The 144,179-nt window shown below is 40.7% G+C and overlaps 9 protein-coding genes across 14 annotated transcripts; 4 read left to right on the forward strand and 5 right to left on the reverse strand.

The window, feature by feature from the left end:
* The first annotated feature begins 15,898 nt into the window (after positions 1–15,898).
* Positions 15,899–17,574, forward strand: LOC306991534 (aerolysin-like protein). The gene is made up of 2 exons (XM_079599475.1): positions 15,899–15,963; positions 16,206–17,574. The coding sequence occupies exon 2, from the start codon at positions 16,219–16,221 to the stop codon at positions 17,191–17,193; it is 975 nt and encodes a 324-aa protein (XP_079455601.1). The 5' UTR covers positions 15,899–15,963; positions 16,206–16,218; the 3' UTR covers positions 17,194–17,574.
* A 2,963-nt stretch (positions 17,575–20,537) lies between these two features.
* Positions 20,538–24,065, reverse strand: LOC306994373 (aerolysin-like protein). 2 transcript variants are annotated; one of them, XM_079604794.1, is made up of 2 exons: positions 23,938–24,065; positions 20,538–21,937 (listed from the first exon to the last, which is right to left on the reverse strand). In XM_079604794.1, the coding sequence occupies exon 2, from the start codon at positions 21,918–21,920 to the stop codon at positions 20,973–20,975; it is 948 nt and encodes a 315-aa protein (XP_079460920.1). In that variant the 5' UTR covers positions 21,921–21,937; positions 23,938–24,065; the 3' UTR covers positions 20,538–20,972. The 2 variants fall into 2 exon arrangements, with proteins under 2 accessions (XP_079460920.1, XP_079460921.1); XM_079604795.1 differs by having other exon boundaries at positions 20,608–21,937; positions 23,811–23,957.
* Positions 24,066–29,797: 5,732 nt separating this feature from the next.
* LOC306991355 (aerolysin-like protein) lies at positions 29,798–40,930 on the reverse strand. The gene is made up of 2 exons (XM_079599089.1): positions 40,752–40,930; positions 29,798–31,072 (listed from the first exon to the last, which is right to left on the reverse strand). The coding sequence occupies exon 2, from the start codon at positions 31,053–31,055 to the stop codon at positions 30,108–30,110; it is 948 nt and encodes a 315-aa protein (XP_079455215.1). The 5' UTR covers positions 31,056–31,072; positions 40,752–40,930; the 3' UTR covers positions 29,798–30,107.
* A 10,069-nt stretch (positions 40,931–50,999) lies between these two features.
* On the reverse strand, positions 51,000–57,092 carry LOC306988368 (aerolysin-like protein). The gene is made up of 2 exons (XM_079593303.1): positions 56,837–57,092; positions 51,000–52,267 (listed from the first exon to the last, which is right to left on the reverse strand). The coding sequence occupies exon 2, from the start codon at positions 52,248–52,250 to the stop codon at positions 51,303–51,305; it is 948 nt and encodes a 315-aa protein (XP_079449429.1). The 5' UTR covers positions 52,251–52,267; positions 56,837–57,092; the 3' UTR covers positions 51,000–51,302.
* Positions 57,093–60,476: 3,384 nt separating this feature from the next.
* LOC306994673 (aerolysin-like protein) lies at positions 60,477–68,183 on the reverse strand. 2 transcript variants are annotated; one of them, XM_079605398.1, is made up of 2 exons: positions 67,968–68,183; positions 60,477–61,699 (listed from the first exon to the last, which is right to left on the reverse strand). In XM_079605398.1, exon 2 carries the CDS (start codon positions 61,680–61,682, stop codon positions 60,729–60,731), a length of 954 nt encoding a protein of 317 aa, XP_079461524.1. In that variant the 5' UTR covers positions 61,683–61,699; positions 67,968–68,183; the 3' UTR covers positions 60,477–60,728. The 2 variants fall into 2 exon arrangements, with proteins under 2 accessions (XP_079461524.1, XP_079461523.1); XM_079605397.1 differs by lacking the exon at positions 67,968–68,183 and adding an exon at positions 64,677–64,935.
* Positions 68,184–70,035: 1,852 nt separating this feature from the next.
* LOC306994657 (uncharacterized protein) lies at positions 70,036–79,400 on the reverse strand. Its single transcript, XM_079605351.1, has 3 exons — positions 79,194–79,400; positions 77,232–77,996; positions 70,036–75,982 (listed from the first exon to the last, which is right to left on the reverse strand). The coding sequence occupies exons 1-3, from the start codon at positions 79,225–79,227 to the stop codon at positions 70,581–70,583; spliced, it is 6,201 nt and encodes a 2,066-aa protein (XP_079461477.1). The 5' UTR covers positions 79,228–79,400; the 3' UTR covers positions 70,036–70,580.
* A 1,573-nt stretch (positions 79,401–80,973) lies between these two features.
* On the forward strand, positions 80,974–105,570 carry f13a1b (coagulation factor XIII, A1 polypeptide b). 3 transcript variants are annotated; one of them, XM_079605374.1, is made up of 16 exons: positions 81,142–81,331; positions 82,489–82,604; positions 84,104–84,414; positions 85,856–86,044; positions 89,139–89,387; positions 89,523–89,641; positions 90,459–90,566; positions 92,175–92,352; positions 94,159–94,297; positions 94,997–95,100; positions 95,180–95,268; positions 95,840–95,993; positions 96,069–96,344; positions 97,607–97,767; positions 102,181–102,317; positions 103,599–105,570. In XM_079605374.1, exons 3-16 carry the CDS (start codon positions 84,132–84,134, stop codon positions 103,738–103,740), a joined length of 2,328 nt encoding a protein of 775 aa, XP_079461500.1. In that variant the 5' UTR covers positions 81,142–81,331; positions 82,489–82,604; positions 84,104–84,131; the 3' UTR covers positions 103,741–105,570. The 3 variants fall into 3 exon arrangements, with proteins under 3 accessions (XP_079461499.1, XP_079461500.1, XP_079461501.1); XM_079605375.1 differs by having other exon boundaries at positions 81,248–81,331; positions 82,489–82,681; XM_079605373.1 differs by lacking the exon at positions 82,489–82,604 and having other exon boundaries at positions 80,974–81,331.
* A 6,681-nt stretch (positions 105,571–112,251) lies between these two features.
* LOC306994671 (GTPase IMAP family member 9-like) lies at positions 112,252–118,995 on the forward strand. The gene is made up of 6 exons (XM_079605394.1): positions 112,252–112,393; positions 113,722–113,766; positions 115,506–115,567; positions 115,694–115,732; positions 115,872–116,947; positions 118,422–118,995. The coding sequence occupies exons 3-5, from the start codon at positions 115,552–115,554 to the stop codon at positions 116,903–116,905; spliced, it is 1,089 nt and encodes a 362-aa protein (XP_079461520.1). The 5' UTR covers positions 112,252–112,393; positions 113,722–113,766; positions 115,506–115,551; the 3' UTR covers positions 116,906–116,947; positions 118,422–118,995.
* A 6,309-nt stretch (positions 118,996–125,304) lies between these two features.
* Positions 125,305–133,132, forward strand: LOC306994666 (uncharacterized protein). 2 transcript variants are annotated; one of them, XM_079605380.1, is made up of 6 exons: positions 125,305–125,708; positions 126,753–126,820; positions 126,974–127,012; positions 129,971–131,119; positions 131,371–131,652; positions 132,221–133,132. In XM_079605380.1, the coding sequence occupies exons 2-6, from the start codon at positions 126,805–126,807 to the stop codon at positions 132,229–132,231; spliced, it is 1,497 nt and encodes a 498-aa protein (XP_079461506.1). In that variant the 5' UTR covers positions 125,305–125,708; positions 126,753–126,804; the 3' UTR covers positions 132,232–133,132. The 2 variants fall into 2 exon arrangements, with proteins under 2 accessions (XP_079461506.1, XP_079461505.1); XM_079605379.1 differs by having other exon boundaries at positions 131,371–133,132.
* The last annotated feature ends 11,047 nt before the right edge of the window (positions 133,133–144,179 follow it).

Here is a 144,179-nt window from a genome sequence, read left to right on the forward strand (position 1 = left end):
CGCCTGTGAAGAGACGACCCAACGCCGGCGATATGTTATGCCCTAAATTTATGATTAACTAACTGTATTTTTGTTTGTACATTTTTGAAATGCATTTTCTGTAAAGCTGCTTTGAAACAATATGTATTGTGAAAAGCGCTATGCAAACACATTTGAATTGAATTGAATTGAATATTACTCATCAAGACTGATATTCTAAAGCCTATTGGCCGAAAGGCACAAAAACAAGGAGGCAAAAATAAAATAAAAAAACAGTTCCAAAGCGAACAGTCTCAGTCTAATCCAATCCAGAGAGAACTCAAGGATCCGCCGTCACATTTGCTCCTGTGGAAGATCAGGCCAAACTCTCATCTAATTATGCACTGAATTATTTACTCCGGTACATCTGCTTTAGCAGCGAGACTGGTGCTGACAGACGGGGCCAACATATCAAATCAATGATAGATGGCATGCTAGAACTCTTCTTTACATGTGCACATCGATGGGCGAACAGCATAAGCTGTGTCTGAAAACGCTCACTCGATCACTCGTTTATTCCATATCCACCTTACTTCATGCGCCATGTGTCTGGCTTCCGGTGGCATTCGCTTCAGTCATTTTTAGCTGCACAAAACAGCTTCTTATGCTGCTAGATATTGCAAACTGGTACATCCGCATTGCAAAATAAGGTGAAAATAGCGAATGAGGGAACATTTGATTGAATTTGATTTAATTATTTGTAGCATATGGATTTTTTTTTTATTGAGAAAGTTGTTTTCTTGTCCAAGGTAACCCGATTTGGGGTCTGACATCCATCAACCCCCTGCAGATCTGTTGAGATGTGTGGAGGGCTGATATGATTGGTAGAGAAGAGATAGAAGACTATGATTGGATCAGAGGAAAACGGGACGTCTGACACTGTTCCATTAGATTATAATTGTACCTGGCACACACCACTTATGACTAATAAAGCATGCATGCGTTCAAATAAGCTCATGTACACACATATTTTCTCAATCTCTCCAGGGCTGTATGGTATCAGACACTGTTTGCCCCACATTAGATGGATTACCTTTCAGTGATGAGATCCGGTATGAAGATACACACACACACACACACACACACACACACACACACACACACACACACACATCCACATGCCCTCAGCTTCATTTACATGATCAAAAAATACAGTAACATTTTGAAATATTATATTATAACTTGAAATGTTCTATTGTAATATATTTTAAGGTGTAATTTATTCCTGTGATCAAAGCTGAATTTTCAGCATCATTACTCCAGTCTTCAGTGTCACATGATCCTTCAGAAATCATTCTCATATGCTGATTTGATGCTCAAGAAACATTTATTTTTTTATTATCAATGTTGAAAACAGTTGTGCTGCTTCATATTTTTGAGGAAACCATGATACATTTTTTTCATAATGCTTTGTTGAATATCACGTTCAAATAGAGTAGCATTTATTTGAAATATAAATCTTTATAACAGCTCTAATTTACCCCACATTTGAATGCCTGTTTTAAAAGGGGTTTTCTGAAAACAATTCAATGGACGTTTTGTGGTGCTGCAAGGCAAATTCAACAACAGTTTGATGACTGTGTTAATTGTGTTGACAGTGTTATTGACAATGACATAATTAGTCTAAATTAATGATGAGTAATTGTGGCAAAACTCCTCTGTCGTGACTGTGTTGTGTTTGAGTGAATTGCAATTCAGTAGATTCCTCTTCCTGTCATTCCAGTTCAAATTTGGCTCAAATTCCAGCAAATTAAAGGTGCAGTAGGTGATTTCTGAGAAAGCTGTTGAAAGTTGATCAGAGAGCAGCACAACACACTTGTAGCCAATCAGCAGAAGGGTGCGTGTCCACTCATGATGGGGAGGAGAGTGAGCCATTTAGCAGTAGGGGGCGTGTCCACTCATGATGGGGAGGAGAGAGAGAGAGCCAATCAGCAGTAGGGGGTGTGTCCACTCTTGATGGGGGAGGAGAGAGATTGAGCCAATCAGCAGAAGGGGGCGTGTCCACTCATGATGGGGAGGAGAGTGAGCCATTTAGCAGTAGGGGGCATGTCCACTCATGATGGGGAGGAGAGTGAGCCAATCAGCAGTAGGGGGTGTGTCCACTCTTGATGGGGGAGGAGAGAGATTGAGCCAATCAGCAGAAGGGGGCGTGTCCACTCATGATGGGGAGGAGAGAGAGTAGGTGTGTTCGACATTGGCTGCGGCTGGATGTAACTGATCGGTGAGAGTTGTCGCGTGCAGACGGGGAGGAGCGGCAAACGGAGTCGTGAAGTCGGACACTTTCTGGTTCACGCTCATGTGGTGTTTGCATACTTTACCACAGCTGAAGTGAAATAATTCAATATTTGTCAAATAAACACATTTCAGATACATTTCCATTTAATACTTTATGCTTAATACAGCCTCTATTTGTACAAGAATAAGTTCAAAATAAGCCTATACCATTTAAATAATGTAGTAGTGGGGTCTTTGTTTTTTAATAGACACAATATAACATCGCGACTACATGAAACGAGATTTTACTGTTATAAAAACTTGTGAACATTAGTGGAACTGAAGATGTTTGAATACACACGTGATTGTTGTCATGCGGTGAATCCGGCCAATCGTGGAACAGCTGTTTCGTCATCAAAGCTCATGCAGCTGCTCTCGAATCGTTCTCGCGCTACTTTGATGGCATACGTCACAGTCACATGGCGTATGAGCTGTATCAAGTCGAACAAAATTTCTAACCAGCATGCACTGCTTCAAGTCAGCCGCCGATCGGTCTGCGCAGAGCTGCATGAAGTCGAACAAGCCTATTGCCAAGGAGGAGGTGAGAGAGAGCCAATCAGCATTTAGGGGCGTGTCCACTCATGAGGGAGGAGGAGAGAGAGTGAGCCAATCAAAAGTAGGGGGGGGGGGGGGGGGGGGGGGGGGGCGTGTCCACTCCTGATGCAGGGAGACAGAGTGAGTAAGAGGGTGATTTGAAGAAAGACTGTAGAAAGAGAGATGACTGAGAGACATTACAAAAGAGAAAGCTCAGAGGAAGATCACTGGGAAAAGGTGGGTTATGATCAGGCAAAAGCTTCAGGACCCGCGTTAATAAAAGCTTTCCAGCGCTGGAGAGACAGAAGCGGGAAGGCCTGAATACGGACGCTGAGGTTGCGTTGTTTCTGCTCCATATGTGAGTAACATTGTTTTTTCTGTGTTTTACCAATATATGCTGTTGTTGTAATGTTAGCTATAGTGACAGGACAGTCTGAGTGTAATTTTTTGTCTGGATCAGATGACGACTAACAACCAACTCTTGTATTTACTCTTGTGCACTGTATGTTCATTGTTTGTTCTACCTTGTTGTTCACTCATCACCATCACTTTATTTTGCACGAATTTTGCATTTTGTGATCGTGCATTTTAGGGGCGGAGCAATGAAGGGACGGTTGTGTTTGTTTGGGTTGTTTTCAAATATCAACAGTGTTTCTCAGAAATCACTTACTACACCTTTAACTGAAAATAAGGAACACAGATTGAGCAGATACACACCATATATACTGTATGTATGTGTGTCATGTTCAGGCTGCGCTCCTTCAGTCGAATAAACAGTAGCTTTGCCTTTATCCACCTCTCTTGCCAGGGCTTCTCAGGAGATTGTCAGAGCGCTTCAGTAATGCATCTTTGGGGAGGTGCAAATCTGATGGACAGCACGAAGTGTGAAAAACATCCAGAGAGCATTTCACTCAGCCGTCGCTTCAAAAGAACTTCATTTCTCTCTCGTTCTCTTTCTGCTTCTTTACTATATAGATGACCTTGCACTTTGAAAGAGATGCACAAAAAGTCCCCAGTGGTAAAAAGGGGGAGTTTATGAACAGATCGTTTTTCTTTAAACGTGAAGTGTGTAAATTAAAATATGTTCTTAGATATCTATCCATTAACAGACCATAAGTCATTCGTCGGTTGATTCCCCCAGTAGTTTAAGTGCTATATGACTGGCGCTATCAAAACACTGATGTATTTGTTTGAGTATTACAACTAGTACATTTTTTTCCATTATTTTGAAATAATCTCAACCACCATCCCATAATGATTGTGAATAAAACCCAAGAGACACTTCTATGGAGAAAAGGCTTCAGGTTTTTGGCTCCAGACAGTATTTTCAGTGTCTAATAAGCCCACGGGCTGTGATATCACAAGTCGACGACTGCAGAAGTGACACCTCAGTTTGACCTGAGGGACATATGCAATAAAACAAATTTAACAAACAAATAAATAAGTAATGAACGCATAATCTAAATAATTAAAAGCAAATCAGGAAAAGAACAAAAAAAGCTAATCGGAAATAATAGATTATTATTATTTTTTTTTTACATATGATAGGCTGCAAACCCAGCGTTTGATGGTGTCCAGGGTGTTGCTATATGGTTGCAATGTTCTGAGTGGGTTTTTTAGGGTGTTCTGGCACTTTCTTACTGGCCCAAGTCTAAAGTGATGATGTTCATGGTCCCTAAGAGACACGGTTCCTCCATCAATAGGATTTTGCAATGCAGTTGCTTAGAAATATTTAGCGAAATATTAAGCCTCCTCAACAAGCCGGATGATATCTGAAGAAAGTAAAGGTGCGTCCCAATTTGCGTACTTGTGCACTATTCAATGCTGTTTTGTAGTATAAATGAAAATAAAAGTACACTTTATTGACCCGGATGATGCATTTAATTAATCAAAAAACGTCATTATCTATTTATGTAGAACCATTTTAGAGGTTCTTTAACATTGAGTTCTATATAAAATCCACTAAAGTTTTTTCATATGCGTAGCCTATTTCAGTTTATAGGCCTACAAAGGAGTTTTCATCTGTAAGCAAAGATTTCTGCCAGTATAGATGAACTGTTGAAGGTCTAGCTGTCCCGAGTCAGGGGCCCGTGTGGGTTCAGGAGGGTAAGATGTGCTCCCTCAAACGCACACTGACATCTCACCTCGCAAGAGTCAGCAGAGGCTTTTAAGATCCTCCCAGACCCGTCACACTGCTCTGCCTTCACTTATGGAGTGCTTTTCTTCAAAGCATCTGCCTCTCTCTATCTCTATTTCATTACCAGCCCTCGGATCGCTCTCTCTGAGCCCAAACGTCACACACTGGATTTCATCGCAACACGCTTGTGATCTCGTGTCTTGGTCTCTTAAAATCATGCCTCGGTTTTAAGAGACGAACATGTAGTTTTTCTTTCATGTCCGCTTGAACCACCTCACCTGCCCTTTGTCAGTCATGAGTCTGTATTTACTGAAAATTACATTTCATGGGGAGTTTGCAATAAAAAGCATGAAGAATTCAATAAGCTCAATAAGATGTCCACACACTCTAAAAAATGCTGGGTTATTTCAATGTTTGGGTCAAATATGGAAAAACCCAACCATTGGTTTACATTTTTTAATTAGGCAAAATTTAAACCCAATGGTTGGGTTTGTCCATATTTGACCCAAACTTGGGTTAAATCAACCCAATGTGTGAGTGTATGTGGCTCATTTATGTGGAAACTCTATTTATTTATTTTATATACTAATTTCCGGTCACGTTGGGCATCATAACCGCTATGTGAAAGGGGCATTCAACTTTATTAGACAGCAATATGCTTCTGCAAACATGTTGTTCATCAGTGAAGGTTCTGGCAAGGTTATCTCAAAGTTACACTCTAAAAAATGCTGGGTTGTTTCAACCCAATTTTGGGTCAAATATGGACAAACCCAAACGTTGGGGTAAAAATGTAATTTAAAAATTTAACCCAATGGCTGGGTTTGTCCATAGCCTATTTGACCCAAAATTGGGTTGAAACAACCCAGCACTTTTGAATAAACCTTCTTAAACATTAATAGAACTTTCATTCAGATTTCTGGTCTTTGATAATGTTCCCAAAATGTTAGCATTAAAACGTTATTAATACATTGTTCATGGAACGTTTTGCCCCCTGAATCATTTCATTTGGAACGTTCATCTAACATGTTTTAAATGTTACTGGTTCCAGAACGTTCAGAGAACATTAAAGAAATGTTCCCATAATGTTTGCAAAATTATAAATTAGAATGTTCCTTTAACATTCGTAACCCAGGAAAAAAAAAAACATTTAAAAGAACTAGACCTTATTTTGACCGTTTAGAAAACTTTTAATAACTTTATCGGAACGTTAGCCAAAAGGTCTTAGAATGTTTGCTGGGTATCTGAGAGGAACTTTTTTGAAGTCTCAGAGATGGTCAGAAAAATCACACACACACACACACACACACACACACACACACACACACACACACACACACACACACACACACACACACACACACACACACACACACACTCAAATCGATCGGTTCTGGTTCTATCCGTCCGGATCATCCAGGTGAACAGGTCTAATGTCGTGACCCCGGGTCCACCTGACCAGGTAAGCGGGAGGAATCGCTATGCATCCCCGCGCAAAGATGACCTGACACCGCGGGCTGCATTCGCCGCTTCGCACATAAGCGATCTGAAAACGCAGTGCTATTTTTGTTGATGTTAATTTGCTCCGTGTTAGGGCCGCGGTTCACGGCTCGGTCAGCCTTCTCTGATACTATACTCCCGTTTGTTGCTGTAAAGGTTCCCCTGTCTCATCGCGTTAGCGTCGAGGCGCCCGTGAACTGTGAATGCACCGCGCGCGGGGAGATGAAGCTCTGCGGCTCGTGGTCCTACATTCCGCTCGGTTACTGGCAGAGGAGAAACTCATTTATAATTATTTATAATAAGTGACACATTTATAATTAACATTGAATATAAAGACAAATGCATACAAAACAAACAAATAAACTAAACTCGTTTATCTGAGGAATGTTTCTATTATAGGCTAAAAAATAATGCCAAATCATGTCTAAATAAAAATGAGCTATTATTACAACAAATACTCCTCTTAAAATTACATTCAAAACAGAAATAAAAAAGAAAATAAACATTAAAATAATTATTCTACGCGTGCTTATTTGTAGATTTTTTAAAACACTGTTTATAAAGAAGGAACACTATTTTACTGCTCATCTTTACCTTGTTTTGTCCAGCTTCGCGTGTGTCCTGTGAGCGACTGGACGCTTTCTGAAAACTCAAACCCCTCACTGAGTCTAAAATCGCCTCTTGTTCTACATCTGAGATGCCATGAATAATTAATACGCGGACGAAAGAATTAGAAGATATTTCAACGCAATCCTTATTTAGATTTAAATAACAAAAACTACCAAATATCGCCTTAGTACACAGTGCACTCATAAAAGTGTCCTGGTTTTGGCACACTTACAATTTTACTTCTCATTAGCTCTCATTAGCTATTTTGCTTACGAAAAGCATATTTTATCAAAGCGTCTATAAAAAAAAAACTTAAAAAAAAAAACTTAAACTTGAGTCCAAACTTAACATTTGAAATTCAGCAATTTGATTTGTCAGAGTATGTGAGAAACAAGCAAGACCATTTATTTATATTTTCAATAAAGTTTTCAGAACTTTTCTGATCTTCACAGATTTATACTAAGAGTTTTGGGTATTTTTTAAATATGTGTAGGCTATATAGGCTTTTTTTTTTTTTTTTGCAAAACAGCCACTTTCTATTACACTGCGATGAACTGATGCACAATATTAGGTCACCGTCCATAACAGAGAATACTTTTATTTCCACTAATTTTTTCCCCCGGCATATTTTAAAAAAAATATTTGGAGTTGAGGTCCAAATATTTGCGCCTAGCGTTTAAAATGTCTTTGAGCTTAAAGTTATTCCGCTTTTACTCCTGCGTTTTGCTGTCTTAACAAGTAGGCTAAATCTATAAAATAAATGATGAAATAAATACTAAATAAATGACAATCAAGACACGCGTAAACTCGCAACTCTTAGTCTTTTTGGTAACATAAGATCTATCAAAAACAATCACAATCACGCATTGTTCTGCATATTGGTAAAACTAACAAAGTATTACTTTTTTAGTATTTTTGTAGAATGAGAACATTAATTATCATATAACTAATGTGAGTGAAACAGCCTAGAAATAATGCACCGCAAAGTTTGTCAAATAGAGGACAGGTGCGTATGCGGCGTCAGTCAGGGCGCATTAACCTACAGCAGAAAGTCAACCTGAGTCTATGGCGGGTTTCTATGGCAACAGCAGCAGAAGCTCGGGTTCGTGTGATGCGATGTGAACTATTCACCCTGAGAGAAAATTGCAGTAATGGATAGGGCATATTTGTGTGCGCATCTTTCGTATTTTCATCGGATCAGTCTTGTTCAGACGCACTGACACGATGGTCAGTTTGGCTGTCGGCAAACAAAATGTTTGCCTAAATCATTACTGAAATGACCATGCAATTGCCATTTTTGCGTTGAATATGGCATTTGCCTGACTGAAGACCATATGCACATTTAAATATTAGCCTTAAAAAAAGCCTTAATTAAAGAAAGATAAAAGACAGTATGCATGTGCATGTAGGCCTAACATTTAAAAACGGGCTCCAGCTCCTTAACTCTATTTGGTCCGTGTCTGTTCTGTCTCTGTGTAATTAGTCCATTTTCACTGAGCGCATGTGTTGTGAAATCACTCATAAAATCCACCGCGCAGCGGGCATTGCCAGGAGACATTTTGTGCCCTGGTCGAGCTCCACTGCCCAGGCGGGCACACGTGAAACCACTGCCACTGATACATCAAAACAAAAGCAATCTGAGCAGACGTCCCGGAGAAGCCCCGTCACCGGCCTCCACAGAGCCAATGAGTTCCCAGAGCAACTCTATTCTTCCCTTCCACCTCGGGCACATTCGCTTTGCTTCTTCGCTGTCCTCTACCATTCCACTGTACATCTCATGCAATTTTTATGCTCTGCCTTTGTTGATGCATCATTTTTCTTATTCATTAACTTTCCCTGTCAAAGTGTCTGTTTGGATTCAGAGAGAGCCCCAAAACAAATGTAAGTTTTTCATTTATGTTCGTCTCCAGAATAAATTAGGCATATAGCTATTACTAATCTGCATATAAAATCACAGGGAACATTCTCAGAGCTTCTCTAATAAGGTTCTCTCAAAGTTATGAACGTTTTAATAAATGTGACTACTTGTTTCAGAACATTAAAAGTAACGTTCCCATAATTTTTGCAAAATGATAAAATGTTCCCCATAACATCCGCATAGCCTAACCAAGATTTTTTTATTTATATATATATATATAAAAAACTTGATGATCTTAACGTTCAGAAAAATTTCGTTCTCGTAACTTGGCTCTGTAGTAATCTTGGAAATATTAGCAAAACATTTTTATTATTTGTTTGCTGGGTTTGTGGTAAACACGGTAAAAATGTTATACTATACTGTTAACCAACAATGTTGGTTTAACTTAAAAAAGCAAGTTACCTTGTTGCCTTAAAATTTTGAGTTTGTTGTAATGAAAAATTTTAGTTAATACAACGAAGAAGAATGGTTTAATAAACAGAAACTCAAAATAGTATGTTCTCTTCACACATTAGTTATCGAAGTTGATTTGTCAAAAGATAATAAGTTGTGATAACAAATCATGAAAATATATGTTTTACAGCAATGAAAAAGGAGGTCAAGCAATGAATAGTTTAATTTCAATATTATTATGTCCCCCCTAAAGCATGGGGGTCTCTAGGACATAAAGAAAATAAAGTCTTTACTGTATATGGCTAAACTGATCCAGATGTAACGGACATAGGCCAGTAAGAGCTGTGTGTGTAAACCTCACTCCCCTGATCTCAAGAGGTGTGCTAGCGACTGACGCTAAAGAATGCGGTCTTTCGCATACTTGTAAACGTCCGCCTCCCATGCCAGAGACCCGGGTTCGAATCCTGTTTGGAGCGGAGTGAGTTGGACCGTGTTACACAGAGCACTGACTCGCTGGGTTTGACTCAGTATCTAGTGAACACGGCCAGTGTGTGTTCCTTTGGTTGCAGCACGAACACACGCTCACAGACACGAGCGTTCACGCGCCCACCTCCGCTACCCTTTCAGGCGAGACCTCATTATATATACATGATCAATCTTTAATCTGCTGCTCCATAGAAATGCTACCATGCACTCTCAACGCCAGCATCAAAATTTCATGCCGGTAATTGAGATAAAACCAAAATGGAGGGCGTTCCGTCTCCGTTACCCTTCGCTCGTCAAAAATACATTTCCGTGCGGTGCGCTAGAAACGTAGATGGTGTTAGACAGTGCTAGACTGTGATTTTTAGGAAGAGACCAGTCACACCTGCCATCAAACACACCGAATAAACTTGCTTTGAATGTTGAATGTGGTGCCTACTTAGTATAGGGTGTAACAATATATCGTGTCACAATATATCGCAATACAAAAATGCAACAATATGTATCGTGGATAGTGACAATATGTGTTGTGGATAGTTCACCCAAAGTAAAAAAACTACTGTGTAAAAAAAAAAAAAAAAAAACTTTACAGAGTTTTAGTGTCAGTACTACATTAAATTACTATATAATGTTGAATAATGTATAATAATGCAATGGGGGAATATTTGTGGGTCCTGATAATGCCAAATGCCAAAAAATGGCCCACATTATTTTAAATATATCTAGTCAGTGACAGAGTGCAAGCATATTCGTCTAAAATAATTTTGTATTTTCTGAATCTTCAGAATCATGAATAGTTTTATTCTGGTGTCACTATTGTCCTGTGGTTTGGGTTTCCAGCACCAAGTCCAATTTACACCCACAACGTAATACCACATTTAGCATTTTAATCAACAGTACATTTTTTGTTAACCTTTTATCATATGTCTTGGAGTATCGCAATAATATATGAGTTCAGTATCGTCGAATCATGACATGAGGGTGTCCCCTACTTAGTAGTAATAAAATAGTAAACACACAACCTAATTTATTTGGCATAGCCTACGCTCTTTTGAGCAAAATAAGCTGTATCTCTCGACAAATTCCAGTCAGAATGATCAAGATTATGATATATTAAACAAACAGATGGAGAACGTTTGTGTATGTGTGCAACGGATAATTAAATGCGTCATGATTCTTTGGATATTAATATGCTTAATTCTTCCTCTAGGTGGCTTACAGGTGCAGTTCAACTTTTGACTTTGAATATGGGTTGTTTAAGATAAGCAAATCAAAGCCATACACTAATAATATCGCAAATAAACCGAATATAAGTGTAGGCCTATAAGTTAACAAACAGGGGGAAACATCAGACACATCTGTTATTTCCAAGCGATGACAGGATGACCTGAACTTGCGACCCTCGATACTTTCCCGCGTTGTTTACAGGCCCCGAGGCGAGTGAGTTCACATCCCACAGACACACTACCATGTGGAAGTCACTCAGAGGTCATGTGATTCTGCTAGTTTTGGGCACCTCACCTGAGACTCGTGAGGTTTACATTGTGCATAGGCGCATACACACGCACGCACGCATTCAACTGTTTTCTAAAACTATGATTATGACCTTGCTTTTAACCCATAGCAGATGATGCCTCACCGACTGACACAAGAGAGAGAGAGAGAGAGAGAGAGAGAGAGAGAGAGAGAGAGAGAGAGAGAGAGAGAGAGAGACAGTTGACAGAGAAAAAACGAAGTGAAGAGAACAGTGCCACCTAGTGCTCACTGGACTATAGTTGAATAAAAGAAGCAATTAAAAGTGCACCCGTTCATGACATTTCTGTCATAGTTTTTTCATTCCGAAGCTGAAAGCTTTTTGTTCTTGTGGAACTCAAAAGTAGATTTTTAAAGAATCGTCATGCAGCTTTGAAATGAACAGACAGGAAATCATTATGAAATATATAAAGTATTTTACAGAAAAAAAGCAGTTGTTTTGATTATTTCATTGTTGTTGTCATGATTTGCATTTTTTGTCCTTATACATTTCTGAGGCCAGTAAATGATCAACATGATTAAAACTGCTGAAAATGTCTACATGCTTTCTATCGTCTGTTAATGTTTTTAGGAAGTAAAAGGCCTTTTTGTATTGACTAATACTTGCTGTGAAATCTTCACTGATTTTTAAAATAAAGGATAACTTTTAAATTGTTAGTAATATTTTAGGATGAACAACTTACTGGACTGAAGTAACTTGATAATCCATAATTATTTTTATTTTTTTTGATAAATCATGTTTAAATGTGTATCAAATATAATCCATCAGGCTTTTGATGAAAGTTCATTTGTTTATTTCTGAATCATCATTGTATTGCATTGAATTATATATGTTTTGTTCCCGACAATAAAAGATACAGAGCTTTGATAATAAAACCAACCATTTTACTAAGACATATTATTGGGAGATATAGAGTGACAATTGATATTTATATGCAGTTATATAACTTATATAAGTTGTCTGATATACTTTTATTGCCAGGTTTATGTTCTGTTTTGGTTTAGTTCATGGTTTCCCAGTTCCTGTTTGCCTTAGTTGTCCGAAAGCTTAAAAATACTGCATTCCAGTGTAGGAAAGCATGTCCGAATCCAATGTTAGCTCCACTGTCCCCTGACCTGAGATACCTTGTGTATAAAAAGAGATACCTGAGATACCTGTGTGCGCAAACTCTGCCTACAAGTCATTGCCTGAATAAGATTACGTTTACACAACAACAATGTACTGAAAACGGAAAAGTTTTACCTTTGTGTTTTTCACATACAGGCGAAAATGTTGTCAAAACGATCCCGTTCACACGGATCCGTGAAAATGACTAAAAACGCTGTTGATTTCATGCAAGGCCAGTAGTTGGCGATGTCACTTTGTAAAGAAACACTGCGCGAATACACATGGCGTCACCGTTTTCACAAATTCACGGTTTTGTAGTTTACAAGGAGATAATAATGGTATCGGTTTCAAAAACTTGCATTTGAAACTTGAACGACTAAAACGCATAAAAAGTGTTTTAGTTGAAAACCGTGTCATGTAAATGGCCCCTCCGCCCTAGTTTCCCAGGCTGCATCCGAAAACGCATTCCTGATATATAGTAGCCTAGGCCTAAGTGACAAACATTACCTAACAAGAGTACTATGTCCAAAATCATAGGCTACTCAAAAAAAGAGTTAACAAAAAATCCCCGGATGACCTTCTTCCGGTGAGATTCTGAGGTGCGCATATATGATAAAGACTTCTGTCCCATGTAGACTTACTATCCCATGAGGCCGTTGGGAGAGGATTTGTGAATGACAGTAAAGTGACGCAACTGATGCTCGTAGGTCACATGATAATGACAACATGGCAAACGGCCAGATTACATTTATACTACACACATTCATACATAGAACATACTTTTTTAGCGGTCGTGAAGTAATCACTTATTCAAAATTTCAGATGCAGCCCTAGTGTGTTGTTTACATCTGTTCCCATGGCAACCTGTTGTGTCTGTCCACCTGTTCCTCGTTATCTCACTCATTTAGTCCAGTAATAGGCCATAATCCTGTTAGTGTCTGTTGTCCGTTCTCTTTGGGCCTGTTTACACCTGGTCACTTCATGTGTTTTTACTGATCCGATAGCTATCTCTGATAACGGTTTCATTCACTTGCCACATACGTAAATGTGACTCCATAAAACGAATAAAAATCCAACCTTCAATTCCCATGCTATATGCAAATTTAACCCAGTTCAAGTCAACGGAAGCCACATAACTGCATTTTATTTAACATCAGCAATAAGAGAGAGAGCGGCATCAGCACTGGTAATGTCAGTTCTCACTATCATTATTAGCAATAAAAGCCTGAAGTTTCAAATATAATACTCAACAATTTTTTTATTTTTTTTAAACATTTTGTCTAAAGGTTATCTTATTCATAGAACTGCCATTCTAAACAACATAACCATCGTTCAAAAATGCTCTATTCTATTCTATTCTATTCTATTCTATTCTATTCTATTCTATTCTATTCTATTCTATTCTATTGTTTCACAATAATGTGCAATGGCATCTAAGAGATGTGAACCTTTTCCTAAACAACATTCAATATTCAAGACAGTTTTTTCAAATCACAGACCAAAGAAACTTTTAGGATGTTTGCTTTAAAGGAAACAAATGACAAAATAGTAATTTCAGAGCTTTTTAAAGGCCACTATATAGATTTTTATGACACCAGTACAATATTCACGTCTTCAAATGTCAAAGCAAAAGGCCATTAGGACTTGTAACTGTCATGTGAAAATGAATCTGAATTACTGTAAACACGGGAACTTTTGACCACAGCATTTTTTCTCACATTTCTCAACACTATCTTTAAGGTGGAGGGCTGATGAAACATCAACGAAGCCGTTTTCATCATATTAGGCATAAGATTAATAATAAATGTGTACATATTATGAATTAATTTAAACGTAATTACCTAATAAACTCTGAGTTGATGGGTTGGAGATCTTTAAAGTACATCTAAAAATGATATCACAAATCAATATTAGCATTATAGTCATCTAAATCTAGCAATTGATCATTGTGAGTTCATTTGTTGCAATGTCTTGGTTCAAATGAAATAATCATAACATTCTTTCTTTTTTACTTTTATGCATTTATACAAACTATTTACAGCCAAAACTGTCTGACAAAAAATACATATTTTTGTGTATAGGTGCAGTATCTTATCTGCAAAAATCCCCACCAAATGGCCATTAGGTCTTGTAACTGTCACATAAAAATAATCCTAATTATTGTAAACATTCTGGAACTTTTGACCCCGTAATATTTCAACACTTTACATTTTTAATTTGTTAATCTAGGTGTGCCTCAAAACCTCAGTCTTCATTCCTGTGAGACTAAACTTTATCTTGAAATCGTTATCTCATTTCATATTTCTTCATCAGAATTCTGTGCTAGTAAATGCAAGTGTCGATGTATTATCAGAAAGTCGGTCAGCACTTTTTCACTCCCTAATATTACACAACAAAATCTATGTTGCAATAAAAAGTAAAGCCTTCACACACAACTATTTCCATTAAAAATCTGTAAATAGAGCAAAAACATCTAATATTTAGAGAGAAAAAAACAGGGTTTTGAGTCACCATGGTTTGAATAAAAACACAAATAATCAATCATAAGGCATTTACCCAGCAACAAAGTTCAGTACAATTTACATTACATTGATGTATTTGAAAAACACTTTAATCCAAATCAATGTGCAGTGCATTGAATGTATACATCTTATCAGTTGTGTGATTCCTCGGGAAGTATACTGTACTGTACTGTACACTTGGTGTTGCTATAGTGCAGATTACCAGATCAATGACAGGAACTACTGTAGCTCAAAAATATAAGGGTTTCATTAAACATAACAAATACATTGTTTCATCTCCAAACTCATCAGGCATTATAGGAGAAAACTCAGAGCTGTTATCTTGGCAAAAGGAGGTTGCAAAAAGTATTTAATAAAAGGGTGCCAATAATTGTGGCCAACGTGTTTTGGAGAAAAACATTTATTTCATAATGTGATTTAGCCCCACTTTCAATTCTCTTGCTTCAATGAAAGGTTAGAATTTTGGCAATTTTTTGAATGAAAGATCAAAAGGATAAACAATGCAGATTTATTTTTTTACAGCCAGTTTTGATCATATTTACCAGGGGTGCCAACAATTTTGGCCATGACTGTAAGGGTTTCATTAAACATAACAAATACATTGTATGGAATACATGTAAAAGCTCTGATCGTGTCAATAATGAACAGGAGCCTAAACGTTTCCTAAGAATCAGGACTGAGTATTCTGGTCGAAAAGCATTTTTACTACTGTACCTTTATGACTAATCTTTCAAGTTTGCAAGAATAATTTGTCACATTACACTTTAAACCTCATGTTCATACGTCTTGCAGATGACTCCGACTCATGGGGTCTCTGGGGGTGTTTTTCCAGCTCTATTTATAAGAAGCAACCAAAGCAAATACATCTCACCGTTCTGACTTTCACCAGAAGAGCTGATCTTGAGAAGCAGTTCATCAGACTTACAGCGACAGTTATGCAAGTATATTTCCAGTGATGGGCACTTAAGATGTAATTCATTTAGCTCGATACTTTTAGTTTATCACGGGACTATACAATGTAGTATACATGCAAGTAAATGGGGGAAAGCAAATACAAGTTACTTTAAACAGTTGAAAACATGGAACAAAAATGTAAAAAAAAAAAAAAGACATTTATTAATATAGTTGATTTAGATCTCTGATGTTAATTTGTATGTTATTCTATGATGTAATTTTCAGATCTACTTTAAAAATGTCCTGTCCAACAACGCTGCAAAAAGTTGGTGGTGAAGGAGGTGTTCAATTTTCATTTACTGGTCAGAGTAACGGTGCCAGTTTAGAGAAGATCGGGGTTTGGGTGGGAGGATGGCAGGTGAAGGCTGTCATAGTTTGGCTTTCAGACGGCAGAAGTGAAACCTTTGGAGGACCGGACGGACCGTATCAAGAGTACAAGTTCCAGCCTGGTGAGTGCTTCACCTCACTGTCCCTGTGGGACAACGGAGAGGGAACACGTCTTGGAGCCATTCAATTCAAGACCAACCTGGGTGGAGATTTCTTTGCAAAAATGACAGAATATAAACTACCAACAGAAATCTCTATCGATGTCGGCTCTGGATATTGTTTGGGAGTTGATGGAAGATCTGGTTCAGACATTGACAACATGGGATTCATGTTTCTCAATGCAGTTCAGTCAACCGTTTTCACCAATGTCAACTATCCCACTAACAACCAACTGATACCACAAGTGATAGTGGAAGAAATCAAATCCATCTCTTTCAGGAACGACTCCTCCGTCACCCAGAAACAAAAAGTTGAATCCTCAAAGAAAGTGACCAAACAATCTTCATGGTCTGTGAGTGAAAGTTTAACTAAAGCATTCAGTGTGGAAGTGAAGGCTGGGGTTCCAGGGATTGTAGAATGTTCTGCAGGAGTCAGTGTCGCTGTTGGACCAGAAAGCACTTACAGTCAGACGCAGACAGAAGAGAGAAACGAAACTCTGTCTACCGATGTAAATGTGCCACCAGGGAAGAAGGTGGATGTTGTCATCACCATTGGCAGAGCCGCTTTTGACCTGCCTTACACTGGCACAGTGCAGATCACCTGCAAGAACGGCAGTGTGTTACAGTATGACACCCAGGGCACATACAAAGGCATCACTCACACTGATCTCAAAGTGAACACTAAAGAATCTGCTCTGTGTTTTCTGTCTTTATCTGATTTTTACTAGCAATGTATCAACTGTTTATCAACTGTGGTTGTGTTTTTTTTTTTGGACTTCTTTTTCTTTGGATCTTTGCTCAATGAATTTAAATAGGGGAAATATGTACTAATCACTTTCTTTTCCCAGAAATATTTTCTGATTCTGTTCCAATGTTTTCATATAGCTTCATATACTCTGTAATCATCCTAAATTATCTGTAGTAACAGATTATGTGAATTATTTCATTATATTACCATTTCAAATGTTAAATCTGACAATCAATAAAAGCATAAATAAAAAATATTTAATGGTTTTATTTTATCGACAGTAATTGTTTCATTTTACATCCTCAGAATCGGGATTAGTGTTCCATTTAGTTGGGATTTTGGATCATTATTAAATCAATGTTGTTCCACTAAATGCTTTACATAAAAACATTTGTTTATGCTTAAGCAAATTCATTGAGAACTTTTGACAACTGAAAGTATTAAACCATTAAATCATGTTATAAATTCTGTTCTATTAAATTCTATTTAGTATTTTCAAACGTGGGCTTCACAATTGTTTTGAAATTAGTTTTGTGAATATTATTTTGATTTAAATACATTTTAAAACTTTAAAACATTTTTAAATAAGTATTAATAAAAGTATTGATATTTAAGTCACACTGCACATTGCATAAAGTGTGTAAGCATCATTACTCTATGAAGTTTCGGTGTAATTTTGCAGTTGTCCAGCAGGTTAGTTTTCTGCCTTCCGCTTCATCTTGCAAACAGTTGTGCATTTAAGCCTTTCGCGTTCAGTGCATGCATACTACCTAGTGATCTTATATTACAATGGAGTAGCACCAGAAGTCGATGGGGTGGGGTGACACATTGACACAACTCGCCCGCCATCTCCTATGGAGTCAGAAGCATCTGAGCTCGCTTCGGGTCATTCATGTTTCCGGGGTGCTCAACCATATGGCCAACGAGCTCTCACGAGCTGCGCTCCCGGGAGAGTGGCGACTCCACCCCCAGGCGGTCCAGCTGATTTGCAGACGTTTCAGGGTCCCAGCTGATTTGCAGATGTTTCGGAGTCGCTCAGATAGACCGGTTTGCCTCTCCAGAAAACTCACTGCCATTTGTTTTATTCCCTGACCGAGGGAACCCTCGGCAAGAATGCACTGGTACACAGCTGGCCCCGGGGCCTACGCAAATATGCGATTCCCCCAGTGAGTCTACTTGCACAGACCCTGTGCCAAGTCAGGGAGGACAAGGAGCGGGTCTTACTAGTTGCACCCTATAAGCCCAACCAGACCTTGTTCCCAGAACTAATGCTCCTCGCGACAGCCCCTACCTGGCGCATTACTCTGAGGAGGGATCTACTTTCTTAGAGACGGGGCACTCTATGGCACCCGCATCCAGACCCCTGGAAACGCCTCTGGTTACTTGCGTAACCTATGTTCTCTGAATAGGGAACGAGACGTTGCGGATAGCGCAGTGGGATATCCTCTGGATGTGCCGATTGCCTGAAGCCCTATAGAATCACGCCAATTCATTGGCTGATGGCGCTCGTGCAAGCTGGCTCCGCCCCGACGCTCTTACGTCGTAGCATGATAAACGCCCGCGCGCGCGCCATCATCTCCTCAGATTTCTCTGCCGAAAAGAAAAACTGTCGGCAGCTTACATTAATAATAATAATAATGATCGGTTCAAGCAGACAGAACCTGGGAACCTGGAGTCACGTCAAGATCTAAATTATAAAATCTCACGAAAGTGTACGGAGAGGACCAACCTGCCGCCACACAAATGTCTTTCAAGAGGGAGAGGAGTGTTGCAGTGCAAGGGACATACCTGAGGTAGGGCGTCGCGCTGATTCCCATGGGGCGGCGTGGTTGACCGTGGAGGAGAGCGCTTGGCGTCCTGACACGTACTGGGGGGTACCACCGCCTGGATAGGAGTAACTGGGTCCGCCTGCTCCAGAGGAAGACAAACTGTGCCTCCGAGGAAGCGATTGGCGGGTGTAACGTGCACCGGGAGCGAGGGGGGAAAGCAAGACGCGTCCCCTTCCTCTTGCGCCGGACTGGGTGGAGAGACTAAAACAGGACCTGCACTGAGAAGCACACTGGGGAGGAGGGATCAGGAAGCTGGGCACTGGAAGGGGGGAAAAGTTTTTGCGCTTTGGTAGGGATTCCTATTTGTCGGTCACCGAAATGGCGTAGAACGTGACTGACTGAAAGGGAACGTCTCGGTTACGTATGTACACCTCGGAGATGTCACGTTCCGTTACCACAGTTGCTGTACCCCGCTGGACAGCTGGGTCACCAGCTTGGCTCCTCAGAGAAAACCTGAAGATGAGGTGCACCTTCTGCTCATTATATACCCACGCTGCGAGGCAGAGCAGCTGATGCAAATATCACATGCCAATGTGCCTTTGCTTGTTTAGTTACACTCAAAGTAGATTTGCCTCTCTAGCGAGATTTCTATTCGTCAGTCCCTGATGTGGTTTCTCAGTTCCCTCCTTCAGGAAACGAGGGTTACATACGTAACCGAGGCGATCTGTCTATCACTGACTTGGCAGATTTGTACGGAACTAAATAAACTACACTTTTTTGTATGAGTGAGCCATAGGCAACTAACTAAAGAGGTATTAGTTAACTCTACACCCTCTGACCAAGATCAGACTGGTGAGTTTGTGTCCGTGAGATCCAAATAACCCAGGCCGTGTGACTCTGTAAATTATTAAGAATTTAACTGTTCTGCAAGATTTAATAATATAAAAAATTATATCTCAGTGAATTAGTTAACAGGACTGTAAACAACTGGACAAATTTAATCGTTTCTTTTCAGTTGTTTCAAGTAACGTCAAGAGTCAAATCAGATTAAACAAATGGTTCACTTAAACTCATTTACTCACCCTGAAGTAGTTTCAAATCTATATGACTTTCTTTCTTCTGCAAAACACCAGATGATATTTTGAAGAACATTGGTAACCAGACAGTTGATTATGGAAACTCGTTTCCGCCACATAATAATAAAAAAATTGCGACCTCACAATTGGGAGGTATAAAGTCGCAATTCGAAGGAAAAAGGTCAGTCTTTTTTTCCTTACAATTAAAGAATTCTGAGAAATAAAATCAGAATTGCGAGACGTTAAGTCACAATAATAATTTTAAAATATTTTATTCTGTGGTGGAAACAAACTTCCATAGTTGATGGACCTCATTGACTTCACAATAGAAAAAACAAAACTTTATTTAAAAAAAAGTCTATGGAAGTCAATGGTTTGGTTACCTACGTTCTTCTTTTCTTCTCGTGTTCAGAAGAAAGAAATGTAAAAGTATTATTCTTTTAATCCCACTCAAGTTGTTTCCAACCTTTGTTCACTTAGAGAAAATTACAACTACATGATAGAACCATATTTGTGTGTATGTTCAGGTCTGGTATAAGGAATGTTTTTGCTCATGTTGTTATGTCCACCCAATAGAGAAAAGTTTTGCTCAGCAAAAAAAGAATTTGAGGGAACATTGCTTGCAACAAGGTTTATTTAATAAATTCTATTTTTTTAATAAATGTCATTAAAACATTACAGAATTGGTTTCTAGAGACCATTTTAAAGCGATTACACAAAGTTTGAAGCTATATGCATATTTGTGTCCTGGTACCATACGAATATTTGAAAACAACAAATGTTGAATAATCACCAGTTTTCCCCTAAACACCCAAAAACTACAATGAGGCTTAAATGAAGAGCAGCAACTGATACATGATTGACAAACTTCGATGTAATCAAAGAACTTGTTACATGTGCAATCTGTCTTAACATCACAGAGCAGATTCATTAGTGATCACTTTGAAATCAGTGTAAGTGATGCCTTTGTATGTGCCCTGGGTTTCATACTGTAACACACTGCCGTTCTTGCAGGTGATCTGCACTGTGCCAGTGTAAGGCAGGTCAAAAGCGGCTCTGCCAATGGTGATGACAACATCCACATTCCTCCATGGTGGCACATCTATATCGGTAGACAGAGTTTCGGTCCTCTCTTCGGTCTGCTCCTGACTGTAAGTGCTTGTTGATCCAGAAGTGACACCGAATCCCACTTTAAAATCTGCAATCTTTGGAATACTAGCCTTCACTTCCAAACTAAATGTTTTAGTTAAACTTTCACTCACAGACCATGACGATTTGTTGGTTATTTTCTTTGAGGTTACAACTTTTTGTTTCTGAGTGTTGGAGGAGTCGTTCCTGAAAGAGATGGATTTGATTCCTTCTACGGCCACTTGTGGTATCAGTTGGTTCATAGTGGGATAGTTGACATTGGTGAGAACTGCCGATTGAACTGCATTGAGGAACATGAATCCCATGTGGTCAATGTCTGCCCCACATCTTCCTACAACTCCCAAACAATATCCAGAGCCGACATCAATGGGATATTCGGTTTTTAAACCCCAATCGGTCATCTTCGCAAAAAATTCTCTCCCCTGGTTGGTCTTGAATTTAATGGCTCCGAGACGCGTTCCCTGTCCGTTCCCCCACAGGGACAGTGAGGTGAAGCACTCACCAGCCTGGAAATGGTACTCTTGATACGGTCCGGCTGCTTCTCCAAAACCTTGAACCCTCCCGTCTGAAAGCCAAACCTTGACACCCCTCACTTGCCATCCTCCCACCCAGACTCCGATCTTCTCTAAACTGGCACCGTTGTGCTCACCAGTCAATGAGAATGCACCCCCAGAGTTTCCACCAATTAGCGTTAGAGTTGTTGGGTAGGACATCTTTGAATTAAATCGATCTGAAAATAAATCACAGAACAGAATTAGCATCAGCTTTATACTTTATTGCAGTGTTTCCCAACACAGTTTTTGGAGACAACAACACACTACAACATAAGCCGTCTTGAATCGGGTGTGTCTGAAGAGGCGAACATGCAAAATGACCAATTAGACAATTTGGCTCTGGGATCAGGGTTGGGAAACATTAGCAGCTTTTCCACTGTCAGGCCAAACTGTTCTAAGAATGGCAAGGAATGGTTACAGTTAGGCACGATTGCAAAGCGTTCACGGCCATGAATTCTCAACACCGATGGCCAACCGTACATGTCCCGCGCCTCCTCAACATAAATCATGGCCACTAGAAAAACATTGTTCGCTCAACATGCTGTGCAGTGGGGTTCTGAAACGAGACGGCAAAGTCCTCACATTTTTTGGTTTGTTTGTAATAAATCATTTGAAAATTAATGTCCCAGTTACACCTAATGTTGTAATTTTATTGGTTAAATATATAAAAATAAACCAAATACAATTTTATTTTGTATTTGTTAATTAATGCTATTAATGTTCCTTTTATTAAAACCAAATATAAATCTATTCAAGTTAGTATTTAAGCATTTTTACATTTACTCCAAAATAACTAAAGGCAGTAATAATTGAAACAATATGGGCCTATTTTATTTCTGAACCGATGTTCAGCTGTTCTTTTTAAATAGCAAACGTTTTCATCAGTCATCAAGCTTGTTTAACACGGTCAGAGACGGTCACTAAAACCCACTACTACAGTCATCATGTTTTCAGACCATTTCACGTTCAATTTTGACGTGACAAAGCGCTGATATCCAAGTAGGCGAGTTGTTTACTTGCTTTTTAATTGGTTTTCCCATTAACTTATTTTGTTCATTAAGACTGATTTGTGAATGTTGAACAAAAAACATTGCAAACCAATCACACCACCTTTTGCTAAACCTACCCATAACACTTTTAACCTAACTTTAACTTAAAACAACCTGTTTGAATGCTGTTGCTTCTAGATAACCAATTCAAGTCAACTGGAACATTTCTCATCGGCCCAGGCACGTAAAAGATGACGTTTTTTTGCCCAAATGAAAACATGAACTTGTGCTATAGATACGCAGTGGCAGAAAATTGGCTTGGATAATCTAATGCAAAGTATTAGAGTTATATCGCTAGTAAACGTACAGTAGGACGGCATTGTTTGTGGAATGTGCTTTACTGCGGAAAAAAGCGCTAATGCTACAGGGTGCAAAAAATACATTTAAGATTACACTAAACTTAATTTTAATTTAATATACAACTAATTCATGATTTTTCACTATTGATTGATCATTCTTTAAAATGGTTTATATCATCATTAAGCACACAGCAGTCATCACAGTATCATTAAAGAACAAGATTAATCTGGCAGCGAAAGAACACTACTAACAATATTTATAATTCAATTTATGTTATATTATTTATTCATTAAAACGCACATCCGCATTATATAGGCAACATGCAGTTATAATAGTCATTACAATTCCAGTCTTATAATAACTGTAAAACCAGAAAGCCAAAGAAAACATTGGTATTTTCCACTTTCTTTAGACAATATACCATCACTTAATATTACTATTAAATACTATGGTAATGCCGTAAATAAGCCCTCCTACCTGTCGCAACATTGGATAACTTTTTTTGTGTAATAGTAAAATGTACATACGATATGTTCACAACAAAAGTATTGTTTAGCGTAGGCTAAAACATGTTGAAGAGTGTGCGGGCGCTCTAGGATTTTCCCGTATACCCGAAAATAGGCATTGGACTAAAATTTACTGACTTTAGTCACCCAGTTTAACAACTTCTCAAAAAAAATAACAAAAATAAATAAATTACCCTTTATATTTTGTGCGCATTTTAATTTGCCTCGTTATGGACCCATATCAATTGTTCATTCAAATTCAAAGATCGTCGCCCGCTATATAAACTCACACCGCATACACATACATTTAAGTATAATTACCTAATTAGTTTGTGTTGTCTGATTCCAGGTGCGAAGGAGACGAAGATAAAACGTGCTTGGTAATGAGGGCTTCCGGTATTTATACGGTCAAGGTCTTCGCCAATAATGGCGCCACCCGGACCGGTGATATTAGCTTACATGTGTGTGTGATGTGGGAAATGTTGTCGGGTTTATATTCATTGATATTGGTATGAATTTTATAGTTTTATTTATTTTCTAGTGTTGATTATGGTTGCGAGTTGACTTGAGAACCGTAAAACTTTCATACTCCCTCTGTTTTTTGTAAATGGTTGACTCCAATAGGGAGGAGCCAATATCTGGCGGGATTTATGAAAAAATTACTAGGCGGCGCAAATACGCCCGGATACTAGACAACGCACTTTTTAGTGAGCAAGTAATGAAGTAAACAGGATGATTTAAATGTGAAAATCGGATAATCTGTTAATCTAACACAGTTAGATTAAATATGCCACTCTCTTTAAGTAGCCTACTGAACTTTCATGAAATAATTAGGCCTATCCAAAAGTTAAATGTTTTTATTATTATTCATTTAAATATAAATATTTTTAGTGGATGCTCTGCGTTTGAACAATTGTCCTGTGGCATGCTGTGTTTTAATGTTTTAACTACAGCAAGGATTGCTTAGCTCATAGTTCCGTGTCTCATAAATTGTGTTCTAAAAAGCAGAACTCTTAAAATTCGTTCGTGCGAATAATGATCAGGAGTCGGGCCGAATGCTGTCTCCCCGAATTTTGTGACCCTATAGGCGCTGTATTAAAATAACCCGATTTACTCCTATCCAATCATATACTACAGCGCCTATAGGGTCACAGAATAGGCTACACTTGTTTGAATAAGTCCGATGACAGTCTGAGTGTGTCCTGCACAGACAGTATAGCTAATGATAGGCTAACCATTTTTGGGGTCTTCCCAATATTATGAAAATATTGTATTTGAAGGATAGAATTTGAAGGAAACTGTAGGATATGCAATTTTTATTATTTTAAATTTTTTGTCAGTGACGAGTCAGACAATTATTTACATGCTGCAAAAAATAAGGCCCATCTGTTTCCATTAAAACACATATAAACCATCATTAAATACATGTTTACCTCACAGGCAAAAATTGCATGCATTAGATTTGCTTAAATCAATTAAACATTGCCTAATATTTGGCCAGTGGAAATTAAAGATTAGAGATTAACTCTTCTCTGTAAACTTTCTCTGAAATGTATTTTATACAATGATTTATGTATTCTAAAACAAGGTAAGGATATGAATGATTTTTAGTAGGCCTATTGTATTGTGACGGCACATACTTATCTTATATTTTCCTAATGTCTTGTGTTAAACGTGGTATCGCATGGATGGGAATATGGAAATGCAGTTGACGTTAATGCATAAAATGAGGGTGTTGTGCCATATATGGTCATTTCGGGGGGAGATGCAAATCTTCCGGGGTTTCAATCAAACATTTCTAATTTTTCTGAGTTGTAGCCTGACGAGCTGATCTGGGGAAGAAGTTCATCAGATGTAAGTATATTTCAAAGATAAGCACGTAGTGTGTAATAGAGCAAACGGCTTGAAACATTACAGGAGGTTATAATAGCACAAGTTTAAATGGTGAAACTTTTGTGTGCAAAAAAAAAAGAAAATCCAAGTTCTTGAATCTGAATAAAAAAACATTTGAGTCTTGTTGAGTAAAATTATTTATTGAACATTTTAGAATTGATATTTCAGGTTTTTCCATAGGCTATATATCAATCATTGGCACATCAGCATCATGTTTCAAACCCATCTTCATCTCTCAATAATAACACCACTTTTTCTCTGTTTTTTCTTCTTCTTTTAACCCATGTGAAACTGAAAACTCAGAAACTCACTTTCACAGACACATATCGTTCCACTTCATAACTGTCTTTGTGTTGTTTGCGCATGTGCGTCGGATGTGTCCAGTGAGGTGCACCCTGTAATCTGTCAGTTTCTGAAAGTCTTCATGTGGAGTCCCACTCCGCCTCGTGATCTCTTTGGTATATGCAGAACCAATATAAAATAGTCATTTCTCTTTTTCCATATATTGTTAAAGCATTTTGTTTTCTCTTTTCAGCTTCATAAACTGTACTTGATGTCTGCCTAATGCCTTTATCAAAAAAGCGTCAGTGCTCATCAGTTCTGCTAAAGGACATATTCATTGCCATCCATTATTCTAGTCACGCAGCGACTTCATGATGCAATAGACACATTGATATTTCTGCAAGTGTATATAGCAGGTGTTTGTCCGAACAATTGAAGACAGTGAGAGTGTTCAGGAAAACCTTTTGAAAACAATCAATATTTAGGGAATAATTTTTGGTGCTGAAATAGTAAATGACATACTGGACATTATTCTGTGAGTTAGTCACCTTTACATTTAGATGGACTTAATGTCTTGCATTTAGCTTCATTCAAAGTGTTATTACAGTGGTCACTATAGTAAATGTCCACCATAACTATCTACGGTATAGTTATATCACTGGTTAAAGTAAACGTAATAAACCCGTGAATGTATTATATACATTGTATGCATACATTGTTTTGTATGTATTTATATCACACATACTACCTAGTGACCTTATATTACAATGGAGCAGCACCAGAGGTCGATGGGGTGGGGGGATATTGGTGAGGCTATGTTTTTACATTTGTAAGCACAACTGCAGTGACAAATACAGGCAAAGACAAAATAGCACATACTTGAGCAAATAAGAAGGCAAATGATTTACGATGATTTAAAGGTGAACTATGCACCTTAACCAAACAGCTTTGGAGTCATTGGAATGGTTATATAACTTTTTTCGGGTTGAATGATGCTCGTCTCGCACCCCCCTATCGCATGTGAGCGGAAAAATCCAAGGGGGTAATCCATCCGCCGGAAACTGAAGCCTCCCCGGGAGCCGCCATTGTAGCAGAACATCACCAGCTGTTAGCATTCCATTGACTCTCATTCATTTTGGCATCACTTTGACAGCAAATAACTTTACATCTGAGGCGTCCAAAGACTCCATTTGTCCATTATTTATTTCTAAAGAAACACGACAATGTATAAAAGGCTCCATTACCTTGTACCTTACGTTATGACCTCATAGAAGCCATTTTTGTAAAAAAATAGGCTAACGATTGCGTCATAACCAAGCGACTCTCTTTCGCACTGTAGCGAAATTACCGTATAGACCGGCGGAGAAGCTCACAAGCATTCGGGGGGACGTGGAGGCATAAAGTCCGATAAAGTGAAGGGAGAAGCCCATAGAGAGTTATAAAGATGCTCCTCCTGCTAGCTCTCAAGTCTCCTGGCTCTTTTGATCTTCTGCTATTGGGTTTACGTGTTCGGGAGTTAGCTCAGTGAGTTACCACTCACACTTAGAGCACCAGAGACCCGGGTTTAAACCCCACCAAGGGCAACTTCTTACAGCTTCTAATGGGCTTCACTTTTCTCCGTTGAAATCTATGGGGTCGCTGTGTCCATCTTATATACTGTCTATGGAAAAAACACACTTGCAACTTTGAGCCGCCGGACAGGCATTATCGCGTGATATCAGGTCTCGCGATGTAAAGAATTGTTTTACAGCAAAAAGAAATCTAAAATTCTGTCATTATTGTGCTCCCTCCCCGAATGAAGATGACGTTTTAAAGAATGTCCCGTCTGCTGTGATGCCGTTGATCTACTAGCTTCTGGTATCTGAGAGTCGCCAACAAGTTTTTTGACAGTGTTGTCAAATATCTATTCCGAAGCTGTAGGGGGAGCTCTATAGAGAAACCTGCGAGCAAAAAGCGAGAATACTGCGAAGAAATTCTCGAAACTGCATAGCCTTGCTTTTAATGCATTAATGATAATGTAATCACTTGACTGCTTGGTATTCTACTTTTATTTTTTATTTGTTTACTTTTAATTGTATAAGCTTTTTTTTCTTTTTTTTTTACTGTTTCCTTTTTTTTTGCAAGACTTTAAATAAAAACAGAAATAAAATAAATCTGGTTAATAATAAATGAAGCTGGAAATGCTGCTTGTGGAGTTGTTTATTTATCCTCACTGATCTTGAGAGATTTTAATAATGTCTTCTTTTAGCTTCGGTTGACTTCATCTAACAATGTGGCTAGAAGTCAGTTAGTTCTTGTTTCTTTTTTCTGTTGTCGTTTCTCTGTCTTTCAGTGATTCTGCTTGTTATTATCAGCTATCTTGAATAATGCTCAGTCATCACTTAATTAATCTCTTAATTATCTCATTAACTCCAACACGGATTCAGTGTTAAATTTAACACCCTGTAGTGTGCACATTGAGCAGTGTTCACTTCATCTGGGTTAACCCATGTGGGGCTTCCATGAAAACTGAGGACAAAACTGTCTGGGCCCCGTTAGATCAGGGCAAGCCCGAAGTAAACTCCACTTTTTTTTTTGTAAGAGTGAGTAGGCAACCAACTAAAGAGGTATTAGCTAACTCTACTCTACACCCTCTGACCAAGATCAGACTGGTGAGTTTGTGTCCGTGAGATCCAAGTAAGTGTGTGACTCTGTGCGGCAGTGGGTCCCGAATGAAGGGATAATTGTCATGGGATACCTAGAATAATCAATAACCAACGTTTATGATTAGTTTCTAATTAGAAACATTATTTAAATTTGATAATCATTTGAAATTGGAGTCAGATTAAGTGCGGAGCTAAATTAAAATTGTAACTAAATTCTAATAAATTAAGTGAACTTTATCTGGGTCTTTACATAGTAATATTTTCAAGATTACTCCGAAGTCTGGTTTCAAGTATAATTCTTTTGAAGTGATTGTGCTTTATGTAACGCTATCTAGTGTAAGCGTGATACATCCCACTTGACATTTGTGCTGGCTACTGTATACAGGCCACCAGGGCACCTTAGAGACTTTGTCAAATAATTAGTTAGTACTGGCTGCAGATAAAAGTCCAAATTAATGATTTTATCATCCATGTAGAATAGATATTGAGAAAGACGCATTGGGATTGGCATTTATAGACTTTCGCCACTGTCGCCTGCTGTACAGCCGAAATATACGGTTTGCATCATTGAATCATTGTCCTATTATCATTGTAAAGCCGCTTTGAAACAATCTGTATTGTATAAAGTGCTATGTAAATAAAGGTGGCAAGAGTCAAATCACATTAAACAAATGGTTCACTTAAACTCATTTACTCACCCTGAAGTTGTTTCAAATCTGTATGAATTTCTTCTGCAGAACACTAAAGATGATATTTTGAAGAACATTGGTAACCAGACAGTTGATTATGGAAGGCCATTTCCGACACACAAAAAAATAAAATAAAAATGAATACAAAAATTGCGACTTTTCACAATTGTGTGATATAAAGTCGCAATTCGAAGGAAACAAGTCAGTCTTTTTTCCGCCTTAGAATTGGACTAACACGCAATTCTAACTTTATCTTGCAATTCTGAGAAATAAAGTCAGAATTGCGAGATGTTAAGTCACAATTAGCTTTTAAAATGTTTTATTCTGTGGCGGAAACAAGCTTCCGTAGTTGATGGACCTCATTGACTTCCACAGTAGAAAAAAATAAATAAAATTTATTTAAAGAAATACATAAAAAAACACTATGGAAGTCAATGGGGTCCATCACCTGTTTGGTTACCTACGTTCTTCATTTCTTGTGTTCAGCAGAAGAAAGAAATTCATAAAGGTTTGAAACAACTTAAAGAAAATTCTGTCATTAAAGTTCCAACTACATGATGGAACCATATTTGTGTGTATGTTCAGGTCTGGTATAAGGAATGTTTTTGCTCATGTTGTTATAATGTCCACCCAATAGAGAAAAGTTTTGCTCAGCAAAAAAAAAAAACAATTGAGGGAACATTGCTTTCAAAAAGGTTTATTTAATAAATTCTCTTTTTTAAATGTCATTAAAACATTACAGAATTGGTTTCTAGAGACCATTTTAAAGTGATTACACAAAGTTTGAAGCTATATGCATATTTGTGTCCTGGTACCATACGAATATTTGAAAACAACAATTTGACCGTTGAATAATCACCAGTTTTCCCCTAAACACCCAAAAACTACAATGAGGCTTAAATGAAGAGCAGCAACTGATACATGATTGACAAACTTCGATGTAATCAAAGAACTTGTGTTACATGTGCAATCTGTCTTAACATCACAGAGCAGATTCATTAGTGATCACTTTGAAATCAGTGTGAGTGATGCCTTTGTATGTGCCCTGGGTTTCATACTGTAACACACTGCCGTTCTTGCAGGTGATCTGCACTGTGCCAGTGTAAGGCAGGTCAAAAGCGGCTCTGCCAATGGTGATGACAACATCCACATTCCTCCATGGTGGCACATCTATATTGGTAGACAGAGTTTCGGTCCTCTCTTCGGTCTGCTCCTGACTGTAAGTGCTTGTTGATCCAGAAGTGACACCGAATCCCACTTTAAAATCTGCAATCTTTGGAATCCCAGCCTTCACTTCCAAACTAAATGTTTTAGTTAAACTTTCACTCACAGACCATGACGATTTGTTGGTTATTTTCTTTGAGGTTTCAACTTTTTGTTTCTGAGTGTTGGAGGAGTCGTTCCTGAAAGAGATGGATTTGATTCCATCTACGGCCACTTGTGGTATCAGTTGGTTCATAGTGGGATAGTTGACATTGGTGAGAACTGCCGATTGAACTGCATTGAGGAACATGAATCCCATGTGGTCAATGTCTGCCCCACATCTTCCAACAACTCCCAAACAATATCCAGAGCCGACATCAATGGGATATTCGGTTTTTAAACCCCAATCGGTCATCTTCGCAAAAAATTCTCTCCCCTGGTTGGTCTTGAATTTAATGGCTCCGAGACGCGTTCCCTCTCCGTTCCCCCACAGGGACAGTGAGGTGAAGCACTCACCAGCCTGGAAATGGTACTCTTGATACGGTCCGGCTGCTTCTCCAAAAGCTTGAACTCTCCCGTCTGAAAGCCAAACCTTGACACCCCTCACTTGCCATCCTCCCACCCAGACTCCGATCTTCTCTAAACTGGCACCGTTGTGCTCACCAGTCAATGAGAATGCACCCCCAGAGTTTCCACCAATTAGCGTTAGAGTTGTTGGGTAGGACATCTTTGAATTAAATCGATCTGAAAATAAATCACAGAACAGAATTAGCATCAGCTTTATACTTTATTGCAGTGTTTCCCAACACAGTTTTTGGAGACAACAACACACTACAACATAAGCCGTCTTGAATCGGGTGTGTCTGAAGAGGCGAACATGCAAAATGACCAATTAGACAATTTGGCTCTGGGATCAGGGTTGGGAAACATTAGCAGCTTTTCCACTGTCAGGCCAAACTGTTCTAAGAATGGCAAGGAATGGTTACAGTTAGGCACGATTGCAAAGCGTTCACGGCCATGAATTCTCAACACCGATGGCCAACCGTACATGTCCCGCGCCTCCTCAACATAAATCATGGCCACTAGAAAAACATTGTTCGCTCAACATGCTGTGCAGTGGGGTTCTGAAACGAGACGGCAAAGTCCTGACATTTTTTGGTTTGTTTGTAATAAATCATTTGAAAATTAATGTCCCAGTTACACCTAATGTTGTCATTTTATTGGTTAAATATATAAAAATAAACCAAATACAATTTTATTTTGTATTTGTTAAATTAATGCTATTAATGTTCCTCTTATTAAAACCAAATATAAATCTATTCAAGTTAGTATTTAAGCATTTTTACATTTACTCCAAAATAACTAAGGCAGTAATAATTGAAACAATATAGGCCTATTTTATTTCTGAACCGATGTTCAGCTGTTCTTTTTAAATAGCAAACGTTTTCATCAGTCATCAAGCTTGTTTAACATGGTCAGAGACGGTCACTAAAACCCTCTACTACAGTCATCATGTTTTCAGACCATTTCACGTTCAATTTTGACGGGACAAAGCGCTGATATCCAAGTAGGCGAGTTGTTTACTTGCTTTTTAATTGGTTTTCCCATTAACTTATTTTGTTCATTAAGACTGATTTGTGAATGTTGAACAAAAAACATTGCAAACCAATCACACCACCTTTTGCTAAACCTACCCATAACACTTTTAACCTAACTTTAACTTAAAACAACCTGTTTGAATGCTGTTGCTTCTAGATAACCAATTCAAGTCAACTGGAACATTTTTCATCGGCCCACGCACGTAAAAGATGACGTTTTTTTGCCCAAATGAAAACGTACTCGGTTACTAACGTAACCTCGGTTCTCTCTAGGAGAGGGAACGAGTACTGCGTCGAAAGAACGCTACGGGAAAGATATTTCTTTGTCGAGATTGAAGCCTAAAAATAATCCTTAATTTTGTAATATTGTAAAACGCTTTTCTGAAGCATACAACCTAGGCGGAGCAATACAGCTCACCCATTGGCTGCTCTGCCAGAAAAGCACAGCCTATGCGAGGCCAGAGACGCTGACCAATGAGGACGCTTCGCGCCCTTCTGCGTCACCTCCCGCCCAAACAGGCGTGGCCTAGGCCTATAAATACGAGCATAGCTGTCTAACACGCCGATTTTCGTCAATGAAGCGACGCAGCGTGGACACGCACGGCCATGAGACGCAGTACTCGTTCCCTCTCCTAGAGAGAACCGAGGTTACGTTAGTAACCGAGTACGTTCTCTTACGTAGAGTTCTCTCGTACTGCGTCGAAAGAACGCTACGGGAACCCTATGCAAACCGCCGTGCGTGTTCTTGGATCGACACAGACACCTAAGGGCGCGCGCGCCCTGGTATACAAGCGCCTACCCCAAGAAGTATAGGGAGAGCGGCTAAAATAGCATCATCCCTTATAGTAGTGCCTCTTAAGGCATAATAGCATATATATGTAATATAGATATATATGAGGGGTAATAGCATGCTCATGGGACACATTGTCAGTGAGTGATGCTTAAACATTGAAGTGACCTGGGCCGCAGCGCGGGGCAGGAACACTTATACATATTAACATTGAAGTGACCTGGGCCGCAGCGCGGGGCAGGAACACTTATACATTTTAAACATTGAAGTGACCTGGGCCGCAGCGCGGGGCAGGAACACTTACACATAGTCTTCTAGACCGAGAGCAGTTTAGCCTGCAACGCAGGAACCTCTAGGTTATAGAACCTAATAAATGTAGACGGGGAGGCCCAGCCTGCCGCCATACAGATATCTTGTAACGAGATTCCGCTATACCAAGCCCATGAAGAGGCCATGCCTCTCGTGGAATGTGCTCTGATGCCCAAAGGGCATTCCAAGCCTCTAGATGCGTAGGCTAGCGCAATGGCGTCCACTACCCATCGAGACAGACTCTGTTTCGTTGCGGCTCGTCCCTTGGAGCGCCCGCTGAACGAAACAAAGAGCTGCTCCGTCTGTCGAAAAACAGCGGAGCGGGACACGTAAGCTCTTAATGCCCTGACCGGGCAAAGGGAGCTATTTCCGTCCTCTGAGGCCGGCAGGGCCGACAGGGAGATGACCTGAGCCCTGAACGGTGTGTTGAGGGACTTAGGCACGTACCCATGCTTCGGTTTCAATACGACTATAGAGTCGTTTGGCCCGAACTCCATACAAGAAGCTCTCACTGAGAGCGCTTGCAAGTCTCCCACACGCTTCACTGAAGCGAGAGCCAAAAGAAACACGGTCTTGAGAGACAGGTGTTTCATGTCAACTGAGTGAATAGGCTCGAAAGGGGCCCCTTTCATAGCGTTCAACACTGTAGAAAGGTCCCAAACGGGGACTGAAGGAGGCCTTGGAGGGTTTAACCTCCTGGCGCCTCTCAGGAAGCGGACCACCAGGTCGTTCCTGCCTAGTGAACGGCCAAGCGTTGGATTAACGAACGCTGATATGGCAGCCATAGACTTTGAGCGTGGATGGGGTTCTTCCCTTATCCAATAGCTCTTGCAAGAAGGAGAGAATCTCCGGTTCTCCACACTGAAGTGGTGACAGACCTTGATCTGAACACCATCCAGAGAACACCGACCATTTGGAAGCGTAGAGCCGTCTAGTAGACGGAGCCCTAGCTTGTTCGATCGTGTCTAACACTCCTCTTGGGAGGTTAGCGGGTACCCGTTTATGGCCCATACGTGTAGGGACCAAAGCTCGGGGTGAGGATGCAGAATCGAGCCCTTGGCCTGTGAGAGGAGGTCTCTCCTCACTGGAATCGGCCACGGGGCAGTACTTTTCAGTCGCATCAAAGCTGGGAACCAGGTCTGATTCGTCCAGAATGGAGCAACTAGCAGTACTGAGCATCCGCTCTCCTTGATACGCTCCAGCACTTGAGGCAGGAGTGAGACAGGAGGAAAAGCATAGAGCGGGCGGCGGGGCCAGACTCTGGCCAGCGCGTTCGCGCTCTTCGAAAAGAATTCTGGGCAGTGAGCGTTTTCCTGGTTTGCAAACAGGTCTATTTCCGCTCTGCCGAACGTTTTCCACAGCAGACGCACTGTCTGTGTGTGTAGGGACCACTCTCCCGTAGGAACGTTGTCCCGTGAGAGTCTGTCCGGGCCTATGTTCAAGTGGCCTGGCACGTGCATTGCTCTTAACGAGCGCAGGTTGTGCTGGGCCCACACCAGTATGCGTTCCGCTAACCTGAATAGGTTCCGGGATCTCACGCCACCCTGGCGGTTTATGTAGGCTAATACCGACATGTTGTCCGAGCGGACCAGGACGTGGTGTCCTTTTATCCGGGGACAGAAGCGCCTCAGCGCAAAGTCCACTGCCATCATTTCCAGGCAGTTTATGTGCGGTAGTTTGGCTCGCTCTGCCCACTGGCCAAAGAGCGGTCTGCCGTCGAGCAGTGCTCCCCAGCCTGAGGTGGACGCGTCCGTGGACACCACCTTCAGGCTCGAGGAAGTCCCCAGGCTTACACCTGACCGGTACCAGTCTGACGCTCTCCATGGTGTCAGGGCTGAAATGCATTCCTGAGTGACCTTGAGGCGATAACGACCGTGTAACCATGCTCGGCGCGGTACGCGCGCTCTCAACCAGAACTGTAGTGGGCGCATGCGCAGCAGGCCCAACTGCAGCACTGTTGAGGCTGAGGCCATGAGGCCCAGCATTTTCTGAAATCTCCTGAGTGGCACTATGTGGCCGCTGAGGAAGGATTTCGCCATTTGCAGGGTATTTCGCCTGCGCTGTGATGACAGCTGTGCTGTCATAGACAGTGAGTTCAGATCCAGTCCTAAAAAGGAGATCCTTTGACTGGGAAACAGTGAACTTTTCTCCCAATTGACTCTCAGACCTAAGCACTCGAGGTGATCGAGTATTAGTGTCTTGTGGTGAGCGAGTTCTGACGGCGATTGAGCCAGAATTAGCCAATCGTCCAAATAGTTCAGAATTCGAACGCCCCGGAGTCTCAGGGGTGCCAGCGCCGCGTCCATGCACACTGTAAATGTACGAGGTGCTAGAGACAGGTCGAATGGCAGGACTGTGTACTGATATGCCCGGCCCTCGAAGGCGAATCTCAAAAATCGCCTGTGACGTGACGCAATTTGTATGTGAAAATACGCGTCTTTCAGATCTATTGCCATAAACCAGTCTCCTCGGCGAATTTGCGCGAGGATACTTCTGGTCGTGAGCATTCTGAACTTCCGCTTTGTTAGCGTTTTGTTCAGACGCCTTAGATCTAAAATGGGTCTGAGACCCCCGTCTTTCTTCGGTACCAGGAAATATCTGCTGTACAGGCCCCCTTCGCTCTGAGCTTGAGATAAAGGCTCTATGGCCCCTTTGCTCAATAGCTTCGCTATTTCGGCTCGAAGTAGATGTGCTACTTCTGTTTTTACAGTGGTTTCGACTTTTCCCGTGAAACGGGGAGGGCGTCGATAAAACTGTAGCGAATAGCCTCTTTTTATAGTCTCTAGCACCCATTCTGAGACCCCGGGTAGTCCTTCCCATGCATCTGCACGTGTGACTAGGGGTTGAATGTAATCTGGGCTCTGGTCGCGAAATGGCGGCGACACGAGAGCAACCGTGTGCTGTAACATGGACGCCGTGGCGTCTGAGGCGGGGGACATGTTTAACACAGTATGCGTCCCGCGCGCGCTCGACTCTCTGAGTTGAGAGAGAGCACGCGGGGCGAGCCCTACGGGGCTCGTTATGTTTGTGAATAAACGTGGGCGCTTGGTAGCGGGCACATTTATAACACCGGGGACACTGTGTTTGTGTACTGACTGACCGTTCGTTAGTTTCGTTTTTACAGAAACCACGGAACGTGCAGTGTGTAGTGGTTGTGGGCACTGGACAGTGGGCACGCTCACTACACGTAAAGCACAATCGGTGTGAGCCGATTTTATGTGTGCAAACCCTGTGTTGAACGGGGCTGTGCTTGTGTGAATGAATGGGCACTGGGTGGGCATTGCAGTTACACACATTACACCATCGGCCTTGGCCGGAACACCAGAAATTAAACTCTTTTTTAGATTTATCTGGGTCGCCGTGAAAACGGCGTTTGTGTGCAGGCAAACGGGCTTTACGGACGGTTTGTTGGCTGCTGAGTACACTGGTACAAACGCGGAACTTAGGGCTGTACAAGCGGGAATCTTTGGTGGAAGTCCGGCCGCAGCGGGACCCGAACACCGTCTTTTTCCTAGCAGGGCTAGGATGGCGCGGAGGCCTCGGGCTTGATTGAAATCTTGGGCCGAGGACCACGCGGTGGCGGGCGGCGTCCGGCGGAGCGAGACCGTGGTCTCTCTCGGGCCTGTTGCTGCTGGGCCGGTGCGGCGGGCGCGGGGCGCTGCTGAGTTCGGGCAGGCGGCTGTTTAGGGCGGCCTGTTGCGGAACTGGAGCGCTTTGGCAGGAAATGTCTCATGGCCTGTGAAGTTTTCTGTACCTCGGCGAATCGGTCCGCGAAGTCCTTCACGGAGGATCCGAAGAGGCCAGCCGGTGAAATGGGGGCGTCGAGGAACGCAGAGCGCTCGGACTCCGCCATTTCAGAGAGAGTCAGCCATAAATGTCTCTCGGAAACAGTAGCTGTGGCCATAATCCTGCCGATGGCGTGTGCGGTAGGGGTGGGTATTGGCAAGGACTTCACGATACGATACGCATCACGATACATGGATCACGATACGATTTCATCACGATACATCACGATACGATAAATATTGCGATATTCCACACAGTTAACTAAAAATGTAAAACCAAAATAAAATACAAGTTACGGTGTGCCATCTGAGTAGTCTTACATCAGATCACATTGATAAATCAGCAGAAGAATTGAGTCAAAACAATATAATACAAATTTCCTTTCCAATTTATTTTTTTACTTTTAACAATGGACACATTAAAAACGTTAAAATAAAGTGCATTAGATATTTAAAACTAAATTAAAGTGTAGTGCACAGTTAACTCACTGAGGTTATGTGGGGCTGAGCTTGAATAAAAATAAAAAAAACATGGAAATAAAGTGCAGATACTCAGGTACTGTCCATGTAAACAATGAAGTGAAATATGCAGCTTTCACTCCCGAAATTGACAGAGTGTGTGTGCGCTACTGAGTGAGCGTGCGTTTGTGTGTGTGAGTGAGCGTGAGAGAGTGCGTGTGTGAGTGAATGTGCGTTTGTGTGAGTGAGTGAGCGCGAGAGAGTGCGTGTGTGAGTGAATGTGCGTTTGTGTGAGTGAGTGAGTGAGCGCGCGAGAGAGTGTGTGTGCGCTACTGAGTGAGCGTGCGTTTGTGTGTGTGAGTGAGCGCGAGAGAGTGCGTGTGTGAGTGAATGTGCGTTTGTGTGAGTGAGTGAGCGCGAGAGAGTGCGTGTGTGAGTGAATGTGCGTTTGTGTGAGTGAGTGAGTGAGTGAGCGCGTGTGTGAGTGAATGTGCGTTTGTGTGAGTGAGTGAGCGCGCGAGAGAGTGTGTGTGTGCGCTACTGAGTGAGCGTGCGTTTGTGTGTGTGTGAGTGAGCGCGCGCTGTTTGTGTGAGTGAGTGAGCGTGAGAGAGTGCGTGTGTGAGAGTGTGTGAGCGCTGTTTGTGTGTGTGTGTGTGTGAGTGAGCGCGAGAGAGTGTGTGTATGTGTGCGAGTGAATGTGTGTGTGAGACGGCACGCGATGACTGGTCGGAAAGCAACGTGTAGTCTGATATGTTTCTTGTCCACGACAAGAACATAAAGCCGCCATACTGCGACATCTACAGGAACGGAGGTTGTAGTTCACCAGGTCACACCCCGTTTAAAACGTGATTAAAATTTTTTTTTTTTTTTTTTTACATCGATTTTTTGAGCTGGAAATCGATGTTGTATATCATGAATATTAGAATCGCGATGTATCGCTGTATCGATTTTTTAGCACACCCCTAGTGTGCGGCGGACTTTGTAGCGCGAAGAGCTAGGTCTGTGGCGCTACGTAAGTCCGGAACACTGATCGCGCCCGGGCCTTCCTCGTCTAGCTTGCAGAGGAGGTTGGCCTGGTGGATTTGAAGCACCGCCATGGTGTGCAGCGCCGATGCAGCTTGTCCGGCGGCGGAATACACGCGACCGTTCAGAGCTGACGATGTGCGGCAAGCTTTGGATGGTAGGACTCCCTTAGCCCGCCGTCCAGCAGAGGGTGGGCAAAGGTGAGTCGCTACAGCCTCCTCGACCGGAGGGAGAGCGTGGTAGCCTCTGTCTCGAGCACCGTCCACTACGGAGAATGCTGGCGAGGCAGAAGTACGTACTCTGGCTGAAAATGGCGCCTTCCACGATTTTGCTACCTCTTCATGAAGCTCAGGAAGAAACGGTGCGTGTCTGGAGGGGGGCGCAGCGCGGTCTCCAGAGAGGAAGCGGCCATCCAGCCGGTTGAGTGCAGGTTGCTCGGGCGTCGACCAATCGAGGCCGAGGCTCGACACGGCCTGTGTGAGCAGACGCATCAGTTCTGCCTCGATGCTGATCTTCCCTCCTCTGCGCTCCCGAACAGCGGGGGAGGGGAGGTCCACGGAGCTCGCCCAACCCTCGCTCTCCGAAGCGAGAAGCGAACAGCAATCATCATCTCCCTCTGATACAGCTTGCTGGTCGTCTTCCATAACGGACAAAGCGGCGTGCTGCGGCTGTTGTCCGTCGGTGAGCGACTCAAGCGAAACGTTGAGAGGAGCTAGCGGCGGCGGCGGCGAGCTCCTCGTGGAGGGAGGTTCCGGGACCCGCTGAGCACGGCGCTTTTTACGGCGCGGCGCTACAGGGGGCGGTTGAGCAGCTTCGGCGAAAGATGCAAGGCGAGTCCGCAGAGTCGCGATTGGCATCATGTCGCAGTGATGGCAGCCGCCATCACCGAGAGCGATAGCTGCATGTTCCTCGCCCAAGCAGGAAACACATAGTTCGTGGTGGTCCCCGTCGATGAGCGCGGCTCGGCAGGAGCCGCAGTAAAAGCGAGACATCTTTAAAAAGACACTCGTTGCTCTTTTGTGAGGAAAAAGTGTGTGACGCGGTAGGCGAACACACACACAAAACACACACAAAACTGAAAGGATATATCCACGCCGGAGAAGCGCAGCAGGGAACGGCGGCTGAAGGCGGCGATGACCAGCGGCTTCAGGTAAGGGCTCGTCCTGCTGAGGTGCTTGTATCCAAACGGCTGTGGCGGCTCGAATCAATCCAGCGATGCGTGCAGCTTCGTTGAATTTAAGAAAATCGGCGTGTTAGACAGCTATGCTCGTATTTATAGGCCTAGGCCACGCCTGTTTGGGCGGGAGGTGACGCAGAAGGGCGCGAAGCGTCCTCATTGGTCAGCGTCTCTGGCCTCGCATAGGCTGTGCTTTTCTGGCAGAGCAGCCAATGGGTGAGCTGTATTGCTCCGCCTAGGTTGTATGCTTCAGAAAAGCGTTTTACAATATTACAAAATTAAGGATTAATTTTAGGCTTCAATCTCGACAAAGAAATATCTTTCCCGTAGCGTTCTTTCGACGCAGTACGAGAGAACTCTACGTAAGAGAACATGAACTTGTGCTATAGATACGCAGTGGCAGAAAATTGGCTTGGATAATCTAATGCAAAGTATTAGAGTTATATCGCTAGTAAACGTACAGTAGGACGGCATTGTTTGTGGAATGTGCTTTACTGCGGAAAAAAGCGCTAATGCTACAGGGTGCAAAAAATACATTTAAGATTACACTAAACTTAATTTTAATTTAATATACAACTAATTCATGATTTTTCACTATTGATTGATCATTCTTTAAAATGGTTTATATCATCATTAAGCACACAGCAGTCATCACAGTATCATTAAAGAACAAGATTATTCTGGCAGCGAAAGAACACTACTAACAATATTTATAATTCAATTTATGTTATATTATTTATTCATTAAAACGCACATCAGCATTATATAGGCAACATGCAGTTATAATAGTCATTACAATTCCAGTCTTATAATAACTGTAAAACCAGAAAGCCAAAGAAAACATTGGTATTTTCAACTTTCTTTAGACAATATACCATCACTTAATATTACTATTAAATACTATGGTAATGCCGTAAATAAGCCCTCCTACCTGTCGCAACATTGGATAACTTTTTTTGTGTAATAGTAAAATGTACATACGATATGTTCACAACTAAAGTATTGTTTAGCGTAGGCTAAAACATGTTGAAGAGTGTGCGGGCGCTCTAGGATTTTCCCGTATACCCGAAAATAGGCATTGGACTAAAATTTACTGACTTTAGTCACCCAGTTTAACAACTTCTCAAAAAAATAACAAAAATAAATAAATTACCCTTTATATTTTGTGCGCATTTTAATTTGCCTCGTTATGGACCCATATCAATTGTTCATTCAAATTCAAAGATCATCGCCCCGCTATATAAACTCACACCGCATACACATACATTTAAGTATAATTACCTAATTAGTTTGTGTTGTCTGATTCCAGGTGCGAAGGAGACGAAGATAAAACGTGCTTGGTAATGAGGGCTTCCGGTATTTATACGGTCAAGGTCTTCGCCAATAATGGCGCCACCCGGACCGGTGATATTAGCTTACATGTGTGTGTGATGTGGGAAATGTTGTTGGGTTTATATTCATTGATATTGGTATGAATTTTATAGTTTTATTTATTTTTTTAGTGTTTATTATGGGTGCGAGTTGACTTGAGAACCGTAAAACTTTCATACTCCCTCTGTTTTTTGTAAATGGTTGACTCCAATAGGGAGGAGCCAATATCTGGCGGGATTTATGAAAAAATTACTAGGCGGCGCAAATACGCCCGGATACTAGACAACGCACTTTTTAGTGAGCAAGTAATGAAGTAAACAGGATGATTTAAATGTGAAAATCTGAAAATCTGTTAATCTAACACAGTTAGATTAAATATGCCACTCTCTTTAAGTAGCCTACTGAACTTTCATGAAATAATTAGGCCTATCCAAAAGTTAAATGTTTTTATTATTATTCATTTAAATATAAAAAATTTTAGTGGATGCTCTGCGTTTGAACAATTGTCCTGTGGCATGCTGTGTTTTAATGTTTTAACTACAGCAAGGATTGCTTAGCTCATGATAGTTCCGTGTCTCATAAATTGTGTTCTAAAAAGCAGAACTCTTAAAATTCGTTCGTGCGAATAATGATCAGGAGTCGCGCCGAATGCTGTCTCCCCGAATTTTGTGACCCTATAGGCGCTGTATTAAAATAACCCGATTTACTCCTATCCAATCATATACTACAGCGCCTATAGGGTCACAGAATAGGCTACACTTGTTTGAATAAGTCCGATGACAGTCTGAGTGTGTCCTGCACAGACAGTATAGCTTAATGATAGGCTAACCATTTTTGGGGTCTTCCCAATATTATGAAAATACAATTGTATTTGAAGGATAGAATTTGAAGGAAACTGTAGGATATGCAATTTTTATTATTTTAATTTTTTTGTCAGTGACGAGTCAGACAATTATTTACATGCTGCAAAAAATAAGGCCCATCTGTTTCCATTAAAACACATATAAACCATCATTAAATACATGTTTACCTCACAGGCAAAAATTGCATGCATTAGATTTGCTTAAATCAATTAAACATTGCCTAATATTTGGCCAGTGGAAATTAAAGATTAGAGATTAACTCTTCTCTGTAAACTTTCTCTGAAATGTATTTTAATGATTTATGTATTCTAAAACAAGGTAAGGATATGAATGATTTTTAGTAGGCCTATTGTATTGTGACGGCACATAGTCCTTATCTTATATTTTCCTAATGTCTTGTGTTAAACGTGGTATCGCATGGATGGGAATATAAAAATGCAGTTGACGTTAATGCATAAAACGAGGGTGTTGTGCCATATATGGTCATTTCGGGGGAGATGCAAATCTTCCGGGGTTTCAATCAAACATTTCTAATTTTTCTGACTTGTAGCCTGACGAGCTGATCTGGGGAAGGAGTTCATCAGATGTAAGTATATTTCAAAGATAAGCACGTAGTGTGTAATAGAGCAAACGGCTTGAAACATTGCAGGAGGTTATAATAGCACAAGTTTAAATGGTGAAACTTTTGTGTGCAAAAAAAGAAAATCCAAGTTCTTTAAATAATAGAATCTGAATAAAAAACCCATTTGAGTCTTGAGTAAAATTATTTATTGAACATTTTAGAAATTATATATCAGTTTTTTTCCATATCAATCATTTTCATGTGCCATCAGCATCATGTTTCAAATCTATCTTCATCTCTCAATAATACCACTAGTTCTCTTACGTAGAGTTCTCTCGTACTGCGTCGAAAGAACGCTACGGGAAAGTATTTCTTTGTCGAGATTGAAGCCTAAAAATTAATCCTTAATTTTGTAAACATGTAAAACGCTTTTCTGTAGCATACAACCTTAGGCGGAGCAATATCGCTCACCCATTGGCTGCTCCGCCAGAAAAGCACAGCCTATGCGAGGCCAGAGACGCTGACCAATGAGGACGCTTCGCGCCCATTCTGCGTCATCTCCCGCCGAAACAGGCGTGGCCTAGGCCTATAAATACGAGCATAGCTGTCTAACACACCGATTTTCTAAAATTCACGAAGCTGCACGCATCGCTGAATTGGATTCGAGCCGCCACAGCCGTTTGGAACAGCACTTCAGCAGGACGAGCCCTTATCTGAAGTCGCCGCCGCCTTCGCCGCCTTCAGCCGCCGTTCCCTGCTGCGCTTCTCCGGCGTGGAATATCCTTTTGCTTTGTGTGTGTTTTGTGTGTGTGTTCGCCTACTGCAACACGCATTTTTTCTCACAGAAAGAGCACGAGTGTCTTTTTAAAGATGTCTCGCGTTTCCTGCGGCTCCTGCCGAGCCGCGCTCATCGACGGGGACCACCACCTGCTGTGTGTTTCCTGCTTGGGCGAGGAACATGCAGCTATCGCGGCTGCCATCACTGCGACATGATGCCCATCGCGACTCTGCGGACTCGCCTTGCATCATTTGCCGAAGCTGCTCACCCACCCCCTGTAGCGCCGCGCCGTAAGAAGCGCCGCGCTCAGCGGGTCCCGGAACCTCCCTCCACGAGGAGCTCGCCGCCGCCACCGCCGCTAGCTCCTCTCAACGCTTCGCTCGAGTCCCTCACCGACGGACAACAGCCGCAGCCCGCCGCTATGTCCGTTATGGAGGATGACCAGCAAGCTGTATCTGAGGGGGATGACGACTGCTGCTCGCTTCTCGCTTCGGAGAGCGAGGGATGGGCGAGCTCCGTGGACCTCCCCTCCCCCACTGTTCCGGAACGCAGAGGAGGGAAGATCAGCGTTGAGGCAGAGCTGATGCGTCTGCTCACACAGGCCGTGTCGAGCCTCGGCCTCGAGTGGTCGACGCCCGAACAACCTGCTTTTAACCGGCTGGATGGCTGCTTCCTTTCTGGAGACCGCGCTGCGCCACCCTCCAGACACGCCCCATTTCTTCCTGAGCTTCACGAAGAGGTAGCGAAATCGTGGAAGGCCCCATTTTCAGCCAGAGTGCGTACTTCTGCCTCGCCAGCATTCTCCGTAGTGGACGGTGCTCGAGACAGAGGCTACCACGCTCTCCCTCCGGTCGAGGAAGCTGTAGCGACTCACCTCTGCCCACCCTCTGCTGGACGGCGGGCTAAGGGAGTCCTACCATCCAGAGCTTGCCGCACATCGTCAGCGTTGAACGGCCGCGTGTACTCCGCCGCTGGACAAGCTGCATCGGCGCTGCACACCATGGCGGTGCTTCAAATCCACCAGGCCAACGTCCTCCGCAAGCTAGACGAGGAAGGCCCGGGCGCGATCAGTGTTCCGGACTTACGTAGCGCCACAGACCTAGCTCTTGGTGCTACAAAGTCCGCCGCACACGCCATCGGCAGGATTATGGCCTCAGCTACCGTTTCCGAGAGACATCTGTGGCTAACTCTCTCCGAAATGGCGGAGTCGGAGCGCTCGGCGTTCCTCGACGCTCCCGTTTCGACGACTGGCCTCTTCGGATCTTCCGTGAAGGACTTCGCGGACCGATTCGCCGAGGTACAGAAGACTTCGCAGGCCATGAAACATTTCCTGCCAAAGCGCTCCAGTTCCGCAACAGGCCGCCCTAAACAGCCGCCTGCCCGAACTCAGCAGCGCCCCGCGCCCGCCGCACAGGCCCAGCAGCAACAGGCCCGAGAGAGACCACGGTCTCGCTCCGCCGGACGCCGCCCGCCACCGCGTGGTCCTCGGCCCAAGGTAACACTCAAGCCCGAGGCCTCGGCGCCATCCTAGCTATGCTAGGAAAAAGACGGTGTTCGGGTCCCGCCGCGGCCGGACTTCCACCCAAGATTCCCGCTTGTACAGCCCTAAGTTCCGTGTTTGTACCAGTGTATTCAGCAGCCAACAAACCGGCCGTAAAGCCCGTTTGCCTGCACACAAACGCCGTTTTCACGGCGACCCAGATAAATCGAAAAAAGAGTTTATTTTCTGGTGTTCCGGCCAAGGCCGATGGTGTAATGTGTGTAACTGCAATGCCCACCCAGTGCCCATTCATTCACACAAGCACAGCCCCGTTCAACACAGGGTTTGCACACATCAAATCGGCTCATGCCGATTGTGCTTTACATGTAGTGAGCGTGCCCGCTGTCCAGTGCCCACAACCACTACACACTGCACGTTCCGCGGTTTCTGTAAAAACGAAACCAACGAGCGGTCAGTCAGTTCACAAACACAGTGTCCCCGGTGTTATAAATGTGCCCGCCACCAAGCGCCCACGTTTATTCACAAGCATAACGAGCCCTACGGGGCTCTCCCCGCGCGCTCTCTCGCAACTCAGAGAACAGAGCGCGCGCGGGACGCATACTGTGTTAAGCATGCCCCCCGCCTCAGACGCCACGGCGTCCATGTTACAGCACACGGTTGCTCTCGTGTCGCCGCCATTTCGCGACCAGGGCCCACATTACATTCAACCCCTAGTCACTCGTGCAGATGCATGGGAAAGACTTCCCGGGGTCTCAGAATGGGTGCTAGAGACTATAAAAAGAGGCTATTCGCTGCAGTTTCATCGACGCCTACCCCGTTTCACGGAGAAAGTCGAAACCACGGTAAAAACAGAAGTAGCACATCTACTTCGAGCCGAAATAGCGAAACTATTGAGCAAAGGGGCCATAGAGCCTTTATCTCAAGCTCAGAGCGAAGGGGGTCTGTACAGCAGATATTTCCTGGTACCGAAAAAGGACGGGGGTCTCAGACCCATTTTAGATCTGAGGCGTCTGAACAAAGCGCTAACAAAGCGAAAGTTCAGAATGCTCACGACCAGAAAAATCCTCGCGCAGATTCGCCGAGGAGACTGGTTTATGGCGATAGATCTGAAAGACGCGTATTTTCACATACAAATTGCGTCACGTCACAGGCGATTTTTGAGATTCGCCTTCGAGGGCCGGGCATATCAGTACACAGTCCTGCCATTCGGCCTATCCCTAGCACCTCGTACATTTACAGTGTGCATGGACGCGGCGCTGGCACCCCTGAGACTCCGAGGCGTTCGAATTCTGAACTATTTGGACGATTGGCTGATTCTGGCTCAATCGCCTTCAGAACTCGCTCACCACAGGACACTAATACTCGATCACCTCGAGTGCTTAGGTCTGAGAGTCAATTGGGAGAAAAGTTCACTGTTTCCCAGTCAAAGGATCTCCTTTTTAGGACTGGATCTGAACTCGCTATCTATGACAGCACAGCTGTCATCACAGCGCAGGCAAAATACCCTGCAAATGGCGAAATCCTTCCGCAGCGGCCATATAGTGCCGCTCAAGAGATTTCAGAAAATGCTGGGCCTCATGGCCTCAGCCTCATCGGTACTGCAGTTGGGCCTGCTGCGCATGCGCCCACTGCAGTTCTGGTTGAAAGCGCGCGTTCCGCGCCGAGCATGGTTGCACGGTCGCTATCGCCTCAAGGTCACTCAGGAATGCATTTCAGCCCTGACACCATGGAGAGCGTCAGACTGGTACCGGTCAGGTGTAAGCCTGGGGACTTCCTCGAGCCTGAAGGTGGTGTCCACGGACGCGTCCACCTCAGGCTGGGGAGCACTGCTCGACGGCAGACCGTTCTTTGGCCAGTGGGCAGAACGGACCAAACTACCGCACATAAACTGCCTGGAAATGATGGCGGTGGACCTTGCGCTGAGGCGTTTTTGTCCCCGGATAAAAGGACACCACGTCCTGGTCCGTTCGGACAACACGTCGGTAGTAGCCTACATAAACCGCCAGGGTGGCGTGAGATCCCGAAACCTATTCAGGTTAGCGGAACGCATACTGGTATGGGCCCAGCACAACCTGCGCTCGCTGAGAGCATCGCATGTGCCAGGCCACTTGAATGTAGGCCCAGACAGACTCTCACGGAACAACGTTCCTACAGGAGAGTGGTCCCTACACACGCAGACAGTGCGTCTGCTGTGGGAAACGTTCGGCAGAGCGGAAATAGACCTGTTTGCAAGCCAGGAAAACGCTCACTGCCCAGAATTTTTTTCGAAGAGCACGAACGCGCTGGCCAGTGTCTGGCCCCGCCGTCCGCTCTATGCTTTTCCTCCTGTCTCACTCCTGCCTCAAGTGCTGGAGCGGATCAAGGAAAGCGGATGCTCGGTGCTACTAGTCGCTCCATACTGGACGAATCAACCCTGGTTCCCAGTTTTGATGCGGCTGAAGAGTACTGCCCCGTGGCCGGTTCCAGTGAGGAGAGACCTCCTCTCGCAGGCCAAGGGCTCGATTTTGCATCCTCGCCCGGAGCTCTGGTCCCTACACGTATGGGCCATAAACGGGTACCCGCTAACCTCCCAAAGGGAGTGTTAGACACGATCGAACAGGCTAGGGCTCCGTCTACTAGACGGCTCTACGCTTCCAAATGGTCGGTGTTCTCTGGCTGGTGTTCAGACCAAGGTCTGTCACCGCTCCAGTGCGGGGAAACGGAGATTCTCTCCTTCCTCCAAGAACTGTTGGATAAGGGAAGAACCCCATCCACGCTCAAAGTCTATGTGGCTGCCATATCAGCGTTTGTTAATCCAACGCTTGGCCATTCACTGGGCAGAAACGACCTGGTGGTCCGTTTCCTTAGAGGAGCCAGGAGGTTAAACCCTCCAAGGCCTCCTTCAGTCCCCGTTTGGGACCTTTCTACAGTGTTGAACGCTATGAAAGGGGCCCCTTTCGAGCCTATTCACTCAGTTGACATGAAACACCTGTCTTTCAAGACCGTGTTTCTTCTGGCTCTCGCTTCAGTGAAGCGTGTGGGGGATTTGCAAGCGCTCTCAGTTAGAGCTTCTTGTATGGAGTTCGGGCCAAACGACTCTGTAGTCGTGTTGAAACCGAAGCATGGGTACGTACCTAAGTCCCTCAACACACCGTTCAGGGCTCAGGTCATCTCCCTGTCGGCCCTGCCGGCCTCGGAGGACGGAAATAGCTCCCTTTGCCCGGTCAGGGCATTAAGAGCTTATGTGTCCCGCTCTGCTGTTTTTCGACAGACGGAGCAGCTCTTTGTTTCGTTCAGTGGGCGCTCTAAAGGGCGAGCCGCGACGAAACAGAGTCTATCTCGATGGGTAGTGGATGCCATTGCGCTAGCCTACGCATCTAGAGGTTTGGAATGCCCCCTGGGCATCAGAGCACATTCTACGAGAGGCATGGCCTCTTCGTGGGCTTGGTATAGTGGAATCTCGCTTCAAGATATCTGTATGGCGGCAGGCTGGGCCTCCCCGTCTACATTTATACGGTTCTATAACCTAGAGGTTCCTGCGCTGCAGGCTAAACTGCTCTCGGTCTAGAAGACTATGTTTTGGTGTTCCTGCCCCGCGTTGCGGCCCAGGTCACTTCAATGTTTAAGCATCACTCACTGACATGGTGTCCCATGAGCATGCTATTACCCCTCATATATATATTTATATTAATCATATATATGTTATTATGCCCTTAGAGGCACTACTATAAAGGGATGATGCTATTTTAGCCGCTCTCCCTATACTTCTTGGGGTAGGCACTTGTATGCCAGGGCGCGCGCGCCCTTAGGTGTCTGTGTCGGTCCAAGAGCACGCACGGCGTTTTACATGGGGTTCCCGTAGCGTTCTTTCGACGCAGTACGAGAGAACTCTACGTAAGAGAACGTACTCGGTTACTAACGTAACCTCGGTTCTCTCTAGGAGAGGGAACGAGTACTGCGTCTCATGCCGTGCGTGCCCACGCTGCGTCGCTTTCGTGACGAAAATCGGTGTGTTAGACAGCTATGCTCGTATTTATAGGCCTAGGCCACGCCTGTTTCGGCGGGAGATGACGCAGAATGGGTGCGAAGCGTCCTCATTGGTCAGCGTCTCTGGCCTCGCATAGGCTGTGCTTTTCTGGCGGAGCAGCCAATGGGTGAGCGATATTGCTCCGCCTAAGGTTGTATGCTACAGAAAAGCGTTTTACATGTTTACAAAATTAAGGATTAATTTTTAGGCTTCAATCTCGACAAAGAAATACTTTCCCGTAGCGTTCTTTCGACGCAGTACTCGTTCCCTCTCCTAGAGAGAACCGAGGTTACGTTAGTAACCGAGTACGTTTTTCTCTGTATTTTTTTTTTTAAACTGTAATAAAAAGTTGATGGCATGATGATGCTTTGGGTCGGGACTTGAATTTGGGAAATGTTTATTAAACTTTTGCATGATTTTTGTTAAAAACTGCACTGTTCTGTGTGAATAAAGTGACATTTGATAAGACGTAAAACCATTTGCCCACATTCTTGTCCAGGTCTGAGTCGAGGTGCAACATGCACGTTCCAGATGAAACCCTACCAGAAAGCCCACCCTACTAGAAGTGTTGCATTCTCCCGGGCATTGGCGCGGGGCACGTCGCTAAAATATATTTGTTGAGCTGCGGGCTGGCGACACCTAACACGCTAGATTCTACTTTGTGTTGAGCCGGTGTCCTCCTGTGTTCTCACCTCAAACAGGTAGAGGCACTGAGAGGCTCCGGGTTTATATGGCCGATATGTGTGACCCAGAGGGGATCCCATATGTGCATTCTTTCACAGTTAGCTCCTAAACGGAAGCCTGTCTCTTTCCCTTGAGGAAAACCCCCTTGTGAGGCTAGAGCTGCCCCCCGAAACATCCCATATGTAGTTTGGCCCTACGTGGTTAATCCAGCTGTAAAACTCCATGCAGCATTCCCTTTCAAGTAAAAGGGGCACACTTCCCCAGTGTTATCCAATAGTATTACTGAATGGGTTTTGCAGGACAGCAGTGATTGACACACTCTGTGTAAGCCCTGTCCCATCGTCAGCCCTAATAGGCAGGAGGGATCAGGAAGCTGTGCACTGGAAGGGGGGAAAACGTTTTTGCGCTTTGGTAGGGATTCCTATTTGTCGGTCACCGAAATGGCGTCGAATGTGACTGACTGAAAGGGAACGTCTCGGTTACGTATGTACACCTCGGAGATGTCACGTTCCGTTACCACAGTTGCTGTACCCCGCTGGGTCACCAGCTTGGCTCCTCAGAGAAAACCTGAAGATGAGGTGCACCTTCTGCTCATTATATACCCGCGCTGCGAGGCAGAGCAGCTGATGCAAATATCACATGCCAATGTGCCTTGGCTTGTTTAGTTACACTCAAAGTAGATTTGCCTCTCTAGCGAGATTCCTATTCGTCAGTCCCTGATGTGGTTTCTCAGTTCCCTCCTTCAGGAAACGAGGGTTACATACGTAACCGAGGCTATCTGTCTATCACTGACTTGGCAGATTTGTACGGAACTAAATAAACTACACTTTTTTGTATGAGTGAGCCATAGGCAACTAACTAAAGAGGTATTAGTTAACTCTACACCCTCTGACCAAGATCAGACTGGTGAGTTTGTGTCCGTGAGATCCAAATAACCCAGGCTGTGTGACTCTGTAAATTATTAAGAATTTAACTGTTCTGCAAGATTTAAAACAAAAAATTATATCTCAGTAAAGAATTAGTTAACAGGACTGTAAACAACTGGACAAATTGAATCGTTTCTTTTCAGTGGTTTCAAGTAACGTCAAGAGTCAACTCACATTAAACAAATGGTTCACTTAAACTCATTTACTCACCCTGAAGTAGTTTCAAATTTGTATAAATTTCTTTCTTCTGCAAAACACCAGATGATATTTTGAAGAACATTGGTAACCAGACAGTTGATTATGGAAGCTCGTTTCCACCACATAATAATAAAAAAATTATAAAAATTGCGACTTCACAATTAGGAGGTATAAAGTCGCAATTCGAAGGAAAAAGGTCAGTCTTTTTTTCCTTAGAATTAGAGAATTCTGAGAAAAAGTCAGAATTGCGAGACGTTAAGTCACAATTATATTTTAAAATGTTTTATTCTGTGGTGGAAACAAACTTCCATAGTTGAGGGACCTCATTGACTTCCACAGTAGAAAAAACAAAACTTTATTTTAAAAAAAAAGTCTATGGAAGTCAATGGTTTGGTCACCTGTTTGGTTACCTACGTTCTTCATTTCTTCTCGTGTTCAGAAGAAAGAAATTTAAAAGTATTATTCTTTTGATCACACTCAAGTTGTTTCCAACCTTTGTTCACTTAGAGAAAATTACAACTACATGATGGAACCATATTTGTGTGTATGTTCAGGTCTGGTATAAGGAATGTGTTTGCTTATGTTATTATGTCCACCCAATAGAGAAAAGTTTTGCTCAGCAAAAAAATTATTCGAGGGAACATTGCTTGCAACAAGGTTTATTTAATAAATTCTCTTTTTTAAATAAATGTCATTAAAACATTACAGAATTGGTTTCTAGAGACCATTTTAAAGTGATTACACAAAGTTTGAAGCTATATGCATATTTGTGTCCTGGTACCATACGAATATTTGAAAACAACAAATGTTGAATAATCACCAGTTTTCCCCTAAACACCCAAAAACTACAATGAGGCTTAAATGAAGAGCAGCAATTGATACATGATTGACAAACTTCGATGTAATCAAAGAACTTGTGTTACATGTGCAATCTGTCTTAACATCACAGAGCAGATTCTTTAGTGTTCACTTTGAAATCAGTGTGAGTGATGCCTTTGTATGTGCCCTGGGTTTCATACTGTAACACACTGCCGTTCTTGCAGGTGATCTGCACTGTGCCAGTGTAAGGCAGGTCAAAAGCGGCTCTGCCAATGGTGATGACAACATCCACATTCCTCCATGGTGGCACATCTATATCGGTAGACAGAGTTTCGGTCCTCTCTTCGGTCTGCTCCTGACTATAAGTGCTTGTTGATCCAGAAGTGACACTGAATCCCACAGTAACATCTGCAATCTTTGGAATCCCAGCCTTCACTTCCAAACTAAATGTTTTAGTTAAACTTTCACTCACAGACCATGAGGATTTGTTGGTTATTTTCTTTGAGGTTTCAACTTTTTGTTTCTGAGTGTTGGAGGAGTCGTTCCTGAAAGAGATGGATTTGATTCCATCTACGGCCACTTGTGGTATCAGTTGGTTCATAGTGGGATAGTTGACATTGGTGAGAACTGCCGATTGAACTGCATTGAGGAACATGAATCCCATGTGGTCAATGTCTGCCCCACATCTTCCTACAACTCCCAAACAATATCCAGAGCCGACATCAATGGGATATTCGGTTTTTAAACCCCAATCGGTCATCTTCGCAAAAAATTCTCTCCCCTGGTTGGTCTTGAATTTAATGGCTCCGAGACGCGTTCCCACTCCGTTCCCCCACAGGGACAGTGAGGTGAAGCACTCACCAGCCTGGAAATGGTACTCTTGATACGGTCCGGCTGCTTCTCCAAAACCTTGAACTCTCCCGTCTGAAAGCCAAACCTTGACACCCCTCACTTGCCATCCTCCCACCCAGACTCCGATCCGCTCTAAACTGGCACCGTTGTGCTCACCAGTCAATGAGAATGCACCCCCAGAGTTTCCACCAATTAGCGTTAGAGTTGTTGGGTAGGACATCTTTGAATTAAATCGATCTGAAAATAATCACAGAACAGAATTAGCATTAGAGATGTTCCGATTCCGATACTAGTATCAGAAATGCTGCCGCTAACAATAAAAATGCTGGCATCGGTATCGGCGAGTACTTGTACCCATCCGATACCATTTTCATAAACAACAACGTTACCTAGTTATTGTTGCACGCTAGCTTTGCTTAACGCTGCAAATCGGAGATCAAGTCTTCTTCGCTGCTCTAAACAGTGGTTGCCCGCGGCAACACAGGGAGTTGTGCTGTGTCGCCACAAGCAACCACCGTTTAAAGCAGCGAAGAAGAAATAAAAATGCACGCGCTAGCAGTTATTGTTCTGGATTACCAGCCACTGTCGGTCAAAAACGTTGGATTTTGCCGCTTAATTGAACATTTGGAGCACTCCCTAAGCTATTCGAGACAGTGCGTGAACACAGTTCATGTAAACTAAAAGATGTGCAAACAATCAGCTTTACTATCGACATCTGGAGCTGCGACGCGACCCCGCTGTCTTTACTGAGTTTGACAAGCACACTGGGTGAGGCACAGTGGCGCCGTCATCTTTAAGTTTTAAAGAGATTATTTTCTTAAATTATTCATATTTAATTTTTTTTATTCCTAGATTTATTTGTTGTACTGTTTTTTTATACAGTTAAGTTATATTGTAAAATTAAAATACCTTTTTCAGTTTACAGTATTAGATTTGTGGCTGCATTTGAAGTTATTTTTCTCTTAAAAATAAACAATATACCACTGTGAAATGTATGTCAGATAATAAAAAATATTCTAGTTCACTGTGTGTAGTTGTACATGTTTTATTAAGGGATATGTCTGAAGCACACCATAAAATAATTATATCAATTCATACAGGGCTAGTATGAATTGCAGCTGTATAGATACACACCCAGGTATCGGATCAGTACTCGGTATCGGCCGATACCCTGAGTCCAGGTATCAGAATCGGGAAGGGAAAAAGGGTATCGGAACATCTCTAATTAGCATCAGCTTTATACTTTATTGCAGTGTTTCCCAACACAGTTTGAGGCAACAACACTCTGGATTTCTTTCTTAACGGATGCTAAATTCATTTTGGGTCTTGGAGTATCTACTAATAAGCCGTCTTGAATCAGGTGTGTGTCTGAAGTGCGTTTCACTTTTTCACGCGCATGAAAAAAACATGGCAAACCAATCACACCACCTTTTGCTAAACATACCCATACCATTCTAAACCAACTTTAACTTAAATCAACCTGATTGAATGCTGTTGCTTCTAGATAAACAATTAAAGTCAACTGGAACATTATTCACCGGCCTATGCACATAAGTAGGGCTGGGCGATAAAACGATAACGATAATTATCGCGATATAATTTCTCGATAAAACGATATCAAGAGTTCGATAAATGTTCGATAATGTTTTTGCGCCAAAAGCGGAACGAATCTAATTTGAACCGCGCGCGTCACACGGACCGTTTATCCGCTCGGCTCAAAGTCCAAACGGCACATAGACAGTATATAAGATGGACACAGCGACCCCATAGACTTCAACGGAGAAAAGTGAAGCCCATTTGAAGCACTCACTTCCTGATCGCCAGGCGAACTGCGCAGGCTCAAACTGAGCTTGAACACGTGAGCAACGTGTCTAAACAGTTGTCAGTCTTCTAGTAGCTGTGCCGAGAGAAATCTGAATCATTCCCTTCCGAATCTCGCAGAGACGGAGAGCGTGAGCATTAGCTGTCCATGAGCTAACAGTAGGATCAACTTTATTACTCTCTGTGGGCTACTCCCTTCACTTTATCGGACTTTATGCCTCCACGTCCCCCCGATTGGGCGTGAGCTTCTCCGCCGGTCTATACGGTAATTTCTCTACAGTGCGACAGAGAGTCGCGTGAGTTATGACGCAATCGTTAGCCTATTTTTTACAAAAACGGCTTCTACGGGGCCATAACGTAAGGTACAAGGTAATGGAGCCTTTTATACATTGTCGAGTTTCTTTAGAAATAAATAATGGACAAATGGAGTATTTGGACCCCTCAGATGTAAAGTTATTCGCTGTCAAAGTGACGCAAAAATGAATGGGAGTCAATGGAATGCTAACAGCAGGTGAAGTTCTGCTACAATGGCGGCGCCCGCGGAGGCTTCAGTTTCCGGCGGATGGATTACCCCCTTGAAACGGCAGCGCGAGCGCGAGCTCACTGACAGACGCGTTTACTCTGATCGGCCTCGGTCACTAGATCCAGTGATAGCGCTTGAATTCAGCGAGGAACACAAATGTCTCAGTGATTTAAACCAGTTTAAAGGCAGATGAGACCGCGCTGACGAACAGGAGAAGCACTGTGCGCAACGATACAGTCAGAAGCTTTTCCGTCTACAAATTCCCATCATTTACCACGGATTTAACGTTAACGTTACTGTAACGTTAGCCTAGTAATATTAACTGCACCATGAAATGTGGGATATATATTTATATATTGAATTGTATAATATTATTAATGTAGACAATGTATTAAAGGACTAATGGAATATAATTACAGTTTTTAATAATGTATTTAGGCTAAGTTACTGGTTTTCATAAATACCATAGAAACGTCACAATATGTGAATATTGTATTGTACACACTATTCTCACATAGAAACCATAAAGTTACAATAGAAACCATAAAGTTACAATAGAAACCATAAAGTTACATTTTATCTGTGGTTATCATTATCTAAATGCATGATGCTGGATGACCAATGGTTAATTTTAATAAAACTAAAGAATATTACATTTTACCAAATAAAAATAATGTTGTTACTTTTTTTTAAACAGATTTTACTGTTTTTGTTAATGAACATAAATTGTATAAAGTAAATCTGCATCCTAACTCAAGCTAATACTACTGAAATAAAGATATTTATTTTGTTAAGGAAAAATGTCAAATGTTAGAATGTTCTACCTCGGATTTGTGAATGTTCACCTGTTTGGCAAGTGTTTGTCATGATATGTTCTGACAATAAAGAGTAGTTTAAAAACACAACGCTCTGGTTTCTACAGCTTTCACTTAGGAGTACAAATCTGTCTTTAAACTTGAAATAAATAAAGATTTGACATTTATCGATAATTATCGATATCGACTGATATAAAAAAAAATATCGTGATATTTTTTTTTGGCCATATCGCCCAGCCCTACACATAAGATTACTTTTTGCGTATAAAGAGCATGCCAAATGAAAATGACTTGTGCTATATATAGCCTACACGCAGTGGCAGAAAATTGGGTTGGATAATCTAATGCAAAGTATTAGAAACTGTTAGTTATATATCGCTAGTAAACGTACAGTAGGACGGCATTGTTTGTGGAATGTGCTTTACTGTGGAAGAAGCGCGAATGCTACAGGGTGCAACAAATACTTTTAAGATTACACTAAACTTAATTTAAAATTTAATATACATTTAATTCATTAAAATTATATGATATTTTTTTTACCATCATTCTTTAAAATGGGTTATATCATCATTAGGCACACAGCAGTCATACAGTATCATTAAAGAACAAGATTAATCTGGCAGCGATAGAAAGAACACTACTAACAATATTAATAATTAAATGATTTATATTATATGATTTATTAATTAAAAAGGATAATATCCGCATTATATAGGCAACATGCAGTTATAATAGTCATTACAATTTAAGTCTTATAATAACTGGTAAAACCAGAAAGCCAAAGAAAAAAAACATTTTTTACTTTCTTTAGACAATATACCATCACTCAATACTACTATTAAATACTATGGTAGTGTCGTAAAGAAGCCCTCCTATCTGTCGCAACATTCCCTTAGGATAACTTTTTTGTGTGTAATAATAAAATCTACATATCGTTCACAACAAAAGTATAGGGCCTATCGTTTAGCGTAAAACATGTTGAAGAGTGTGTGGGCACTCTAGGATTTTCCCGTTCCCAAAAATAGTTAATGTTACTGCACTGGACTAAAATGTAATGACTTTACTCACCCAGTTTAACAACTTCTCAAAAAAAAAATTTGTGTGATATATAAAATTGTGTTTTTTATTTATTTATTACGTTTTTTTCTACACCTGGTCAAAAATGACAGGGCAAAGCATTCGCAGCTTATGTGAACCTGGTGTACATTAGTCTGGTGTTTGTTATATGTTTGTTCTGAGAACTTGCAACATTCTAAAACATTCGGAGACAATAAATACTACATTAAAGCAATTCTTAAAGATTTATGCGTTTGTGGTATACTAAAGTCAGTCATCATATTAGAGCGCCACCCTCAGGCTGAATAACACAGAGGACATTAGAATTCTGCCGAAAGTGTGTCTGTGTTCAGCGATTAGAAATACGAAATGTTTATCACCTGAAGACCCAGAATCTGCCCTACCTAAATGTACAGTCAGGAGTGCAAATACTGAATGCAAATACATTTTATGAAGAGTGGCAGGACTGGCTCTGACACGCATTTTAATTTGCCTCGTTATGGACCCATATCAATTGTTCATTCAAATTCAAAGATCATCGCCCCGCTATATAAACTCACACCGCATACACATACATTTAAGTATAATTACCTAATTAGTTTGTGTTGTCTGATTCCAGGTGCGAAGGAGACGAAGATAAGACGTGCTTGGTAATGAGGGCTTCCGGTATTTATACGGTCAAGGTCTTCGCCAATAATGGCGCCACCCGGACCGGTGATACTAGCTTACATGTGTGTGTGATGTGGGAAATGTTGTTGGGTTTATATTCATTGATATTGGTATGAATTTTATAGTTTTATTAATTTTTTTAGTGTTGATTATGGGTGCGAGTTGACTTGAGCACCGTAAAACTTTCATACTCCCTCTGTTTTTTGTAAATGGTTGACTCCAATAGGGAGGAGCCAATATCTGGCGGGATTTATGAAACAAATATCTCGGCGGCGCAAATACGCACGGATAGACAACACGCACTCTTTAGTGAGCAAAGTAATAAAGTAAACAGGATGATTTAAACTTGAAAATCTGATAGCCTATAGGCCTACACATTTAGATTAAATATGCTGCTCTCATTAAATGAGTTAAGTAGCCTACTGAACTTTCATGAAATAATTAGGCCTATCCAAAAGTTACAACATTTTTTATTATTAATTTAAATATAAATATTTTTTGTGGATTGAACAATTGTCCTGTGGCATGCTGTGTTTTAATGTTCTAACTACAGCAAGGATTGCTTAGCTCATGATAGTTTCGCTTTAAATTGTGTTCTAAAAAGCAGAACTCTTAAAATTCGTTCGTGCGAATAATGATCAGTCGCGCCGAGTTTTTGTTGACCCTCAAGGCGCTGTATTAAAACAATTCGTTTTAAAATCCTATACTATCACTACAGTGCCTTCACCACTACACCTGCTTGAATAAGTCCGATGACAGAAAACCTCTGATTTAGCCAGTGGGAATTAAAGATTTGAGATTTCTCTCTAAACATTTTATTCAATGAATTACGGCACAGTCCTTCTATTTTCCTAATGTCTTGTGTTAAACGTGGTATCGCATGGATGGGAATATGGAAATGCAGTTGACGTTAATGCATAAAACGAGGGTGTTGTGCCATATATGGTCATTTCGGGGAGGAGATGCAAATCTTCCGGGGTTTCAATCAAACATATCTAATTTTTCTGACTTGTAGCCTGACGAGCTGATCTGGGGAAGAAGTTCATGTAAGTAGATGTAAGTATATTTCAAAGATAAGCACGTAGTGTGTAATAGAGCAAACGGCTTGAAACATTGCAGGAGGTTATAATAGCACCAAGTTTAAATGGTGAAACTTTTGTGTGCAAAAAAAGAAAATCCAAGTTCTTTAAATAATAGAATCTGAATAAAAAAAAACATTTGAGTCTTGAGTAAAATTATTTATTGAACATTTTAGAAATTATATATCAGTTTTTTTCCATATCAATCATTTTCATGTGCCATCAGCATCATGTTTCAAATCTATCTTCATCTCTCAATAATACCACTGGTTTTTCTCTGTATTTTTTTTTTTAAACTGTAACTCACTTTCACAGACAAATATTGCTTCTTAATAAAAAGTTGATGGCATGATGATGCTTTGGGTCGGGACTTGAATTTGGGAAATGTTTATTAAACTTTTGCATGATTTTTGTTAAAAACTGCACTGTTCTGTGTGAATAAAGTGACATTTGATAAGACGTAAAACCATTTGCCCACATTCTTGTCCAGGTCTGAGTCGAGGTGCAACATGCACGTTCCAGATGAAACCCTACCAGAAAGCCCACCCTACTAGAAGTGTTGCATTCTCCCGGGCATTGGCGCGGGGCACGTCGCTAAAATATATTTGTTGAGCTGCGGGCTGGCGACACCTAACACGCTAGATTCTACTTTGTGTTGAGCCGGTGTCCTCCTGTGTTCTCACCTCAAACAGGTAGAGGCACTGAGAGGCTCCGGGTTTATATGGCCGATATGTGTGACCCAGAGGGGATCCCATATGTGTATTCTTTCACAGTTAGCTCCTAAACGGAAGCCTGTCTCTTTCCCTTGAGGAAAACCCCCTTGTGAGGCTAGAGCTGCCCCCCGAAACATCCCATATGTAGTTTGGCCCTACGTGGTTAATCCAGCTGTAAAACTCCATGCAGCATTCCCTTTCAAGTAAAAGGGGCACACTTCCCCAGTGTTATCCAATAGTATTACTGAATGGGTTTTGCAGGACAGCAGTGATTGACACACTCTGTGTAAGCCCTGTCCCATCGTCCGCCCTAATAGGCAGGAGGGATCAGGAAGCTGGGCACTGGAAGGGGGAAAACGTTTTTGCGCTTTGGTAGGGATTCCTATTTGTCGGTCACCGAAATGGCGTCGAATGTGACTGACTGAAAGGGAACGTCTCGGTTACGTATGTACACCTCGGAGATGTCACGTTCCGTTACCACAGTTGCTGTACCCCGCTGGGTCACCAGCTTGGCTCCTCAGAGAAAACCTGAAGATGAGGTGCACCTTCTGCTCATTATATACCCGCGCTGCGAGGCAGAGCAGCTGATGCAAATATCACATGCCAATGTGCCTTGGCTTGTTTAGTTACACTCAAAGTAGATTTGCCTCTCTAGCGAGATTCCTATTCGTCAGTCCCTGATGTGGTTTCTCAGTTCCCTCCTTCAGGAAACGAGGGTTACATACGTAACCGAGGCGATCTGTCTATCACTGACTTGGCAGATTTGTACGGAACTAAATAAACTACACTTTTTTGTATGAGTGAGCAGTAGGCAACTAACTAAAGAGGTATTAGTTAACTCTACACCCTCTGACCAAGATCAGACTGGTGAGTTTGTGTCCGTGAGATCCAAATAACCCAGGCCGTGTGACTCTGTAAATTATTAAGAATTTAACTGTTCTGCAAGATTTAAAACAAAAAATTATATCTCAGTAAAGAATTAGTTAACAGGACTGTAAACAACTGGACAAATTGAATAGTTTCTTTTCAGTGGTTTCAAGTAACGTCAAGAGTCAACTCACATTAAACAAATGGTTCACTTAAACTCATTTACTCACCCTGAAGTAGTTTCAAATTTGTATGAATTTCTTTCTTCTGCAAAACACCAGATGATATTTTGAAGAACATTGGTAACCAGACAGTTGATTATGGAAGCTCGTTTCCACCACATAATAATAAAAAAAATTATAAAAATTGCGACTTCACAATTGGGAGGTATAAAGTCGCAATTCGAAGGAAAAAGGTCAGTCTTTTTTTCCTTAGAATTAGAGAATTCTGAGAAAGTCAGAATTGCGAGACGTTAAGTCACAATTATATTTTAAAATGTTTTATTCTGTGGTGGAAACAAACTTCCATAGTTGATGGACCTCATTGACTTCACAATAGAAAAAACAAAACTTTATTTTAAAAAAAAGTCTATGGAAGTCAATGGTTTGGTTACCTGTTTGGTTACCTACGTTCTTCATTTCTTCTCGTGTTCAGAAGAAAGAAATTTAAAAGTATTATTCTTTTAATCACACTCAAGTTGTTTCCAACCTTTGTTCACTTAGAGAAAATTACAACTACATGATAGAACCATATTTGTGTGTATGTTCAGGTCTGGTATAAGGAATGTTTTTGCTCATGTTGTTATAATGTCCACCCAATAGAGAAAAGTTTTGCTCAGCAAAAAAATTATTCGAGGGAACATTGCTTGCAACAAGGTTTATTTAATAAATTCTCTTTTTTAAATAAATGTCATTAAAACATTACAGAATTGGTTTCTAGAGACCATTTTAAAGTGATTACACAAAGTTTGAAGCTATATGCATATTTGTGTCCTGGTACCATACGAATATTTGAAAACAACAAATGTTGAATAATCACCAGTTTTCCCCTAAACACCCAAAAACTACAATGAGGCTTAAATGAAGAGCAGCAACTGATACATGATTGACAAACTTCGATGTAATCAAAGAACTTGTGTTACATGTGCAATCTGTCTTAACACCACAGAGCAGATTCATTAGTGATCACTTTGAAATCAGTGTGAGTGATGCCTTTGTATGTGCCCTGGGTTTCATACTGTAACACACTGCCGTTCTTGCAGGTGATCTGCACTGTGCCAGTGTAAGGCAGGTCAAAAGCGGCTCTGCCAATGGTGATGACAACATCCACATTCCTCCATGGTGGCACATCTATATCGGTAGACAGAGTTTCGGTCCTCTCTTCGGTCTGCTCCTGACTGTAAGTGCTTGTTGATCCAGAAGTGACACTGAATCCCACATTAACATCTGCAATCTTTGGAATCCCAGCCTTCACTTCCAAACTAAATGTTTTAGTTAAACTTTCACTCACAGACCATGACGATTTGTTGGTTATTTTCTTTGAGGTTTCGACTTTTTGTTTCTGAGTGTTGGAGGAGTCGTTCCTGAAAGAGATGGATTTGATTCCATCTACGGCCACATGTGGTATCAGTTGGTTCATAGTGGGATAGTTGACATTGGTGAGAACTGCCGATTGAACTGCATTGAGGAACATGAATCCCATGTGGTCAATGTCTGCCCCACATCTTCCTACAACTCCCAAACAATATCCAGAGCCGACATCAATGGGATATTCGGTTTTTAAACCCCAATCGGTCATCTTCGCAAAAAATTCTCTCCCCTGGTTGGTCTTGAATTTAATGGCTCCGAGACGCGTTCCCACTCCGTTCCCCCACAGGGACAGTGAGGTGAAGCACTCACCAGCCTGGAAATGGTACTCTTGATACGGTCCGGCTGCTTCTCCAAAACCTTGAACTCTCCCGTCTGAAAGCCAAACCTTGACACCCCTCACTTGCCATCCTCCCACCCAGACTCCGATCTTCTCTAAACTGGCACCGTTGTGCTCACCAGTCAATGAGAATGCACCCCCAGAGTTTCCACCAATTAGCGTTAGAGTTGTTGGGTAGGACATCTTTGAATTAAATCGATCTGAAAATAATCACAGAACAGAATTAGCATTAGAGATGTTCCGATTCCGATACTAGTATCGGAAATGCTACCGATACCAATAAAAATGCTGGCATCGGTATCGGCGAGTACTTGTACCCATCCGATACCATTTTCATAAACAACAACGTTACCTAGTTATTGTTGCACGATAGCTTTGCTTAACGCTGCAAATCGGAGATCAAGTCTTCTTCGCTGCTCTAAACAGTGGTTGCCCGCGGCAACACAGGGAGTTGTGCTGTGTCGCCACAAGCAACCACCGTTTAAAGCAGCGAAGAAGAAATAAAAATGCACGCGCTAGCAGTTATTGTTCTGGATTACCAGCCACTGTCTGTCAAAAACGTTGGATTTTGCCGCTTAATTGAACATTTGGAGCGCTCCCTAAGCTATTCGAGACAGTGCGTGAACACAGTTCATGTAAACTAAAAGATGTGCAAACAATCAGCTTTACTATCGACATCTGGAGCTGCGACGCGACCCCGCTGTCTTTACTGAGTTTGACAAGCACACTGGGTGAGGCACAGTGGCGCCGTCATCTTTAAGTTTTAAAGAGATTATTTTCTTAAATTATTCATATTTAATTTTTTTTATTCCTAGATTTATTTGTTGTACTGTTTTTTTATACAGTTAAGTTATATTGTAAAATTAAAATACCTTTTTCAGTTTACAGTATTAGATTTGTGGCTGCATTTGAAGTTATTTTTCTCTTAAAAATAAACAATATACTACTGTGAAATGTATGTCAGATAATAAAAATTATTCTAGTTCACTGTGTGTAGTTGTACATGTTTTATTGAAGCACACCATAAAATAATTATATCAATTCATACAGGGCTAGTATGAATTGCAGCTGTATAGATACACACCCAGGTATCGGATCAGTACTCGGTATCGGCCGATACCCTGAGTCCAGGTATCAGAATCGGGAAGGGAAAAAGGGTATCGGAACATCTCTAATTAGCATCAGCTTTATACTTTATTGCAGTGTTTCCCAACACAGTTTGAGGCAACAACACTCTGGATTTCTTTCTTAACGGATGCTAAATTCATTTTGGGTCTTGGAGTATCTACTAATAAGCCGTCTTGAATCAGGTGTGTGTCTGAAGTGTGTTTCACTTTTTCACGCGCATGAAAAAAACATGGCAAACCAATCACACCACCTTTTGCTAAACATACCCATACCATTCTAAACCAACTTTAACTTAAATCAACCTGATTGAATGCTGTTGCTTCTAGATAAACAATTAAAGTCAACTGGAACATTATTCACCGGCCTATGCACATAAGATTACTTTTTGCGTATAAAGAGCATGCCAAATGAAAATGACTTGCGCTATATATACGCAGTGGCAGAAAATTGGGTTGGATAATCTAATGCAAAGTATTAGAAACTGTTAGTTATATATCGCTAGTAAACGTACAGTAGGACGGCATTGTTTGTGGAATGTGCTTTACTGTGGAAGAATCGCGAATGCTACAGGGTGCAAAAAATACATTTAAGATTACACTAAACTTAATTTAAAATTTAATATACATTTAATTCATTAAAATTATATGATATTTTTTTACCATCATTCTTTAAAATGGGTTATATCATCATTAGGCACACAGCAGTCATCACAGTATCATTAAAGAACAAGATTAATCTGGCAGCGATAGAAAAAACACTACTAACAATATTTATAATTAAATGATTTAGATTATATTATTTATTAATTAAAAAGGATAATATCCGCAATATATAGGCAACATGCAGTTATAATAGTCATTACAATTTAAGTCTTATAATAACTGGTAAAACCAGAAAACCAAAGAAAAAAAACATTGTTATTTTTTACTTTCTTTAGACAGTATATCATCACTCAATACTACCATTAAAGGGATAGTTCACCCAAAAATGAAAATTCTGTCATAATTTACTCACCCTCAAGTTGTTTCAAACCTGTACGAGTTTCTTTCTTCTGATGAACACAAAAGATGATATTTTGAACAATGTCGGTGACCAGACAGTTGCATGGACCCCATTGACTTCCATAGTAGCTTTTTTTCCTACTATGGAAGTCAATGGGGTCCAGCAACTGTCTGGTCACCGACATTCTTCAAAATATCTTCTTTTGCGTTCAACAGAATAAAGAAACTCATACATGTTTGAAACAACTTGAGGGTGAGTAAATTATGACAGAATTTTCATTTTTGGGTGAACTATCCCTTTAAATACTATGGTAGTGTCGTAAAGAAGCCCTCCTAACTGTCGCAACATTCCCTTTTTGGTGTAATAATAAAATCTACATATCGTTCACAACAAAAGTATAGGGCCTATTGTTTAGCGTAAAACATGTTGAAGAGTGTGTGGGCACTCAAGGATTTTCCCGTTCCCAAAAATATTTAATGTTACTGCACTGGACTAAAATGTAATGACTTATATATATATAGTTTTTTTTTTTTAACGTTTTTTTTCCACACCTGGTCAAAAATGACAGGGCAAAGCATTCACAGCTTAATGTGAACCTGGTGTACATTAGTCTGGTGTTTGTTATATGTTTGTTCTGAGAACTTGCAACATTCTAAAACATTCGGAGACAATAAATACTACATTAAAGCAATTCTTAAAGATTTATGCGTTTGTGGTGTACTAAAGTCAGTCATCATATTAGAGCGCCACCCTCAGGCTGAATAACACAGAGGACATTAGAATTCTGCCGAAAGTGTGTCTGTGTTCAGCGATTAGAAATACGAAATGTTTATCACCTGAAGACCCAGAATCTGCCCTACCTAAATGTACAGTCAGGAGTGCAAATACTGAATGCAAATACATTTTATGAAGAGTGGCAGGACTGGCTCTGACACGCATTTTAATTCGCCTCGTTATGGACCCATATCAATTGTTCATTCAAATTCAAAGATCATCGCCCCGCTATATAAACTCACACCGCATACACATACATTTAAGTATAATTACCTAATTAGTTTGTGTTGTCTGATTCCAGGTGTGAAGGAGACGAAGATAAAACGTGCTTGGTAATGAGGGCTTCCGGTATTTATACGGTCAAGGTCTTCGCCAATAATGGCGCCACCCGGACCGGTGATATTAGCTTACATGTGTGTGTGATGTGGGAAATGTTGCTGGGTTTATATTCATTGATATTGGTATGAATTTTATAGTTTTTTTTTTTTTTTTTTTAGTGTTGATTATGGGTGCGAGAAGACTTGAGCACCGTAAAACTTTCATACTCCCTCTGTTTTTTGTAAATGGTTGACTCCATAGGGAGGAGCCAATATCTGGCGGGATTTATGAAAAAATTACTAGGCGGCGCAAATACGCATGGATAGACAACACGCACTCTTTAGTGAGCAAGTAATGAAGTAAACAGGATGATTTAAACTTGAAAATCTGATAGCCTATAGGCCTACACATTTAGATTAAATATGCCACTCTCATTAAATGAGTTAAGTAGCCTACTGAACTTTCATGAAATAATTAGGCCTCTCCAAAAGTTACAATTTAAAAAAATAATTAATTTAAATATAAATATGTTTTTGTGGATGCGCTGCGTTTGAACAATTGTCCTGTGGCATGCTGTGTTTTAATGTTTTAACTACAGCAATGATTGCTTAGCTCATGATAGTTCCGCTTTAAATTGTGTTCTAAAAAGCAGAACTCTTAAAATTCGTTCGTGCGAATAATGATCAGTCGCGCCGAATTTTTTTGACCCTATAGGCGCTGTCTTAAAACAATTCGTTTTAAAATCCTATACTATCACTACAGACAGTGCCTTCGCCACTACACCTGCTTGAATAAGTCTGATGACAGAAAACCTCTGATTTAGCCAGTGGGAATTAAAGATTTGACATTTCTCTCTAAACATTTTATTCAATGATTTATTTATTCTAAAATAAGGTGAGGATAGGTAGCATAGGCTACTGAATGATTTTTAGCATTGTATTGTGACGGCACAGTCCTTCTATTTTCCTAATGTCTTCTTGTGTTAAACGTGGTATCACATGGATGGGAATATAAAAATGCAGTTGACGTTAATGCATAAAATGAGGGTGTTGTGCCATATACGATCATTTCGGGGGGAGATGCAAATCTTCCGGGGTTTCAATCAAACATATCTAATTTTTCTGACTTGTAGCCTGACGAGCTGGGGCCTCATTTATAAACGTTGCGTACGCACAAAAGAATGCGTACGCCGCTCTCTACGCAATAATTGGTATTTATAAAAAGCAAACTTTACGGGAAAATGTGCGGTCCTTCACGCAAGCTCTGACCCATGCGTACGCACAAAACCGGGTGAAATGAGAAATGGCGACACCGTCGGCAGACGGAAGAAACACGTGAAAGTGTGTGAAACTGTAGACCGTGTGTAAAAGAAATGGCAATACTGCCTCTCATAAACAACATGAAGACTTCACAAAGCAAGTCTTACAATTAACAGCCTACACGAACACCCGTTCTCGATCTGCAGTGTAAAACAAACAAAATCAAACGAAAATTACAACAGAAATGCAAATTAACACATATTTGCAAAAAGAAAAGTGAAATATGTTCTGCAATAATATTGGCATGTTATGCAATTCATCCTCTTAAATAATATGGTAAACAGAACGAAATAATGTACAAAACTGATATTATCGTTAATGTGTCCGTCTGGTGGAGCAGATATAGATGCATTTAGATAGATAGATAGATAGATAGATAGATAGATAGATAGATAGATAGATAGATAGATAGATAGATAGATAGATAGATAGATAGATAGATAGATAGATAGATAATTAGGGAGATAGATAGGCTATATAGATAAATAGATAGATGATATAAGATAGATGTATTAATTGTCCACTGGGGAAAGTTGTTTTCATAGTAAAAATGTCTTCATCAGCTACGGAATCATGGTATTCATGCATATGCCTTTAGTTTGTTTTATTTTTGATAAAATAACGTATGACGTATGTCTCAACCATTCAGAAAGCTGCAAGAAATTACATTTGCACTGAACTATTTCCCATTTCCACATAGATTATAACCGACATCTGTAACTTGTCAGATGCAATTAAATGGATGGAAATAAAATGCCCCATCTCAATGCGTAATGACGCACAATCTGATCTTGTCCGACCATTTCTTTTTTATTTCGGCCACGGTCCGAGGTTGTGAGGCTACAGCATTTACGGCGTCTGCAACCTTTTGCCACTCAAGTGCCTTTTTGGCATTAGTAATGCCCACACTGTGCCCTCCAAACAACATTTTTCTCTTCTTTTCCACCTCGTCAACGAACTTCACATTGAGTGAAGTTACGTTTTTTTTATTTCCTCTCTGTGTTTGCCATGATTTCGCAATCGATGAATATTAACTTGTGGGCGTTTCACGGACTATTTATGGGCAACTATGGGCGTGACATGAAGCCGCAAAAGCTGCGCTACATTTAGAATTGATTGTGATTTATTAAGGGAAAACTGGATGTGCGTGCGCACGGTTTTAAAAATCCGAATATTTCTGTGCGTACGCACGTCCTATGTTTCATCCGTACGCCACTTCTGACGCAAATCCTACGCAAAGTTTTATAAATGAGGCCCCTGATCTGGGGAAGAAGTTCATCAGATGTAAGTATATTTCAAAGATAAGCACGTAGTGTCTAAGAGCAAACAGCTTGAAACATTGCAGGAGGTTAATAGCACAAGTTTAAATGGTGAAACTTTTGTGTGCAAAAAAAGAAAATCCAAGTTCTTTAAATCATAGAATCTGAATAAAAAAACCATTTGAGTCTTGAGTAAAATTATTTATTGAACATTTTAGAAATCATATATCAGTTTTTTTTCCATATCAATCATTTTCATGTGCCATCAGCATCATGTTTCAAATCTATCTTCATCTCTCAATAATACCACTAGTTTTTCTCTGTTTTTTTTTTTTTAAAACTGTAACTCACTTTCACAGACAAATATTGCTTCTTAATAAAAAGTTGATGGCATGATGATGCTTTGGGTCGGGACTTGAATTTGGGAAATGCTTCTTAAACTTTTGCATGATTTTTGTTAAAAACTGCACTGTTCTGTGTGAATAAAGTGACATTTGATAAGACGTAAAACCATTTGCCCACATTCTTGTCCAGGTCTGAGTCGAGGTGCAACATGCACGTTCCAGATGAAACTTTTCAAGATACAAAAATAAATAAATAAATTGCCTAAAATTGTCTTTGCTTCATGGTCCATGTGTAAATGTGGCTAAAGGTTGGCCTTTACTCACAAATATGCTGATCTGAGGTCAGTTCTGTAGTTTTCTCCAAGTATGGTGATAGATTTTGGGATCGGAAAACTGTTCCTGGATCAGCATTTACGAGAAGACATTATTTAGAGTGTTGCTCCTCATGGTCCATCAGAATTGATATGTCTGCCCTCAGAGACATCGGGTTGACCTTTATAAGTTCGCTGCACACTGTGCATGCAGACAGCATCTGAAGTTCTAAAAACCAGGGAAATACAAGCACCAGGGGCATTTTAAAGGGCATCTGGAGGGTCAGGGTCTCTCAAAGTTCGATCGGCCTATGCCTAACAAGTGACTACAAAAATAAAGCATTATTTGGAATCAATGTATTAAACCTCTTGCATGATAATTACAAACTGTAAAAAAAAAAAGGATGATTTTACTCTTGTTTAATATTATCATATTTATTGTTAGTGTGTAGGATCCTTTGCAAAATAATGAACTTCATAAAGCTAGCAGTTATTTTGTTATTTTTTCTTTTTTTATATATATCTACATTTATACTACCATTATGTTCAGTTCAACAAGGCTGAATTTACAGCAAACAATACAGTAAAATACTGCAAAACAATACAAATACAGCAAAACAGTAATACTGTGAAATATTTATACATTTTTAAATAATTGTTTTCCATTTAAATGTAAAATGTGATTTATTCCTGTAATCAAAGCTGAATTTTCAGCATCATTACTCCAGTCTTCAGTGTCACATGATCCTTCAGAAATCATTCTAATATAATGATTTGATGCTCAAGAAACATTCCTTATTTTTTATGTTAAAAACAGCTAAACTGCTTCATGTTTTATGGAAACCGTGATGCATTTAATCAAATGAAAAAAATAAATAAATCTGAATAGACAGTTCAAAATAACAAGCATTTATCTGACATACAATATGTTTTACTGTCACCTTTGATCAAATTGATGCATCCTTGCTTTTTCAAAACGAAAAACACTTATCCTAAACTTTTAAATGGTATAGTGCATATTATCACCACATTATGTTATCATTAAATTACAAATAAATAAATAAAACAGTTAACACTGCTGGGGTTTCTAATTGAGATGCTGAGGGAGCTTAGACTTCGCATGTTGGGAATCTGGGAGAATCTACATTAATTGGGAAAAGTTTCACGCAGTCAAACTAAAACAGTGTAATTATAAGTTGAAACATGAATGGAGTGAGTGTTTTACGTCCTCTTATAAAAACCTCAACATTGCTTGATCTGATCTGACCAAAAGAGAAATGGCACATATGGTAATTGCAGTGAATTTAGGCTAATTAGAATTGTCAAGAGGTTTTATCATCCATTAGAGATAGCAGGATTTACTACACACACACAATAAGCATGCCAATGAATACACATCTGTCTAGTAGTTTAAGAGGAGACTGAAATTTGAAGTTTCTGCTGATGAAATGATGTTAGCATGGCCATGTTCATTACCTTAAAAAGATATAGTGCAGATAATGACCAGAAAACCCCAAATAGCAAGCAATTAATGGGTAAATGAAAGAAGTCGACTAATGCACTCAGACGCACTTTCAGTTAGATTGCATATTATTTTCGTCTAATTGAAGTGTTTTCCTAAAAATCTCACAATGTTGGTCTTATAAAATACTGTACTTGATGTCATAAGTGATAAATTATAGATAGATTCTTTCAAAAGACTTGGAAATAGACCCATTCAGACACATAAACGTCGTGGGGAAAAACGACACGCTGTTGAGGAATTATTTTTCAACGTTTCATCCGTTTGACGCGCGTAATAGCGAGGCGGAGGAATACTATCCTCGCGTAATTACCTCAGATTATATGTAAGCGTTTGGGTGTTCTGTGTGTGAGCCATAAAAGAGAATTTCATTTTAAATGTGTGTTTTCACTCGATGGGAAGGGTTTCTCTTTCAGACGAAACAGACCCCTATTTTTAAGGTAATAATTTACCTGTCAGGATCGCAGCGGAAGCACAGCACGACGCCACTTCACCGAGGCACTAATGGAAAATACATTCTGTTTATGTTCCGGAGAATCCCTGAATATGCGTGAATCGGTGTTAAATGTGAGTAATTTGTCGTCTTTATATCGTTCCAATCTCGCAACACATTATGAGGAGCTCGACTAAACTTCTTTATGATTCATTTTTTTTAGACTGAAATGATCGTTAAACATAAAAAAGTTCTGTTTAGGCGACGTGATGCGGTTTGGAAATTAATCATACATTTTACCTCATTGTATTTTATTACAAAAAGAGAAAATAGAGTTTTCTTCCTCACATGTGCGCTAATAAATTAGCTAAAGATTATAAAATACTGTGAAAAACACAGTATTGTTTGTGAAACGACCTAGTGGAGCTAGTGCGCCACCGTCTGTTAAGAGTGTGAATTACATACTTGCATGTTTGCTGTAGTTCGGCCTACTCTATTGTACATACACATATTTTACTCTCAAGTCTTTTGAAAATCGTGTTTATTTTCATAAACACATAAATATTGTTTAAAGCCAAGAATGTCAAGACAATCTACCAGATAGGTCTATATCATAATTTAAATGTCAATCACAGTCATAAATCCTCTATTTAAATTCCCAACACTCGTTTTCAGTCCAGTATGTAGTAACATCCATTGTATCCTCCAAGCATCTCCTCAACCTTCTCCAGCAACTTAACCACGTGGGATTCCCGATATCTGTTGTCAAGCACGAGGCATCTATTCCCACATCTCCGAACCAGCCGCTCCAGGTCACCGTTTCTCTTCACGTGCTGCTGGCCGCTCTCTCCTAATTTTTCCCCCCATGTGAGCAGGACAATAGTGTGGCTCCATGATGTTTCTCCTAACGCTAACATGGTACGTTCCACTGCACGCCTGTACTGACCAGTGAAGGTTACATAAGCGGGAATAATCAGGATGAATGCATGTGGTCCAGGTTGACACAGAGAGACGCTTTGAGAGAGATGTTTTTGAAATGTGCCTTTACTGTCAATCCCAGATCTCCATTTCAGGCCCTGAGGCTCTACAATAGTGACTTGCCTGCCGGATATCTCTCCTCTCCAAGGGTTGCATCCATTTGCATCAGGCCCCACAATGGTGCATCTCGCTGGATGACGGGACGACCAGGAGTCTCCTAAAAGCATAAGCCTTAGTTCAGGCACGGGCCAGGGTGAATGTGCGATAGGTTGTGAACTGGTGCTTGAAGACTCAAATAAGTCTTCCTCACTTTCACCTTCAGAATGGTCAATCTCACCATCTTCCTCGTTTTGCTTGGCCTGCAGTGTTCGTTTAACCCTCTGGTTCTTTACCGATCTGTTGTTTGCACAGTTTATAGCCAACACTTCACTTCTTGTGTCTTTTGCATCGCAAATGCCACCATCCACTCCTATTTCTTGATGCATTCGATGGATGTCTTCACCTTCCATTTGTTTCCCATTCATTACAGCGCTGTTTGTCCATGGGCGATACCCCGAGGAAGGCTCTTTGTGTATCAATTTGAGCTCTGTGTTATACAGATACTTCTCCCATTTATCAAGTTCCTCTCGCTTCTTTTCCAGCTTGTCTTGTTCATTTTTTACCTCCTGCGTTCTGCTGTCCAGTTGGTTTTGACGTTCCTCAAGCTCCTTTTCTCTCACATCTAGTGTTGTTGTTAGGAGCTCCATCATTTTCGTTTTGGCCTCAAAATCGCTCTCTTTGTTCTTTAGATCTAATTCTTGGTTCTGCAGAAATGTATTTGTATCATCTTTCGTGGCGAGCTCCAGTTCTAGCTGACGCAGGTCCTTTTCTCTGGTGTCTAAAGAGCGTTCTCTGTCTTTCAAAACATCCTGCTGTTTCTTCAGACCGCGTAACAACTCTCCATGCTGTTCTTCCTGTTTTTGTATGACTTGCTCTCTTTTCTCTAAATAAATTTCTTCACTTTTCAGCTTTTGCTCTCGTTGAGAAAGCACTTCTTCGTCTTTTATCAGCTCTTGCTCCCTTTTTCCTAACGCTTCTCTAATGCTCTCAAGCTCCAGGTCATGTTCATGCCGAGTATTGTCCCGTTTTTCCACGTCTCGTTGTTGCTCCATCAGCCTTTGACCTTTGAGTTCAAGTTCTTGCTCCTTTTCTTGTAATACTTTTATTTTTTGCAGAAGATTATTTTCCTCATTGCTCAACTCGGCTTGCCGTTTCTCTGCGCTGTGTTTGTTATTTTCAAGTTCCTCTGAGCTCTTTAAAAGCTCATGGGTTTTTACTTCCCACATCTGCTCTCGTTTATTAAGTTCATTTTCTCTCGTTTCCAGATTTGCTCTGAGCATCTCCAAGGATTTCTCTTCTCCCTGAAGCCTGTGTTGTTCTTTAACAAATTTCTCCTCCATTTCAAACAGCTCTTGCTCTCTCCTTTCGATCTGCTCTCTACGATTTTCCATATTTTTCTCCTGCTTTTCAGTCAGGTCTTTAATTTCCATCTCCTTGTTCTCCAATATCCTCTCCATTGCTTGTAGTTCATCCTTTCGACATTTTATCTGCTGCTCTTGCTCCTTTAATTTTTCCTCTTGAACCATACGCTCTTCTCCTCTTTTCTCAATCTCTTCTCTCATTCTCATCAGATCTACAGCTAAACGTTCGTTATTCTGGCCCTCGTTTTCCAGATTCTTCTCCTCTTCTCTAATCCTGTACATTTGCACCTCCAAATCCTGCTTTTCATCTGTTAGCGCTTGTTCTCTCCTATTCATTTCACCCTCTCTAGTTAACAAATCTAGTTTGTTTTGAGCTAATTTCTCCTCTTTCTTTTCTACCTCCCTCTCTCTTCTGCAAAGCTCTTGTTCTATCTCCGTCTCATGCTCTTCATGCCTTTCTCTCAGTCTTTTCTCATAATACACCTTCATGTCTTGCATATCACTCTCTTTCTCTTTCTCCTTCTCCTCCAGCAGGCGTTTTAACTCGTCTAGCTGTTGCTCTAACCCGTTAGTTTCTTTCATCTGCATCTCATAGCGCTCAACTGAAGTCTTCAACTGAGTCTGAAGTCCCTCACACTTGCACTTCAGCTCTTCGAATTCTTTCTCCAGTTGTGCGTTGGCGTTTTGTAGGACGCCGTTACGCGTTTGCTCTTCACTATGCTGTTGTTTCAGCTCTTCTGAGCGTCTTTCAGTGTCTGTGTGTTGCTGTTGTAACTCACTGATGATATTCTCTTTCATCTCAATTATTAGTCTTGTTTCCTCGTACTGTTTCTTTATCTTTTCCATCTCCTTTTCCATCATCGTATTCTTTCTTTTGTAGACCTCCATCTTTACGTCAAACTCCTCCTCTAGAAGTTTTAGTTGAACAGCACCTTGTTCAGTATTTGCTTGAATGCTGTTTTTCAACTTTTCTATGTCTTTTATTTGCTTTTCATTGATTGTTTGCACAAGTGTGTCTTTTTCCATATCTCTCTCATTTAATATGGTTATTTCTTCTTCTTTTGTTTGTAGCTCCTCCTCTAAATGTTTTACGTGAGCTGCACTTTCCTCAATATGTGCTTGCATTCTCTCTCTTAACTTGTCAATGTCTTTTTGTTTTTTGCAAATATTTTCCCGCAGTGTGTTCATTTCTCTGTCTTTCTCCAGGTCTCTTGTTCTTAATTGGATTATTTCCTCATCTTTTATTTTGAATTCGTCATCTAAACGTTTCAATTGAGCTGCACTTTCTTCAATATTTGACTGAATGCTTTCTTTCAATTTTTCAGCGTCTTGCTGTTGGCCAATCATATTCTTCTTAAGTGTGTGAATTTCATTGTCTTTCTCCAGGTCTCTTTGTTTAAATTTGGTTATTTCCTCTTCTTTTATTTCCAGCTCTTCCTCTAAATGCTTCAGTTGAGCTGCACTTTCTTCAGTATGCGACTCAATACAGTCTCTTAACTTTTCAATGTTTTGCCTAAGTATGTCAATCTCTCTTTCTTTCGCCTGGTCTCTCTGTCTTAATTTTTCATTTTCCTCTTCTTTTGCTTTGAATTCCTCCTGTTGATGTTTTAGTTGAGCTGCATTTTCTTCAACATGTGCATGAACACTGTCTTTTAACTTTTCAATGTCATTTTGTTTTTCGCTAATGTTTTGCTTTAGTTTGTCAATGCATTTGTCATTCTCTAGGTTTCTTTGTTTTAACTTGTCAATTTCGTCTTCTTTTGCTTTCAACTCTTCCTCCAAAACTTTAAGTTCTGCTGTGTGTTTATCAGTATTTGCCTGGACAGTGTATTTTAACTTTTCTGTATCCCTCTGTTTTTCTGTAATATTTAGCTTCAACGTCTCCAATTCTCTGTCCTTTTCCTGATCTCTCTGTCTCAATTTGACTATTTCGTCTTCTTTTTGCTGAAGCCTCTCTTGCGTTTCAGCATTTCGATTCAGCTCTTTTTCCTTCTCTCTCATCGTTCGCTCAATTTCTTTCTCTTTCCCTACAAGTTTATCTATGAGCGTGTTGTATTTCTCCATAACGTCTCCATGTATTTCTCTCTCGGCTTCTGTTGTTTTCACTTGCTCTCGATAGGACATTCGTAGCTGCTCCATCTCTTTTGTCATCATCTCTATTACCTCTCTCAGCTTGTCCATCTCTTCCTCTCTCTTCTCAACCTTTTCCCTGAATATCTCACCTTGTTCTCTTTCTCTGCTCTCAGCATTAAGATTCACCTCCTCGATTTCTCTTAAAACGTTTTCAATTTCATTGTCCTTCTCTTTCAGTTTGCTCTCCATCTCTTGCTTTTGCTGCCTGGCCTCTTCTTCATACCTACGTTGTGATGAATAAATCTCTTTTTGAGTTTCCTCATCCTTTCCTCTCATCCTATCACTCTCTTTTTCAGCGTCCAACAATTTGTTTTTAAGTTCATTCTTCTCGTCCAAGTGTGCTCGCTGAATTTCGGCCTCTCTCTCTTTACGTTCTTGCTCTTTCACGGCACCCAAGCGCTCCATTTCCAGCAGTTTAATTTGAAGCTCATCCACTTTCTCTTTAAGTTCTTCACCCTCGCGCTCTCGTTCCTCTAATCTCATTAGCAGTCGCTCTTTCTCTTTCAGTCCCTGATGGTGAGTCACCATGACTTTGCTTATTTCAGCGCTCAGGTCATGTATCTCTCGCTCCTTGTCTTCCGTTAACCACGCCATCCTCTCCTCCAGCTCGCCCATCACACTTCTCCTGTCATCTTCGCCTTTGTACGGCGCCTCTTCCCTCTCGGCTTTCCCGGGAGATTGTACTTTGTCCTTCTTGCGTCTTTCGAAGAACCACCGAATGTTCTTGACCTCTCGTTCCTTCATCTTCTTCAGTTCTTCGTCCTGCCGTTGAAGCTTCTCGCTAAACTCCTTGACCTTCAGTTGAAATTTCTCATTTTTTTGTCTTCCTAACTCTTGAATCTCATGCACTAGTGGCGAGAAGGCCTCACATCGATTTCCCGCCACCATCTTTTCAATCTTCTCCAGAAGTTCCGTTATTTGTGTCTTAGAATTCCGAGGTTCCAAATAAGAATTGCTGCTGATGACGTGGAACCTATTTGAACATCGTTCCACCAGCCAGCGAAGTTCCTTTCCTCCTCCTTGTATGTGCTGCTCAATCGTGACTCCCTCTCGTAGCTGGTCGCCCCTCGTGAACAGAAGAAACGTATGTCTCCAAACCGTCTCCCCCAGAAGCTCCATGTGCTCCCGCACCGACTGGGCTTGGACAAACCCATCAACGCGCAATGTCAAAAGAAACGCATGAGGTCCGGGAGGACACAGCATCACACTCATTCCAATCTCTCGCTTCACTCTCTCTGGGGTTGTTCCCTCCGTTCCGGCCTCCCATCCCGGCACATCCACCACCGTCACCAGTCTGTTAGACACCTCCATCTGCTGTCTCGAACACTCCTCCGTCGCCTCTCCGCTTTGAAAGTATCCCGGTCCTCCTAGGATGGCGTTCCCTGCCGAGCTTTTCCCCGTCTCTCTCTCTCCCAGCAGAACCAGTCTCAGCTCCGGGAGACGCCGTGAACCTCTGGAGAAGAGATTCCTCTCATCCATGTCTTCAGTTTGAGTATTATCATCTAGTAGAGACACAATAGACAGAAACAACTAAATGAAGCGGTTACTTGTGAATAATGGCTTTTGTTGACATATCATTTAGATTGCATTTTTTTATTATTAAGTCTTTTTGCATTTTTTGTAGGCCTATATTAAAATCTTGCAAAATTATAGTGCTTGCATGCATTCAAGTCACATTTAGAATTGACGTAATTCCATAATTTGGATTTACATAATGATTCATTTTAAATGTTCAGTATTTTTATTATTTTTTTGAGGAGAAAAGTAGTTCATTTATTTCAGTAGCTCAACTTAAAAGGTGAAACTAATATATTATATAGACTCATTACATGCAAAGTGAGATATTTCAAGCCTTTATTTGTTATAATTTTGATGATTATGGCTGCGTATGAAAACCTTTTCACAATATTCGAATTTTGAATTTGGGGTTTTCATAAGCTGTAAGCCATAATCATATACTGAATACTGAAAACTGAATAGTTTTCCTCTGTAGAGAAACAAGTATCCCAAACCCACAGTTAGACATTTGTTTTGACTTCTGCAAATACCGTAAAGTCTGTCTGTTGAATTTGATGCACTGCAAAAAGTACTTTTTATCTTGTTTTCCAGTCCAATTTTCTAAATATTTTAAAATTAAGATATATGATATTCTGAAAAAAAAAATATATATTGTAAAATATGATATTCCCAAAATAAAGTGAGTAAAAAAATTTACTTAACAAGTTTATTTTTCTTACACCCTCTGTATTTTTTAAGCATATAAATTTTTAAGGCTTAATATCTTTGCTTCTAAAGTAAGTAAAGTATCTCAATTTAACCCTTAATCCTCTGTTCGGGTCATTTTGACCCAAACAAATGTTATTTATGCAATATATTAAGTGTTCATCTTAGTAGTACCTGACCTTGCTTAAGCATGTTTAGATATTTGTACTGGAAAACAAGACAAAAGTATTGAGGAAGAACACTTTTCACTTGCGTTGTTTATATATGATATTTGTATTTTTGTCATTTAATTTTGCCATGAAAATAGCCTTAGATGCTGACATGGCATTACATAAATCCATCCATCCATCCATCCATCCATCCATCCATCCATCCATCCATCCATCCATCCATCCATCCATCCATCCATCCATCCATCCATCCATCCATCCATCCATCCATCCATCCATCCATCCATCCATCCATCCATCCATCCATCCATCCATCCATCCATCCATCCATCCATCCATCCATCCATTGCCCACTCACTCGTCAGCACGGCTCTGATGGTTCCTCTGTGCGTCTGCGCCTCCATCAGCCTCTGTTTCTTCCTCCTTTCTCTCGCCCTCCGTTTACTCTCCACCTCCAGCTCCAGAAGCAGCACATCCATCTCATAATATCTCCCTGCTCTCTCTCCGACCAGCTCATCCAACTTCTTCATCAGTTCCTTCACCTGCGATCCATCATCGACGCGCCGCTTGTTCTCCAGAACGTGAAACCGGTTCCCACATCGTTCCAGGAGCCTCTGGAAGGCCTTGCCGCCGTTTCGAATCCTCTGTTCGATGGGAACGGAGCCCAGTTCGTCCCCGCGTGTGAACAGCACCAGTGTGTGATCCCACACCGCTTTTCCCAGAAGCTCCAGGTGCTCCTCGATCTGCTGATGGTAGTCGGCTGTCACTGACGTACAGGATCGCACCACTAGAAGAACGGCATGAGGGCCTGGCGGACACATGGACATGCTTCGCTTCGTTTCTCTCCTCACCCAACCGGGAGTCCCGTTCACCGGATAGTACCATTCCCATCCTGGTGTGTCCACAACCGTGACGCGCCTTCCCTCCACGTCGGCGCGCCTCTTCACACACTCCTCGGTCGGTTTATTCGGCTCAAACCCTCCTGCCGGGCCTAGGATGGTATTTCCAGCTGAGCTCTTCCCGGCACCTTTGCGGCCGAGTAAAACCACACGCAGTTCAGGAAGAGGAGACGGCTGGTGACTAAGACTTCCTCCGTTCGCCTCAACTGTCTGCGGGCTCCTGTCTGTGAGAGACAGAGAGAGAGAGAGGTAATGTTCAGTTTTAATGCACTGCCGTTCAAAAGTAATTCATACTTTCATTCAGCAAGGGTGTATTAAATTGGGCAAAAGTGATTTTTGAAGACATTTATGATGTACAAAACATTTCAATGCTGTTCTTTTGAACTCTCTGTTCATCAAAGAATCATGATAAAAATGTAGCATAGCTTCCACAAAAATATGAAGCTGCACAATTGTTTTCAATATTGATAATAATCAGAAAACATCAATGATTTCTGAAGGATCATATGACACTGAATAAATGGAGTAATGATGCTGAAATTTCAGCTTTGCTCACAGGAATAAATTACATTTCATTATATTCAATTAGATAAGTTAGTTAAGTGTAACATTTAACAATATTTTAGTTTTTACTGTATTTTTGATCAATAAATGCAGCCTTGTTGAGCATAAGACTTTAAAATACGTTTAATACTGCACTCAAACTTCTGAATGGTAGTAGTATATATGTATGTATTGTATTTTATATTTAAATAAGTGTGTATTTAGAAAAATAGAAAGTGAAAAAAAGTTTATTTTTTTCTTATTATATTATAAAAAAAAAAAAAATTACAGTTGTCATATGTCTTTTTAGTGAGACCAAGCCTGAGTCTCCTTTTGGAAGAAGATGTTATGCAGTGACCCCAAAAGTTATTTACAGACCTAAGCCACACTTAAACATATCTGAGTTTTATTGCATTAGATAGCAAAATATTAAAGCAAATATCATTCATTTAAAGCATGATAGCAAAAACGCACCTTTCAAGCAAAACATTTGACATAAAGCCAGTTGGGTGTTGAGAATGAGTCAGTCAGTTCTCTCAGAAAAAAAAGGTATAAAAGCTGTTAGTGGGGCAGTACCAAAGGTACTAATATGCTTAAGTACTAACATGTACCTTTAAGGTACTAATATGCAGACATTAGGGGAACATAAGGTCCAAAAATGTACCTTTTGAAAAGAGGTTCCTCTTATTCCTGAGTATTGTGACACTTTATGTTGGTTTGTCGTTAGTAAGTTAAAAAAGGCTCTGAAGATACAAACACTTGCTTTGATATATTGTTTGTCTAATGCAAAGAAGCTCAGACATGTTTTCACAATGTTGTCATGAATGCACATCTGCTTCAGTGCAGTCTCTCTTCAATCATGATCATACTTTGCTCACCCGAGAACGAGGGGTCCTCCTTCGGTTTCTCCATCTCTCTCTCTGTCTGTCTTCGTCCTCCTTTGCTCTTGGTTTTGAGCTGTATTGTCTTACATTGGCATCGCTTTACGCCTCAGTATCTTTCAAGCATAATCGATTGACTTCCTATATGCGTGGCACGGCAGTAGAGCGGAACAAAGCTGAACGTGGAAGCTTGATCACGTGACTAACCTGTGGTTTTCTGAGACTCACGCAGGAAACGCCATGCACTGCTCGCATGGGTATGGCGGAAATCAGAAAGGAGCCTTGTGGTCAGTGTTGCTCTTTCATATGTGCATTGACTAGCTCTATATCATTATACTTTGTTTTGGATCAATATTTTGGTCATCAGTAAGGCTTATTTGTGTTTTATGTTGTTGTATTCCAGGGGAAGTGTCTTCATGGTCAGGTATATATGCATATAAGAACATATATGTGACCCTGGATCTCAAAACCAGTCACATGTCACACGGGTATATCTGTGGCAATAGCCAACAATACATTGTATGGATCAATTATCGATTTTTCTTTTATGCCAAAAATCATTAGGATATTAAGTAAAGATTATGTTCCATGAAGTTTCCTACCGTAAATATATAAAACATTTATTTTTGTGAGTGAATGCTGCACAATCGTGAACATAAACGCACAACTTTAAAGGCGATTTCCTCAATGTTTCGATTTTTTTGCACCCTCAGATTCCAGATTTTCAAATAGTTGTATCTCAGCCAAATATTGTCCTATCCTAACAAACCACACATCAATGGAAAGATGATTTATTCAGCTTTCAGATGATGCATACATCTCAATTTCCAAAAAATTGACCCATGTGACTGGTTTTGTGGCCCAGGGTCACATATGCACATAACATATATGCTCATAACCCTAACCCGAACCTTTTAGTTTTGGCCCACCAAAAATGTTCATGAAAAGCCCATTTATAAGCTGTGGACCGCATCCACCCTCTGTTATGCAACTAGTTGTAACTTGTTAAGGTCAAACTGCTTTGACAAGCACTCATATTGTACCAAGGCATTACATCTTCTGCGTTAAAGTTCATGGTGAAAGAAAGTTGCCTGTTCTCCAATGTAAAGGTGAGCTCATGCCTGTGACTCATAGTCTCCCACAGCACGCGCAGGGTCTGAACAGCATGTTTTCCCTCGGAAACACTGGCAAAATGGGATTTTTCCATATAGAAACATGACTCAAACTGGCCATCAGAGCCATAATGCAGTGCAGAAATGGACATTAGAACGAGATTAATGCTCTTATATTCTCTGAAGACAAGTCTTAATATCTTATGCTGCATCTTTTGCTTCTCCGGTGAATATATCTTGCTTAAAGGATGTCAGGATGTTGTTTACTAGTAAGCAAAGAGTCTGATCTGATGAAGATTAACGGTTTACTGTAGAAATACAGGGAACTTTTCAGTATTATAACTTACAAAGGCAATATGCAGTAATTTTGAAGCACTGGGATTTCGAAAAAATGGCTTTTATGTTATTATGATTGATTTTTATATCAATTTTCAACTTTTATTTTTTTTTATCTGATCACAATCTAAGAGAGCCGATTACAGTTGTTTATCAGTAAAATGATGATTTTTATTGAAAGTTGCTATGTTTTGCCTTTGTACAGCACTATAGCATTTGCAAGGTTTGCCCAAAAGTGCTACTGAATATTTTAGGCATTGACAGTAAAGTGTCTCTGCGTGTTTTGAGTCGGTGCCGAAAGAGAAGGATGTGACACATTCCACACTTGTGTCTTTCTTTGGTCTCATTTCTGGCCACTATCACAGACTCACACACGCAGTAGTTTGCACTTCCACTCTAATCTCACACATACACTACACACCCTCTGCTTTTATAATGTCATGCTAATCTGCATACATAGACACGCCCACCACCAGGTCTCTCTCACACACACACACACACACACACACACACACACACACACACACACACACACACACACACACACACACACACACACACACACACACACACACTGTTTTGCCAGCCCCATATAAAGTGAAGGCAGAAGTCGTCCTGGTGTGATCCCGGACTCCAGCTTCCAGTGTCTGCAGACCAGCGCCGCCTTTCTAACTAAACATAAACCAGGTTAGTTTACTTTTACACATTTAATAGTAAAGCGTTCACCCTGGAAGATGGAAATTGCCAACTACTGTTCAAAAGTTTGAGTACTCATTAAGGCTGCAATTATTTAATCAAAAATACTTATTGAAATATATTGTGATTTTTTTTTTTACAATTTAAAATAACCGTTTTCTATGTGAATATCTTTTAAAATGTAATTTATTCATGTAATCAAAGCTGTATTTTCAGCATCATTACTCCAGTCTTCAGTGTCACATGTTCCTTCAGAAATCATAATAATATGATGATTTGCTTCTCAAGAAACATGTATTATTATTATTATCAGTGTTGAAAATAGTTGCGCTGCTTCATATTTGTGTGGATATATATTTTTTCAGGATTCTTTGATGCATGAAAAGTTCAACTGCGATGCATTTGAAATATAAATATTTTATTATGTTATAAAGGTATTTACTGTCACTTTTGATCAATTTAATGCAGCCTTGCTGTATACAAGTATTAATATCTTATTTAAAAAAATGACTCTGAGCCCAAAGCTTTGGAACGGTACTGGTGTATATTTGCAATTATCCAAAAACCTCCAACTAACTTTTTGTGAAGAACATATATGTGCACGGATATCCTATAAGTGTGTGTGTGTGTGTGTGTGTGTGAGTGTTCACAAAAATTGATTGAGGGTATTGGATAATTGCAAACGACAAGTTGTTATATTTAAAGATGTGTTTAAATTTTAAAGTTATTCTAAATGATTGATTGTGTGTGTGTGTGTGTGTGTGTGTGTGTGTGTGTGTGTGTGTGTGTGTGTGTGTGTGTGTGTGTGTGTGTGTGTGTGTGTGTGTGTAAAAAAATAGGTTGAAAGTAATTGATTGATTGCAAAGGACAAGTTATTGTCTTTAAGTATAATATGTTATTGTTTTAATTTTAAAGTTATTTTAAGTGATTGATATATTTTGGATTTTAGAGCAGATATGTGTGTGTTTGCAAATGCATTTTATGTGTGTGTTTGTGAAAGTAAGTCTGAGTGTTTACATACAGAGCCAATTTTCTGTGTAGTTTGCGAAACGTAACTATTTTAATATGTGCCACCATCTGTTTTATATCTACGTGGAAACCGCAGAAAACAAAACCTTGACAAACTATTTTAGTTTTTTTTAAATCAGCATCAGCTTTTCCGTCTAGTTTACCTCGCCAAGATAACGTGTGGAAAAGTGTGTTCAGCCGTGGCTCAGAAGTGAACAGAGACTTCTCTGTGTTCGAGGTGTTACTCACGGCTCCGGTGGGGTGCAAACTTCTCCTCAAACTTCACACCTCATTCAAGGAGACGCCCAGTTTATGTAATCCATCATCACACAGGTGTTTGTGTGTCTGTGGCGACACATTTTGCCAGTGTAAAAGCAAGCCATTGTGTAGCCTATCATAAAAATACGTTTTCCACATTTAAATGCCGGGAAACGCTGGAAAAGGCTTTGGATGGGGAAATGCCGCCTGCATTAACAGCACCAAAGAGGGAATCACAAGGTGTTGTGTAAAAACACACACTGTTTATTCCCATATTGTGTTCTTAAAGTCACCATGAAATCACAATGTACAATTATTTTTTGTTTAATATTGCAGTATTTATTATAAATTATTTATCTATGCACATCATTATTTTATTATTTTGTAATTCATATGCCCTCATAATCTTTAATCAAAATAACTTCCCCTCCCTCTCCCTCTTGCAGCGACATCTCTTCTCTGATGATGTGTTTACTGACACGAGGGCGGGGCAATCTGTCAATCACATGAGATCCACCAATAGCAAACCACAGCCAATCAATCAAGCCCCGCCCTACATTTATTCTTATTCGAGAATAAGTTTCACTCAGATATACGTCACAATTGGGCAGAAACGACAATCATAGCTTCCGTTTCATGACGACTAATGTACAGAAAAACATTTCTGGTTTAGAAATAATTTTATTTATTTTTTTTACATTTATTTATTTATTTAGTTAGTAAGTTAGTTGTAAGCAAGTCATTTTGTTATTTCCACAAGTTTAATAGTTTTTTATTTAAGTTTCTATATGTGAAAATAAAATACAAAACACTAATTTAGTTAAGCAGATACTTTTTCAGTAACACTTTCAAAATTAAGGTCTCATTTAATAATATTAGTTAATTCATTAGCTAACAATGCATGAGCAATATATTTTTTAAGCATTTATTGATATTTGTTAACCTTAATTACTAAATGTAATTGTTCATGTTAGTTCACAGTGCATTAACTAATGTTAACAAATACAACTTTGGATTTTAAAAATGTATTAGGAAATGTAACAATGACCATTGACTAAGATTAATAAATGCTGTAGAAGTATTGTTAATTGTTTGTTCACGTTAACTATTACAGTTAACTAATGTTAACAACGAAACCTTAATGTAAAGTGTCGCCATTTTTTCAAATAATGACAGAAAGAAAGAAAAGCCAAACTGCATCTTACTCATTAGTCTTACTCATTACGTTTCTACATTGGACTTTTCATATGCGCCTATAAATCAAAGGAAGAAAGGCCAAATCCTGCAATAAAACTGCAGCTGCACATGCTTTGTGTTTGTGTGCAGTGCTTCATCGTCAATGCAAAACAGATGCCATAAATTACACACTTTCTGTGCAACACATTTTATAAAAATGCATGGATGTGTAAACAAAAGAAGAGGCTGTTCTATTGTTTTATCATTGAAGTCTGTATGTGATGTGTGGAGCTGACCTGTATATGTTGTTTCTGAGTTCAGTTTAGTGGCCACTACACCAGTACCTGCCATGGCTGATCAAGAGGCCCGAGAGGACCCCACCCCTGCCGTCACACCCGCCGCCACACCTGCCGCAACACCTGCCGCCGCCACACCTGCCGCCACACCTGCTGCCACACCCGCCGCCGCCACACCCGCCGCCACACCCGCCGCCACACCTGCCGCACGCCCCAAACGCGTGTCCCACCGCGGGCGCAGTGCAGGAGCCAAACCCAGCTCTAATCAACAAGAGGGCAAAGTGGAGGAGTTTGAGCCCTTCATGTTAATGCCCAGAGGACCACCTCCACTCAATGGTGAGAATGCGAACATTTGTACTTTTTAATGGCTTCTCGAACAGGAATAAATGTTGATTTTTATCCATGGGGAATTGATTGGATGGGTGTGGTTTGCTATTGGTGGATCTCATATGATTGACAGGTTGCCCCGCCCTCTTCATTAGAGAAGAAAAGCGATGTCACTGCAAGAGGGAAGGAATTTAGATACAACATTATGAGGCACGAATTTTAAAAACAATGTGCAAGGATAAATTATTTAGAATAAACAGCAATATTCCTTAAAAAGCTAGAATCTTGTCACTGTAAGAAATTATATGTAGAGTAAATCCATTTTATTTGGTGTGCCTTTTATTTTACAGTTATCATCAATATTAATATTCTTGGCATTTTTGTAAAATGTATCTCTATTTTTGTCTCAAATTGAGTTGGACAAAGTGTCAACTTAATAAAATGATACTTAACAGATACTGTCATAGAAACTTAATTTTAAAAAGGTATGTCTCTCACTTAAATATGATATCATTATTATCAGTGTTATTGTTAACCAAAACCTGAAATAAAGCTGAAATAAAATTAAATATGAATATTAGATGAAAAACTAGAAAATTTTGAGAAAAATAAGTTTAAGCTTAAGTACTAAACTAAAACTGTATACAAATTAGTTAATTATAAACTATTTACACTATAAAAAAATTGTTAAAATGTAAACTATAATTGAAAATATTAATAGATTAATAAAAATATGAATAAACACCAATAGTATATAAATAATACTAAAATGACACTAATGACACTATTTTCCAGTGAAAAATATCCCAATGCATTTCCTATGAAAATGAATAAAGCATTTAAAATTAACTACACATCAAGTGAAAGCATGATAAAATATTGTCAGTTATTAAAGCAATTTTTTATGCATAACCAATTAAAATGTAATGGTGATGAATAGGGACATGAAAATTGGCTGATACAAACAAATATTTGAAATGAAAAAGTTTTTGTTTTAAAGGTTATTTTGCACTACATGCACAAAAAGGTAAAATTCAAAAACGTTTATTATCAGTAATAACTCATGCAGACACACTTGGTACCGTTTCCTTAGAGTCACCCATATTTGGATGGTTGCAACAGTAGAAGGAAAGGCTTTGTTTACTAAAATATTTGCTTGGTCTTATCTAGTCAAAAGCCGTCAACTGAAACCAATATCCTGATCACTGAAGACCGTTTCCTGCATGTTTACCGTTTCCACCAGATAACAGTGAGCTCTCGTCCCCAACATTTATTGCAGGAAGCACAGCACTTGTATCTTGTAACATCTTGAGTCTTTCGTCATCCTCTTCCCTTCAAACCCCCAGAGATAAAGAATGAAAGACATCCTCTGTGAGAGAGTCATGCCACTGTTTTTGTAGAGTATTTATTGTAAATTTACCGTGCTGACAGTCCTGTTTCTGTCCCTCAGAGTATCTGGATGTCTGGGAAGTGGATGTGTTGAAACGACCCGAAGAGCTCAATAAACAAGAGCACCACACACACCTGTACGCCAGCAACTTCCTCATCGTGCGTCGGGCTCAAGAGTTCCAGATCAAGATCAAATTCAATCGGCCCTACAAACCGGCTGAGGACAAGTTTGCACTTGAGTTTGTCATAGGTGAGTCTTCAGAGAATTCAGCTCAACATGTTCACAACAGTGGCGGCTGGTGGGTTTTTACATAGAGTAGGCACACAAAACTTTATTTTTTAACTGCTTTAAAATGGCTTTTTGCTCACCTATAGACCGGCAATGTATAAGTTCACTCACCTAGTCCTAGCCTATCACTTGAAGCAAAAATCCATCCTTCTGTCCTTTTAAATGTCCGTGTTAAAAGAGCACGTTCGTCGTTTCGTGAAGCTGACGGCCGTATAGCTTGTTTCCAATTTAGACATGGGGTCTTCCCTCATTTTTAATTTGTAGCTGTTGTATGAATGGTAGTTTAGTAAAAAATGTTGCGATCAAATATTCAAAATCTCTACTCTCCATAGTTACATCAGTTACATTTATTTTGTAAATTTCCTACCGTAAATATATAAAACATTTATTTTTGTGAGTGAATGCAGCACAATCGTGAACATAAATGCACAACTTTAAAGGAGATTTTCTCAATGTTTAGATTTTTTTTTTTGCACCCTCAGATTCCAGAATAGTCGTATCTCAGCCAAATATTGTCCTATCCTAACAAAACATACATCAATGAAAAGCGTATTTATTCAGCTTTCATTTTTAAAAAAAAATTAACCATGTGACTGGTTTTGTGGTCCAGGGTCACATGTAACGTACTGTAATTTACGTCTCGTCGATGATTGGTTGATATACCAAGCCTCCTCTGCCATGTGACTTTTCTCAACACTCCACATCGCGTTTCGCAGATTCTGCACATTTGCGGAAGAGGCTCGCGACGGTTACACTTACAGAGGTGAAATTACAAAGAATAAATACACATTCTGAGACATGAAATGAATAACTGGGAATTTTATTACCATTAAATCGTCCTTCTCCCATTTTTACTTAAAAGTTTTGGGTAGGCTTGGCCTCCATTTCCCCTCCTGAAGAGCCGCCACTGGTTCACAAGTCTTTTTCCCAGTGGTGGACAATAATGAAGTAGTTTTACTTAGTTACTGATATTTCAAGTATCTTACTTTAAGTATTTTTCTTTTGGGAAACTTTTACTTCAGTGCATTCCAAAGCACAACATGATACTCTTTAGTCCATTTCATAAAAACATGTCGTTCCTCACTATTTCGAACTTAAGAAATCGCCACCCGACACCCAAGAACATGAATATGATTCTTTCCAATTCCCCTGTTGAATTGGTTCACAAATCACATCGCACTGAATGATTCATTCACAAATCGGACTGATCCGATTGCAACTCACTGATTAGGTAAAAATGAACCAGGATATAGTCTCGCAACGCAAAAAGTAAGTTACTAATCTCAAATTTTAGAATTGCTTATTGTAAATTAAAATCATATTTAGGTCGCGACTCAGTTATTTGAGAACTAAATCTGTTGTAAAAGTTTATAAGAAGTATAATAATCAGTATTATGAACAATACGTTTTGGTAATACATTTAAAAGTTTGCTTTTTTTGCAGATCAATACATATTAAATGTTTGCACTACTCTTTAATACTACTGATAATGACTAGTACTGGCTAGAATAAATAATAAATATGGGTCATAGATCAGCGCTTTTAATACTTAAGGACGTAAAAAACAATGACTTTTTTCAAAAGTCAAAATTCCATTGTTTATTAGTCTAAATTGAGTATTGTGTAAATGAACAACCACTATATCTCAAATTGGTCATCTGGAAGTCTTTCCTTTTTTTTTAAAGCATTCTTCACTTAAAAAAGAAAGTTCTTTATTGGCATTGATGGTTCCATTTAAGAACCTTTAACATTCATAGAATCTTTCCATTCCGCAAAAGCTTCTTAAACTGGAAAAAGGTTCTTTAGTGAACCAAAAAAAGGTTCTTCTATGGCATCGCTGTGAAGCCATCTCCATTTTTAAGAGCGTACATGTTTTTTGAAGCTTCCTTCTGCTTACATGATCAGGTTTCCCCTTTTGCAATACCTAAGAACTATTTAAAGAGGCATATTGTCCAGCACAGCAATAAATGTAATTCACTATGCATTTTCTGCATGTATTTAACCCTGAAATTTCACAAGAGATGTCATTGTTCTGCAACTTCTGAGCACCATCAACACTTTCCCTTCTCGTTGGCACACTTCCCTTCAGTGACACAACCTTGTGCACTTCTCTTTTTTTCTTGATAATATTTACACATCCAGATATTTGCACATTGCCACTGATATTTAAGGAAACTGAGCGCACGAGCTGAAGGAAGTCAACTTGTTGGCTAATTGCACAAGGTTCTGTTTACTGGAAAACTTTGCCATACGCAACCATGCAGAAGTTTGGGGTCAGTAACGATTTCTACTTTTATTCAGGAAGGATGCATTAAAAGTGACAAAGACATTTGTAATGTTTCTATCTCAAATAAATGCTGCACTCTCTGTTCATCAAATTATACTGAAAAAAATGCATCACAGTTTTCACAAAAATATTAAGCAGTTTTCAACATTGATAATAAAAAAAATCCTTGAACAGCAAATCAACATATTAGAATGATTTCTGAATCATGTGACACTATGCATCACATGAATAAATTACATTTAAAAAAATATGTAAATCAAACAGTTATTTTAAATTGTAATAATATTTTACAATATTACTGTTTTTTTTAATCAAATTAATGCAGCTTGCTGAACATCTTTCAAAAAATTATTATATATATATTTTTAATCTTACAGTAACACCTACAATAAGGTTCATTAGTTAACATTAGTTAATGTATTAACTAACATGAACTAACAATGAGCAATACATTTATTACCGTATTTATTCATATTTGTTAATGTTATTAGTTAATAAAGATACAGCTGTTCATTGTTTGTTCATGTTAGTTCACAGTGCATTAACTAATGTTACCTAACACAACCTTTGATTTGAATAATGTTAGTAAATGTTGAAATGAATTCAAACTAAAAAATTTATGCTGTAGAAGTATTGTTCATGCTTAGTTCATGTTAACTAAGGCCACTAATGAACCTTATTGTAAAGTGTTAGCAATCTTACAGTAGTGTATATATAGTGTATGTGTATGAGCCTGTGATACTAGTATTGTGTTGTGTTGTGCACTAGGGCCGAGTCCTCAGTACAGTAAGGGCACGTACATCCCCGTCTTCCCCACTGCGGATCGACAGAGTCTTTGGAGAGGTCGGGTCGTAGAGACCAGCGACAATGTTGTCACGATGGGCATCACACCCTCACCAGAGTGCATTGTGGGAAAGTATGTGATATATATCGGTGTGGTGACGCCCTACGGCATCCGCAGGACCAGGAGGGACCCGAGCACCGACGTCTACATCCTTTTCAACCCGTGGTCATCAGGTTTTACATTTCTTTCTTTCTTTCTTTCTGGTAGAAGAACCCATATTAAATAGGCTCAATCTTTGAACATATGGACGTCAGTGCACACTGAAACTGTGAAGATGTGAGGCGTGATAACTGATGTTTCTTTGAAAGCGGATCCCGTGTTCTTGGAAGACGAGGAGGAGCGTGAAGAGTGTGTTATGAACGAGCTGGGGATCATCTATCACGGAGCATACGACGACGTGTCCGAACGGGCCTGGAACTACGGACAGGTTTGCGGCGGCTTTCTTATGAGCTTTAAATGTTCAGATCAATGTGTTTAATTGCACTTTTCTCTCTCTAATGTTCAGGAATAACTGAGTGCCATGCATTTAATTTATAAAAGACACTTGGGACACATTTGATCTCTGTCAAAAATCTCTATAACATTTATTTATTATTAGGCATGCACTTTTATTATAAAATATGTGGCAATATCAATAAACCAATAATTAGTTTAATGTTACAAACAATAATTGATTTTAATGACCCATATTACAACTCTGGTAACACTTACAATGGTTGCATTTGCTGACATTAGTTAACATGAACTAAGAATGAACTATACTTCTACCGCATTTATTAATCTCAGTTCATTTTAACATTTACTAAAACATAATGCATAAGATCAAAAGTCACATTAGTTAACATTCACAATAGTTTAAATAGTACAATTATATTGCTCAATGTTAATGTCATTAATGGTAACAAATTAAACGTAAACTGTTACAAAAATTCTATACTATAAAGTAAAAATGTATTAAAAAAACAATTTTATATTCAACAAGTGATTTTATGCACAACTTTATAAGTACAACTTTATGATGTACAGTAAACTTGATGTACAGTATAGATATTTATTTTAAAACTGTCTAAAAATTACATTTAATAGCATTATTAAATATTAGTATTTTAAATTATTTTAAGTGAGTGTTGATATGTGATGACAAAGGGATATTGTGCATCCTTAATTATAACTAAAATGCTGTAATAATATTTTCGTGTTTATGAATAGAAATACTGCAATTTTCTGTATTGTTTGTTTTGTAGTTTGAGTTTGGTGTCCTGGATGCCTGTCTGTTCATTCTGGATAAAGCAGATATGCCGCTGTCCAACCGCGGGGACATCATTAAAGTGACCCGCGTCGCCTCGGCCATGGTGAGAAACTCACACACTTGAACCAGAGAAACTCCAGCTACAGTTTCCAGAACGCTGAACGATCGCCTTCACTTATTCTTTACCATCTCATGAGGAACTGAGCTTCACTGTCCCAGACTTGGACTATAATGTAAATGTTCACAGCTAACGGTAAAGCATCGGACTGTCATACTTTGACAGATAAATAATACTTTTATTCACATATGCATAGTCGGTTATGTCTGTGAACGTAAACAGCAGGGAAAGAAATCGCATGTGTAGCTACATTTGATTAAAGTGAAAGCAGCGTAAACTACAGTACCGACTGCTGTGAATATGAATCAAACAACAAGAGAAAAACAGGAAATCACTCACTGCTCTTTATTGAACAACTAGCCCTGGTGAAAACCCGTAAGTAAACTTGCAGCCAGACTAATAATCAGTGTACTTCAAGTGTGTTCATGATTAGTTAACTTCAAGTGTGCTATTTTGGAACAACTCATTTTGTACCAAGTATATTTTAGTTGTAATTAAATTGTAGTAAAGCATAACTTTAAGTGTATTTAGTGTACTAAATTGGAACAACTTCAAGTATACTTCAAGTATATGCCTGTGTAGGGACTAATTACATGCGATATTAAAGTGTAATTTTTTTGTGTTACAAGTACATTACGAGTGTCTTCGAAACACAAGCAATATACCATAAGTGTATTATATTTTAGTAAAAATTATATGCTCAGTAATACCTTTGGCTTATTCCAAACTACAAATTGCATACTTTGTCTTCAATAACAAATGCACATTAATAAACAAATGTAACTTAGCTATACTTCGTACAATATACAATTGGCTACTATAATGTATTTTGAAAGTATACTTTCAATGCATTGTTTCAATGATCATTTCCAGCTCACAGTTAAAAATATATTTAAGTAAAGTGCAAATAAATACACTTTTAAAAAATAAACAGAATTTTCACTTTAAGTATATTTTTTCTAAAATATATTTTCAGAAAATATACCAAAGTACAATTTTTAAGTGTGTTAAAAGTTGTATTGTGAAAACAGGTAAAAGCATGATGGATGCTAATATACTTTTAATATATGTAAAGATAGTAAACATTTTTGTTAGTATATTTGCAATGTAATATTGATAAAGGGAATATATTTCTAATAAAATGAAGTATACTTTTTTCACTAGGGAGTAGCTTTAATAAGAATACATTTATTTCTTGAATGCTCTGGCGAGGAGATAAACATGGCGGACTGTGGACAGCTCACTGAGGGCGGGTCTATGCTAATAGGGCGGAGTCTGTCAGAAGTTGAGGGCGGGGCCTATGCATTTGTGACATCACACTGCAAGAATCTGCAAACGGCTTGTTCTGAGACATTGCTTATGATTTAGGGGGAATCAATTTGTGATTATTATTATTATTATTATAGGGTGGTTGTGTACACATTTGTTCAAACACCATGTAAAAGTGAACAGGTCACCTTTAATACTAAAAACACACAGCCTTTTAACATTTCCACATGATGATTTGTAATGTGTGCTATTGGCGAAACAACATGTCGGTTTCAACTTTCATGAAGTTATTGTTGAGCTCACCTCTTCCCTGGCTCAAAACAGCTGAACTCCCGCGATGACGACGGCGTGTTGGTGGGAAACTGGAGTGGAGATTACACATACGGCGTCCCACCGACGTCCTGGACCGGCAGCGTGGAGATCCTCCTGGACTACGCCAACAGCAGAGGAACGCCGGTCTGCTACGCCCAGTGCTGGGTCTACGCTGCCGTCTTCAACTCCTGTGAGAGCTCACTTAGGTCACATGATCACCAGGACAAGATGTTCATTTATAGGTCACATGATCACCAGGACAAGATGCAAGCTTATTACACGCCACATAAGTGAATAATTAGACATGAAATATTGATTTGAGTTTATCTATTTTATTAGCTCATTCAACACAAAGCTTCCACAAATAAAAATAGTTCCTAGCAAGCAGATTTGAGCCTTGACCAACAAGCAAGTTCATATCACTGTACAGGTGAAACTCGAAAAATTTGAATAACGTGCAAAAGTTCACTTATTTCAGTAATTCAATTTAAAGGGATACTTCAGGATTTAGCATTAAGCTTTGTATCAGTAGAAAACCTGTAGTATTTTCAAATTACCGATGTTCAAATTCCCTCCCTCAACCTCATATCCCCCTGAGACGAGAGATTTATGTATTTTTTGTCTGTAAAAAATCCTCAGATGATGCAAAAATCATCATTTTGCGTCATCTGAGGATTTTTTGGCCAGATGCTAGAGATTACAGCCAGTAGAAGGCGCTAGATCCGCATGTTTTCAGCCCGCCCATAGAGGGATCTCACTCACAGAATGTAGAAATGGTGTCAGCCATCTTTTATGTGGAAGCTAAGCTAACAGGCTCTTGTTCTGTGGAGAGTAGTAGCGGTTACCATCTTCTTTTTCCCGGACATGTCTGGCCGTCGAGATCGTCCAAAATGTCCGGGATTCGGCTTTTGCTTTCTGCAGTCGCCATTCATTGTTTACACACACACCTTTTGTGTAAATCTAACTGAATTCATTCCGATTGTTGAATCTGAATGTAGTGTTTACATGAACGCTAAACAAGTGATCGGTTGATGTGCGTTTTAACATTGCTAAGAAAATTCCCGCTCCTCCATGAGAGATACGAGACCGGTGCGTCTCACAGGTGCCGCTCATCAGTAATCACGCCACCGGCCTCGCGTCGTTCTCCCGCGGCCGTCAGCCTCGTCCTGCGCGCCGCAGGAAACACAATGAATGGCGACTGTAGAACGCAAAAGACGAATCCTGGACATGTTTGCCGATCTCGAAATCCCGGGCAGACTCGTCACGGAGACTCACTAGTAGCCTAGCCTTGTTGTTTAGCGGCGCACTCTTACCGGTAGGCGTGGCTTGGGAGTGGCCTCGTAGGGCAGTGAAGCAAGTGCATTCTGGGAGTTGTTGTCTTTCATCCACATGAGCCACAAATACATTTTCTAGAAGGATCCAAATTAAAAAATAATTTCACATTTCTACTACATAAATGACCCATTTTAAATACACATTCATCTTTACAGAGGTGAAGTATCCCTTTAAAAGGTTAAACTAATATATAGTATATAGACTCATTACATGCAGTGAGATATTTCAAGACTTTATTTGTTATAATTTTGATGATTATGACGTACAGCTTATGAAAACCCCAAATTGAAAATTAGAATATTGTGAAAAGGTTTTCATAAGCTGTAAGCCATAATCATCAAAATTATAACAAATAAAGGCTTGAAATAACTCACTTTGCATGTAATGAGTCTATATAATATATTAGTTTCATAAATAAATATCACTTATTACACAGCTTTTCACCACATAAATAATAACAGAGGGGTCATGAAATAGGGATTTGAGAAAAAAGTGTTTTAAAATCCTACCTGTTAATTATCTTAAAATCCATTACATTGCACAAAACAATAAACCGTTGCTTTTGACAACGATCATTATTGGCGAAATACTGACCAATCAGAACCGAGCATGTCAAAGAGCTGTGTAATGAGATTAACTATCATCTCCTTCTTCCCCACAGTCTTGCGTAGTCTCGGGATCCCCAGCAGGGTCGTGACCAACTTCTTCTCCGCCCACGACAACGACGGAAACTTGAAGATGGACATCATTCTGGACGAAAACGGAAAACTGGACCGGAATCGCACCAAGGATTCAATCTGGTTTGTGCTCTTTAATCGCCTGCAATTTAGCAATACCATTTTTGGTAACACTTTACTTAAAGCCTATACAGATAATGCATTATAAAAGTATTTTAATGCACTAACTATGTATTGTAATGCACCTTATAATGCGTTGTACGGTCTCGTGAATAATTGTTACCACAGTTATAATACATTATAATACTGATTTAAAAAAGTATAATGCATTAAAAAACATGACAAACAACCCATTTCAGAATCTGCATTTAAATATTATAATGCATTTTAACTTTGGTTACAATTATTTATGAAGAGAAATAATGCTTTATAAAGTATATTATGAATACCTTTACAATGCATTATACATGCATGCATGCATTGCATACATAACTAAATATGAGTTAAAATTGCATAATGAATTAAAATTACATGCAACATGTCATGGTAACACATTTGGCAGGGGAAAAAATACGATTTTCAATTTCACACAATTTTTTTATATATATGACACACATGTATTAACACAATTGCATAGTATTGACATTGTATTAATAGTTACGCCCAATTTTATACAAGGCTTTTTTGTCCACTTATCTTGAATTTGAGGAGGATTTTTTGTTCATTTTCGGCAGTATTGTTACCCCAAGGGCTTGTCCATCTCTCACCCTGTTGCTGAATGTGGCGTATGCAGTAAATGACTTGCTTTATCTTCATCTGCAGGAACTATCACTGCTGGAACGAGTGCTTCATGGCGAGACCCGATCTGCCCTCGGGCTTTGGAGGATGGCAGGTTGTGGACGCTACGCCACAGGAGACAAGTGATGGTAGGACACACACACACACACACACACACACACACCTGTTTGTTGTTCTGTGATGTCATTGAGGCTGTTCTTCTGTCAGGTATGTTCAGGTGCGGACCTGCATCAGTGGCTGCCATTAAACACGGCCAGATCTGCTACCCGTTTGATGCCCCGTTTGTCTTTGCTGAGGTAATGCAAGCCATGTGACAGGCTCTGTTTACTCCTGGCATTAAGATGCGCTTTGGTCGATCGGATCATAAGTAGGCGAGGGAGACACAATCCTGTTTACTCTTGTTTTAATCTGTCTCTTCTGTCCACTTTCAAACATTTCTGTCCTGATTTCTTCGAGGGGAGGGTCTGTGGGCGGGAAATGTTTGTGTTTTCAGATCTTTCGATCTAATGGTCAAAATAAGCTCACGCATCCATCTATCTATCTATCTATCTATCTATCTATCTATCTATCTATCTATCTATCTATCTATCTATCTATCTATCTATCTATCTATCTATCTATCTATCTATCTATCTATCTATCTATCTATCTATCTATCTATCTATCTATCTCCTCTATCTATCTATCTATCTATCTATCTATCTATCTATCTATCTATCTATCTATCTATCTATCTATCTATCTATCTATCTATCTATCTATCTATCTATCTATCTATCTATCCATCCATCTATCTCTCTATCCGTCCGTCCGTCCGTCTGTCTGTCTGTCTGTCCATCCATCTAATCTATCTCTCTCTCTCTGCAGGTGAACAGTGACGTGGTGTTTTACCGTAGACATAAAGACGGCACATTGGACCCGGTGAAGGTGAATACCTCTCACGTGGGCCGCATGGTTCTGACCAAAGCCGTGCTGCACGATGGCCGTCGAGACATCACCAATCAATACAAGTTTCCTGAAGGTGAGAGGAGTTGCTCTTGGATATAAATGTCTGATAACCAGGATCGCCTTCCATTTTAAACCTTTCTTTCCTCAGGGAGCGCAGAGGAGCGCCGTGTGCTGGAGAAAGCGGAGGAGTTCGGCTGTCAGAGGGAGAATTCCTCTCTTCCTACGGGCGATGTGGATGTGGAGATCCTTCATCTGGACGTTCGCGTGGGGGACGACTTCAGCGTGACACTGCAGTTTAACAACCGCAGCGAGCAGCGGCGCAGTGCAGACGTGTACGTCACCGGGACTGTGGTGTATTACACCGGAGTCCCGAGCGGCGAGGTTGTGTTTAAGACTCCCAAAGTGAAACTGGAGCCACTGCAGAGTGAGTACACACAGGAGAGAGTAGGGCTGGGTACACACACGGTTCTCCATTCACAAGTTTGCAGAAGATCTCGTTTTGATATCGATTCATTTGGATATTTATCAGTTACAGGACATGTCAAGAAAAATAATAATAATAATGCTGTAAACTATACAGGGAATAATGTCAGTTGGTACATTAATATAAATTTAAAGGTTAAAGTTAGCACCTGATGTATACAAACTGTTACTGTTATTGTTATAATAACGTTATAGTAATAATGACATAATTATGTTTCTACTTTTACGTTTTTTTTTTTATTTACAGGTGAAACTCGAAAAATTTTAATATTGTGCAAAAGTTAATTTATTTCAGTAATTCAACGTACAGCTTATGAAAACTTTTCATAATATGCTCATTTTGAATTTGGGGTCTTCATAAGCTGTAAGTCATAATCATCAAAATTATAACAAATAAAGGCTTGAAATTTCTCACTTTGCATGTAATGAGTCTATATAATATATTAGTTTCAGCTTTTAAGTTGAATTACTGAAATTAACTTTTGCACGATATTCTAATTTTTCGAGTTTCACCCGTAAACAGATTTATATAAACACAAATTAAATTTTGAAGAACAGGTTAAGCAAAAAAATATTATGAATATTTAATGCATATATTTAGCAAAATGCTCCTCTAGAGTTCTTTTTTCTTTCTTACTATTGAGTTTATGGTCATTGAACAGCTTTTCTAAAGGTGAATGTAATGTTACGTGGCATATTGTTTACAAGCCGTTTTATTGATGTATTTCTGTGGTTGAAACACGGTTGTACCGTTTCTTTTAACATACTTTCTGATGTTCATTCATGTTTATTTGGAGCTGTAACTATTAGTAAAGAGGAGTAGATGAACGGTTAACGTGCCGCTTGAACAGCGATCTGTCACGCTACATTGAAGAGTGCCAAAATGGTAAAATTCATAATAAAATGACAGAATTTGAAACCTAAGACTTTGTTTCACATCAAAAGTAACAGCACAAAGCTTATTATAATTTATTGGTTGGTCGGTGTGATACAAATAATATTTAGTTAAGCTGTCAACTGACACATCAACTGAAAAAGGCACAGAATAAAATAAAAGATAACTTATCTGGATTAAAGAAACGATATCAGTATACAAATATCTTTGTAGAAATGTAATTTTTTTTTACCCCAGCCCCAGGAGAGAGTGTAATATGATTGTTGCTTCTTTACTCATGCTTGTAACGCTCCCCCTGCTGGCGATAGGTAAGGAGGAGAAAGTGTCTGTGCGCGGCGAGGACTACATGCACAAACTGGTGGAACAGGGAAACATCCACTTCATCGCTACAGGAAAGATTAAAGAGACGGGACAGATCATAACAGCGATGAGAGTCATCACAATGCACAACCCCAAACTCATAGTGAAGGTCAGGCATTAGTATTACTGTACCTCTCATTTATTAAACCCAGGGGTTCCCAAACTGCCGCTGATGAGGGAACTGAAAAAGCTATAGATAATACAAATAATTTTAATATTATTAACCTTTTAATCATATACTTGTATATTATTGTATATTATACTTGTATATTATTATCCATCCATCCATCCATCTTCTTCCGCTTATCCGGGGCCGGGTCGCGGGGGCAGCAGTCTAAGCAGAGATGCCCAGACTTCCCTTTCCCTAGCCACTTCCTCTAGCTCTTCCGGGGGGACACCGAGGCGTTCCCAGGCCAGCCGAGAGACATAGTCTCTCCAGCGTGTCCTAGGTCTTCCCCGGGGTCTCCTCCCGGTGGGACGTGCCCGGAACACCTTCCCGGGAAGGCGTCCAGGAGGCATCCGGAACAGATGCCCAAGCCACCTCAGCTGACCCCTCTCGATGTGGAGGAGCAGCGGCTCTACTCTGAGCTCCTCCCGAGTGACCGAGCTCCTCACCCTATCTCTAAGGGATCGCCCAGCCACCCTGCGGAGAAAGCTCATTTCGGCCGCCTGTATCCGGGATCTTGTCCTTTCGGTCATGACCCAAAGCTCATGACCATAGGTGAGAGTAGGAACGTAGATTGACCTTTCTTCACCACGACAGACCGGTACATCGACCGCATTACTGCGGAAGCTGCACCGATCCGTCTGTCAATCTCCCGTTCCATCCTTCCCTCACTCGTGAACAAGACCCCAAGATACTTGAACTCCTCCACTTGAGGCAGGAACTCTCCACCAACCTGAAGTAGGCAAGCCACCCTTTTCCGACTGAGGACCATGGCCTCGGATTTGGAGGTGCTGATTCTCATCCCAGCCGCTTCACACTCGGCTGCAAACCGTCCCAGTGCATGCTGAAGGTCCTGGTCTGTAGGGGCCAACACGACAACATCATCCGCAAAGAGCAGAGACGAAATCGTGTGGTCCCCGAACCTGACACCCTCCGGCCCCTGGCTGCGCCTAGAAATTCTGTCCATAAATATTATGAACAGAACTGGCGACAAAGGGCAGCCCTGCCGAAGTCCAACATGCACCGGGAAGAAGTCTGACTTACTGCCGGCAATGCGAACCAAGCTCCTGCTCCGGTCGTATAGGGACCGGACAGCCCTTAGCAAAGGACCCCGGACCCCATACTCCCGGAGCACCCTCCACAGGCCGCCTCGAGGGACACAGTCGAATGCCTTCTCCAAATCCACAAAACACATGTGGATTGGTTGGGCAAACTCCCATGAACCCTCCAGCACCCTGTAGAGGGTATAGAGCTGGTCCAGTGTTCCACGGCCGGGACGAAAACCGCACTGTTCCTCCTGAATCCGAGGTTCTACTATCGGCCGTAATCTCCTCTCCAGTACCCTAGCATAGACTTTCCCGGGGAGGCTGAGAAGTGTGATCCCCCTGTAGTTGGAACACACTCTCCGGTCCCCCTTCTTAAAAAGAGGGACCACCACCCCAGTCTGCCATCCCAGAGGTACTGTCCCCGACCGCCATGCGATTCTGCAGAGGCGTGTCAGCCAAGACAGCCCCGCAACATCCAGAGACTTGAGGTACTCAGGGCGGATCTCATCCACCCCCGGCGCCTTGCCACCGAGGAGTTTCTTGACTACCTCGGTGACTTCAGCTTGGGAGATGGACGAGTCAACCTCCGAGCCCTCAGCCTCTGCTTCCTCAATGGAAGACGTGACGGCGGGATTGAGGAGATCCTCGAAGTATTCCTTCCACCGTCCGACGACATCCCCAGTTGAGGTCAACAGCTGCCCACCTCCACTGTAAACAGCGTTGGTGGGGCACTGCTTCCCTCTCCTGAGTCGCCGGACGGTTTGCCAGAATCTCTTCGAGGCCAGCCGATAGTCATTTTCCATGGCCTCTCCGAACTCCTCCCAGGCCCGAGTTTTTGCCTCCACAACCACCCGGGCTGCAGTTCGCTTGGCCTGCCGGTACCCGTCAGCTGCCTCAGGAGTCCCACAAGCCAACCAGGCCCGATAGGACTCCTTCTTCAGCTTGACGGCATCCCTTACTTCCGGTGTCCACCACTGGGTTCGGGGATTGCCGCCTCGACAGGCACCGGAGACCTTACGGCCACAGCTCCGAGTGGCCGCTTCGACAATGGAGGTGGAGAACATGGTCCACTCGGACTCAATATCTCCAGCCTCCCTCGGGATCCGGTCGAAGCTCCGCCGGAGGTGGGAGTTGAAGATCTCTCTGACAGAAAACTCGGCCAAACGTTCCCAGCAGACCCTTACAGTACGCTTGGGTCTGCCGAGTCTGTCCAGCTTCCTCTTCCGCCATCGGATCCAACTCACCACCAGGTGGTGATCAGTTGACAGCTCCGCCCCTCTCTTTACCCGAGTGTCCAAGACATACGGCCGCAGGTCAGATGAAACGACCACAAAGTCGATCATCGACCTACGGCCTAGGGTGTCCTGGTGCCACGTGTACTGATGGACACCCTTATGCTTGAACATGGTGTTCGTTATGGACAAACTGTAACTAGCACAGAAGTCCAATAACTGAACACCGCTCGGGTTCAGATCAGGGGGGCCGTTCATCCCAATCACGCCCCTCCAGGTAACACTGTCGTTGCCCACGTGGGCGTTGAAGTCCCCCAGTAGAACGACGGAGTCTCCAGTCGGAGCACTTTCCAGCACCCCTCCCAGAGACTCCAAGAAGGCCGGGTACTCTACACTGCCGTTTGGCCCGTAGGCACACACGACAGTGAGAGACCTATCCCCAACCCGTAGGCGCAGGGAAACGACCCTCTCGTTCACCGGGGTAAACTCCAACACATGGCGGCTGAGTTGGGGGGCTATGAGCAAACCCACACCAGCCCGCCGCCTCTCACCATGGGCAACTCCAGAGTGGTGAAGAGTCCATCCTCTCTCAAGGAGTGTGGTTCCAGAGCCTAAACCGTGCGTAGAGGTGATTCCAACTATCTCTAGTTGGAACCTCTCAACCTCACGCACAATCTCAGGCTCCTTCCCCGCCAGCGAGGTGACGTTCCACGTCCCTAGAGCTAGTTTCCGTGTCCAGGGATCGGGTTGTCGAGGCCCCCGCCTTCGACTGCCGCCCGATCCTCTAAGCACCGGCCCCTTACGGCCCCTCCTGCAGGTGGTGAGCCCACGGGAAGGCGGCCCCACGTCGCTCCTTCGGGCTGAGCCCGGCCGGACCCCGTGGGGGGAGGCCCGACCACCAGGCGCTCGCATACGAGCCCCAACCCCGGGCCTGGCTCCAGGGTGGGGCCCCGGCTGCGCCATACCGGGCGACGTCACGGTCCTTGCTTTAATTTTCTTCATAAAGGGTTTTTTGAACTACTCTTAGTCTGACCCGTCGCCTAGGACCTGTTTGCCTTGGGAGACCCTACCAGGGGCATATAGCCCCGGACAACATAGCTCCTAGGGTCATTCGGGTACTCAAACCCCTCCACCACGTTAAGGTGGCAGTTCAAGGAGGGGGTATATTATTATATACAAATAAAACCATATAAAAGCAATATACATTTAAAGTTTACTTATATCATAAGTTTAATCATATTAACTGTATTAGTAGGTTTATTTTTTTTTTAAATTAAATTTAAGTTTTTTGGTCAGACAAATCCATTTGACCTAAAATATTTACTTGAGGTACCCCTGAGATTTTAAGTTAATAATAATAAATAAATAAAAAATATGATTATAAAAACATATATTAATATATTATACAGGTGAAACTTGAAAAAATAGAATATGGTGCAAAAGTTAATTTATTTCAGTAATTCAACTTAAAAGGTGAAACTAATATATATTATATAGACTCATTACATGCAAAGTGAGCTATTTCAAGCCTTTATTTGTTATAATATTGATGATTATGCTTATGAAAACCTTTTCACAATATTCTAATTTTGAATTTGGGGTTTTCATAAGCTGTAAGTCATAATCATCAAAATTATAACAAATAAAAGCTTGAAATATCTCACTTTGCATGTAATGAGTCTATAAAATATATTAGTTTAACCTTTTAAGTTGAATTACTGAAATAAATGAACTTATGCACCATATTCTAATTTTTTAAGTTTTACCTGTGTGTGTGTGTGTGTGTGTGTGTGTGTGTGTGTGTGTGTGTGTGTGTGTGTGTGTGTGTGTGTGTGTGTGTGTGTGTGTGTGTGTGTGTGTGTGTGTGTGTGTGTGTGTGTGTGTGTGTGTAAAAATAAAAGCTGGGTTCTGTTCCCAGGTAACACACATACTGACAAAATGTTGTGTGAATGGACTGTAAGTTGCTGTTGATAACTGAAAGTAAATGAATCTGCTGCCCTCTACTGGTAGACTAGAGACTAGTTCATGCCTCTCTTCTTTCTCTCTCTCTCGTCTCTTTGCTGTGTCTCTCTGTATAGGTGACCGGTTCTCCACGAGTGAGCGAGGAAATGTACGTGTCCGTCGAGTTCACCAACCCGTTTAAGTTCAGTCTGGAGAATGTGGATCTGCGTATGGAGGGTCCTGGAATCATGGCTTTCAAACACAAGCTGTACAGGTGACCACTGTCTGACCCACACCATCACATCGAAATCTACATATCTGTACATATTACATATATTTTAAATGCAATGCATAGAAGTCAAATAAAATGCATATATGTTAAAATGACCATATTACAGTAATTAGTGTTGGGAATTATGTGCGGTGCAAAAAATGGTTCCTTTTTGTATATATTCCTGGGACCCAGGAATAGACTTTTGGCCACTGTAGTGGACATTATATTTTAGTGAATTTCTCTGACACTATACGTGTCACATGTCCTGTAAAGAGCACATTCAGGGCTTTTCAGAGATAACAAATGTTTGGAGGTTTCACCATGAAAACAACTTCTCCTGGGTCTTTAAAAATGTCTGACATTAATTGAGTGATCAAATGTAGCACTCTTATGGATATATGATAATTAATTGTAATTTAAATCGGACTGGTATTTAATAAACCAACATCTCAGGAAAACGTTATGGGGTTTCAAATAAAAAAATGACTTTCTGTTACCGAACAGGGCATTGATTTCACACACGTCCACTGTAGAGGACACCAGGACTTAAATCATATTTATCAGGCATTTTGGGAGACACAATAAGTGAATATGGAAATAAATCATACATCAATATTCCTCCTATGAAATATTAGATATTATTATTAAAATGTTGCTTATCATTACTCCAATTATTACACTTCTTTTGTCATTAAATATTGCTCCAAGAACACGTTAATGTGCAAATTAGATACAGTGTATAGATACATTACATTGAATGGGGATATTATTTTATGGCCATTTTACCCACGTATTGCATAAAGTAAAATAGTGTATGAATGCATTCCGTTACATCTTTCATAACACAGTTGAGAATCATCTTTATACAAATTTTGGTTTAAAAAATCCTGAAACCCCAAAATGATTGAAAGAAAAATCCTGTTGGTTTTGCCTATACATATCATATCATTTCATGTCATTTTATTTCTTAAACAACTGAGTTAGTGTCCACTACAGAGGACATACCATTTGTGTCTTATGCTCTAAACAATGTGATGACATGAAAAAAAACTAAATTCAAAAAACTTTTTTTTCCTGGGTCTCAGGAGGATATGTGAGATTCACAACACTAAAGTCATGGGTTTGATTCCCAGGGAATGCATTAACTCTGTATACCTTGAATGCAATGCAAGTTGTTTTGGATAAATGCATCTGCCAAATGCATGAATGTAAGTCTGTCCTGCATGTTTTGTGTCATTCTGACGTGTGTGTGTGTGTGTGTGTGTGTGATGTGTTTTTCAGTCTGATTGCTCCAGGCACCTCTATAATGTGGACGGAGACGTTCAGCCCGCGCCGGGCCGGCTCCACTAAACTGCTGGCGAGTCTGGACTGTGCTGCGCTCAGACAGGTGTACGGAGAGACTGAGCTCACCATACAGCCATGAGGATGAAGAGGAGGAACACACACCTGGAGTCTTTGACCAGAGAGACATACCATATAAACTCCAGCATAGCATGTACTCTATAAACAAACTGAAGCATGTTACCAGTGCATTATATTATGTTTAGTCGAAAATACAGTTATTACAATTAATATGTTCTTATATCCGTAGGTTTCAAATAAAATGAATAAACAAATCAACAAAACGTTTTTTTTCTTTCTTGACCATAAAATACTTAAGAGGAAAATAAGCACAGAAAACACAAAGTCGAGTGAAAGTCACTCCACAACACTTTTTTTTATTGAATTAAAATGAATGAATCTCCTCATTATATTAATATTAACTAATGCATAAAACAGGAAAAATCAATCATTCAAATACAAATGCAGTGCCCATTGTAGGGTCATTTTTACAGAAAAGACCATATGTGTGTGAATTATTCAACGAGCTTCTGAGGAGCCGACTTTTAAAGGAGTTTTTGGCAGCATGTGAATGATTCAGTTCTGATGATCAGAAGGTGGCATTGAGATATTCTGTGATCCGTTTGCTGAACTCGCATGATGTTTGAAGACACGGGTCAGTCCTGAGGGCCGCTGTCCTGCAGAGTTTAGCTCTAACTTGCCTCAACACATGCGGGGAAGTTTCTAGTGTGCCTAGATCTTGATTCGCTGGTTCAGATGTGTTTAATTGGAGTTGGAGGTAAACGTTGTAGGACAGTTCCCCTCCAGGAGCAGGATTGGACACCCAATGATCTAGAGGTACAGGTTCGGACGCCTCAGAATAGTAGTTTAGGTTATGGCATTGTTTTTTTTTTTTGGCTGTCAGTGTGATGGAGGTGTAAATGGTTAAAAATGTTACTGTAAATGCTATGACTTTCACCAAAATTACTGTGTTTTTGTTCAGTAAATTGTAGTTGTGCGACCTCTGGTGGCGACATTAAGTAATTAGTGGGTTGTTCGCCTTTGACCTTCGAAACCACACCACTTCCCTCGGCAGAGAAGTGTATCTCATGCTCAGCAAGGGAGTAATCCAGCACCCGGAAACCTTCCATTGACTCCCATTCATTTTGGCGTCACTTTGACAGCGAATAACTTTACATCTGAGGTGCTTAAAGACTCCATTTGTCCATTATTTATTTCTAAAGAAACACGACAATGTATAAAAGGCTCCATTACCTTGTATCTTACGTTATGGCCCCGTAGAAGCAGTTTTTGTAAAAATAGGCTAACGATTGCGTCATAACCACGCTACTCTCTGTCGCACTGTAGCGAAATTACCGTATAGACCGGCGGAGAAGCTTGTAAGAACTGATTTTCCTGTTAAAATAAAACTCACCCTGCAATAAAGCCATAAAACGCACCCTGGACAGAAGATCGCAAAGACAGAGCATAGGACATTGTCCTGTCCAAACACTTTTCCCTTATCTCTGCATCCCCCTCTCCCCCTGAGTCAAGTCACCAAAAGTTCACTAAGAATGCCTATATATCACATATGATGTATCTTGTAACTCTATTGTTTTTCCTTTTCATGTTTGGTATCATTTTCGATGTCTCAGTGCGATTGGTAGAATGGTCTTAATTTCATTGCAGTCATTGGTAATATTAGAAAGATTAAGAACTTAGGAGAACCCCCATACAGTGCTGTGTCAGTGTTCTCCCGTTGGAAAACACTCACACACCGCTGTGTGTCTCTGTCAGGAATGCATTGCTTACTTTTAGAGTCATCTTTGAGAAATGTATGTCATGCATCTATTATTTCTGAATTGGCTTTTAATTACTTGTGTAATTGGCATGATACATTTATACCTGTCAAATAAATGTTACATCTGGATTTATTCTGAAGTTTTCTGAAATCATTATTTTAGTAGATTATAGGAGGCTGGTGCTACCGCAAATCTTGCAGGATAGGTCAAACTAAAGGCGCATGTATGAATGGAGCAGTAGGCACGTCATCTTGAAGACCTTTTGATTTCTGTCTATTACTGATTTAGCAAGTTGTATGGAAATGGCTAAAATCAACTACACTCTTTTGTATGAGTGAGCAGTAGGCAACCGACTTAAGAGGTATTAGCTAACCCTACATCCTCTGACTAACTTCAGAACTGACAAGTTTTGTGTCCGTGAGAAACACGACGTGGCCGACGTGATCTCTGTGCGGCATTGGGTCCATAATGAATAAATAAATGAAAGATAAGAAACTCTGAATAACCAAAGATCTAAATTAATTCATAATCAATATTTATGACTATTTTCTAATAAGAAACACAATCTAAATTTGATTATCACTTGAAACTGGAGTCAGATTAAGCGTAGAGCTAAAGTAATATTCAAACTAAATTCGAATAAATTAAGTGAACTTCACTGGAGCGCTGGAAAGATATACACGCATTATCCCTTCGCCCACCCCGTTGGATTCCGTCGTTGGGCCAATGGGTGGTCCTTACAAGCTCGCAAGCAATCAGGGGGATGTGGAGGCATAAAGTCAAGGGAGAAGCCCATAGAGCCATAAAGTTGCTCCTGCTGCTAGCTCATACTCACGCTCTCCGTCTCTGCGAGTTTCGTAAGGGAATGATTCAGATTTCTCTCGGCACCGCTACTTCTTCAGCCACCAGGAAGTGAGTGCTTCTAATTGACTTCACGTTTCTCCGTTGAAGTCTATGGGGTCGCTGTGTCCATTTCTTTTAGTGTCTATGATGCATAGTGATGGGAAACCAAGGCTTTCTGAAGCGTTTGAGGCTTTCATCGACTTGTCGAAAGACGTTTTTAAAGGGATAGTTCACCCCAAAAGGAAAATTTTGTCATTAATTACTCACCCTCATGTCGTTCCAATCCTGTAAGACCTTCGTTCATCTTCAGGACGCAAGTTAATATATTTTTGATTAAATCCAATTGTTAGGGATGACTTTCACCAAAATTACTGTGTTTTTGTTCAGTAAATTGTTTTTGTGCGACCTCTGGTGGCTAGATTAAGTAATTAGTGGGTTGTTCGCCTTTGATCTTCGAAGCCACTCCATTGACAGCGGTTTAATTAAAGGTAGGGTAGGTCAGAATTGTCTAAAAAAACTTTTATTCAAATTTGTTTAAACTGTCTTTATATACCAATACATAATTAAAATGCAAGTACTCTGAAATAGAGAGTATAAAAAAACTGAGTGACTCTAGTGTATTTAATCTTCAATAAACACAGCTCATTAATTCCATTCACTCCCACCTAAAAACGGGTGCGCGACTGCGGGCACGTGGGCAGAGCCAGTAATAGAGCTGGTAAGTCCCGCCCCTTCCGTAAAACCCCGCTGGACCTCAAAGTTGAAAAACCGTCAATGCAAGTGAATGGGAGAAAATTATTATTTTCTGGTCCCGTTTGAATTGTGCCATGAATGTGAACATATGTTGTCTGTGAATTTTTTATATAATCTTTCATGTTACAAGTTTGACAGTATATGGTATGATTCGTCGGCTAGCAGTTGTGGAAAAGACATAACGAGAAAGACTACATGTCGCCTATGTGACGTCACCCCATAAAGTTGACTTACCCGTGGTTTTCGCCAATCTCAACGATTTTGTCCTCTCCCTGAAAGAAGGCGGTGAAGTGCACCAAAGACACAGCCATGTCTAGCGGGATCCGTGAGCTAGAGCCGTGTGCTAGTGGTGTTGACGTTTCAAACGCGTCGAAAGCAGCGAAGAGTTGTAGTCCACAAAGTGCTCTCACACAAAGTCTACCCGTATCAAACTTCTACCCGCTAAATTGTAGCATTCTTCACACAAAAGATTATATAAAAAATTCACAGACAACATATGTTCACATTCATGGCACAATTCAAACGGGACCAGAAAATAATTATTTTCTCCCATTCACTTGCATTGACGGTTTTTCAACTTTGAGGTCCAGCGGGGTTTTACGGAAGGGGCGGGACTTACCAGCTCTATAGCGGCGGTAGTCATGGCGACGGAGAGTGACAGTCGCGCAAGCCAATCACTTGTTTCGTCCTGAATGGAATTAATGAGCTGTGTTTTTTGAAGATTAAATACACTATAGTCACTCAATTTTTATTCTCTCTTTTTCAAAGTACTTACATTTTAATAATGTATTGGTATATAGAGACAGTTTAAGCCAATTTGAAAAAAAGTTCTTTAGACAATTCTTACCTACACAACCTTTAACTCTTTGAAGGCCCATAATAAAGGTAGGAAAAACATCGTTAAAAAAGTCCATGTGACTACACAAGAGAAGATTTTGTGCGGCAAAAAAATTAAATAACGACTTTAATCAACAATTTCTTCTCTTCCGTATCAGTTTACAAGAGCACCGCGGCGCATATAGACCCTTTTACTGTTTGTACACAATGATGACGTAGCAACGTATGCGCGCGCATATCGGCAACGGAAGTATGGCGTGAATCAGCAGAGTGTCAAGCATAGACAGTATATAAACAAGTGGGTGCTGCAGACGCGAGCATTTTTTATTATGTCTTTCGCTCCAATCAATACGTTTAATCGGCTGCAGCCACAGGCACTGCCGGTTCTACTGAGGGTAGGTCAGAATTGTCTAAAAAAACTTTTATTCAAATGAGTTTAAACTGTCTTTATATACCAATACATAATTAAAATGCAAGTACTCTGAAATAGAGAGTATAAAAAACTGAGTGACTCTAGTGTATTTAATCTTCAATAAACACAGCTCATTAATTCCATTCACTCCCACCTAAGAACGGGTGCGCGACTGCGGGCACGTGGGCAGAGCCAGTAATAGCGGCGGAAGTCATGGCGACGGAGAGTGACAGTCGCGCAAGCCAATCACTTGTTTCGTCCCGGTAGGAATTAATGAGCTGTTTTTTGAAGATTAAATACACTATAGAGCTGGTAAGTCCCGCCCCTTCCGTAAAACCCCGCTGGACCTCAAAGTTGAAAAACCGTCAATGCAAGTGAATGGTAGAAAATAATTATTTTCTGGTCCCGTTCGAATTGTGCCATGAATGTGAACATATGTTGTCTGTGAATTTTTTATATAATCTTTCGTGTGACGAATGCTACAATTTAGCGGGTAGAAGTTTGATACGGGTAGACTTTGTGTGAGAGCACTTTGTGGACTACAACTCTTCGCTGCTTTCGGCGCGTTTGAAACGTCAACACCACTAGCTCACGGCTCTAGCTCACGGATCCCGCTAGACATGGCTGTGTCTTTGGTGCACTTCACCGCCTTCTTTCAGGGAGAGGACAAAATCGTTGAGATTGGCGAAAACCACGGGTAAGTCAACTTTATGGGGTGACGTCACATAGGCGACATGTAGTCTTTCTCGTTATGTCTTTTCCACAACTGCTAGCCGACGAATCATACCATATACTGTCAAACTTGTAACATGAAAGATTATATAAAAAATTCACAGACAACATGTTCACATTCATGGCACAATTCAAACGGGACCAGAAAATAATAATTTTCTCCCATTCACTTGCATTGACGGTTTTTCAACTTTGAGGTCCAGCGGGGTTTTACGGAAGGGGCGGGACTTACCAGCTCTATAGGGATGTTCGCCGGAGTCAAATGTGACGTCACGATATGGGCGTGGTCGCGAACTGGTTGGCAGAAAGAACCAAAACATGTCGCAGACTCGCAGCAGTCTACCTGTGTTTTGTCAGCATATGCTAATTATTTGTCCGAAGAACCAAAAAAGAGATATAAGGTTAAGCTTTTATATAACCAGGGTTCATGTTCTCTGCCTGATCAATATCACCTGAGTGAGAATTGGAGCAAAAGCCCGGACACATGGCCAGATTTGACATTCGGCGACATCTATCTGTATCTCATCGACACGCCATCTATGTTTACCAGAGAGTCGATGAAGGCGTACAAATCTTTAGATGCCTATAAATTAAGTAATAATTACGAATATTACTTGTTGTAACTAAGGATAACTGGCAAATATGTTACAACTAGAGTAAAAATACAGGTGTAATTTATCCATGGGCTATATTCAAAATTATCTTACCTCTGATATATAACATTGGTTAACATATACGTAAAATGTATGAATGAAAATACAATAATTTGCCATTAATTTATAAGGGTATGTCAGTGTTATTATACTTCCATTGCTCAGTCACAGCATGCACAAAAAGTTATGTAAACAAACACTTTGACACGTCTTCCGCGGTATTTTGTACAGTTATTCATTCATTAATTAACCCATCAATGCGATAGAACCTACTAGTAACATTTATTTACAAAATTAGTTTTAATTTTTAACGCAAAATGTAGGTAGCAGACGCGATCGTGGTCCGCTGGCTCCCATTGTTTTCCGCTGGGTATAGACGCCTAATTGCAGAAATTCAAAGCTTTCTTCTTGATTCAGGCTGTTTAGGTACACGATAGAAGCTCTTGGGGTTATTACTCTTATCGAACCTATTAACACAGCCGATCACAAAGCAAGATACAACCATTTTCTTCTGTGTTTGCGCTGCGCTTTAAGCGGTCATTACTTTTCTTCTGCCAACCAGAGCGCGTCGTGACGTCACGGCGAACATCCTTACACCGTGTCCTAACTACACGCGACGCGATAAAATTCCAGCGACAGCAAGTGTGTCTGTCCACACTAGACGCGACGCGACTGTGAGACGGCACACGTCAATCAAAAAATCACAGCCATTCAGAACAGCGTGTGGGCGGAGTCTCTCTGTGAAAGCGCACTGCTGGCCCGCACTCGCATTGGAAATGGGTAAGGACATAATCAAATCAAGAAATAACATTATTAAAAATCAAAACATTAACAAAATATACTTATTGACTAATTTTGTTATGAAGTACAGTTGTATGTTTGCATAGAATTCAGTTTGAACGCTATATTATATGCTTTCAAAATCTGAGGTAAATTATCCATTATCGCTTGTGGCACAGTGACCTATTATTAACTAAAAATAAATAATGTGTACTCATAACCAGTGTAATTTCTTCATATGACAATCAGTTTATTCAATGAGATCTCTGTGTGGGCGGATCTGTCAGCCGCGACGTCGCAGAAATAGGAACCGTTTCTAAATTAGAAACTTCGCGTGTCGCCGTCGCGTCTGGTTAGGACAAAAACTCTGATTAACATGGAAAAGATACCTTTTATCGCGTGTCGCGGCGTCGCGTCGCGTGTAGTTAGGACACGGTGCTATAGTCACTCAATTTTTATACTCTCTTTTTCAAAGTACTTACATTTTAATTATGTATTGGTATATAAAGACAGTTTAAGCCAATTTGAAAAAAAGTTATTTAGACAATTCTTACCTACCCTACCTTTAAGCACAAATATCGATTAGTGCAACCGTAAACGTAACAACCAGACATTTTGATGCTGGGAAACCGTTTTAATAAACTTTCGGAGTTGCTAACACGTTAGAGCCAGTGGGGAACAACACCACTTCCGTTGCCAAAATGCGCGCGCAACTATTTGATCACGTGGGCTGTAAAAGGGTCTATAGGCCTACATTTTTATTATTTTTGCAATTTATGGGAGATATATGCAGAACCCATCACTGGTGATCATCGCGAGATGGATGCCGGTTAGAAATGTGTCCGAGTGAGGTTGGACTTGCTCTGATGTCTGACTCAAAAAACTGCAGTCGGATTCTGCAGAACTCTCCACCGACTGCGCTGATCAGAAGCACGCGATGAGAAACGACTTGCTGAAGACACAGCTTAATGCTCATTGGTTTAAACAACCGTGATGTATTGTTCAATTTTAACATTTTTTTTACATTTTAAAACTCTGATATCGTATGTGTAGCCTACAAATTATGTGTGAAATTTCAAACTCTGACAGTGCGATATGTGCGATATATATTATGTGATTGTTGTCATATTTATAAAAAAAATATGGGCGATTAACATGTCTGTAAATAGGCTAAAGCAAAAATGATACGTTGGGTGTCTTGTTCTGTTCATCATATTTATTTTCATATAAAAGCAACAGAACTTAAATTACATACATTTTTGTTAGCAACACCGATGTGCACGAATCCCGTGATACGATCTCCTGTGTCTGATCCACTAGAAGAGAACTGTGACTTGTTGCCTCGCTGCCCTATCAGGCAATGACAGGCACCATCTGCGCACGAAGGTTCCTCATAAAACTGATTTCCAACAGACTTCTGAGACACAGAAATGAAATTACATCCAGTTTATCATCAACACGGCGCAGGGCGACGTGAATCCCTCGATTTCCGTCTTTGATCCCACAGGTGTGAGGTGTCTGAATCTGATCCACTATGAGAAGAGAGAACTGTCCGGCTTGCCTGCACTTTTCCACTCCTCCTCTCAGTGCACCTCTCGCATTTCTGGCGAGGCGGGGCGTCTCCAGACAACGTAAAGACTCGTAAAGTAGCCTAATTATTTATGTTAATTATCTTTAGCCCTGTAAATTATCTTTGGCTGTATTATAATGATTTCTTAATTAAGAATATGCTTAAGATTGCGTAGGTGGATGTGTTCGGGGAATTTGGCTGTTAAAAGTATAACATTTAAAGCCACTTAAATGAACCAAATGGCTCGAATAAAGATCACGTGGTTTGTTATTTCGAAACAAGTATCGGTACAGTGTGTGTGAATGATGCATACACAACAGTGCTTTGAAACCTGCGTTGGAGCATCGGAGCCCCATCACTAATGCTGAGAGGGGGTAGGTGCAAATTTGCTCCAGTGAAATTACATTATTTTTGTAACATAGGCTACATGTTTATCTCACAAATAGGCCTAATGTTAAGTTGGAAGTTTAGTGATGTTGTGTAAAGACATGGTAGTTGATTGTGAGTGCTGGACGAGGAGTTACACAAAGAACAACCCTTTTCACTAAATTAATTGTAGCCTATATTCAGTCATACTGGGATGAAAAGGCAGAAATAAATCACTTGTATCTTATAACATTAAAATGTGCATCTAGACTTTGTTATTTTACAGAAGTTAATCTGTTTAGAAGCTTTTATGCGATGATAAATTTTTACAAAAATTGTAAAATTGTAAAACATGGTAATATTAGTAAATAGATTGTTAAATATACAGTTCATAACGGACTCCACAAAATGTAAATAAGTTCAGGTAGCCTAAAGGCATCTGTAACATTTGATTTATTCTTCTTTTGTGAAATGTTCAAATGACAATTCTGAGACAAGGCACAAAAAAAAAATATTTTTTTTTACAATGTAAACAGATTAAAGGACCAGATTGCTTGACAAAAAGAGAGATGTTTATTTAAAATCTATCTATTTGTCCACAAATCACAATTAATAAATGTGAATGCAATGAGTTGGACTCTTCCCATGCACCCTGCCTAGGACTGTGTCTTGCTCTTCAACTCTGTAAATTAATTTAATCATTATTATTTAGACATTTAGACAAGGTATTATTTAGACATTTTATGTGCAATAATATTTGACTATTTATGTCCTAATTTATTACTAATTACTACTGGTTTTATTTTTGCATTGTCTTTTGTAGATTTTTATTGCTATATGGTATTTATTGGCAAAGCTGCTTAGACATACGCCCTAGTTTCTAATGTTTTTATTGGTCACAGTTTTTATCTTGTGTTTTGACTGAGACCTTACTTAGTTTCGTTCCTTCATGTAAAAATGTATGGAATGACAATAAAACACTCTTGAACCTTGATGTACTCTGTTAAAGATCCTCAGAATATAGACACAGAATATATGTTATGAAACATAACTTTCTCTGTCTAGTTCATACTTGTTTATTGTTGCTATTTTTATTTGTCAAGCAAAACAGTCACATGACTGAGAAGAAGAATAAAAGAGAGACGGATAATCTGCAGGTGGGGTTCTGTACAGACAACAAAAGGGCTATGTTCCAGTGTGTTACTGATAATTTAGCAGTATAAACTTCTTGACGACTTTTGGACTTGATCTTATCTCTCCTCATGAAGTTAACTGACGAAAGGAGGAATGTCCCCATCTCCAGACATGTTTAATGCTTTCTCTTTTGTTAAAACAGAGACTCAGCCTAAACGGCAGCCATGATTCACAAGAAGAAACTGACGTATGTAAATATGATTCTTTTATCTGTCTTTGAATGTGTGCAAGTATATGATTCATGCACTATATTGGATTTGATCAAATGAGAGTGCTGCATTTTGAAAGTACAATGACAAGCTCTTTTTCTTAAATATACCAAAGTGGAGGTGATATTTCAGTTGGTAATTCTAGCACAATAACACTACTCTAAAGCAAGGCATTGAAACTGAGATTACTTCAGGTTGACGTCCATAAACGCTTTGTAGATAATGAGCAATACTGTGTTGATTTTAAAGCGGTGGTATAATGCCCTTTTCACAAGATGTAAAATAAGTCTCTGATGTCCCCAGAGTGTGTATGTGAAGTTTTAGCTAAAAATACCCCACAGATATTTTTATATAGCATGTTAAAGTTGTCACTTTTTGAGAGTGAACAAAAACGCACAGTTTGTGTATGCCCCTTTAAATGCAAATGAGCTGCTGCTCCCGGCACAGGGGGCGGAGTTACAAGAGCTTGTGTCCTTTTACCTCACACACACATGCACTTTATGTTCAAAACAAAGTCAGACGATGGAGAGACTCAAGAAGAAGTGACAACATGTAGACAACATTTCTGAATGGATAGTTGATGAATTTATGTAGCTTATGTGTAGTTATCTTCTAGTCATTGATCAGCATATTCTGTCTTGATAAACTATAAATCGCGTTCAGGGGGCGGGGTTTATGTAAATTTTAGCGTTTGTGATGTCACTAACCCTTTGTTAACCGTTTGTTGTAGTCCTTAAAGAGGCTATATGCGTTTTTCTGAAATTTAAACTCGCGACTGACACCTGTGGCCAAAAAAACAGAACTGCTCTTCCTTTCTGCTCGCTCGTACGTGCACACTTCACAAGTCATCTGCTGCAAGGAGGTCAGGTCAACATTATGTTTACAGAGGTAAGAACAGTCAAATACATATATTGTTTGAGATAAGTGATCTGAAACGTTTAACATGAACGCGCTTGACGTCACATCCGCAGACAGCGCGGGAAAAATCCGACCCGACAGAAAATAGGAAAAATAGGATAGCTTATAGGTGCACCCACTGTGAGCAGACAAGGTGTCAGTATGCTCATCAGGAGATGTTTGAGTCATAAATGGTAAAATAAAAAGGCTAGTGTTTCATTTATTTTGGGGAAAAAGTTCCATATAGCCCCTTTAAAAAGCAATTTAAAAAAAAGCAAATATCTTCCTTTGCTTTGAACTTTGAGCGTTGTAACTTTGCAGATGTTTTTTATGTTCAAACAGCAACTTTACACACTAACTAAAGTTAGAAAAGTGAAATCATATTCAACCACCCCTTTAAAACAGATTACGACCATAATAATGGGCTACTTAAAGCACCAGGTATCAAAAGCTTGATGTTTCCACCTCCATATTAGTTTGACAAATTCATTGTTTGTAATTAGCAAATTAGTAATTAGTTCAAAGTATTAATTAAAGATCATGATAAGCAATCTAATGAGTGGTGTTTGAAAACCAGTTATGTGATACAGATTTAACTGATTATTTTTGAACAGGTTAAATGCAAATTGAAAGCAAATTTAAATGTATGTAATGAAAAAATATATGTAAATATATCACAGGACCTCAAATATGAGCAGAGCTACATGTGAACGATTTAGTTAGAAATATACTTATATCATTCATAAATCAGGTTTTTCATTAGTGATTAGTATAGGACACTTTTATACTGTCTCATTTATTTTATCCATTTATTCATTAGAATGTCCATGAACTATCAAGACTTTTCCTGACTGAAAACATGAAAAATGGGTTCCAGTTCATGTAAGTACAGATTTATATTTTATATTTTTTATATATTTTTTTTATATTTTTTTTATATCTTTAATGTGACTCTTTATGTGATAATTTATAAGTTCTTTAGATTAGCTGATTATTTTTCTTTTACAGCACAAGAGGACCAATTGCCATTGATAGAGGCAGACGAAGGTGAGAACATGAACATCTCTGTGCATTTTATTAAGATTTATATCATTGCAAATATGGCTGCCGAGTGAGCAGGCTATCTTTAAAATATGTTTTTAAAATGTATTTAAAATATATTTAATGGAACATTTCACTCTTTCAGGAATTCAGCCTGTTTTCAAGGAACTGAAACTTGTTCTGATTGGATTTCAAGGTGCCGGAAAAAACACTGTTGGTAATGCCATCCTTAGGGATAAAATCTTCACGTTCTGGACATCTTTTAGAAGTGACCACGTCAAGGAGACTCGTACAGTATCAGGAACACAGATTCATTTGACTCGCACCCCAGGCTGGAACGGAGAGTTGAGTAGATCAGAGAAAACCAAAATGGAAATTGTCCACTGTGTGCAGTCCTTATACGATACTGGCCCTCACGCGGTCCTCTTGGCTCTTAAAGTGAACTCAAAACTGCCAGAGTCGACCATCAGCACCCTAGAGCGTCTTCTTACGGATGAGCTGTGGAATCACACTATAGTGCTGTTCACCAATGGAGAGAAATTGGGAGGTTATACAATTGAGGATAATATCAGATGTCAGCAGCTTCAACCTTTAATTGACAAATGTGGACAAAGATATTTCGTGGTTCATAAAAATGACTGCAACCAGATTACTGACACAATTGAAGAGCTCATTATCAGGAAGAATTCAGCCAGTTGTTTTAAACTTTCTGCTCTGAAAGAGGTTGATGCCAATACATTACTGTCAGACTGGATATGTCTTGTCGAGAGGGTGAAATCTAAAATTGTTTCTCTCTCAACCATCAAGGAAAAGTTACAGTTGAATCCAGAGACACTAAATGATGACTCAGTTAAAAAGCTACTCAAATCAAAAGATGACGAGATAAAGAGGCTGAATAACATTGTTCAAGAAAAAGAGATGGAGATAGTGAGGTTACGATTAAGACACTCAGGACAGGACCCGATTGCCCAACACACAATTGCAGAACTGGAACATCAACCCAATGTGAAGTGCAAGTGTGAGGAAAAGGATGCTGTGATTGAAGAATTGAAAAAGGAGCTACACTTATGGAAAACAATAGCTATAGAATGGAGAACGCACAAGGATCAATATCCAACTGTACATGCAGACATCGGTTGCCGACTCTTAAATTGCAAAATCTTAATCAGGAGTCCATGAGAAGCTACACCCAAATTTCATTAAATGTTCTTCCTTCAAATAGTAAGTAGTTCGAATGTGTTTTCAAAACATGCTCTTTTGATAACAGCAGTGAACACTAGGGGTGGAACGGATCGCAGTTGATCCGTACGGACCAGCTGCCCTACAGTTCGGCACGCATGTGATTCGCGGATTAACTGCTAAATTTAACCATGATGAAGGGAAAACGGAAGCCACGCTGTTTGGGTCAAAAATAAAACTGAGAAGATCCCCTGGTTTTAAGGTTTTAGTTGGAGATAATGAGATTAATGTAAAGGACTCAGTTAGTTACCTTGGTTGTGTGCTGGACTGCCACTTGTCTGGAGTGGGCCAAGCGCAAAAGGTACTTACCAAGGTAAATCAAAGAGTTCGTTTCTTGTCCAGAATCTCAACAATTTTGTTTATAATTTTGTTCAGTGTATTTCTCTATGGGGAGAATTAACAGGGATTTTTACTTCTAGAATTTGACTATTCGTAGTGGGAACCCTACACAACAGTCATTGTATTTTGACAAGGAATCAGTTTTCTTGCTTCTAAATCATGTGAGCAGAGATAAATCATACAGAATAGTAAAAAACACAAAGTTACAGACAGGGTTTAGATTAAGCCAGGATTAGGCATTAGTTCAATTAGGGTATTTAAAGGTAGGGTAGGTCAGAATTGTCTAAAAAAACTTTTATTCAAATTTGTTTACACTGTCTTTATATACCAATGCATAATTAAAATGCAAGTACTCTGAAATAGAGAGTATAAAAAACCGAGTGACTCTAGTGTATTTAATCTTCAATAAACACAGCTCATTAATTCCATTCACTCCCACCTAAAAACGGGTGCGCGACTGCGCGCACGTGGAGCCAGTAATAGCGGCGGTAGTCATGGCGACGGAGAGTGCAGTCGCGCAAGCCAATCCTGTGATTCGTCCCGAATGGAAATAATGAGCTGTGTTTAATGAAGATTAAACGGTCTAGAGTCACTCGATTTGTATACTCTTTTTATCAGAGTACTTACATTTTAATTATGCATTGATATATATAGAAAGTTTAATCAAATTTGGTAAAAAGTTTTTATATAAATCCTACCTACCCTACCTTTAAGTAGGTTTTTTTTTAACGTGCCTTTAAAAAACATTGCATCAGACAAAACAATAGCACTGACATATTTTAAGATTTTCAGTGCAAGTTGCTTTTAGTTAAAACAGCTCAAACATGCATTTTAGTCCGGGACTAGTTTAAGCCTTGTATGTGAAACCGGGGGCATATTTTAAACACGTGCTCCACTGACTTCACTCTTATTGGTGCATTGCATCGGCAGATATCCACAAATATAATTCAAAATAAATGACTTGCGATCACGTTGTCTCTGCAGAGCTCTGTCAGTGTGAATGGTAAAAGGTTTCTAAAAAGTGTTTGCTTGAGAACCTTTTCTGCACATACAAGTCAAATATTTGTACGCAATTATAGTGACTGAAAGCTATTGAATAAATACATAATGATTTCAGGTGGTGAGCGTGTTGCACCAGGGTCAGTTCTGCAGCACGAATGGGGTGTCACTCTTCTTCAGATCTTGGATGAGCTGTCTGATGATCAACTGAAAACAATGAAAGATCGCATGCACTTGAGTAAGGAATGGAAGATTGCCAGGAGTGCAATGGAGGACAAAACCAGAGGTCATCTAGTAGACCTTATAATAGAGAAGTGGGGTGAACGACAGTCAGTGCTGAAGACACGAGACCTCATGAAGAAGATCCCTCGTAATGATGATGTCATGATAGATCTATTTACACCTTTCTTGGAGGAAATTGGGGAAACATGGTGATCATCAGCTATCATACAGTCATCATTTCTTTCTCAAAGAGGACTGCTTCATTTTTTATTATCCAGAAGAAAAAGATCATTTCTTTTATCAGACCAATAAAAACCCTGATATTTGGACTGAAAAACGCGCCAATATAGAAATATCTGACACTGTTTCATCTTTATCTATAATAATCATCAAATGAATAAACACACAATGAAAGTAAAGGCGGCAGCCCCTCACGGACGACTGCCGCACACACATAATAAAACATATACAAAACACAATGTAAAGTCCAGGCCTGGTCCTCTCTCGTCCTTCACTGTAGTTGCTCCTCCTTTTATGCTTCCGAATCTCCTCCGTGAGAGATACGAGAGCGGTGCGGTTTGCAGGTGATGCTCATTAGTAATCACGCCGTTCTCTCACTCTCATGTAACAAAATATATTAAGACTCACTTCATTAATGCTCCTCAAACTTTCAGAAAAATTGTCTGTCACATCGTTACGCTGGATGTTACGCTCGAATACCTTTTGCCAAGACCTCTGTATGCAGTGTTTGGAATAACGGCGTTAGTTAGGTAAAGACGTTATTTTTTTCAGTAACAGGGTAATCTAATTAATTACTTTTCCCGTCGTTACAACGCCGTTAACGTTACTGGACGTTAAATGCGGTGCGTTGTATGCATTGATTGAATAAACTGTGTAATCCGATTCCGAACGCACCCCTGGCTCGCAGCTATGAGGAGGTGGATTAATAACGATGTAAGCAATTATGATTGGCTAAGACAGAGTCATGTTTCATGGTAGCCAATCAGAGCCAATGTTTTTACACACATGCCAGCACACGCGCCAGGCGCCACACACACACACTCACAACCGCTAAACAGATTTGACGGAGCAGCAGAGATGGCGAGTCAGAGGCAATCCGATGAAAAGTTGGTGGAGATATAAGCACTACTTCAAATTCATTGTGGTCAAAGGCAAGAACGTGCATGTGATGTGTACATTATGTCCAGGAGCAAAGACTTTGTCGACATCCGTTGTAAGCAACTCTAATTTAATGAAGCATCTCACATTGACACGCGCATCTACAAAGCTAGTGGCAAAAAACACCGATACCTCCACCACAGATGCTAGTTCGCCAGGTTGTTTTCTTGACCAGTTGTCTCTGGTTGAGAGAGTTTGATTTAATTTGCTAGAGTTATGCACTTTATATGGTGTAACTGTTTACTTTTCTTACAAAGATAATACTTGAAGTGCAGGATAAACCTCTTGCTGTCTGTCGACGTGCAATAAATATTGAAAGTTATGTACAAACACCCGTCTGTTCTACTCATTTCAACTGACTTGTGAAAACTGCTCACAAAAATCCAAATTCTTTGGATTATAGCAACTTTTTTTTTTAACAGTAACGCAAATAGTTACTTTCCCTGGTAACAAGTTACTTTTATTATAGAGTAATTCAGTTAATAACTCAGTTACTTTTTGGAACAAGTAGTGAGTAACTATAACTAATTACTTTTTTTAAGTAACGTTCCCAACACTGTCTGTATGTGTGTGGCAGCACATCTAGTCACTAAGCCTCCTGTGTAGATACATCTCAGTGTTGAGAATGATCTTTCAGCTGGTGCTGTTGTGGCAGGAATTGTGAAATACAGTTCTACCAGAAAGACTCGGGAGAATAAATACTGTGACAATTAAACATTTAATAACAGCCCAGCAAGCAATCAAGTTCTTTGGCGTAGGCCCCGTCCGACCGTAGCTTGCAATCCGAGGGTCCGGACTCTGCATATCCTGCCTGAAGACGAAGGCAGGGGCGCAGCCGACCCCCTGCAAGGTGTGGGAAGAGACCATCCTGGTGGTGTTGAGGAGGATGGAGGGAAAGACCCGTCTTGGTGGTGATGGGGAGGATGGAGGTGAATGGAAGCGTCAGCATCTGCGAACTCAGACGTGTGTAAGTACCAATCTTTTATACCACAAGTATAAGAATATGATTGGATAGATGAGAATGTAATAACTGATGTAACAATTGATTCTGCCCGGCAGAACTTATGCTAAAGCTTTAATTTTCTGTAGTTTTTGCACTTTTGTAATGTTTTTGAACCAGTGACAGTATAGCCTCACTGATGAACCTTACTGATATTTCCAGACTTATCTTGAATGATGCCCTGATAATGTCTGGCAACATGCTCAACTGTGCACATCCATTCTCAATCCATCGTGTACAAAGGCATTATAGAAGGCTGGAGAGTCACCTCTTCTCCAGAAGAAGCTGTGAAAAGTTGTTTCTCTAAGGCCCCATCAACACTACTGCGTTTTCGTTTAGAAACGGAGACCTTTTGCTACGTTTGCACCTCCCGTCCAGACTACAACGGCAAAAACGAAGACCTAAAATGGAGAAGTTTAGAAACGCTGCCGACCCCGTTTTGCGTTTTGAATCCCCGGAGGGCGTTTTAGTGAAGACGGGTCAAAACGGAGGACATTAGAAACGATGACGCAGAGGCTCACGCTCGGCTCTATGATTGGATGTCATCAGTCATGGCGTATCCTTCCCTGATTCGTCAGCCACCCATCACATGACCCGTCCCCGGGAAGAAAACATACAAAAACAGCCTGGGCTACGTAACTGCAACATGGATAACGAATTACAAGCGTTACTGACTTTGATGTCTTTGCTAGCAGCTGTTGTGCAAGTAAATTCTGCATTTTACAATGCTATCACTGCCTACATGCGCCTGTTTACACCGGCGCGCGCATGCCTAGTGTTTGTGAACGGTCACGTGATCCGCATTTTCAGTCGTTTTAATGTGGACGGAGATCAATTCTAATACGCAGATAAAACGCTGGTGTGGACGGAGATCGTATTCGTTTTAATTCTCCGTTTCTAAACTAAAACTCAGTAGTGTAGATGAGGCCTAAGTCCACCACTATAAAGTCTTTCTGATCAAAACAACCAAGTTCACAATTCATTACGTCAAAGCCCTCAAAATACTGTTGTCTGTCATTTTCAAATGGACTTTGAAATTCATGCTCATTGTTGCTTCCGGCAAGTTTTTGTTGCCTTGGCAACCTGGGCGAGTACAATATTTTGGAGGCCTCTGTCACTGATGTAAATAAATAAGCTTGAAATGGATCATGAGACCTCTGCCGTTGAATAAAAGTTTGTGTGATCGCAATTGCAGTTTTAGCACTTTGTAGTGTCATGTCAGTTGTTTGTAATGTCTTGGATAACTGGAGAGGAAATAATGTAAACAAGACACAGACCGCAGCTTTCCTACCGCATTCATCATGGGATTCTTCTGTGATTTCTGTCATTAGGGTTACCAGAACAGAATAGTTGCCGATGATTGATTCGGCAGCAGTGCGTATAGTCCATCACGTTGGACTGAGGTTTTGAGTGTTGGGTCTCAATTCATTTTTTAAAGCATGGTTTCGTTTTGGAGACTGTCTGATCAAGTGAGTCACTTCTTGCACAATATCCAATGCATCTCGTATCAGCTTACAATTTTCCCCAGCATCTTGAAGGCAGGCATAAGTTAACAGTGCAGATGTACAGCCACTGGATTGCACTCTTTAAAACATGCAGCGGTGCAAGTGACCGGACATGTTCGCTACGCCGTCCTATGCAGGTCCTCTGCACAAATCACACATTATATTGCAGCGGATCAAAATGCCATTTATTACACAGAAAATTGTGTGAGCATTGGTTTTTGCCAAATCAAGTCCCATGAAATCCTCTCGAATTTTGTATGTGTCGTCCACCCAGCGAAGCAAAGTCACAAGTTGTTATTTGCTGGAAATGTCTTTAATTTCATCCACGAGTATTGAATGCCCTGAATGGGAGACAGGGTTTGTGTAACATTAGCAACACATTATTAGTCTAGTCAAGCCAAAGGCTAATCATATTAATTACCGTTATGTGTCCGACGTTGTAGAAAGCGATACATAAAACGCATCGACTTGTAGACGACCGTGTGAGTGAGTGGAGACGGGGCTAATTTGTTATTCATGGGTCCGCATAGATGAAGCAAGCGTGTAGAGTTACATTCAAGCTATTTTAAAGCATGAATAAATAAGAAAATCACAGGCAAAAAAATATTTTTAAATGCCATTGTGGTGATTAAAAATTAGTTTTAACCCCTTAAGCGGCACCCCCCTTTTTTTAAATAGACATGAAAATGCACATGCCGAACTTAAATGGTTGTAATTCAAGAATGCTTTGGAATATAGATGTAAGATTGGTCTTGTTCTAAAGAAGACATTTGGCAGATTTTTGTAGAAGTGAAATAACAGTGAATAATAATAAATAATAATAAACAGAAAAAAAGTTATAGAAGTTTGAGTTTAAGAAAATGTACAATGTTAAAAATGGTATTATTCATATTTTATATAAAATATATATTTTCAAATCCTGGAGGACTCTAAAAATGCAACAAAAAAAAATCAAAGCCAAAAATCGGAACAAGTTGTGTTTAAAATTTTAAGTTGATATCTCAAAAAATAAGCTTTCAATTAGTAATTTTTACTCATTTTTTAGTTTGGGCGCAGTACCAAACTTTTCCACTAGTTGACATTACTGCCCATATAAGGGCGCCTCCATTTCCACATGTGGTTTGAGTGATCTGAACCATTATTTTTACAATTTTCATACAATTTATGAAGTAGAAATCCTATTCAGAAGTATAGGATGGTTTGGAAAAAGTTTGTCAGATTTTAAAATGAATTCAACCTCTAAGAAACACAAAAAGAAACACGTATGTGCATTATAGCTCGCTGTCACATCACAAATGGTAAATCTTTTCTTTTTTTCTTTATATTTAAAAAATGTTCTGACTTTTTTTTTCTAAAACAATTGAATGAATGCTATCTTTTGAACTCTTGGCATGAAAACAATCTGAGGTTTCTACCATTCTTTCATTATTTTTCATGTTCATCACTATTTCAAAATAAAGGTCTGAACACGCCTTAGGAGTATGAAAATATTCTTGTTGCAAATTGATAAATTACGGCTCCTCTGTAATTTATTTAGAAAATCAGTCACCAAATATGTAAATGATATTTGATTTATAGTTTGTCAAGATTAGTTTGTATAGGATATTACTGTTTTAAATATGTAATGGCTGTGGGCCGATGCCAATATAAGGATACCGAGCCGTTTCTATGAACCTAGTCTTCCTTTGTTACTGATCCTCGCTATACTAACATTATCTGATTGTCTGCAGCCTGCCTCTCGACCCTTGGCCTGATCTGGACCCTGATTCGAAGCCGCCTGCCCAGACCTTTATGCCTGACCCTGTTTTCTGCCTGCTACTTCCAGCCTGGTTTCTCCCCGCGGTCAGAGCATCCCAGTCCAAGAATTCCCTGAGTTTATTATTGCCTGACTTTGAGTTAATAAAAGTTGTTGCATATGGATCTGCCTCAGCCTTCTGGCTCGTTACATATATACTGTATAAACTAAAACTGAAACTAAAAGTTTAAACTGAAACTAAAAGTTTAAACTGAAACTAAATTGACAGTCTATCAACTGTGCCCACTAAATCAGCTTTGTTATTGGTGGATGTTGGCTGTAAGTAGCCTAAGTATTTGAATCCAGTGGTTTTGGATTTTATTTTTGGATTTATATGCATTCATGTGAATCAGGTTATTTCAACAGTTGTTTAATATACAGGAATATCCAGTTTTATGTTCCAACTTGTCAGTTTTTCTTTTTAGATCATATACAGCTTTATTTTAGATTTATGCGTTTGAATGTCCCCTGCTGCCCTGCATACAATGTTTTGTAAATACTTTCAGGCTTGTGCTTGTCTGTGCTTGTTACAGGAAATACCAGTTGCTGTGCAGAATCCGACAAGACGGCGCTAACTTAGTCTGAGTCTGATAATTATAAATATGCAGCCCATAGCTACAGTAAGTGACACCACAAAATGTAAATAAATTCACGTAAACACAGCTCCCAATATTAGCACTCTATTATTACTTTGTGAAACCTGCTCAAGTATAGTTAACGAATCTGGAACACAAGACAAATATTTGCATGAACTGCAGTGCAAACACAAATTAGATTGGTCATTTGTTTAAACAAATCTCTGCGTGTCCACAAATCTCATTGAAACACGAACAAGTGAGTTTCTGCAGTCTGTTGAAGATCGTCTGTATATAGGACAAATGTGACCCTGGATCACAAAACCAGGCTTATGGGTCAATTTTTTTTTACAATTGAGATTTATACATCATCTGAAATCTGAATAAATAAGTTTTTTATTGATGTGAGGTTTGTTAGGATAGGATAATATTTGGCAGAGATTTTAAAATCTGGAATCTGAGGGTGCAAAAAAAGCTAAACATTGAGAAAATCTCCTTTAAAGTTGTTAATATCGCGATTGTGCTGCATTCACTCACAAAAATATATTTTTATATATTTAAGGTAGGAAATTTACAAAATATCTTCATGGAACAAGATCTTTACTTAATAATGATTTTTGGCATAAAAGAAAAATCGATAACTTTGACCGATATAATGTTTTGTTGGCTATTGCCACATATATACCCGTGCGACTTATGACTGGTTTTGTGATCCAGGGTCACATATAACAATGAATGGGCAAAAGTTATGGTGAAATATTTCGTGTTTTGTCAAGGTTATACACTGAGGTTATAAAACGTGATCACTTCCTCTATCTAGGTCTATTGTTACTATCTCTGTCTACGAGTCACACGGCTGAGAAGAACACAGTAAAAAGAGAGATGGGAGCTTGCAGTGGGGTTTCTTTACAGGCATGAACAAACAGGCGATAAGATCATCTCTAATTCACTGCTATAGCCAATAGTCAATGGATTTAATCCATATATAATACTTCTCAAAGACTGGATGTTGTCCAGTCTCTCATCATTACGCTGTCAAAAGGGGGGATTTCCTCAGCAATCTGATGCTTCCTGTTTTGAGAAAACAGACTCAACCTAAACAGCAGCTTCACTTCGAGGGAAAGTTAATGTAAGTAAATACAATTCTGTTGTCTGACTTTTAATATGTGCAAATTGAATTTACTGTATAAGATTCATGCGTGAATCATTTATTTGATTTGATAAATTGAAATACAGCATTTTGAAAGCAAACGCTTATCTTGACAAGCATTAATAGCCTACACTAAATACAATATTTCCATTGAGAGTTCGAGCAGTTCCTATAAAATAATGAAATTAACTGTATTGTAGCCTATTAATCAAATCACCTTCTAACGGATCGTTATGTGTGATTCATATGGCAGCTTTCAGTTTTACTTTTGTGCCGACAAGTTATAATTTGACTCATAATTTGAGACGCAGTGAAGAAGAACTTTCTAATTTTGCTTAAATAGATCCTCCTTCTGTAGTTAATGTAAAGTGAGACTGAATGTCATGGTCATACAGAAACGTAACAAAACGAGAGGAGAAACTGGGTGCGGCACTAATAAAATATAGCCTACGTGTTTGCATTAGTCAAAGTCAAATACTTTCAGTTTTAGTTTATATAGTTTTAGTTTATATATCATCATTATCACAGCTGTCTGTCATTGTCTAGTCATCATCTGCATTTAAGTTCCTGCTTGTCTGTTGTTCTTTGTCCGGTCTCGTATGTGTTTGGTTGTGTCTGCACTAGTCTATTATATAACCTTGTTGATCATTACATTTATCTTGGAAACCTTTCATCTTCATCTTCGTGCCTTCATCGACAGAGCAACCGTTACAATTGTATGGTATTAAAGATTGTTGAAACGTAATTTAATTGGTTAAGACCATTGTATTATCAGGAAGAGAACATCTGTGAATAAGAGGTCACGCTTCAATCAAACTAATCAAACATGCAAAGAGAAAGCAAAAAAAGAAAAGAACCTGAATCCTAAAACATAAATTATTATACATTTTTCCTATTTTTGGCGATACATTTTTTAGGATAGGCTTTCACACTGGTTTTTGGACTGACAAATATTTGCAGCTTTGATATTTCTATAATCCATTATTATATTAATTATTCAACTTATTGTAATCTATTCATTAGGAAAAGTTATCAGCCCAAGCTATCAAGACTTTCCCTGACTGGAACATGACAAATGGGAAACAAACCATGTAAGTTTTGTGTTTGAAAAAAATATACAGTACAGATATACAGAAGACAATTCTTTATTGTCTCTATAACAATAAAGAATGAATATTTTATATCACTATTTATTTGATAATTTATACGTTTTATTATTGATTTTTTATTTTTTAAAAATTTAGCACAAGAGGACCAGGAGCGCTTGTTAGAGGATTATGAAGGTGAGAATATGAACATATCTGTGTATATAGAATTATTATTATTTAAGAAATGTAAGCAATACAAACTACATTCAGACCTATTGTGAAACACATTGCATTTTGTTTTGATTTATATATTGTAACCAAGTGAAAAACTTTTTGCCTTAGTTTTAAGTAATCGTCTCAGGTACGACTGTAACCTATGTTCCCTGAGAACAGGGATTGAGACACTGCATTGATGACGCTTTGGGGAACGCCTCAGTGTGAACCGGCGCCTGAACCGCTTATCCAATTATGGTGTGGTGAAGTGTTGAGTCCCAGCTTAGGACCCCAGTAGTATATCTGATCTAAAGCTGTTCTCACAATTCTTAATGTAATCAATCAAACTTTAATTAATGTAATAATATTTTATTTTTATCCTGATTATTTATATAATTAAAGTGAAAGAAATAACATGTTTAGGAGTGTTTTGAGACATTGTTAGTTGTTATTAAGCAATATGCTAAGCTGTATGCTATGCTACTGTCTAAGCTAATTTAAAAAAAAACACTAAGAATGAGAAATGTTTAATTTCACAATCTATAGCTTCGGTTATGTACTAGTATATGAACCATATAATTTAAAAGATATTAATGGTCATTATAACGTAGTTCAAATGACTTGTATAATAAAGTGATATCTGATTTCTAACCAGGCACTAAAGCGGTTACCCATAAAATGTGCTTTGAACCAATCAGATTACTTGGGTCCTAAGCTGGGACCCATCACTTCAGTGGGACTCAACACTTCACCACAACGGCAATCTTATTGACCGGCGACAGCTTATGACATCACTACTAGTGCGACCCAGAAGTACTGTATAAGGGCACCCCCGAGGCATGGCGTTTCGTTCCCTGTTCTCAGGGAACAGAGGTTACAGTTGTAATCTGAGATGGTCCCTTTCGAAAGGGAACTCGCACTGCATCGATGACGCTTTGGGGAACGATATACCAACGCCACCATGGTGAGGGGAGTGCATGCCAATTATGGCTGTGGCAGAAACATCAGAGAATGGCAGTTTCACTGAAAGGCCAAACACTCCCCCTTCGGGTCACACAGTATTCAGTAAGTGACAGTATTCCCTACGGCCAGTGCCCAAGCTATAAGCCTCAAAGAAGCCTCCGAACAACTGAATGCTTACCAAGGCCGCTCAAAGGCTTGGAACCAAAAGCTTGCATGGAAGGGGTTCCTTTAAGGGAATATGGCCAGGAGGTCCGAATGCAGTCACCACCAGGGAGGCTGACCTGGTCTAATTTACTGACCTAGTCTTGCCAAGATCCTGTCTGTTTCCTAAACAGAGTCTCTAACATTATTTGCCTCACTTGTGGAGGCATCCGACAGGGAGGACTGCAGATAGTGTCAGTAATCACTCACAGACCGGATCATAGGGACGGCATCCTGGAGAGTAGAACTCAGCATAGCGCTTTCTAATCCTTGCAAACAGCAGGATTGCGAGTCCCCCTAGTGGCGCAGTTCGCACAGTCTATGCGATGGCTCTGACCTCATGTTATGTCAATCACGCTTACACACTGCCTCCGAAACTTTCGTCCGTCATAAAAAACTTCGGAACAGGTTCAATTTCTGCGTTTTTCGCATCCGTAACAAGTGTTTGAATGCCGTTTTGACAATTCAGAGCTTACGAATGACGGATATGATTTCGGACTCATAACTCATCAAAGATCCAGCCTCAGGGCTGATGCAAGAAGCGCTTGGGGTGAGAAAGCGGGGTATGCGCAGATTCTGTGTTATGCTAGATTTGAAGGCAGCCAAGGCAGATAGTTGTTTGCTTCTCTGAACTTTCCGACCACCGCCGCGGCGGATGTGGCGAACAGTTCAGAAGGCGTCACTGGTGCAACGAGAAGATAGGCTTTTTCTTTCTCCCCGATGTCAGCCAAGTTCAACCATACCTCTTTCTGGCCACCATCACAACCATCTAGTGTCCGGTCGTGGTTTGTTTGGTGGCCCAGAGAGCTAAATCTGTGGTGCGACATCCACTGCATCGGAGGAAAGGCCCTGACTTTGGTCCAAATCTTTCAGCAGATCAGCCTGGTATTGCTTACATCACAGCCATTATGTGCAAGGCAGCACCAACCAGATCTACCATCGCATATGCCTTGCCATTTAAGCACAATGTCATTTATAGTGGCTTAGAAGGCAGGGCCGTAGCACGCAGTGTCTGTGCCTCTCTGCGAGATAGTTCGCGAACAACTCGTCAATTGGGGGCATCGACACATACCCGTGTTCGCTGAATACCGGTTCTTCCATGCCTTTTTGATCTCATTGTGTAGATCAGGCAGAAATGGAAGGCTCACTGGAGCTGGAGCGTTATGGCTTGGAAAGAAAGCATTCGTCAAGTCTTCCACGAACGGTCTCTTTCCTCACGCGCTTAAGCCTCGCTGTGGCTGTGAGGGTTCGGGTTGTACATCCTCTTCACCCTCATCAGCCATCTCCTGCTCTCTCGGACTGGGCAGGAGAGCACTCACTCTCACGTGCCTCCGAGGGGCGTGAGAGATTAACTACTCTCTCATAGTTGGCACAAGCAGCTCCCTCAAGAACTGATCATTGCTCTGAGCCCAAACAGCAAACACACAAGTTGTGTGTGTCATCAGGTGTCTTAGACACGTATCCACACACTTTCTGAAGCGTTTTTCAAGAAGTTTTTAGATTTAAGCATACAGGAGCATACAGACAAAACTGTCCCTGAAGACGAAAAAGTGCATGACATGTTCTCAAGGCGCCCCTTATATACTTCTGGGTCGCACTAGTAGTGATGTCATAGGCTTTCGCCGGTCAATGCATTTTGCTTGATTGGAAAAGCGTTTCAAGCACCGTTTCACGCGGAGGCGTTCCCTAAAGCGCCATTGACACAGTACGTTACTGATTACACCTCTAAAGTACATTTTAATTTCCTTAAATTTAATGCAACTTTCACTCTTTCAGAAATTGAGCCCATTTTTGAAGAACTTAAGCTGGTGCTCATTGGAATTCAAGGTGCTGGAAAAAACACTATTGGAAATGCCATCTTTAGGAAAAAAGTCTTTACATTCTGGACATCTTATAAAAGTGACTCTAATAAAAAGAGTCTCAAGGAGACTCGTACTGTATCAGGAACAGAGATTCATCTGGCCCGCACTCCAGGCTGGAAAGGAGAGTTGAGTAGATCAGAGAAAACCAGAAGGGAAATTGTTCACTGTGTGCAGTCCTTATACGATACTGGCCCTCACGCGGTCCTCTTGGCTCTTAAAGTGAACTCAAAACTGCCAGAGTCGACCATCAGCACCCTAGAGAGTCTTCTTACGGATGAGCTGTGGAATCATACTATAGTGATCTTCACACATGGGGAAAAACTGGGACATTGCAACATTAAGGATTATATCAGAAGTACGCAGCTTCAGTCTTTAATTGAAAAATGTGGACAGAGATATTTTGAAATCCGGAAAAATGATGGAAAACAGATTACTGACACAATTGAAGAGCTCATTATCAGGAAGAACTCGGGGACAGCGATATGTTTTAATCTTTCTGATCAGAGAGAGCCTGATGAACATGAGGGTGATAAACTGTCAAACTGGAAAGGTCTTGTTGAGAGGACCAAATCTAAAATCGCCTCTATCTTAAGATTCAAGGAAAAGTTGCTGTCAAAACAAAATAAAGACAAAATAGAGATTAGAAAGCTACTTGATTCAAAGGATGAAGAGATAAGGAGACTAGAAACTATTGTTGAAGAAAAAGAGAGGGAGATAGAGAGGCTCCAGTCAGTGAGAACTCAAGATCCTGACCCGATCGTACACAGAAGAGTTGCAGAACTGGAAGAAAAACTTGATTTGAAAAACAGAGAGCTAAAGGAGAAGGATACTAAGATTGAAACACTGGAAAAAAAAGTAAAGGAGAGGGATACCGAGAATGAAGAATTGACAAACGAGATAGAAATACTGCGAGGAATAGCTAGACATCAGAGACCACATGAGGCACATGCAAGCTATCGTAGTAAACTCAGTCAGACGTCAAACGTCAGACGTCAAACAGACGTCAAAACGATGAACTCAAGAAGAGACACCGAAATACCGTTACATGATATTCCTTCAAATGGTAAGTATTGTGTTCAAATTCAATTGTTGAAAATATGGTCATTGGGTGCATCATGCATGATTAATGCATAAAGAAGAGGTACAGTAGTGTGGAAATTCCTTCCTATTAATAGTCGTCACATTGCTGTATTGTTAATTTTGCTTTAAATTAAACATGTTTTTATTGTATATCAATATTTGTACACATTTATTAGTAAATGCAATGGAGTGAATTCATATTTAACTTCAGCTCATCTGATCACATTCCCTCAGGCTCAGCTCTACGCAACTGGAGTCAGACTCTTCTTGATATCTTGAATGAGCTTTCTGATGATGACCTGAAGAGAATGAAATACTACTTAAAACATAATGAAGAATACAGAATACCCGTGAGCTCAATAGAGAGAACAGACAACAGAGTTGATCTAGCAGACTTAATGCTAAAACAGTGGGGTGAACGACAGTCAGTGCTGAACACACGAGACCTCATGAAGAAAATCCCCCGTAATGATGATGTCATGATGGATCTGTTTACACCTGTCTTGGAGGAAATTAGTAGCCTGGGAAAACCCAGACCATTCTCAGTTGTAACTGAGTTAGGGTCTGGCAAAGCTCCATAGACAATTCATTTCCACAGGGGCATCACCAACGGACGTCGCTCAAATGGCTCTGGGCGCAATTGGATAGATCTAAACCAATCAGAGCGATGAAGGACATGACGTATGCAGAGCCCATTCGTTTAGCCACCAACGGGGCAAGCTGGTATATCAGACTTTTTCCGAATCCAGTTGGTAAGACAGCAAACACATCTTTTTTGGATATGAAGGCTTCGAGTGCTGTTTTTTGCTCGGGTTTTAACGAAAATTACCATTTTAAATCGCTTGAAACAGACGCGATAGCTGATTCGAACGAGTGATGTTCCACGGCGGCATCCATCTTTGTAATGTACAAAATCTGCGTCACCGTCTCTGCTCTGTCGTCATCGTGTAAAGCCCGCCCCAACGTTTCTGATTGGTGCCGCGATTTCGACGGGTTGGAAATGGGTTTCAATGGGCTCTTTGCCAGACCCACTTGCAGAGCAAATATAAATTTGCCGGAAGTGGTCTGGGTTTTCCCAGGCTAGGGAATTGGTGAAACATGGGGATAATCAGCTATCATACAGTCATCATTTTTTCTCAAAGAGGACTGCTTCATTTGGTATCATTCTGAATAGAAATCATGCATCTTTATAGAAATGAGACACTGGAATATTTGTTATCTTCCAAGAACCATGAAATGTGCCTAATGATTAGTTCCTACCCGGCTAACCGGCAATGTTTTCAGAATGGTCTGGCAATTTCTCAAGTTATAAACAAATGTTCTTCCAGTAACATTAATAGAACATTCTGAATGGTGACATTTCTCATATTTGCAGCACCTGCTATTTAAAAAGGTTACAGCTAAATTCAGTCTTGACTTAAACATCTATCCAGCTTTAGTCAGTGTTGTGCCCTATTCTAATAAAACAAAAACACATTATTTAGTTGCTCAACTGACTTAAGGGAATCGCTGCCATTTAAATCTGTTCAAACACTGTTATGTCATGAGGATTATCAACTTCATACACCTTTATGTTCTTTTAAGATTTCAAAAATGTTGTCTCTTTTTGTTATTTTTAGGTCACATCAAAACTAGATTTTTTTTAATGTACTTTCACTATTTGTCTTTGTGACTTCAATAATGTACATTTTATGATTTGCATGTACCGGTACTGTTCTTTGTATATTGTTACAGTATATTGTGTCTCATATTAAATTAAATGTTACATATTTACAACTAATAATATGAAGTAAACATTCCACTTTTTAATGTGTGAAAATAATTTTCACAAATTTGATACAACTGATATTTTTTAAGAAATGTGGATTCTTGATTAGCATTTAATTCATGTTTAACCATGCCAATATGTAATGATTTGTTTTGATACATGAAGATTGTTCTTAATAAAATTGAGGAATTGAGTTTTTAGAACTGCTTAAATAAACTGATCTGGTGTATGTTGGTCGCATGCTCCTTCGTTATCAACACAATTCAATGGAACTTGCGACCATAGTTGGCTAACGTTGGGGTGAATTCAGGTTGATTGGGTCACATTTTGCCATTGAGATGACTAGGATAAAGTGTACCAATTAACCTGAATTCACCCTATATTTTTCTGTTGATAAGAAAAATCATTCTATTGTGCAGCGTTTAAGATGTGGATCTCGGAGCTTGTGTGAGGGAGTGGAGGTGTACTTAACCTGACAACATGTTCACTGAGTCGCCAAATATACTTGAGAGCAATATGGGAGCTTCCAAGGTGGAGAACTTTATCCATCTCCTTAACCCACAGATATCACTCTGTAGTGAGCATAGCACCCATTGAATGGCCGATGGTGCGAGCCATTTGCTTGGCTGCTCGAAGAGACCGATCTGTGGCTCCTTACAGACGTTTCTCCCGCACGTACTCAGATCTTTAAGCATGTCAGCTTGGAAAGCCTGTAACACCGCAATGGTGTGCAGGGCAGTACCAGCCTGACCCGCTGCCTGAAAAGCCTTCCCTACTTGAGACAATGCTGTTTTGCCAGCCCGATCTCATCCCAAGGTGTCATATACTGACGCTTTTGACAAATCGTCTACATCCAACGCACATGGCACCCTTTAGCGTCAATATGAGACGCAGATAGATATGGGCCAGAAGGCGCCTCCTAGCGGTCTAACCCTAACCCTACCCCAGACCTAAACCTAACCATAACCGAACAAAGCTCTGTGCGTGTCATATTGACGCTAAAGGGTGCCATGTGCGTTGGATGTAGACGATTTGTCAAAAGCGTCAGTATATGACGCCCAAGGATGAAAATGCGTTGGTTTTGCATGGTCTGGAGGACCTATTTAACCTATTTAAAAAGGTTACAGCTAAACTCAGTCTTATAGATTATATATCCATCAATCCATCCAGCTTTAGTTTAGCCTAAGTGTTGACATATTGTAAAAAAACTTCTTTTTTTTTTAGTTGCTCAACTAACTGACTTCAGGGAATCGCTGACATTTAAATCAGTTCAAAGTTTGAGGATGTCATGAGGATTATTAGGGAAAACCGGCACTGGCCTGTTTCTTCAACTTCATGCACCTTTCTGTCCTTTTATGACTTCAACATTTTTCAGCTCTTTTTGTTATGTTAAGTTCACATTTGATTTTTAAACATGTCATTATTTGTCTTTGTGACTGATTGACTGTGTGAAATATGAATTTCTGTTTAGCATTTAATTCATGTTTAACCATGCCAATATGTAATGATTTTGTTTTGATTACATTTTCAAATGAAGATGTTTTTATAAGAATTAATAATTATTTTTAATTATTTTTTTTAGAACTGCTGAACTAAATTAAACTGGTCGTTTGTTTCAGGTTATGAAGGTCAGCATTCTTTAATAGCACTGCCAAATTATTAATTGTCTTATTTATACTGTGGCTCTACTTTACAGTTATATATATATTTCCGTTATTATATTTATGTTGGACCCTATTTTAATGATCTAAGCGTATGGTCTAAAACGCAGGGCGAAAGTGCACATCCAAATCCACTAGGCTAGTTTAATGACAGGAAAAATGGTTGGCGCACTCGGCACATGGTTTGTCCCTATTCTCTTAATGTAGGCGTACTGTGCAATAAACCAATCAGTTGTAATTTTCCCATTCCCTTTAAAAGCCAGTTGTGCTCTCACTATGGCGGTTTGCTCTTTATATGGCAGAATTTGTGTGGAGTTATTCAAGGACTTTTATTTTGAAAGTTTATCTCTAAAAAATACGCGAAGGAGAGAGCGAGTGAGACGATCGGGAGCGTGAGTGAAGCGGGAGTGAAAGACGGAAAAAATTTGTTGATGATGTAGAACGGGTGCCCAATCCTGCTCCTGCCGATCGACTGTCCTGCACAGTTCATCTCCAACCCTAATCAAACACACCTGAAGCAACCAATTAAGCTCTGTAGAATTATTTGAAAATTAAAGGCAGGTGTGTTTGATTAGGGTTGGAGATGAACTGTGCAGGACAGTCGATCGGCAGGAGCAGGATTGGGAACCCCTGAAGAATAAAGCTGATTCAGAACGAGTGGTTTTTGCTTCTGTTGTTTCCAGAAAAATCCTTGCTCGCCCTTTTTTGACACATTAGCGCCACTCGGTGGATGCAAGCGTCATTGCAAACTCTTTGACATTCTTTTTTTTTTACTCCCTATTTTGAGTATTCAGCCATTGCCCTGGGAATTATTTTTCTATATTCACCTCCTTTCTATATTTTTTCTATAATCATTTTTTTGGTACTTTGCAGTATTTTTGTTTAACAACTTTGAAATTCTTCTTGAATGGACACTTGCATGGACTTGTGAACTGACAATTTAGTTTGCACGATTGAATGAATCCCATTTTTTTTCCAAAAGGACTGTTTCGTCTACCGAGAACGTTCGTGGAAATAATATTTTTTCCTCTAATTATTTTTTCTAAAAACATTACGTTTCCGGTGTTTGAAAAAGGAAGAGACTTGCTATCTTTAAACAGGTTCCTGATAGCTGATCTGATTACCCTGCCATACCTGGACAGTCCAACGCCAGCCCAGTTCTGCAGCGAGGTAAAATTTGTATCTTGGGTTGTGAATCTCACTCAGGTATGTTGATTGACATGAGGAAAAGTATCTGATGTGAAATGTAACATTTATTATGTACTGTTGAGTGTACTGGTACTCATTTGAATATTCTATTGGAACCGTTGTTTATTTGTTTCTGTTTGACTTGAGTATAGAGCTTCACAGTCCCGCCCACAGCCTGAGAGAGCTCTGGTGCCGGAAGTAAATTTCCCATTCATTTCTCCCATTGACTTTTGGAAAAATCCGTTTTAGAAAAGAGTTTTAGAGCATGTCTGAGGATAACCAGCTATGGCTGAACTCATAAGCATAAAACATATCATTTCGAGTAAAAAAACGAAGAGAAAATCCAAAAAAAGGCAAAGGTACAAGACTGTGTACATATTTTCATTTCCGAGCGAAGGAACTACTCATCCCATAAACCACCGCGCCTCACTGAAGTCGACTGAAGCAAACCGCGAAAGAGCCTTTTGAGTGAATTTTATATAGTAAATGTGTAGTTAATAGCAGTTATTTCAGTAATAATCGTGTAAATAAAAATAATAATATATTGTGTGCGTGTGTGAAAGCGGTTAACGATAGCGTTAGCAACATGGTGCAGCTCAGTCATCAACACACGTGTGTTCAGTCAGTGTGTAACGTTAGTTTGTGTGTTTATTTCAAAGCCCTTTATGACACAGGACACTCTGCTGACAGGACAGGCTGAGGTCCATGCTCATTTTCATGATGTTATAGTTCATCCTTAATTGTAATAACATTTTATGTATTTTCTTAATATCCACAACAAGTGAAAATTAAAAAGTGATGGTCAGCAAACCAGAAAGTGCACAGCGCCACCGGTCTGATGCATGGACCGCTGCATGGTCTGCTCTTGGACCGTCATATTCAGTTTATTAACTTGCCATGAATTATTACACAAATGTTCAGTAAATGCATGAAGAGGTAACGTTATGCCTAGGCTTAATATTGTTTTGACAGTGGCATCATAAAATGCTTGATATGACTCATACCATATGAAGGCTACAGTAGCCTATCTAAAGTGAACGATAAGTAAGGGATAATGTAAAGGTTGTTATAGCGAATACAACTCGCGAAAGGCTGATTATGAGCCCGAAGCGAAGCCTGAAGGGAGTTGTATTCGCTATAACAACCAACTCGCTATACATTATCCCGCTTATTACATGGCTACCTACCAAATAAATAAATAATTTGACACAAAATATAAATTTAAAAAGGAATGTATTGATTTAAAACTATTTATATGGCTTCCGCTAAAGAAAACACTCCGTTCAGACGGGCTCTGGTCTCTACTGTTAGAGTCCTGCTTCCATGGCAACGCTCTGACCTTCGCGGGGTTTACACGACAACCACCAATCAGATGCATCACTGTGGGATTGTGGGATTGTTTAGGATTGTGGGTAATGAAGTACTTATCCAAGACATCGCGAATAAAAGGCATTTATCTCAAATCAAGGTTAGTGCCCCATGAACTTTTGGCGTTTATATGAGCATATACAATCGCTTAGTACAGCCGTTGCTGGTTTTAAGTCTACCATGTATGGTTACGTTTTTATGGCTTATACCCCAAATGTCTATGGAGAAATTGTATTGAATTTTTACTTCCGGCACCGGCTGTGGGCGGGACTGTGATGCTCTATTGCTGCAGAAAGGAAAGAGACTGAACAAAAGCTTGAAGCTAAGTGAACCTTTATTTCTGTGATTGTATTTTTTTTTTGAGTCATAAGTGATGTGAAACAAGGGTTTATTTGTGGCACTTACTACTAATATTTTCTTTGTTTTATTTTATTTTATTGAACATTTAAAAATGGAGGAATCCTTGGATGCTTTGGGGAATGCACAGTTGTTTACCACACTGGATCTCACGGCAGGTTATTTTCAAGGTGCGGTAAATAAATAAGATCGGGAGGAGACTGCTGTCACAACACCATTCGGGTTGTTTGAGTTGACACGGATGCCGTTTGGTTTATGCAACGCTCCGGCCACCTCTCAGCGATTGATGAGTGCAGCAGTAGGTGATCTGGCCTTTGACATTCTCTTGACAATATTATCGTGTTCTCAGTGGATTTCAAGGGTCATTGTGAGAAGTTGTTTTCTCAAGGTTGCGTCAGCACGGACTGAAGCTGAAACCGAGTAAATATTTTCTTCTGAGGCCAGAGGTCCGGTTCTTGGGACACATCATTTTGTTGAAGGGAGTTTAGGTGGACAAGGACAAGGTTCAGTGCTTAGATGTGTGGCCTTCACCGACGAATGTTAGGGAGGTTAGACAGCTGCTTGGATTTATGAGTTCCTATCATTGGTTTGTTCCAAGATTCACACACCGTTCATATTTCTGACGGATGGGAGCCTCAATGGACTTTGAGCCATACTCAGCCAAAAGCAGGGGGGCGTTGAACGTGTCATTGCCTACTAGGACTTTGACTCTGAACTTCTTTATTCGAATATAATTTTAATATTTAAAAAAAATAATGATATTTTAACAAATATTAGGCAGTCTTTAATATTCGAACCTGTTATGGGCATTAATTTTTGTGTTTGCTTGTAAATGTTGTTTTCAATTCAGATTCCGAGGCCTTTTCACGCCTGGTGAAGTTATGAATCGCGAGCTCATTGGCTATTATTGGTCATCCGGGCTCCTGTAGGTAACGTTAGTGTTGGTCGTTAATGTTAGTCCTGGTTAGCGCCTATTTTGTATACCAAAACAAAGGCCGTGCCAATGCCTACAACAACCATGCCTGACGAATGAGTACAAATGCATCCCGAGTGTTCGATTTACATCTCGAAGTCCCTTGTTCTTGGTAATTGCTGTCAGATCGCTAAACAATGTGTCAGTAATGGCTGGCTGGTAGAATATGTGAGTGAAACAATCTGTTAATGGGCCGTAATGGCTGGTAGGATGTGCTGCCTTTCTAAACATAAATGTGAACAAAACTAAAGAAGTGTACATCAACTTTGGCAGGTCACCTGTGTCTCTTCCTCCTGCTCTTATCAACAGCCAGGCTGTGGATCAGGTAGAGAACTACAAATACCTGGGGACGGTCATTGACAATAAGTTGCGTTTTGAGTCGCAGGTAGATGCTGTCTGCAAGAAAGCTCATCAACGTATGTACTTTTATCGGAAACTTAGAAATTTTAACCTGGATACTACGTTTATGAAAATGTTTTATTCCTGTTTTATTGAATCAATTCTTACTTTCTCATTTATCTGTTGGTACGGTTCTCTCTTGGAGAAGCAAAAGAACCGTCTTAATGATGTTGTCAAAGTGTGTAGTAAGATTGCTGGAATTGCCTTAAATGACCTTAGCGAGGTGTACAGGGTCAGATGTGTGAGGAAGGCTAAGGCTATTATTGCTGACCCTTCTCATCCGTTGTGCCAAGAGTTTTTATTGCTTCCTTCCGGGCGTCGTTATAAAGTTCCACGGGGTAACACCAACAGGTTCAAAAAGTCCATGATCCCCAGAGCGATTAGTCTTTTAAATGAATGAGTATATTTAATGTATTGTTTTTTACAATGTGTTCTTTTGTTTTTTGTGTCGATGGTATGTTGTATGTGACTGCTGGCTGTAAACTAAATTGCCCCATGGGGGACAATAAAGCTTACCTAACCTAACCTAACCTTGTTTTGAATAGGTCTACCAAATAGGGCCTACATTTTTATTTTGTCTTTTCAGTACTTAGCCTGACAGGCTTATTATTATTATTATTATTATTTTTATAAGAACAGTGGATAAAACCTGCCGAAAGCATACCCTTAAATGGGCAGTAACTGAGAAATTTAAGGAATGCCTGATATTTGCAAAATTTCAGGTTATTACTGACCACAACCCTCTTTGCTACCTGGAGACAGCCAACCTCGGAGCAGTGGAACCGCGTTGGTCTGCACAGTTCGCAGAGTTCAACTTTGAGGTTTGTTACAAGCACACTCAAATATACTCAAAACTAAAAATGAATTCCACTGCAAATTTAATTCTCATGCAATTAAATAGTTGATGTGTTTTAAAGCACCAATATAGTAAAGAGAGTACAATGGTTGGCTGGCAACACAAGGCTGGGAGTGATATACAAACTCATCCGTCCTTCGGATGAGACGTTAAACCGAGGTCCTGACTCTCTGTGGTCATTAAAAATCCCAGGATGTCTTTCGAAAGAGTAGGGGTGTAACCCCGGCATCCTGGCCAAATTTGCCCAGTGGCCACTGTCCATCATGGCCTAATCATCCTCCTATATATACTAATTGGCTTCATCACTGTCTCCTCTCCACCAGTAAGCTGGTGTGTGGTGGGCGTTCTGGCGCAATATGGCTGCCGTCGCATCATCCAGGTGGATGCTGCACATTGGTGGTGGTTGAGGAGATTCCCCCCTTCTATGTAAAGCGCTTTGGGTGTCCAGAAAAGCGCTATATAAAATGTAATGAATTATTATTATTATTAAAGAGAAAGAAGAGAAAAAAAAAAATTCACCCTGCTAGCCAGTCCGATTCACAACATCCATAAACTCATTGCGCCGGAAGCATACAGCGTGCCTATGTAGGTACTGGCTAGCTGGGGAAATCAAACAAAACAAAGAAAAAGAGGAACAGTGATCAACTAAATAATAATACGTTTATTTTATATACCGCCTTTCAGAAAAAGTCTCAGGTTACGCATGTAAACCTGGTTCCCTGAGAGGGAACGAGACGCTGCGTTAAGGTGCGGTGGGAACACCCTGCGTGATTGTGTCGTGAAGCATGTGTATAATCAGTCCAATGGAAAGACGAGACGTCATAGGCGGGTGACGTCATCGACCAGGACATTTCAAGGGAACTCGAGCTGCGTTGAGATGCGGTGATAATAAACCCCCGATAATAAAGCCTTAGTGCCATACTCCTTGTAGAATGGGCCCGGACAGCCAAAGGTGAAGGCTGTCTGGCCGCTTCATAAGCAAGTGAGATAGCCTCAACTACTCACTTGCTCATTATCTGTTTAGCTTTTCCTGATCTGGGGTATTAAGGTGGAGGACAGACGGCCTGCAGCACAAATGACCTGCAAATTTAGTAGGGACCTAGGAATACAACCCGGCCTGGGGTGAAGAAAGACTATTCACCATACCAGGTACAAATCCAAGTACGTGCAGGCCTCAGCCTCATGTACCACGGAGAAGACGAAATAAGGATCTCTCCTCAAAGATAACCCAGCAAAGAAACATTCACTGCAGAAATCAAGTAATGTACCATCAGGGCAGATAGCAAGATTCAGAAGGTGTTCTCCGCACCAGGCAGAGAACAGTTTACATTTCAATGCATATTCAGTCTTCTCGTGGAGGGAGCTCTAGACTGGAGTATGGTCTCCACGACCTCGGTCGAAATACCTGAATCTATCACCTGAATCCTCAGAGGCCGAGCCCACAGAATCCATAACTCCAGAAGAGGGTAACTCCTAGGAGAAAAGATATCAGGAAATACTTACAGGTGTAGCCTCGACCACACCTAACACAATCGCATCCAGTCCAAGCGGAGCTGGATGCGTCAGGGAGAAACACATAGGACAACATTTTGACCGAAGTTCTCCCAAAGAAGCTCCACCACCTCGGTGTGAAGTCTCCATTCCCCCGGGCCTCAGCCCCTGCCTCAACAGGATCTGCTCTGATATACGAGACCATCAGTGTGTTGTCCGGAAGGACAAGCACATGGTGACCTCTCGGGTCTGGTAGGAAGTATTGAGATTCTCGGATACCAGCATCACTTCTAGCCAATTATGTGCCGAAAGGAAGATGGTCCTGCCAAAGACCCTTCGCCGAGTGACCACTCATGATCACCCCCCACTTGTGAGAGAAGCATCCGGCGATAGCATTATGTGTCGACAAGAAGCCCCCAACACTGGGCCTGGGTGAGGAACCAAGGTTCTTCCACATGACTGAGGCACGTAGGCATAGCCGCATGACCTTGATCATGTGAAAACGTATTTCCCCTCGGAGAAAACCCCTTGGTCCTGAGCCACCACTGCAGGGGTCTCATGTACAGAAGGCCAAAAGTAATTACAGAAGGACAAAAGTAAATGCTTCGCCCCCGAAAGCAAACCTCAGGAACCTCCTGTGATGAGGATGTATAGATAAGCGTCCTTCAAGTCTATTTTGACAGACCAGTCCTCGGGCTGAATCTGTGACACAATCATATTAGCGTAAGCATACTTTGAACATGAGATTCTGAAACCTGCTGATTAATTGACGCAGGTCTAGAATAGGACACAACCCTTCATCCTCTTTCGGAACAATGAAGTAGCGGCTGTAAAACCCTGACTGTCTGCTGGGAGGAGGAACCCCTTCTATAGCTCCTTTTTGCAGAAGTGTCAGTACTTCCTGCTCCATAGCCAGAGCCTGCTCGGGGTCCACCACTGTGGGGAGAAGAAACCAGAGATTTATTACAAGGTATTATATCCACTGCATTTTATTGGTATTTCTACTTAAGTATATATATATATATATATATATTGTTTTTTTATTTCACAACATTTTAATTTTGATGCTTTATTTGAGGCTTTTTGTCTGTTTTGCTTTAACTTTAGGATGCACTCATGTATTACCTGTAATCTGTACCTAAAAAAACTAACATTTGAGCTAAAGAAGCTGTCAGATATGCTAAATACCTACAATATCCTGTCTGGGGTTTGGCCAAGATGGCTGCCAAATAAACATACTTGACTAATCAATATAATGACTAAGATGACAAATGTTTAATGCTAATTATATTTGTATGGAGCAACACAACACGACTGTCACGGGTATGGTGCGGATGAAGACAGGCGGAGGCCCAAAGTTCCAATTCAAACTTTTACTATAATAAAACTTAAACAAAACTGGTACAGGCAAGGGAAACACTCTCCATACAACGTAACATAAACAAACACAAACATTAGCAGAAACAACAGAAAACACATTAACAATGTGACAGAACCCCCCCCTCCCCCCAGGCGCGTCCTCGCGCCGTAAAACATCCAAAGGGGTGGGAGGGTGGGCGCCCTGGAGGCTGATGAACAGGTGGCCGATCTGGAGCAGGAAGCCTCCAGGGCGGAGCAGGACGTGCAGGTGGCCAGGGCGGAGCAGGATGAGGGCGTGGCCATGGCGGAGCAGACGGACCCTCAGGCGTCCATGGCGGTGAGGACCCTTCGGGCGTCCATGGCGGTGAGGACCCTTCGGGCGGCCATGGCGGTGAGGACCCTTCGGGCGGCCATGGCGGTGAGGACCCTTCGGGCGGCCATGGCGGTGAAGACCCTTCGGGCGGCCATGGCGGTGAGGACCCTTCGGGCGGCCATGGCGGTGAGGACCCTTCGGGCGGCCATGGCGGTGAGGACCCTTCGGGCGGCCATGGCGGTGAGGACCCTTCGGGCGGCCATGGCGGTGAGGACCCTTCGGGCGGCCATGGCGGTGAGGACCCTTCGGGCGGCCATGGCGGTGAGGACCCTTCGGGCGGCCATGGCGGTGAGGACCCTTCGGGCGGCCATGGCGGTGAGGACCCTTCGGGCGGCCATGGCGACCGTGTCGGAAGGGCCTCCACGATCCCCTCAGAGGACTTATTGCCCCCCCCCAAAATTTTCTTGGGGAGGTCAGCACTGGACTGGACCAGCGGCGAAGAGGGCTCTGAGCTGACCGGGGCCAGCGGCGAAGGCGGTCCTGGGCTGGACGGGACCAGCGGCGAAGGCACTGGGCTGGACGGGACCAGCGGCGAAGGCTCTGGGCTGGACGGGACCAGCGGCGAAGGCTCTGGGCTGGACGGGACCAGCGGCGAAGGCTCTGGGCTGGACGGGACCAGCGGCGAAGGCTCTGGACTGGACGGGACCAGCGGCGAAGGCTCTGGGCTGGACGGGACCAGCGGTGCAGGAAGCTCTGGGCTGGACGGGACCAGCGGTGCAGGAAGCTCTGGGCTGGACGGGACCAGCGGTGCAGGAAGCTCTGGGCTGGACGGGACCAGCGGTGCAGGAAGCTCTGGGCTGGACGGGACCAGCGGTGCAGGAAGCTCTGGGCTGGACGGGACCAGCGGTGCAGGAAGCTCTGGGCTGGACGGGACCAGCGGTGCAGGAAGCTCTGGGCTGGACGGGACCAGCGGTACAGGAAGCTCTGGACTGGACGGAACCAGCGGTGCAGGAAGCTCTGGGCTGGACGGGACCAGCGGTGCAGGAAGCTCTGGGCTGGACGGGACCAGCGGTACAGGAAGCTCTGGACTGGACGGAACCAGCGGTGCAGGAAGCTCTGGGCTGGACGGGACCAGCGGTGCAGGAAGCTCGGGGCTGGACGGGACCAGCGGTGCAGGAAGCTCGGTGCTGGGCAGCGATGAGGGCTCTGTGCTGGGCAGCGATGAGGGCTCTGTGCTGGGCAGCGATGAGGGCTCTGTGCTGGGCAGCGATGAGGGCTCTGTGCTGGGCAGCGATGAGGGCTCTGTGCTG

This window comes from Phoxinus phoxinus, assembly GCF_949152265.1.
Source record: "Phoxinus phoxinus genome assembly, chromosome: 2".
Taxonomy (NCBI): Eukaryota; Metazoa; Chordata; class Actinopteri; order Cypriniformes; family Leuciscidae; genus Phoxinus; species Phoxinus phoxinus.

What these genes read in the sequence shown, in the direction of transcription:
- LOC306994657 (XM_079605351.1), bottom strand. Translation starts at nt 79,227, where the DNA reads ATGGAGAAACCGAAGGAGGACCCCTCGTTCTCGG. An exon ending in GGAGGACCCCTCGTTCTCGG is followed by an intron (nt 77,997 to 79,193) that starts GTGAGCAAAGTA and finishes TGTCTCTCACAG; the next exon opens with ACAGGAGCCCGCAGACAGTT. An exon ending in CATCAGAGCCGTGCTGACGA is followed by an intron (nt 75,983 to 77,231) that starts GTGAGTGGGCAA and finishes TGTCTCTACTAG; the next exon opens with ATGATAATACTCAAACTGAA.
- LOC306991355 (XM_079599089.1), bottom strand. Translation starts at nt 31,055, where the DNA reads ATGTCCTACCCAACAACTCTAACGCTAATTGGTGGAAACTCTGGGGGT.
- LOC306994373 (XM_079604794.1), bottom strand. Translation starts at nt 21,920, where the DNA reads ATGTCCTACCCAACAACTCTAACGCTAATTGGTGGAAACTCTGGGGGT.
- LOC306994671 (XM_079605394.1), top strand. An exon ending in ATTGATAGAGGCAGACGAAG is followed by an intron (nt 115,733 to 115,871) that starts GTGAGAACATGA and finishes TCACTCTTTCAG; the next exon opens with GAATTCAGCCTGTTTTCAAG.
- LOC306991534 (XM_079599475.1), top strand. Translation starts at nt 16,219, where the DNA reads ATGTCCTGTCCAACAACGCTGCAAAAAGTTGGTGGTGAAGGAGGTGTT.
- f13a1b (XM_079605373.1), top strand. Translation starts at nt 84,132, where the DNA reads ATGGCTGATCAAGAGGCCCGAGAGGACCCCACCCCTGCCGTCACACCC. An exon ending in TGCACTTGAGTTTGTCATAG is followed by an intron (nt 86,045 to 89,138) that starts GTGAGTCTTCAG and finishes GTTGTGCACTAG; the next exon opens with GGCCGAGTCCTCAGTACAGT. An exon ending in CGCACCAAGGATTCAATCTG is followed by an intron (nt 94,298 to 94,996) that starts GTTTGTGCTCTT and finishes CTTCATCTGCAG; the next exon opens with GAACTATCACTGCTGGAACG.
- LOC306994673 (XM_079605398.1), bottom strand. Translation starts at nt 61,682, where the DNA reads ATGTCCTACCCAACAACTCTAACGCTAATTGGTGGAAACTCTGGGGGT.
- LOC306988368 (XM_079593303.1), bottom strand. Translation starts at nt 52,250, where the DNA reads ATGTCCTACCCAACAACTCTAACGCTAATTGGTGGAAACTCTGGGGGT.
- LOC306994666 (XM_079605379.1), top strand. An exon ending in CTTGTTAGAGGATTATGAAG is followed by an intron (nt 127,013 to 129,970) that starts GTGAGAATATGA and finishes TCACTCTTTCAG; the next exon opens with AAATTGAGCCCATTTTTGAA. An exon ending in ACATGATATTCCTTCAAATG is followed by an intron (nt 131,120 to 131,370) that starts GTAAGTATTGTG and finishes ACATTCCCTCAG; the next exon opens with GCTCAGCTCTACGCAACTGG.